This window comes from Amborella trichopoda, chromosome 6 (assembly GCF_054954075.1).
Source record: "Amborella trichopoda isolate Santa Cruz 75 chromosome 6, AtrichopodaSantaCruz75HAP2 v2.0, whole genome shotgun sequence".
NCBI lineage: Eukaryota > Viridiplantae > Streptophyta > Magnoliopsida > Amborellales > Amborellaceae > Amborella > Amborella trichopoda.
In genome coordinates this window covers 43,719,754-43,863,932 of record NC_142341.1, presented here as the reverse complement: position 1 = coordinate 43,863,932, position 144,179 = coordinate 43,719,754, and the positions used below count along the sequence as shown (strand labels likewise).

The 144,179-nt window shown below is 34.8% G+C and overlaps 3 protein-coding genes, 1 long non-coding RNA gene, 1 other non-coding gene and 3 pseudogenes across 7 annotated transcripts in view; 2 read left to right on the top strand and 6 right to left on the bottom strand.

Moving 5' to 3' along the window:
- Window positions 1-2,887: 2,887 nt before the first annotated feature.
- On the bottom strand, window positions 2,888-5,668 carry LOC148781799 (uncharacterized). The gene is made up of 2 exons (XR_016058643.1): window positions 3,622-5,668; window positions 2,888-3,205 (listed from the first exon to the last, which is right to left on the bottom strand). It is a non-coding gene; the product is annotated as an uncharacterized LOC148781799 (long non-coding RNA).
- A 462-nt stretch (window positions 5,669-6,130) lies between these two features.
- On the bottom strand, window positions 6,131-8,407 carry LOC18441813 (cytochrome P450 71A1). Its single transcript, XM_011627830.3, has 2 exons — window positions 8,200-8,407; window positions 6,131-7,444 (listed from the first exon to the last, which is right to left on the bottom strand). Exons 1-2 carry the CDS (start codon window positions 8,200-8,202, stop codon window positions 6,821-6,823), a joined length of 627 nt encoding a protein of 208 aa, XP_011626132.2. The 5' UTR covers window positions 8,203-8,407; the 3' UTR covers window positions 6,131-6,820.
- Window positions 8,408-8,409: 2 nt separating this feature from the next.
- On the bottom strand, window positions 8,410-8,997 carry LOC148781798 (cytochrome P450 71AP13-like). Its single transcript, XM_088870899.1, has one exon. The coding sequence runs from the start codon at window positions 8,995-8,997 to the stop codon at window positions 8,410-8,412; it is 588 nt and encodes a 195-aa protein (XP_088727025.1).
- Window positions 8,998-60,739: 51,742 nt separating this feature from the next.
- LOC18431169 (cytochrome P450 71AP13 pseudogene) lies at window positions 60,740-69,099 on the top strand (annotated as a pseudogene). Its single transcript, XR_966569.3, has 3 exons — window positions 60,740-61,207; window positions 65,582-66,028; window positions 68,612-69,099. The product of XR_966569.3 is annotated as a cytochrome P450 71AP13 pseudogene (transcript).
- A 5,543-nt stretch (window positions 69,100-74,642) lies between these two features.
- Window positions 74,643-105,772, bottom strand: LOC18431170 (uncharacterized). The gene is made up of 13 exons (XM_006841302.4): window positions 105,671-105,772; window positions 104,254-104,876; window positions 102,459-102,556; window positions 102,282-102,340; window positions 102,151-102,159; window positions 90,721-91,592; window positions 86,545-87,308; window positions 85,986-86,110; window positions 85,512-85,589; window positions 85,157-85,354; window positions 84,317-84,754; window positions 76,114-77,163; window positions 74,643-75,338 (listed from the first exon to the last, which is right to left on the bottom strand). The coding sequence occupies exons 1-13, from the start codon at window positions 105,671-105,673 to the stop codon at window positions 74,715-74,717; spliced, it is 4,941 nt and encodes a 1,646-aa protein (XP_006841365.4). The 5' UTR covers window positions 105,674-105,772; the 3' UTR covers window positions 74,643-74,714.
- Window positions 89,079-90,726, bottom strand: LOC18431172 (cytochrome P450 71A1 pseudogene; annotated as a pseudogene). The gene is made up of 2 exons (XR_016058642.1): window positions 90,588-90,726; window positions 89,079-89,960 (listed from the first exon to the last, which is right to left on the bottom strand). The product of XR_016058642.1 is annotated as a cytochrome P450 71A1 pseudogene (transcript).
- LOC105420405 (cytochrome P450 71AP13 pseudogene) lies at window positions 105,743-107,068 on the bottom strand (annotated as a pseudogene).
- A 33,839-nt stretch (window positions 107,069-140,907) lies between these two features.
- Window positions 140,908-144,179, top strand: part of LOC18431174 (cytochrome P450 71AP13) — an 8,822-nt gene continuing 5,550 nt past the window's right edge. Inside the window, exon 1 of the transcript XR_016058641.1 lies at window positions 140,908-141,319. This is a non-coding gene — a transcript (cytochrome P450 71AP13). The remainder of the gene's footprint in view (window positions 141,320-144,179) is intronic.

Below are 144,179 nucleotides of genomic sequence, written 5' to 3'. Positions count from 1 at the left end.
CAAGATAACTTTTTATATATTTTGATAACTTCTTCTCTTTTTTTTAAAACTTTTTTATTTTAAAATTTTTCTTTTTTTTGGACAGAAAATGGAATGTCGCCTGGAGGATTTGAACTCATAACCTTTAACAAGTGCAACAAAAGTCGTACCGACTTAACCACGTTACACTACTTATTGTTTTGTATAACATTTTCATATATATGTATTGCTTTACGTTCTCAAAACTACTAGCTCAATATCCCACATCAAATATTTTGAGAAAGATTAGCAACTACAAACTAGTTACAAATAATTACAAACATCGTGACCGTGAAAAGTTGGTGCTTCAAGCTTATGCGCGCTCATGCACGTGTGTGCACAGCACACACATATGCGTATGTCCAACTCGCCCGACTCCGCTATGTTTGTGACGTCAGAAACAGGTCTTTGACATCAAAATCGTCGGACTTGCCCGATTCTCTCTAGACACTGGCGATTTTTCATGTTTTGCTGGAAGCGGCACGAGGGTGCGGATTCTCGTGTTAAATCTATACGGTTGGTCTCTATGTTGTGTTCTTCATTTATCTCCTACTGTCAATGCTTGATTTGACTCAGCAAGCATTTGTGTGGATGTCTTTCTAGTCTTTTCATTTAACAATGAATCTACAAACATCTTTCAAATTAAATTTGTTACCCATTTGTATTAGTCACAGTGGTAACCAAGGTATCCCAACTAGCAGGCAAAAAACTCAGCAAAAGCAAATATAAACCTTCTTCATCCAAATTCACTTTCAAACGCCTCAATTTTGCATAAATTTAATTAAATTCACTCACATGCGATATAATTGTAACACTTTCTTTCATTTTTTTTCATCGCATGCATTTTATTTGCACTAGAAGGTTGCTAAAAAGATTGCTCTAAAGATTGTCAAAGCGATGTTGATGTTTTACATTAACAAAGATAAAAAAAAATCAATGGTGAAATACATGGTCTAATAGCAGCCAAACATTTTCGATCAAAAATATATCACTCTCAATCTTCCATTCCTTCTGGCATGGCCACTTTTCCTCGAATTGGCTTATCCAATTCTTTTCCAACAAGATAATATTCCATCATCATTTTCCAGGCCTATTCAATTCTTTTCCAACAAGATAATCTTCCATCATTGCCTTGATTTAATTTTTCAAATTCCATTACCCTTTCCATTTTAAAGAAAAATATAGCAAATAACCTCAATAGCAAAAACATTTTCTTTACAAATACAATGAAGAACAAACCCTAGGCTCTGATACCAATTGTCGGGATCGATTGGTGAAAAATCGGCAAGGATATATAACATTCACAGCTATTGTGCATTCATATCAATATAAACAAGTAATAGAAACTACACAATATCAAAGCCAGACTATGGAATGAAAAATCCAGCAATATGCATTAAAAAAGCACAACAATTTAATATGGTTCGGTTACAAATCGTGACCTACATCCACAGGAGAATGGTGCGAGACTTTACTTACTGATTTGAGAAGATTACATGGTGAATCGAGCTCAAAACATTAATTTCCAACAGCCCCTTCAAACTCTAAACAAGGCCCAAAACCAAGGCATCAAGAATACCAAAAAATGGGTGCTCTTTGACACTTTCTCTTACTAAAAGAGTGCACACAACAAACCCACAATGGGCTCAAGCTTTTGCTCACTTTCTCTCTCTAAAATAGAGCATACATCAGCCCTCAAGAGAAACCCCGATTGTAGCCCAATCTCTCTATCTTATTCTCACTCTTTCTCTCCCTAAACAAAAGCGATTTTAATCCCTTGGCTTTCTAAAGTTCCTAAAACATCACAACCATTGGATTAAATGCAATCCAATGGCCAAAAATAAAAGAGAGAAAAATCAAAATAAAACACCCATATGTGTGATTTGTTTTTACATGTGTAACACAAACCACTTCTACTATAAAGGATTATAGACCCTAAAACATTGATAAACTTGTAGAGAGGCTCATGACGCACATATCCACAATAGTTGGACTTAAAAGCCTCCATACATCGAGAGGTATCAAGGTTAGATGGTCAAACTTTTACACAATTTTATGACCACTATTACGAAGATAGCCGCTCTCACATACGAGTCTCAAAGAAAGCGTCCCTCATATGATTTATAGGGCTTTGAGTAAAGAATCTAATGAACGAAGTCCCATTAGAATACGCATTGTAGATTCGGAGAAATCCCAATTTTAGTGACAGGAGGTCATCCTGGCATAATATGCGACTAGTAGAAGACAGATAGGTTAGGTTTGACTTCTGATCGTTGTAGATGAGGGGTCAAGTTGTCTCAAAATAGCCTAAAATTTTGGGATGAGGTATGTCTTGCCTCATATACGATTTTCCAATAGTTTCAAATCGATTCTCCAAATATCATATTGGGTTTCTTGGTCTAAACGATGATGAACCAAACCATATCCAATTCTTATGATTCTTGGATCATAGGTGTTTGAGGCCTCATTAAGCATACATTTGAGGTTCCACCTCATTTTGACATGATATGATGAGATTTTTATAAGGTCCAGACGTCAAACCGCTCTTTAATGGATGATAGTTTTAAAGACGTTGTACTATATCCAAACTCTTCCGAGATAATCCATTGGGTTCATCTGTGGTTCTTTAAAATGTACGTATCCTTGCATGATGAATCAAAAGCACACCCAACCCTCTAATGACAAAAAAAAATTGTGTTGCGCATTATAAAAGGTATTTTTAAAGTGGTAAACTTTATTAAAGGCCATGTGAGTGATAGAATTCTTGCATGGTGACGATTCCAAACTAAGATGCCTTAACTTGGTTCGGCAACTCATCCATAATGCTCCTTTCAAATGCTTAGATGTTTCGAAATTAAAATCATGAAAGGAAATGAATGTGTGCTATATTTGATTCTCAGAGAGCGAAGCACATTAATTTGACATTTTTTCTCTCTAGACCTCAAGACCCTAAGAATGGATCCAACAGAACAAAAGCCACAGTACAAAATTTTTCAAATACCACTGTCCACAAAATACTCAAACCAGCGTTTTGATACTCGGCTTTGCCTTATGGGCGAGGCGAGTTTTGGGCGAGTAGATTGTATAAAATATTTGCAAAGTTTATCTATATTAATGCAGCAAATTTTAGTCATCAAAATCTGAATGCCTCTGCAGATAGCCCTTGAGAAATCGAACCCCATGCCTCCTACAAAAGGTAAATTTATGTCAAGCGGTGTAATCCACTTGAAGTTAGCTGTTTGATTGAAAAAGTTGCCTACTAATTATATATAGCATGTTTTTATATTCATTTTCTTAAAAAAAAACGAAAAAAAAAAAAGGTGAACAGGACTAGGGCGAGTTACTCGGATTCACCCGAGTAACCTGCCTCGGCCAAGGCCCGAGTACCTTGGCCGAGTCGATTTTATAAACACTGATTCAGACCTATATATCTCCTTGTTATACATATATTCTTTAATCTTTATTGGCAAGAAAATTGGAGGTCAGCATACCCATTTGTATACTATTCCTGCAATTTTCACCCTCCAACTTTTGTTTGTTCAGCACACATTAAACTTCTTGCAATGCCAATATAGGATGGATAGATAATCACCCACTTCTTACCATGGTCCATGAACTTTGGTTTCCAGGTGGGAGAAATGTTGCCATCCAACTGCACACTGTCGTCGAAATGTAAGAACACTCTCCTTCCCCTATGTGCAGGGCATAAGAGGTAACTTGCAGTTTAACCAACCAGAATTCACATATAAAATAGACGTCTAGATTGTTTGTGTTTTTTAGGACAAATTTTTCAAAAGATCAAATCCTCGACCTTCCTCACCCAAACCAATGTCCACCACTAAGGAGGAACCTAATGGATAACTGGTGTCACCAATCAGCAAGTAAAGAAGAAAAAAATCTTACCAATCACCAGCAGAGTTACTACGAAGTGCATGATGCAGTGGCCTACTAGGAGCAAAGGGATTTTCTTGTGCACATTGGTCCCTGAGGCTTCAGTCATGACCAGGTCCTTAGGATTCATTGCATCAGGAAATGCCCAAATAAAAATAAAAAAATAAAAAATAAAAAAAAAGCAGTAGATTGGCCAATGCAAGCTTTATGATATTCACTCCAAAGGAAATTTCAGGGCAACCCCTTCGCCTTGCCCCAAATAGTATCAATGCAAAATCTTGGCCCATGTAATTAATATTGCTATCTATAAATCTTTTAGGTCTAAACTCATCTACCCAAGAGTCAGGGTGCCTCCCAGTTGCCCAAGCATTCACCAAAACTCTGGTCTTTGCAGGAATATGCTAGCCTTTTAGTCCATGAGGAGCCAACAAAGGAGCTGGAGAGTGCAATTACAAGACCTCCTTCACCACTGCTTTTAGGTAATGGAACGGGTACTATTCTTTCTCATCTATCAAGGTTTTGCGACTGCTTTTAGTACGCCTCATACTTCATCTTGGGCGTTTTACATGACTAATCGGTTCTTCATCAGCGCATGCATTCCCCACTCTAGTGCTGTCACAGTGGAACCTGTCCTAGCTACAAACATATCCTGCAAACTTATGCAATTCAGTCTACAGAATATAGTTCCTAACTAGTAGCCCTTTCTTCAGTAATGGTGCTCATTAATTAATAACCATTTTCTATTGTTGTGAGCCAACCACATGAGCTGTCAAATTTAAAAGACCAACCTCTAAGGCTCTGTTACCAAACTTAGATTCTACATGGGAATCCCAACGCAGCAAAAGCACTAAAATACAGCCTCAAAACCACATGGATGAGCCTTCAAAATTTTTCAAAATACCAGTCTACAAAATATCCAAACCAGTAGTTAAAACCCTGGATTAGCCAGGCTAATGGGTCATCCAGGAAACCAATCCGAATCAGCGATTTAGCAATCTGGATTAGTAGATTGGTTTTCTCGAGCCCACCCAGACTTTAAACAATTTCAAAAAATTGCTAAAATTTCTCGAAACTCTAGTTTTTAAGTTTCCAAAAAGAAATGAAGGTATTGCATTATGGTTTTCATGGTTTTACCGAAAACAAGTAAATACTGAGAACTTATTTCATGTTTGAGTATTTGTTGACTATTACATCCATTTCACAGTCAAAATGAAGTTTCAAATGGAATTCATTGCAACACAATTGATCTATAAGAGGATACAATTATTAAGATATTATATTGTTATCACATATCAATATAGTGAATTCAAAATATTCAAGTTACATCACAGAATGACAATAATATACATTAAGCTCACTGACTACAACAATCATTTCATAAATACAGAAATAGTCACAAGTTACAAGTACTTGCTTGTGAGCAATGGAATATCAAGATATTCCTCTATGTTCTGAGGGGGAATGAGCGACTGTGATTGATTTGGGCACTGCTAATGCACATCAGTACAGAAAAATGTTACATTTTTTTTGTTAGTAACAAATACTATTTTATAGACAAAGATGAACTTTTTACATAAGATTTTCTGTAAATGTTAGCTTATAAGCTTTTATTTTATATATTATATAAAAGATTTTGTGTAGAAGTTTTATATAAGCTTTTGAATAAATGCAACTAGCTTATGTCAAAGCTTTGTATAAAATTTTGGTCAATACTTGTATGAGCTATATACAAAAGCTTATATAAGATTGAGCTTTATACAAAAGCTTATATAAGATAGAGCTTTATATAATGGAAGTCATTTATCGACGCACCAATTTCATAGGTTATACACATATCAATGTTGTGTAAATTATGGTTTTCAAATGAGTAGAGCTCCTACATTTCATTGTTTTGTGTGAGAAAGCGATAGGAAAGCTTTCAGTCAATAGTATAAGCTATATACAAACGCTTATACTAAGTAGCTTTATCTAAAAATTTGAAAGCCTTATAATCTGAATGTTACTAGCTTATATAAAAGCTAGTAGATTTGCTTATAAATGAATGTTAAAGCTTTATGTGCCTAGTTTATAAGTTTTAGTCCCACTCCGGGGAAGTAAGAGAGATTATTGAGAAGCAAATATAAAACTAGTTCACTCCACCGCTTTTTGTGCCTTGCCAAGGCCTTCGGGTTCCCCCATTGCAAATAGTGGGGGTGGGAACATCTCTCTCAAGAAGATTATGTTAATAAAAAGCTAAAATTTAAATTAAAAATTTTAAAAATAAAATTACAAAAAAATGAAAATGTGGGAACTAGGCCATCTGGCCAGTCCAGGTTGCCCGGTTCTTTCACAAGCCAGTTCTCTAGTTCTCTGACAGAATTGATAGATTCCATGGGCACAGGACTGATTCCCGGCTTTGACTCAAAACCAGCTTGGTCACCTCACCACTGGCTCCCAATTCTGTGAACATTGGCCAAAACTAATTATCTTCATGTTATACATATATTTTCTAATCATGTATTGTTGCTGCAGTTAGCCCTCGAACTTCGGTCATCACCCTCCAGCTTCTGTTTATTCATGATACATTAACCTTCTTTCAAGGTGAATATAGGATAGATAATTACACATTTCTTTACATTTTCTACAAAGTTCTTGCATGTAGGACAAATGCTGCCTTCCGTTTGGATACTTTCCTCCGAATGCAATCACTCTCTTCTTAGTGTGTAGGGCATGAGAGCTAACTTGCAGCGTACCCAACTTAAAAAAAAAGACAGAAGATAGCTTGATTGGGTCATATGGGACAAATTTAAGGTTTTGAACCCTTGACCTGCCTCACCCAAACTGATATGTCGACCGAAGCAAAAACCTAAGGAACAGGTAGCATTACAGAACTCAAAACGAAATTAAAAAATGTTACTAATCACCAGTAATGCTATTGTGAAGTAGTTTGAGGAGTTGCCACTAGGGGCAAAGAGGTTTCCTTGTGCACAGCTAGTCCAGAAGCTTCATTCGTGTCCAGATCCTCAGGATACTTTCCATCAGGCATTGCCCAATTGAAACAAAGCAAGACATTTGCCAATGCAAGCTCCACGATAGCCATTGCAAAGAAAATCCCAGGGCATCCCCTTCGCCCTGCCTCAAATGGTATCAGTGCAAAATCTTGGCCCCTGTAATCAATATTACTACCTACAAACCTTTCGGGTCTAAAGTCTTCAGGGTCTATCCAAGAGTATGGGTGCCTCCCAATTGCCCAAGCATTCACAAAAACTCTAGCCTTTGCAGGGATATGGTAGCCTTCTATGTTGCAGTCCTCTATCAATTCACGAGGAACCAACAATGGACTTGGAGGGTGTAACCGCAAGATCTCTTTCACCACTGCTTTTAGGTAATGGAGCTGGTGTAAGTCTCTCTCTTCTATCATGTTTGTGTTATTGCTTTTAGCTATGCCGCATACTTCGTCTTGGGCTTTTTTCATTGCCAATTGGTTCTTCATTAGCTCAGACATTCCCCATACTAGTGTTGTTGCAGTGGTAGCTGTCCCAGCTACAAACCTATCCTGCAAACATTTACAGTTCAGTGTGCAGCTTATAGCGCCTAACTAACAACAGCGCCATTAAAGGTGCTTGCGGTATATGTATATATAGATCATACGTTTCTGGTCATATCATACTTGATGACTCAAAACAAAGAATATGTGGTGACATATCATACTTTTCTGGTTATTACTAAATTTTAATGTTCGATGACCTTTGCCAGATGCATAGAAGGGGAAGTTTAAAACCTAACATTGGCTGAAATCAATGCCTCTGTCCTTTTTCTTTTTCTTTTTTTATATGTTGGCGAGAAGGGGTGGAGCTTATGTTGAGGCATCAGCCCCCTGAACCACCGACACCCCAAGCCCATTACCCACGCTAGTCAATCATAATTTGGTAAATATATTGTTCATTCTTGTTAGTTGAGCTGTAGGATTTCAAACATGCAGCAAAAATACCAAATACATTTATATATAATTGAATAATTGGAAAATGTTAGCAATTGCTTCTTTTTTAGTTGTACCAGATTTCAATATTAAAACTGCTTGGAGAAATTTCAAAAAAATTCAAATTCCAAGAAGCAGTGCAGAATTTTTATCGCTTGATAGGTTTTAGCAAACTATTGAAATTTTGACTGGTTGATAAGTGAAGCATACATAGAATACAGAACAAATTCAAATTACAGAGACAGAGAGATGAGTTGTGAAATGCCCTCATTCCCGGAGGAGGGGTTAGAGAATTGCAGAAAACAGTGAAATATGTTCAATTTGTTACCTACCATAACAACAGATTTGATGTTATCTGTAGAGAGGGTGAAATCAGGCGTGCCCTCTCTCAGGAGCTGCAGCAGTACATCCACCAAGTCCTTCTCCTCCTCCTCCTTCCCATGAGTAGCAAGAAGGTGCTCAGCGAATACTTTCTCAAGGAATGAATCCCTTTGGCTAGAGTGTTTCTCCCACCTCCTTTGCAATCCTGTCACATATTTCACCTACTCCAGTGATGGAATGAAGTCCCCCACAAAGAAGCCACCAGTCAATTTCTGCGAAGTCTTCATTATCTCCCTCAACTCTGGCTCCTCCTCCCAGTAACTCTTCCCAAATCCCACTCTGCAGAGCACGTTGTTCGTGAGAGAAAGAAACACATCTCTCAAATTCACAAGAGCTTTAGCTTTGGAGGATAAGAAGATAGAGTCCACGAGTCGCCGCACCTCCTCTTTTCGCACAATCCCGAACGACTGGACTCTCTTCGAGCTGAGAAGCTCCAGGATGCAAATCTTCCTAACATGGCGCCGATATGATCCATACGGTGCAAAGGCCACATATGTGCCGTTGTAGGTGAGGTAGTTGGTGGCCACAAGGATGGGCCTGCTACAAAACGCATGGCCATAAGTCTTCATGTAAGGTGGTCGCTTCTTTTCGCTGCCTGACTGTTCGTTGCGGTGGAGATAGAGGAGTATGAGGAGCCGAGTGGAGAGGACAGGGATAATCAAAGTGGTTAACATAGGTTGCTGGCCATGAGTGAGAAGGAAATAAGAGAGAGTTTCCATAGCTGATTGTGAGTTCCCTGCAAGGTTCATGGAAGCCTGGTTTTTGGGATGATCGGTAGAAGAGATAGGAGCTGGAGCTTAGTGTGTTTCTGGGATATTTAGCCTTCTATGGCCTTTGCTAACATACAGTGAGCAAGAGAGCACAGGCACCTGATTTTTTCTCACTCTCTGATTAGTGTAGCAATGGGAATTTTATACTATGCCCTGAAATAATGGGAAATGTCCAAAAAGAGTAGGACTTTCAAAGTTGAGGATCTAGAGGTACCACTTTACTTCCTGTGTTCTCTTTTGCATAGGGAATTAGAGCATGGGTGAAATACTTTGTTTCAAGTAATTAAACATTTTATTGTCCAACAAAAAAAAAAAGAATCAGAGCATGGGATTTGGATTAGGACAACAGTAGAAATTGGTTTCTATGTATTTGTTGAGTGTCTAATCACCTTAAATTGTGGAATACCAACTGTGGAATACCAAACACAATCACAACACAAGATTTAACATGGAGCAACTTTTAATGTAAAGAAAAAAACTACAAGTTAAATTCGAGAACAATCCACTAAAATCTAATGAGGGTTATAATATAAGTTTGTTCTCAAGTTTTTGCTCAAAACTTGAGGCTTATAATAAAGTGAGAGAACAACAATAACTTTGACAAAATACAAAGTTACCTCACAAGCACCAACAATATCATATCTTTCCCACCTTAAAAAAGCCAAAAAAAAAATGATCTTTCAATGACTCGGAGAAACAACCAACAATATCATATCTTTCCCACCTTAAAAAAGCCAAAAAAAAAATGATCTTTCAATGACTTGGAGAAACAACCGGATAGCACACCAACTATTCTGGTTTTTCAACTGAGTGTTGAGTGTAAGAGATAGCAACAATGACATCTGGATAGCCTGATAATGGTGATAGAAACCTTATTACAAACATATACTTTATTCTCTCCAAGGGCTTTCAAAAAACTCTATCTTTGCTTGTAAATGGTGTCTTTCAAAAAACTATTTTGTTTTGTCTTTTAAAACACCATCTATATTCTCTCGCTAAAAACCTCTTGCTCTCTCTCTCTAACCCTTTCTTATATTTATTGGGTTTTTTTTTTTTCCTTTCACTTCTTATGGGGCTGGACCCCACAAGGTAATTACCTCAACAACATTGTGCGATACCAACTATGGACACCAATGTTTAAAACTCGGATCGGCAAAGTGACCCGGGCACATCTGAAAACCTGTCTAGGTCAAAAATTGCCGATCTAGATTGAGAATCAGGCCTAAATTATCTACTAATAATAAATAAATAAATTTGAGAAAAGTTAAAATTTAAAATAATAATAATAATAATAATAATAATAATAATAATAATAATAATAATAATAATAATAATAATAATAATAATAATAATAATAATAATAATAATAATAATAATAATAATAATAATAATAATAATAATAATAATAATAAACAGGACTAGATTAGTCGGTTCTATTATAAAAGTAACCCGTTCCTAACGGAAATCGCCGTGTCATCTGTATATTAAAGGAACTTTTCTGATCTAAATTGACATTTCCTAAATATTGGTGGAAGCCATTGATATTTCCTAAATATTAGTGGAAACTATTAGATGCTTTATGGCATACGATAAACTTATACAAAATATTTGGAAACAATTACATACATATCTATTATAGTTTTCGTTATTACAGCTCTATTGAGTAGTTTCCGTTATCACCGTTGTGTCTGTTTTTTTCGTGTCAGAACGGAAATTTAAAAAAACAAACGACTTTATCCTTTTTTGGTTGTTGAGCAATCGAATTCAAAGTATTTTCAATTATTCAACAACTAAAAATACATTAATTTCGGTTGTTGAAGAACCGAAAATTTAAAATTTTTTATTGTTGAAGAACCAAAAATTTTAAATTTTTTATTATTTAAGAACATAATATTTTTTCCCCTCTTGTGGGTCAGCGTATCGTCTCTCTACCTCTTTCTCTATATTATATGGATAAAAATTGTTTTTTTTTTTTTTTTAACTCTCTGAGTTCTAGTGAAGTCTGTCTTTTTTTTAAATTTTCGTTTTGAAATGAAAAAATAGATACGAACGAAATAATGGAAATTATTCAATAGAGCTGTAACAATAAAAACTATATATATATAATTTTCCTAAAAAAAATTTAAAGGTCTTTTTTTGATGCATACAATAAACTATACAGAAGATTTTTGAGGTGTCTTTACGATCCGTGGTTTATTCACCGTTTAATCTTAGTATGTAAGATTTTCTCTCTCTCTCTCTAACCCAAATCAACAGAGTGTCGCTTTCGGATTATCACTTGAAGACTTTAGTGGGGCTCTTTAATACATAATAAGCGTAAGGATAAGGACGATTACGAAGCGCCGCTAATATCGTTCCCACGTGGACGGTTTTCAATTTACGCTGGGCCCATCAAACAAATGCGGAATCGTTGCATGGCCTACAGTTTTATAAAGTTTACGTTCTTGTTTTTCTTTTTTCTTTTTTTGGGGGGTGCACTAGGCTCTAAACAATTAGCCTACCTTCTAATAGTGGTAAAGAAATGGTGTTTCAATATTGAGAATATTTGTAATAGCTTTTTTATTAAGTTTAAAGCTTAAAAAGCACAGTGGATCGACAAATCTATGAAAATTTGAAGCCTTCAAAATTGAGGATCCAAAAATACGTAACAAAATATACTATTTTCAAACTCGAAATTCATTTTTTCTCATGTCCATGCATCTTGATGTTGAGATGATCAATTTGAAGATATTTAGGCATCGAAACAACCTCTCCTAGTGATATTTTTGAGGTAGGCTCTAGTTTGATTTTTAGAGCCTCATCTCTATATAAATTTTTCGCTTTTTTTTTTATGGGTGCGGTTTGTATAGAGCGTAGGCTCTAAGCCATCAAATTAGAACCTACCTTCAAATAGTATCGAAAAAAATGGTTTTAATATTGGAAATTTTTGTGATAACCTTAAAATATATTTTTATAGTTATTTATAAAGTTTAAAGAATAAAAAATAGTGTAGATCGACCTATCTATGAAATCTTGAAAATTGATGGTCTAAAAATACGTTACAAATACACTATTTCCAAATGGTGTGGTTTCTAAAAGGTTGCCACCTTAAACAATTCAATTAAGGCAGAACTCCAAATTTTATCATAACATGTAATTTTGCTTAAAAACAATTATTAGGATTATCTTAAAGTCTACTTTCACATCTAATTACAAAATTTTAAATTTCAAAAATGGTTAAAATCAAGTAGATCTATAAACATATGAAAATATTGAAAATAGACGGTCTAGATAATGTATTGCAATATGCACTATTTCTGGGACTCAATTTTTTTTTTTTTTTCACATCACGATGCCGAGATGATCAATTCGAGCTTTTTCAGCATTAAAACAACCTTTTTTGATGGATTTTTGAGGTGCATCTGTAATTCTACATTTTAAGGTTGCAACCTTATATAAACTTTTTCTATTTCTAAAACTTGCACTCTTTTTTTTTCTCGTGTCCATGCATCTTGATGCCGATATGATTAATTTGAAGATATTTGAGCATCAAAACAACATCTTCTAATAAATTTTTGCAGTACGCTCAAATTTGATTGTTTAGAGCCTTGGCTCTATATAAACTTTTCCCTTTTTTTATATTGAAAACAAGGTACTCATTTTATTAGTTTTGTATTTTATATATTTTTAGGTTGTACAATGCCACGAATAACAGACCCTCACTTTTTATTAAAAACATCTTTTGAATTGCCCAAAGTTGGGGCGGTTCATTATTCTAGACAATAGTTGCCCGATTTATTTTATTTTATTTTTTTTTTATTTTTTATTTTTTTGCGTTTTAAAGAGTGGTATGATATCTCCAACATAACCCCAATTTGCATTTCTTTTTTGTTTAATTAGGCCTGGCTTGTTTGCCCAAATCAAACTGCCCCGAGGAAATAGGGCTTAATTCAAAGCGTCGTGTTCCTCTCAACCTAACTCTCTCTCCTATCTCTCATTCTCACACCCCAACCCCCCCCCCCCCCCCCGTCTCTCTCTCTCTCTGCACGATCTGTATAACCCCAAACCTCCCCATCGTCTCACTCTCTTTTTCAATGTTACGAAATCCACAATAGAATCATTGCCAACGAAGATTCATTCACCTCTCACTCTGGCTCTAGCAAGCCAAGTTTGTGGTCTTGCTAGATACAGAGATTACTTCAAATTTTTATGACCAGATGTTTAGAAAACTTTGGATTTTCAGTAGCTGAATAATTTTAAGCCTTAAAACTGTTGGGTTTATGTGGCCTCCTTATGAGAGCTTATATAAACATTTTATTCAGTTGAACATAAACTCAGTAGGAGTGTGGTCCTTTTGTGGATCATACTAGGTAAATGTTATTTGCTGATACTCGGAGTAGGCTCGACGCATTAGGGCAGCCGATGTTTGGAAAAACCCAAGATACCTGGGCATAGGGATCTACCGATAAGGGTTTAGTGGGGTATCCCTTGATGAGGTCGAACTATACCCATATGAGAGGCAAGAGACTATGTGGCCATTGCGTGTGATGACTAGCCTTTAGAGACGGGGCTAAAACCTTATCGTTATATCATCACACGGCATGTACATAGATAGCCGTTTTGAGATTCACCAATGAGGGTGAAGCGTGTACGTCTGCGAGAAATTACCCCTATGCACCATAGAGTCATGGTTGCTTCATGATCCTCCAGACCATGATTTTTTGTCTCTAGAGAAGAACCTGAAATCTATAAAATGGGATTACATCCCCTAGTCTATTGGTTGGCTTTGGTGGTCCAATCATGAACCCCTGCAGTGGACTGTGGATTATGGAAACTGCTGTGTCAGTTTGAGAAAGCTATGCGGATCGTGATTCGCAGTTGAAGGTGGAATGCTCATATGTATTGATAATTTCTTATATCTAACGAATCCGATTCCCATCAAAAGTAATTAATTTTATGTTATGTGATTTTTAGAATATTTATTTGAATTTTTGTGATTCTTCTGATATTTTATTTTTATCATTTGAATTTATGAATTAAAAAAAATTAATTTTTCAATGTTTTAAATTAAATATAATATTTAAAAATTCTAAATATGAAATAAAATATTTTCTGAAAGTATTTCGGACCTCCATAAAATATGAGGCCCAAAATTAAAAAAGATGTGGATTAGGTGGAGTCACACTGGCCACCAAAATGGTGGCACGCCCCCACCCATTCACGTAATATTCTTAGAAATAATGTTTATCCTCTTGGTTGGCTTTTCGTTATAGATATAGTCAATAAGGTTGAATATTTAAAATATTAACTAAATCTTTGAATCAAGATTGGTTGATCTAGTAATTAAGGATTGTATATATTAAAATATAAGGTTTTTTTATTTGATGGGAATAAATTTAGGAGATGGAGGATAAGGCTCTAGCTCATCTCTTTGAATCTTGATAGTGGATCAAAGAGATTGATGGCTCAAATTTCTCACCCCACAAGTCTCCTTAGATCGACGGTTGAGATTTGATCCTACGAATTGAGGTAAAATCTATGGCATAGAAAATTTATAAAAAGAGGTGTTCCTTCATAAAATGATATATGTATTCTCTTTTCTCTCTTTAACAACTTTCTCTCCCTACCCAAAATTCCCATTTTTTCCAAAGGGGAGACTTGCCCCAATTTTATCTCTCTCTAAGTTGCACTATGTTTTGGTGGCACGCACCACCTCTATTCTTTGTGGGTGGCAAAAGGGTGGAACCCCTTACTAGTAGATCTTTCCCTCTCTCTATTCATATTCAGCTCTCGTCTCTCTAAAATCAAGCTAAGAGCCTTGATGAAGATTAAGTCATCGAGTGAATTTTTGCCATAGAAGGGAAATCAACATACTGATCATAGATGCCGAGCACCATCGGAAGGAAAAGACTCGGGGTGGGGTATACTAAGCCCGATTGAGGTAATCTCCGGCAATTTTACCTTTTTTAAAAATATTTACTTCTCTTCTCATAAAACATTAAAGTCTACTTTTGTTTCTTGAATAAAGAATTATATTTAAAGAGGCAACAATTGAGAATCGAATTTATATTTATTTTATTTATTTCAATAGTGGTTTCATTATAATTGGACATTGTAAGTGATCTTGCCGGTGTAGGGGTAAATTGTTTTTAAAAACAATATATACACCGTGATTTATCATGAAGTCATTTCATTGGTATCAGAGCAAGGTTGATATTTGAAGCCACTAGATGTTTTTTTCCCCTTATTGAGTCGAGATAAAGCTTGGGAACAAGATGTAAGAAAGTTACTAATATTTGTGGTCAAGTAATACACCCCGGTTAAGAATGATTGAAATATTCAAAACACCAAGAAAGATATTTTACAGAATGAGTATTTTGTGCTATTTTGGAGCAATTATATGAAGACAATAATGATGTATTTCTCTGTTGTATACTAAGTGATTTTGTGTGCCTTTGAGAGTACGATCTACCTACAAAATTTCAGTGGGAGATCCTATGGGAATTGAGAGTTATGGACTCATGATTGAAGGGTGTCAGTTTTGACCCTGTAAAATCCAGGAACTGTTCATTGAGTTATATGATTTTTTCCACTAATGATATGATTTTATTTCAAAAAAAAAAAAAATTCATCGAGAAATTATTTGTGGTTTGAAAGATATGATCGATTTATTGAAAGGTATGCAAGTGTTATTTTCTGCAAAAAAAATTATTTCCATGAATCAGAAGTCAAGATTTTATTTATATTCTTAACAGAATATTATATGGCTCACACTAAGTTTTTAGACTTCAATTTTGGGTCTAGCTTCTAATAAAATTTATTTGAGAGAAAAATACCTATGGGAAGAGAGGAATAAAAATTCTGGGTTGAAGAGAGATCATCCTGAATTTTCTGCAATTATGGTGTGCTCTTCATTGAGACTTAAAAAGCTATAATTATCAAGCCTACTTAACATAGTGATATGAGGCTTATGGAAATATATGTGTCACCATTAGGCGTTTACTTTTAAACAAAATTAGTTTAAAGGAAAACTCCACAAGGATATAGATAAAATACAATTTTACTAAACAATATTCATCCTGGAATTCTGCAATATGAGTTATTTTGTGATGTGTATGTCACTTTATTTATTTTTCTGAAGGAAGATATTATTTGGGATTCACACCATGATGTTATATTTGGTTTTGAGTCTAGTTTTCAACACAAGAGATTTCAAGAAGAAATTTTTGAAGTTTGAGAGAAACAACGTTTTATTGAGAGATACTCAGCCTGATTTTCTACTGAGAAAATTTCATAGTGATGCAAAAAGTCACTAAAATGTAGACTCACTAAATAGTGTGATTTAGGGATGGAACCGGGCATTATTTTATAGTTTTTAATTTATTTCAGTACTCAAAAGGATTCAGAGAGAAACTTTTTATATGTTGAGAGATATCATATTTTTATCATGGGATGCTCACGTTCTATTCTGCAATAAATTAAAAGATTTGATATGTTAATGTACATCTTTGAATTCCCAATAATCGAGATCTTTTTAGGCCTTGTTAAAAGGGGTTTGATAGTGTGCCCTACGTATTAGTGATTATAATAAAACTTTAGAGAAAGGTAATACAGAGCTGGCAAGGTACGACACACTATATGAAGAGTGTTCGATTTAATAACAACAAAAAGAAGAAGAAACACAATACCTATAACAGCATCTTGGTTTCTTCAAAATGAAGGGATACATAGAGAAGCTTGGAGGTAGCACAAAAAAGTTAAAAATTAGTGAGAGAATCAAATTTGTGATATTTGAAATGATGCGATGAAGAAAATTTTTCTTCACGATGTGAAAAAGGGAGAATCTAAGTGCCGAAGAGATGGACACATCGTGACATGTGAAATCGAAGACCAATATATTCTTCATCAATTATGTGTTCTTTCAACATCGCCAAACGATTGTAAAAGCAATGAATCAAGAAAAGCCCCGGTACCACACTATGTGGCTTTGAGGTATTAAATATATCTCACATTATATGGTAAGGTCATATAGAGAAAGAGGATTCAGTTACTTTTTATATGCTTTGATTATATTTTGATTAATTGTTTTATGAATATGTATGGAGTATATAGACATTGAGTGATATATGCTAACAAATTTGAAAGAGTCTGTTTATGAATATCATGTGTTATGGTGCCTCCTTGTACTAAGAGTATGAACTACTTAAGGTAGTGATACACATGAAGATGTGATTTGATCAACGGCTTTGAGTCTTAAGTATGAAACACGAGAGATGAGTATAACTCATTCAAATATATAAGCACGGAGGGAGTGTTATGATGGAACTCAGTCTTAGTGACCATCCTCCCGATAATGCCCAGTAATATGATGTGTTGCATTCGATGATGATCTCTTCATAAAGTCTCCACATTTGCCAAAAAGAAATTTCGTCAAGATTTTGATAACCATTATTAAGTCATGTTTTATTTTTTATAAAATTGTAATCTGGGCTTTATGGCTTGTTTTTGTAGCTGTAAACATGACTTGGTAGGTGAATATGATAAAATAATTTTTGAAAACTAAACATAATTATAATATTAAATAAGAATGTTTGAGAAAACCCTATAGTCATGTTAGATCCACTAATTCTTTATGAAAAATCATTTTATACAATGATAGTATTATCTAACTATGTCTTGTGTATACCAAGTCATTTTTTTAAAAAATAGGAGAAAACCATTATGCCTTCAAGGTATTTATAAAATTGAGAGAAAAACTGTCATGCATGGGTTTTTTTTTAAATACTTATATGCCTTGATTCATGTTTGTAGTTATTTAGAATCATAATTACCTAAGACCTTGAACCATATGGAATGTTGTAGGAAGGCTATCTTGCTAGGCTTCCTTGACACATGTTATATTGATTAGATAACTTGGTTTGTATGAATTTACTATCAAGAAGACTAGTGTGGTTGAACCTTTGTGGTCTATAAAGGTTTAAAATATTGTGAAACCAATGGGCATTGAATTACTTATTGCATGAGCCTTGTGATGCTACCTCGTGATATAGATATAAGAATATTGATAATGTATATATTATATGTGCAATAATTGAGTGGGAGCTCCTACAGTCCCACGTTTTTTCTTAGCTGCTTGGATATTCAGATATACATATGCAAGATATCTCAAGGATTTAGATGATGTGAAGTCTACATCTGGATACATGTTTATGCTTGGAGGGAGAACAACTTCTTAGAAATCAAATAAACAGCTTGCGATGACATTGTCCATCCTAGAGAAAGAATATGCGGTGTGTATTTGGTGGCCAAAGAGGCCGTATAGATTAAGAAACTTTTTAATCGACTTGACTTTTAACCTATGCGTTGTGAGGCAGTGAGGATTTTCTACAACAACACGACAGAGATATGCATGTGAAAGGAAACCAGGATTCCATAATATCTCTAAGCGTATAAAACTAAATATTTTCAATGGGAGCACCTAGTGTTTGACAAGCCAGCTGGAGCAACAGACTATTAAGTTGTTCACCCATGGAACCCAGATGTGTGGCGCTGGTTGTATGGCTACAGAAAGAAGTGGCTTGTTTGAAGAACACCTTTAAGTCGATGAAGATACGATCCCATACGATGAGGATACATGATGATTTTCTGTGACAGCATGTCCATGATTCGCGATGCGATATGAAAGATGGACTACGAGCGCTTTCAGGATGAGATCGGAGCAGCAAAGAGAAAGAGGCGTTGCCTCTATGAGTCATTTTGTGAAAGGATTGATGACGAAAACCATGATTAATGTATTGAGAGATATTATTATTGGGAGAGATATATGGGGATGAGAAAAAGTGAGAAAGATAGAATGTAAGGTCTTCAAAGGCCAAGTGGGAGATGTTGAGTATATGTGGCCTTTAAAGGCTTTATAAGAGCTTGTATGAATATTTTATATAGTAGAACATAAACTCAATGGGAGTGTGGTCATTTTGTGGACCATACTAGACAAATGTTATTTGCTGATACTCGGACTAAGCTCGACGAGCTAGGCCAGCCGAGGATTGGAAAAATCCAAGATACATGGCCATAGGGATCTACCGAGAAGGGTTTAGTGAGTTATCCCTTGATGAGGTCGGAGTATGCCCAAATGAGAGCCAAGGGATTGTGTGGCCATTGCGTGTGATGAATAGCCTTTAGAGACAGGGCCAAAACCTCATCATTATATCATCACACGGCATATACAAAGATAGCCGTTTTGAGATTCACCAATGAGGGTGAAGCATGTACATGTGCGAGAGATTACCCCTATGCACCATAGAGTCATGGTTGCATCATGGTCTGGAGGACCATGATTTTTTGTCTCTAGGGGAGAACTTGAAATCTATAAACTGAGATTACGTCCCCTAGCCTATTGGCTGGCTTTGGTGGTCCAATCATGGAACATACAGTGAACTGTGGGTCATGGGAACTGCTGTTTCAATTTAAGAAAGCTAGGCGAAAAGTTATTCGCATTTGAAGGTGGAGAGCTCCCATGTATTGATAATTTCTTAGATCTAACGGATCTGATTCCCATAAAAATTAATTAATTTTAATTAATTTTATGTTATGTGATTTTTAAAATGTTTATTTAAATTTTTGTGAATCTTCTGATATTTTATTTTTATCATTTTTAATCATTTAAATTTATAAATTAAGAGAAATTAATTTTCAATATTTTAAATAAAATATAAAATTTAAAAATTCTAAATATGAAATAAATTTTTTTTTGAAAGTATTTGGGACCTCCATAAAATATGGGGCCCAAAATTTAAACAGATGTAGATTAGGTGGGGCCCATGTGGCCACAAAAAGCGTGGCACGCTCTACCCTTTCAGTTAACTTATGTGATAAGGTCGAATATTTAAGATATTTACTAAATCTTTGAATCAGGATTGGATATATTAAAATATAAGTTTTTCTTATTTGATGGGATTAGATTTAGGAGAGGGAGGATAAGGCTCTAGCTATCTCTTTGAATTTTGATGGTGGATAAAAGAGATCCAATATCTCACCCTGCAAATCTCCTAAAATCGAAGGTTAAGATTTGACCCTACGAATTGAGGTATTATCTATGGCATAGAAAATTTATAAAACGAGGTGTTCCCTCATAAAATGATATATGTATTTTTTTCTCTCTCTTGAACAATTCTCTCTCCCTATCCAAAATTCTTTCTCTCTCCTTACCTAAAATTCTTCTCTCTTCTAAAGGGGAGGCATGCCCCAATTTTATCTATCTCTAAGTAAATTCTTTCTCTCTCCTTACCCAAAATGCCCCACTCTTCTAAAGGGGAGGCATGCCCCAATTTTATCTCTTTCTAAGTTGCGACTATGTTTTGTTGGCACGCACCACCTCTATTTTTTGTGGGTGGCAAAGGGGTGGAACCCCTTGCTAGTAGATCTCTCCCTCTCTCCTCTCCTTCTCTCTTTTCATATTCATCTCTTGTCTCTCTAAAATCAAGCTAAGAGGCTTGAGGAAGATTAAGCGATTTAGTGAATTTTTGTCATAGTAGGGAAGTCAACATACCGATCATAGATCCCGAGCACCATTGGAAGGAGGAGACTCGGTGTGCGGTATACTATGCCCCAACAAAGTTTTTAATACCATTTCAACTCTAAAACGTTTTTTGAAAGAGAAAAAGAGGGTTAAATTTTTTTATAAGATGAAATGGTAAAAAAAAGATTTGTTGGGGCTAATTTTTATGGTTAAAAGTAAATAAAAGATGGAGATAGGAGATAAGGGGGTACGGTGAAATCCTTAGGGATTTCCTTGAAAGAAAATGGAAACAGGGTCTACCATGAAATAATATGAGGAATTAGGGTTCTATACGAAATTTTTCCTTATTTTTTTTTGGAACTTTGTGTCCATTAAGTGATACCCTTACAACTATCCATTTTGAAATTTAAAGGAAAAGAATTATTGTGACAACCATGTACAAAAGAAAAATGGTCTCTTTCTAGACAATCCCATTATATAATTAGAATTATAATTGTAGTTACATTATTTAGATTAGATTATAGATACTAAATTTCAAATCAGATTATAAAGTCCTAAAAATTGTGCATCTTGTAATATATTATATAAGGTGTCTATTTTAAGAATTTTTTAAGTATTTTTAGATTTGCTCAATCTAAACTATTAGTCGACTTTAAATTTTATAGTTTGGTTTGAAAACAAAAGTTTAGGTCATTGAAAGGGTTTTTTTTTTTATTTATCAAAGCTACATCTTTTACCAAGATTTATATGCGCGCCTAACTTTGATTGTTTAAAGTTTACACCCTATACAAACCACACCCTATTAATATTATGTGTATGATAAAAACGAAAGAAAACTTATTAGTATTTATAATCATATAATATGTGATTATCTTTGAAATGCCCACATCCATGTTGATCCTGTCCTATGTAACAGACCATACAGATTACCATACAGTTAGACAGCCGGAATCAACTCTTGCTTGTGCCGATGATGGGCAATGACAGTTTAGATTTAGATTTAAAGGTCGCTTTGTCTCAAGAAATTGTAATTGTAATGATTCTCAGTTTTGCGAGTTTCTTTTCAATGAGCCATACCTTCTTTTAGAATATAGCTAGTTTTCTCTCGTTCAAAATCAAGTTAGAAGGAGTATGGCCTCAAGGAATTTGCAGGCATCTAGACTCTCTCTCAATTATGATTTGCTTAGACACTTTTTTTTGGTTCCAATGTCTATGGCACTGATGGTGGTTGTTTTACGTCTTGTTTTCTTCTTAATTGTGAGTTATCAATATTATTAAATCAGTTTATGTAGTCGATCAACCCACTGCCACTTTCAGCTGTACTATCAGTGATATACTAGTGGTCACTGTTTACATGCAATTCTCAGACTGACCGGACTGATCTGATCTGTCAGAGGTGGTGTCCAAACTCATATTTTCAAAAGTCAAAATATGAATTTAAACAAACCTATTCCTCACGAATTTGTGGCCGAGGTCAACGTAGGTTGTGTAGTATCCAGAAATAAAGGTAAAACAAGAAGAAAATAAAAACTAAACAAGAATAATAGATCTACAAAGAAAATAAAGATCCATGCAAGAAAACAATGAGAAATAATAAAGAAAACTAAAACAAAAGTAAAAAACACCAGCAGCCAGAGTTGGCCCTTGATCAGATGGCGAAGATTAACTCCTTATTCCTTGATCTTCAACATTGATGATCTTGAATGGAAGTTCTTTGGGAAAGAGAGTGATTCCTAAGAATTTACATCTAGGGCTATTGATTGAAAAGGTTTGTTTATATTTATCTTTCCGAAGAATTGGAGTTCCTATATATAGGGGTTCATAGTTCTAGGCCTAGGGATTGAAATATGGAGCACTCTAAGACTACGAATCGTAGTTAGGGTTTCTAATCATCAGTAGGTCCTCCAAATTGGCTCAAAAAACATCAATTTATAGGCTAAAATCATCCCAAAAACAAGACGGCAGTTAATTAGGACACATCGAAGGCTGACAAATATCAACAACACAATAAGCGTTGAACTCTGTGTGTCTAGCAACATGATATGCATCTATAGTCACCCTTTACCTAGTTCAGGGAATTCCAAGAAACCGAAAACCTTGAAATTGTTGGTACCATGATCTAGTCACTTTTGTGAACTTAAAACCTACACTTTGGAACCATCTCGTACCTCAAGTTCGTCATCCTAAGTATCTATAAACCTAAGAAACATCAGAAATAGACACATATATGCAATTCTGCAACCCATAAATTTGAAAATTGATATCCTAAGGTCCATGGCTTTTCGATCCCTAAAAACTTAGTCAAATTAGTCCAATTTGGATATAAAGTTGTACGAAGACCTCATAATCTTTACAATGGTTCAAAGATCACTCAAATTCAATATATGGTTTGGATGTTATGACCATAACAAGATTGTTTCCAATAATTCCATTTTCGTCCATCCGCCACAAAGGTTTAGTTGATGCAAAAAACATATGCAAATTGCAACAAAGGGTTTGATGCATGCAACTAAAGTCCAGTCGTAGAGCTTGTTTTGGACTAGACTTTCTAGTTAGTTCCCCTGGCTATGACAAACACATTTACGCATGCAAATAACCTTTAATCGCAGAACCATAACTGCCCGAAATGCGTCAAAAACGTCTGACAATCATGGTCATAGTGTACACGTCCCCATGGTCTTTAGGGTACATGCCCCCCACGGTCTTCAGTGAGAAGAGCTAACAATCTTAGGTTTTTCTATAAATTGACTGTTTGAGGGTCTGGAAGGATTCCATTTGACCCCAAACCCTAATTCTACCAAAAAGATCCTTTAGCCCTATGCCAAGAAACCCTAACATCAACCTATACCTATCCCCAGACCTCTCTAGGCCTTCCTACCCACAGAAAGCTGAGACCACCTCTCTAACCCTTAGATGGACTTCAAAAGCCTTAAAACTACATTAGGGGTCATCATTAGACTACCATAGAGCATGCTGGATCATACTCTCCTCAAAAACCATCTTTGACTCCGATTAATCTCTAACAGTGAGCATATCTGGTTTATCTCTCCAAAAGACAACGGGAACGACCCTACTCTCTCTCTCTCAATATATATATATATATATATATATATATATATATATATAGTAATGATCCTATGAGACCCTCCCACATCCATACGTATAGGACCCCAAAGGATCACCATTAAATTTGACACAGATCTCTAAAAAAGTTATCTCATGGATGTGGGACTTGACTTTCCTAGAGATCTGTGCCAAATTTAATGGTGATCCTTTGGGGTCCTACACACATGGGTGTGGGAGGGTCTCATAGGATCATTACTCATATAAACCATTTTTTTGACATTTGTATGACCCCAATTTTTTCACACACATTCTCTTTATCCTCATAATCCATCCTACGAAAAAATATTCAATTTGCACCCTAGATATGGTCAAAACAATTATCCTCCAACCATGAATCTAGACTGTGCATTTCAAGAATTTCAAGATCTAGGCCATAACAAATTCAAAATCACTTTTTTTTTTTTTGAGCATTGTTAGTCTAATAATGATAATGATATATGAAATTTTTAGGAATAAAAAATTCCTTCTAAATCCCATATCTAACGGTCTCACTAAATTGGACGGCCAATATTAATTGGGCTAGAAAAATACTTTCTATGGTATTTTGTCAAACTTTTCTTTTTCATGATTGTTCTTTAGAATGAAAAGAGTGTACATTTAAAAACTTTTGTACATTTAAAAACTTTTGTCAAACAAATGTTTTTAACATGAGTTTTGAAGATGGTTGTATTACATTACTATACAATCGTTTAATAGTAATACAGATGAAGATCTATCGAGGCTCTAAACAATCAAATTACAACCCACCACAAAAATTTCATACGAAGAGGTTTTTTTTTTATATCCAAATATCCTCGAATTGATCATCTCGACATCAAGATGCACTGACATGAAGAAAAAAATGGATTTCAAGTTTGAGAAATAGTGCATCTTGCAATGCATTTTGGACTTTCAATTTTCAAGATTTTCAAGTTTTCATAGATCTGCTTGATCTACACTACTTTTGAAGCTTTATATTTTATAATTAAAGATGAAAATATATTTTAAGGCTATCACAAAGATTTCCAGTATTAAAACTACATTTCTCAACATTATTTCAAGGTGCGCTTTACTTTGATTGTTTGGAGCCCCAGCTCTATACAAACTACACACACACACAAACACACACATACACACAAACACACACACACACACACACATAAAATATATATATATATATATATATATATATATATATATATATATATATATATATATATATATATATATATAGGAAAACACTACACAATGCCTACAGGTGAAAATGAACAGTGATTTCGCCTACCCCCATAACCATCCAAAGTTCATCGTGCAAACACGATTGTCCAGCAGTATCTTTTTTTTTATTTTTTTTTGCAATTCAGAATGGCCTTAAATATGGAGAGTGAATTCATAAAAATAGGGGAATATTTGAAAAATATAAAAAAAAATATTTTACATGAAAAACATTGACCAAAATACCCCCAAAAGGTTTTGGAGGTATTTTGGTTATTTTTTTTACGGATAATTGTTTTTATATTTTTATTAGTAAGATGTACATACCCTCTAAATTTCAGTAAGATGTACATACCCTCTAAATTTCAATAAGATGTACATACCCTCTAAATTTCAGTAAGATGTACATACCCTCTAAATTTCAAATCAGTAAGATGTACATACCCTCTAAATTTCACATTATTTTGATTTGTAGAAACAAAATTAAAAATAAAACACTATCGGATAATTGTGACTACACCATGAAATTTGGACGATGGTGAAAGTAGACGAAATCACTATTTATTTTCTCTTATGGGCATTGGGAAGAAGACTTTTCCTATATATATATATATATATATATATAATAATGAACCTATGAGACCCTCCCAAACCCATGTGTGTAGGACTCCAAAGGATAACCATCAAATTTGGGATAGATCTCTAGAAAAGTCAAGTACCACAACCATGTGATAAATTTTCTAGATCTCTGTATCAAATTTAATGGTGATCCTTTGAGGTCCTACACACATAGGTATGGGAGGGTCTTATATAATCATTACTCTCTTTCTCTCTCTCTGTCTATATATATATATATATATATATTTATATGGGAGTGGATACCATATGCCCACGTGCTGACTGCTATAGTAAACGCCCATAAACTAGATTGAATATGAGCCGATCTGATGGTCACGACCTCATTTCGTATTTTAATTTTAATTTTTTTCTTCAAATCCAAATCACTTAAAATTTGAACCATTCATTCTTCTCATCAAGGCACACCTAATAAAAATATATAAAAATTAATTCTCAAAATATAAATTGACCAAAATACTTTCAAAATATTTCAGGGGTACTTTGATCAATTTATATTTTACGATTTATTTTATATATATATATTTATTAGGTTCTTTTTTTTTTGAAAAATAGACGCTTCAAATTTGAAGTGATTTAGATTTGTGAAAAAAAAATGAAAATTCAAACAAGAAATGCGATCGTGACCGTCAGATCTGCCCAGATTCAATCTGGACCATTGGCTGACACTGTTGCAGATAGCCCATGGTTTGACATGATATTTTCCCTCTATATATATATATATATATATATATATATATATATATATATATATATATATATATATATATATATATATATATATATATATATATATATATATAGGAAGATACTACAAAATGCCTATAGGCGAAAATGAACAGTGATTTCGCTTACCCTCATCACCGTCCAAAGTTCATCGTAAGGTCACGATTGTCTAATAGTATTTCATTTTTAATTTTTTATATTAATAGGATTGACCTGATATTTTTAGCATGTATTCATAAAAAATAGGTGAATCTACAAACAATATATATATAAAAAAACATTTACACGAAAAAATAACCAAAATACCCTCAAAACCTTTCATGGGTATTTTGGTCAATGTATTTTTTACCAATTATTTTTAAAAAAAATATTTTTATTAGATGCGCCTTACTAAAATGTACACATGCTCCAAATTTGAAGTCATTCCGATTAGTAGAAAAAATATTAAAAATGAAATGCTATCAAACAATCGTGACCGTGCTATGAACTTTGGACGGCAATGAAGGTACGTGAAATCACTGTTTATTGTCGCCTATAAGTGTTGGGAAGACTTTTCCATATATGTATATATATATATATATATATATATATATATATATATATATATATATATATATATATATATATATATATATATATATATATATATATATATATATATAGGCAATGCAACGATTGTATAGTAATATGATGCAACAACCTTCAAAATCACTCTTTTCCTTGATCCAAATTTTAAAATATAAACTCTTTTTATTCTAATGAAGAATCACAAAAAATATAAATTTTCAAGCGAAACCTAGAAAGTATTTTTTTAGTCCAATTAACATAGACTGTTCGTTTTGATAAAATGCTTAGATCTAGAACTTAGAAGGATTTTTTCTTTTTCGAATTTTTTTAAATGACTTTATTAAAATTAGATGAACAATGTTAGAAAAGAAAAAAATGAATTTGAATTTGTAAAGGGCCTAAATTAGGTTTTGGAGTTGGAGGAGACTCATTTTGACCATATCTAAGGTTTAAATTGAACTTTTTCTTTTTTGGGAATTGATTATTGAGATGAAGAGAGTGTGTGCGCAAAATTTGGGCTAATGAAAATACAAACATGGTTTTCTAGAAATGTGGTTGCATTATACTATGATACAACCGTTGCATGATATAATTGTTTTGTTCAATACTTCCAACAGAACTTCAAATTTCTACTAGCTCTACAGTTACACCATTGTATATGTAACTTGGCTCTGATACCATAACGTGCAGGAACAGTAAAATAATAAGCAGGAAATAAAACAGATAATAAGACAGATCATAAACAAACAACAGGTAATATGATAATCAAGAAAAATAGTGTTTACAATAAAAACTTAAAGTGAAAGCGTACTTACATCTGGCAAATACAGAAGCTGGTAAAAAGCTCTAACTGTTCTGGGATGTAAGCAGGAACTTTGTCCCAAAAACAATCACACATAGCACACTTTTACTAAATCAGATGGCGTGATACACCACCAGATATACAGAGAGATTACGGAGAAATTACAGAGAGATTACAGAGAGATTACAGAGAGGTTACAGAGGGGCTGAGTAGAGAGCAGAGAGCAGAGAGACTGAGCTGAGAGCAGAGTGCAACTAAGCAGAGAGCAGAGAGCCACTAGGCAGAGAGCAACTAGGTAGAGAGCAGAGAGCAACTAGACCAAGAGCAGAGAGCAACTAAGCAGAGAGCAGAGAACTTCGGAAACTCCAGGATGCTTGAATGGGTTGAGCTCCTCTCCTTTATAGACTTTTGCGAACTTCAAACGTTTGGATTTGGCTACAGTGGTTGTCGGTTGCTACAGTAACTGCACTCGTCACCTACTATAGTTTGATGGTGATGGTTGCTACAGTTTGTCAGATGTCAGTGGCTACAGTAACCGCACTCATGACCTGGTACAGTTTGATGGTGACAGGTTGTCGGTGATGAATATGGGTTGCGTTTGTCGGTAGTGTCGGTGACTCTTTGTTTTGGGGGCACGTGTCCTAGATAGTGTTTGGAGTCATGCTTGCCCCCCCGAAATTTCTTCATGTTGAATGAAATTTGATGCCATAACAATCGTCTTTGTTTAGGGGAGTATAATCTTCAGGGTCTTCACTTTGGGTAGACATGGTAGCATCAGTGACTTTAAGAGCTTCCCAGATTTTGAGCTTCAACTCGTCTTTGATCATAGATGGGTGTTCTTGCTGAAGAAGGGTCACATAATCGGAAATATCGATTTTTGGAGGTGGAGAAGCTGATATGAATTTCATTTTGATATTGGTGGGAGTTAAGGAATCGATTTTGTAACTATCCCACCATTTAATGGCAATTTGGCGATGCAATTCTGGAATATAATCATATCGGTCCATGTCATCTAATGAGATGTGATATTCCCATTTTAGTATTCATGTAACTTGATAAAGGGCCAAAAAATGTAAATGAAAGTTTCTTTTTAAACTTTACTAATTAAAATCAGAGAATTTTCTTTGAGAAATTTGAAGTTCTGTCTGGTCTGTGGATCCCTAAATGAAGAACTAATTTTTAAACCAGTTAGAGAAATCATTTGGGTCAGTTATTTTGAACTGTATGTACCAACTGTGGGAGTTTTTTGTATTTTCGTACACGAAGACTTCATCCCAAGCCTTCATATATTCATAATAATGGTAGGATCTGATTTTAAATCCCTTTGCTTTGAGAAACCTGGGTTTCAAAGGGTCCGGTCCCCATTCTTTGTAGGTGAGAACATTTTTAATTTGAAATTTTGAATAAGCTATTTCATTGTCATTGTTTCTTGATTGATGGACTATAAAAACTGATTTAGCTTCTATAAGAATACACTCTTACCATTTTATACTTTTTTCTCCATTATTTGGATGCATATGGTGCCTAAGATATAAAACAGCTATCTCAATCGGATGTTTGGACTGATGTTCATTTTCGATGACCAGCAAGGGAATATAAGCTGTGTCGAGATATATAGATTTTGCACTAAGAGTTTGAGTGCATATTGGATTTTGAGAGAGGGACAAGTCAATGTCCTGAATTTGTTTCCTTATTAGGGACTTTGGTGTTGAAGGAGATGCCAGGGATAAGCCTGGGCTAGGAAATATGTCCATGGTCTAACTTTGGGATTGCTTCCCTCTTTTGTCCTCCCTGCAGAAATTCTCGAGTCAAGAAGTCAGGCAGATAATTATGTTGATCATTAATATGTTCAATAGTAAATTCGAAAACAGAAAGAATACCTTGCCATCTTGCAAAAATTTGTTTAGACACGAGATTTTTTACGTCTTTCTGGATGACGTCTTTAACTGTTTTGCAATCTGTCCTTAAAAGGAATGATAGATTGAGTAAATCACATTGGAATTTAGTCATGGCATGGACTGTATTTTATTTTTTACTGTGGAATAATTCTGTTGAGCGGGGTTCCAGGTTTTAGAAGTAAACCGAACCAATTGCTCTTGGTTATCCACTTTTTGTTTGAGTATAGCACCAAATTCTTGTTCTGAGGCATCTGTTTCGACTATTTAAAATGCTGAAGGACTAGATAGTACTAGACATGGTAATTCTTTGGCTTTAATTTTAATCCTTTTCACAGCATTAGTATGTTCATCCGTCCAAGCTGGAGGACTCTTTTTCAACCTTTGAAATAGAGGTTTTGCATCAATTGCTAAATCTTTATAAAAATTTGAAATATAATTTAGGCAATTAAGGAATCTTTGTAATTCTGTTTACCGAAAATTATATCTGGGAATTTGGATGCAAATTCGATTGCCCTATCAATTGGGATGATCCTACCTGGGAAAATGTTATGCCCAAGAAATCTGATTTTTGTTTGGCAAAGGTTTATTTTTCTTGTTGAGACTACTAAGCCAGCATTTTTTTATTGGTTTGAAAAAGCTATTTAAATGCTTCCAGTGCTGCTCAATTGTTTCTCAAAAAACAAGTACATCAACAATGTAAACAATCAAAAATTTAGTATAGTGATTAAAGATTTCATTCATTATAATTTGAAATTCAGAGGGTGCATTCTTTAATCCAAATGGCATAACATTCCAATCAAACTGCCCAAAGAAGATAAATATAAAACAGGTCTATTATTTAGTCAATAAGATTTATGATTAAATCCTCTTCTTTTGTAAGGGTATTTATTTCCAATCCATTCATATCTATTATTGCTTTATAATAATGGCATCGACAATTATCCCTTTCTTTTTCTAGGTCCTTTTCATAATCAGAATCTGAATCGAAGCGACTAAAAATGATTTCTTCATCATTGTTTTCTCCAATTAACTTTTCTTCTTTTGATTCAGAAGAGTCTAAAGTTTCAGTCTGTACTTGGAGTATCTCAAATAATTGTTTTTTGATATGGTCATCCAATTCTAAAGAATTAATCTTCTTTTGGACCTTGCATTTGTTTTTATAATGACCAACCTTGCCATAGTTGTAACAAACATGAATCTTTCTTTTCCCTCTGTATTTGAAAGATGGTTTTTCTTTTAGGAATTTTTAGGAGAATTATCTTCGGTCTTTTGATAAGGTCTAAATTTTCTTTTCTTAACTATCTCATGTTTTCTTTTATGAAAAGGTTTTGAAGGGGGTAAACTATTGAATCCAAATTGTTCACAAAAGTCTCCTAGCTCTTTCCTCCCCGTTATTTTTTGTTTGTCTAATTGTCTTCTAAGCTTGAGATCGGTACACAAGGCCAGACCCTCAGCAAAAATTTCTGCTGATAATTCGCCAAGGGTATACAAAGAATAAGAATGAGCCCCCCATGTTTGTTCTTGAGCCTGGTTTTTCCCTTTTCGACAAAGAGATGTGGTAAACCAGCAATAAATTTTTCTCTCTAATGATCTAATTTACTATCTTCTCTTGACAGGAATCGTGAGAAGAATACATCCTTGTACCATTTGTAATGAGCGAGTGTTGGACACTTGAGATTAAGTAATAAATCTTCCGACCTTGCTGCTAGCAGAGCAGTACTTCCGACAAAATGAAGGGTTGCAGTATAGATTAATGTGTTAACTGCATCCCCTTCTTGTACTATATTTTCTTGGCCATCTTCTCGTGTGACTATCCATTGTTTTGTAGCATTTAATATTTGATTTTTTGAATCTTCAACCATATGAAAATCCCACCAACCTCTTAGCTAAATAGTGAATCCACATATTATAGCTTTGGCTATCACATGATCTTGATTTCCACTTGCCTTTCAGGCGGTGGCATACATAGTCATGTATTTCATGAATTCTAAGATTTGGTTTTCTGCCATACCGTCAATATTCCAGTTTACTATAGATTTTCCTGAGTAAGAAACTGAGGTTGATATTAAATCTTCTTTTATCTGTAGATTTACTGGGGTAGGTCTAGGATCGTACATTCGAGTTTGCGATACAGGTCTCACCTTTTTGCCATAATCAATCCTATTTATTTCGAAGCTTTCGATTTTAAAAGCTTTCTCTATTTTTTCAATATCTTCATCAGGTGTCTTTTCAAGGACCTGAACATCTCCCTTCTGGGTTTTAGAGATTTGAGCCTTGTCAGTAATATTCAGTTTTTTCAATCTGTTGACCAACTCATCAATTACTTCATTATTCTCCTCTTTTTTCTTTATTCCTTGCGGGCGGAATTTCCTTGTTTCAATAGTTGGGGGAGGTTTGAATAGGACGGCTTCCTTTTCCTTTTCCAGACTTTTAGGTTCAGGAGTTGGTTTCAATTTGCTAATGGCATTTTCTATTCGGGTGGTTTGTTTTCCTATTGTTTGGAGAAAAATGTTTGTATAATTGTTTTGTTCAATAATATGGGGTATTCCATCAATTTTTGTCATACTTTGATCACTTTCTTTAGGTCTTAGTTTTAGGGGTGATGCTCTAATCTCAACCTTTTCTCTTAACTTCTCCGCAATGAGTCTGATACTGACATCAGGGGGATGTATAGACTCAATCGTTTTACCTTTAGAAGTCTGGAAAGTTTGGAAAGATTTTTCTACCATATTGACCTCGAATTTTGGGATTTTGATATTACAATCTTTTGCTATATATTTTAACCATTTGAAAAATTTTACGGTTGCCTTATGTTTTAACATAAACCTATTAAATTTAAATGAAAAGCATCTCTTAGAGGTTCCTTAAATTCCTTGAAAAACCATTCTCTCATTAACCTGTTTTCTTCAGAGTAAAACTCTTTTTTAATCCATTCTTTGTCAATTACAAATTCTTCTTTTTGAATTACATTGACATCAAAATCTAGATCTGAAGGAGTCGGTTCATGTTCTTCTATTTCAGAAGAACCTGGGGTTTCAATCTTATATACTAGTTGTTGAACAGGGTTTGAGGTTCTGTTTAATCTTCTATGACAGTCTGTCTATGAGAAGATAATCTTTTATATTCTAATTGTGGGATCGAAGAAGTCGAACTTCTTGGAGGATCCCTGACACTAGATTCAACTATTTTTAGTGTGGTTTTTCTAGAGGATGGGAATCTAATTTTTATCTCCCCATCAGAATATTCAATTATTTATTCAGGATTTTTGTTTTCTGGAGGTTTAATTTGGGTTTCAGATTGCAAAGACCATCTTTCAAGTAATTTTACCTGTGACCATGCAATGATTTGGGTATTACAAGGTTTGATTTTTCCATGTTCGTTTGGAAAAATATTGTTTGTCTTTTAGAGTCCATTTGTCTTGCATTTGGACATAAGGTATTTATTACCTTGTAACATATTCGGTAACCAAAAGCTAAGTTTTGTGAACCTAGGTATATGTCAAAACCTTGAGTTTGAAGGTTTAGAGTTAAGACTTTTAAGAGATTTGGATCTGTTAGGGCCACTGAAAAATTTGGAAAACAGTTGAAGTAAATAAGCCTGTTACAGAGACTTGATTCTACTATTCCAAGCAAGGAATAAGTAAATCGCTTATGTCTACTGTTCTTTAAACAAGGCAGGACAGAATTGTTTAGTCTTGTTCTGGTTAAAGGTTTTACAGCTATTTGGACAAGACCAATATGTAAATATATGTATTCCTTTCTCTGATGATCTTCAATCATTCTTGGAAAAAGTAGTTGAAATTTATCCTGGGTTTCCATTATAAAAATACTTTGTTCTATAGTTTTAATAGAAAAACCAATCTTAAATTCAAATGTACGTTTACTATGAATATCTAAAACATGTACTTTTGGTATGTTCAAGTTTTGAATTTGTTTTTCTATGTTATTAATTATTATCTCCTCACGGTTATTCACACAAAATGTATTACTAGTAGTAGCTGACCTATTAGATAGAGTTCTAATAAAGTTTGAAGTTTTATTGGAAGTACCTGGTCTATGGATCCCCAAATGGAGAACAAATTTTTAAATCAGTTAGGGAAATCATTTGGGTCAGTTATTTCGAACTGTATGTACCAACTGTGGGAGTTTTTTATATTTTGGTACGCGAAGACTTCATCCCAAGCCTTCATATACTCATAATAAAGGTAGGATCTGATTTTAAATCCCTTTGCTTTGAGAAAACTGGGTTTTAAAACGTCCAGTCCCCATTCTTTGTAGGTAGGAACCTATTTAATTTAAAATTTTGAATAAGCTATTTCATTGTCATTGTTTCTTGAGTGATGGACTACAAAAACTGATTCAGTTTCTATAAGAATACGCTCATACCATTCTCTGCTTTTTTCTCCATTATTTGGATGCATATGGTGCCTAAGATATAAGGCAGCTATCTCAGTCGAATGTTTGGGCTGATGTTCATTTTCGATGACCAGCAATGGAATATAGACTGTGTCGAGATATATTGATTTTGCACTAGGACTTTGAGTGCATATTCGATTTTGAGAGAGGGACAGGTCAATGTCCGGAATTTGTTTTCTTATTAGGGACTTTGGTGTTGAAGGAGATGTCAGGGACAAGCCTGGGCTAGGAACTATGTCCATGGTTTGACTTTGGGATTGCTTCCCTCTTTTGTCCTTCTTGCAGAAATTCTCGAGTCAAGAAGTCAGGCAGATAATTATGTTGACCATTAATCTGGTCAATAGTAAATTCGAAAGCAGAAAGAATACCTTGCCATCTTGCAAAAATTTGTTTTGACACGAGATTTTTTACGTCTTTCTGGATGACGTCTTAAACTGCTTTGCAATCTGCCCTTAAAAGGAATGATTGATTGAATAAATCACTTTGGAATTTAGTAATGGCATGGACTATTGCAAGTATTTTCTTTTTTACTGTGGAATAATTCTGTTGAGCGGGGTTCCAGGTTTTAGAAGTAAACCGAACTAATTGCTCTTGGTTATCCACTTTTTGTTTGAGTATAGCACCAAATCCATGTTCTGACGCATCTGTTTCGACTATTTTAAATGCTGAAGGACTAAATAGTGCTAGACATGGTAATTCTTTGGCTTTAATTTTAATCCTTTTCCAACATTAGTATGTTCATCCGTCCAAGCTGGATGATTCTTTTTCAACATTTGAAATAGAGGTTTTGCATCAATTGCTAAATCTTCATAAAAATTTGAAATATAATTTAGGCAACCAAGGAATCTTTGTAATTCTGTTTTACGTAAAATTATATCTGAGAATTTGGATGCAAATTCGATTGCCTTATCAATTGGGATGATCCTACATTGAAATATGTTATGTCCAAGAAATCAGATTTTTGTCTGACAAAGGTTTATTTTTCTTGCTGAGACTACTAAGCCAGCATTTTTTACTGCTTTGAAAAAGTAATTTAAATGCTTTCAGTGCTACTCAATTGTTTATGCAAAACCAAGTACATCGTCAATTTAAACAATCATAAATTTAGTATAGGGATAAAAAATTTCACTCATTATATTTTGAAATTCAGAGGGTGCATTCTTTAATCCAAATGACATATAAAAACTGCCCAAATGGGACATTAAAGGCAGTTTTATATTTATCTTCTTCGGCAATTTGAATTTGCCAGTAGCCTGATTTGAGGTCAAATTTGGAAAATATACAAGTATTTACTAGTCGATCCAAATCTAATCCATCTTAAGACCTTATTAAGAGGTTTGTAATTTATCACCAATCTAGGTGTTCCTCTTTCAATTTCAAAGGCCTTTTCTACATAAAAGGCTGAACAGCTCCATGGTGACGAGCTTTTCCTGATAAGTTTTTTCTCTAATAAGTCTTGTATTTCCTTTTTACAAATTTCAAGTAATTTATTATTCATTTGAATGGGTCTAGCTTTGGTAGGAAGTTTGCTTTCTCTGAAGTCTGGTTCATAAGGTAGTTTTATTATGTGTTGCTTTCTATCCCAAAAGGCATTAGGGATATCAGCACATATCTCTTTTTCCATATTCATTTTTAAAGTTTTGATTTTGGTTTGTATTTCAGGAAGAGATACTTTCTCTTCTATATTTTTATATTTTATTTCTTCTTTTAAATAATATAAAAATTTTTCTTTGGAAGAAATTGTGTCTTTGATTTTGTTAATCTCATGGACTCTGGGCTTTTCAATAAAGGTAAATTTAACTTTGTGCCCTTCAATGTTAGCTTCTGTCCTTGTATCATCTATTTTTATTGGATAGAACATGTTTAGATATGGAGTCGCTAAGATGACAGGTTGACTTAAACCATTGACCATTATGAATGGAAAGTTGAAGCAAGCACCATTATTGCTAACTGCAGTGTCTGTTAGTTTGTAGTTTATGAGCATTTCGCTACCATTTGTAGTATTAAGAATTTGAGTAGTTTTCCTAAAATATTTGGTTGGTACCATTCTTTCGTTGATGCAATTTAAATCTGCCCTTGAATCTATTAGGGTGATGGTTTGGAAGCTGTATTCTTTTTGTACTACTATTTTGATATTAGTAAACCATTTTTGAGTTATTATTTTATCTACCAAGTTTATATATTCACAGTTTTGAATTTTTTCTATTATATTCATACCAGCTTTAGAAGTTTCAGGTTTTGGAAGGGTATCTTCAACTTCTTGTGGTATGGGGATATTGTGTTTAGTTATCAACTGATCAAATTCTTCTTCTACATTCTCTTCTTCGTTTGTTTCTTTGGTTTGGTTCTGAGCTAGTTCTAAAGATTGAACTCTTGACTTTAGAGATATCAATTTATTCCTGACTTCATTAATCTCATATCTTAGCTCAGATATTGAAGGTTCTTTTTTTTTATGATTTTATTTTGTACTCTTTTTAGAATATCATGAAAACTATAGTCTTCTTTTGTAGAGACAAGAGAAGAGTTGGGTTTTCTTGACGGGATGTTTGACATATTTATATATTTTACTAAGGCTTCTCTTCTGGCCTCAGGGTCTTTTATTTGGTCAATAAGATCTATGATTAAATCCTATTCTTTTGTAAGGGTATTGATTTCCAATCCATTCATATCTATTATTGCTTATAATAATTGTATTGGCAATTATCCTTTTCTTTTTCTAGGTCCTTTTCATAATCAGAATCTGAATCAGAGCTACTACAAATGATATCTTCATCATTGATTTCTCCAATTAACATTTCTTCTTCTGATCCAAAAGAGTTTCAGTCTCTATTTGGAGTATATCAAATAATTGTTTTTTGATATGGTCATCCAATTATAAAGAATTAATCTTCTATTGGACCCTGCATTTGTTTTTATAATGGCCAACCTTGACACAATTGTAACAAACAGGAATCTTTCTTTTTCCTCTATATTTGAAAGATGGTTTGTCTTTTAGGAATTTTTTGGAGAATTTATCTTTGGTCTTTTGGTAAGGTCTAAATTTTCTTTTTTTAACTGTCTCATGTTTTCTTTTATGAAAAGTTTTTGAAGGGGGCAAACTATTGAATCCATATTGTTTACAAAAGTCTCCTAGCTCTTTCCTTCCCGTTATTCTTTGTTTGTCTAATTGTCTTCTAAGCTTGAGGTCGGTACACAAGGCGAGACCCTCAGCACAAATTTCTACTAATAATTCGCCTAGGGTATACAAAGAATAAGGAATGAGCCCCCCATAATTGTTCTTGAGCCTGGTTTTTACCTTTTCGGCAAAGAGATGTGGTAAACCAGCAACAAATTTTTCTTTCCAATGATCTGATATACTTTCTTCTTTTGATAGGAGTTATGAGAAGAATACATCATTGTACCATTTGTAATGAGAGAGTGTTGAACAACTAAGATTAAATAATAAATCTTCCGACCTTGCTGTTAGCAGAGCAGTACTTCCCACAAAATGAAGGGTTACAGTATAGATTAATGTGTTAACTGCATCCCCTTCTTGTACTATATTTTCTTGGCCATCTTCTCGTTTGACTATCCATTGTTTTGTAGCATTTAATATTTGATTTTTTGAATCTTCATCTATATGAAAATCCCACCAACCTCTTAGCGAACCAGTGAATCCATAAATTATTGCTTTGGCTATCTCAAGATCCTGATTTCCACTTGCCTTGCAGGCGGTGGGGTACATAGTCATGTGTTTCATGAGATCTAGGATTTGGTTTTCTACCATACCGTCAATGTTCCAGTTTACTATAGATTTTTTCGAGTAAGAAACTGAGGTTCATACCATGTCTACCCAAAGTGAAGACCCTGAAGACTATGCTCCCCTAAACGAAGACGATTGTTATGGCATCAAATTTCCTTCAACATGAAGAAATTTCGGGGGGCAAGCACGACTCCAAACACTATCTAGGACACGTGCTCCCAAAACAAAGCATCACCGATACCACCGACAAAAGCAACCCATCATCATCACCGACAACCTGTCACCACCAAACTATAGCAGGTCACGAGTGCGTTTACTATATCCACCAACAGCCGACAAACTATAGCAACCATCACCATCAAACTGTAGCGGGTCACTAGTGCGGTTACTGTAGCCACCGACAGCCACTGTAGCGGATTCCAAACGTTTGAAGTCTGCAAAAGTCTATAAAATGAGAGGAGCTCAACCCATTCAAGTATCCTGGAGTTTCCGAAGTTCTCTGCTCTCTGCCTAGTTGCTCTCTGCTCTCTGCCTAGCTGCTCTCTACTCTCTGCCTAATTGCTCTTTGCTCTCTGCCTAGTTGCTCTCTGCTCTCTGCCTAGTTGCTCTTTGCTCTCTGCCTAGTTGCTCTCTGCTCTCTGCTCAGTCTCTCTCTTTGCTCTCTGCTTAGTCGCTTTGCTTTCTACTCAGCCCCTCTGTAACCTCTCTGTAATCTCTCTGTAATCTCTCTGTAATTTCTCTATAATCTCTTTGTATTTCTGGTGGTGTATCACACCATCTGATTTAGTAAAAGTGTGCTATGTGTGATTGTTTTTGGGACGAAGTTCCTGCTTACATCCTGAAACAGTTAAAGCTTTTTACCAGCTTCTGTATTTGCAAGATGTAAGTATGCTTTATGTTTAAGTTTTTATTATAAACACTGTTTTTCTTGATTATCATATTACCTGTTGTTTGTTTATGATCTGTCTTATTATCTGTTTTATTTCCTGCTTATTATTTTACTGTTCCTACGAGTTATGGTATCAGAACCAAGTTACATATACAGTGGTATAACTGTAGAGTTAGTAGAAAACTGAACTATTATATAGGATTCTAAAAGAAGTTTGCAGTAGTAAGTTCAAAGTCGTCGTGACCCAAAGATCACTATAGGCCAAGAAGGAGCGGTGAAAGTGTAGGGACTGTTTTCGATTGACTCTAATTATGATGGTAAACTTTATTAGAACTCTATCTAATAGGTCAGCTGCTACTAGTAATACATTATATGTGAATAACCGTGAGGAGATAATAATTGATAACATAAAAAAACAAATTCAAAATTGGAACATACCAAAAGAACCTATTTCAGATATTTATAGTAAAGGTACGTTTGAATTTAAGACTAGTTTTTCTATTAAAACTATAGAACAAAATATTTCTGTAATGGAAACCGAGGATAAATTTCAACTACTTCTCTAAAAATGATTGAAGATCATAAGATACAGGAATACAAATATTTACATATTGGTCTTGTCATATATATATATATATATATATATATATATATATAGATATAGAAAACACTACGCAACGCCTATATGAGAAAATGAACAGTGATTTCTACTACTCCCATCACCGTCCAAAGTTCATCGTGTAGTCACAATTGTCCTATAGTATTTTATTTTTTATTTGTTTTCTACAAATCGGAATGACTTGAAATTTGGAGCGTGTATTCATCAAAAATAGGGGAAGCTTTGAAAAATATAAAAAAATATTTTACATGAAAAATATTGGCCAAAATACCTCCAAAATATTTTGGCGGTATTTTGGTCAATTTTGTTTTCACGGATAATTGTTTTTATATTTTTATTAGAAGCGCCTTAATAAGATGTACATACCTTCCAAATTTTTGCCGTTTCGATTTTTAAAAAATAAAAATAAAAATAAAACAAGACCGAAAAATCGTGACCACGTGATAAAATTTGGACGATGATGAGGGTAGGCGAAATCACTATTCATTTTAGCCTATAGATGTTGGGAAGACTTTTCCCTATATATATATATATATATATATATATATATATATATATATATATATATATATATATATATATATATATATATATATATATATATATATATATATATATATATATAATGATTTCATACAACGATTGTATCATAGTATAATGCGACCACACTTCTAGAAAACCATATTTATATTAATTGTATGACCCAAAATGTTGCACACATACTCTTTTCATCTCAATAATCAATCCCCCTAAAAGAAGATTTAATTTGGACCCTAAATATGGTCAAAATTAGTCCCTTACATCAATAAATCTAGGTCATTCATTTGGTGAATTTTCAGATATTGGTCGTTACAAACTCAAAATCATTTTTTTCTTTTTTAAAATTGTTCATCTAATGATAATAAAGCTATCTAAAAAAACTGGAAAAGAAAAAGTTCTTCTAAGGCCTAGATCGAAGCATCTTATCATAATGGACGACCTATGTTAATTGGGCTAAAAAAATACTTCTAAGTTCCATTTTCAAATTTTTATTTTTTTGTGATTATTCATTAGAATGAATAGAGTGTATATTTCAAAATTTGGATCTAACAAACCCCTCAAAATACAAACGTTGGGGATGTGATGGGTGTGTTTATCAAAACAATCATTACTTTTTTATTAAAAAATTATTTAAATGAGTAACTTTACTATCAAGCAAGGGCAAATTTGAAATTTTCACAAAAGCACATTGACATTTTGGAAGTTAGTGTCCAGGAACTTTATTTGTAAAGTGCTTTTGTTTTTTAGTTAAAATTTCAACTTTACTTCATATGGAGATAACAAAAGTATCATTTGTCTTATAGTAATATTTACAAAATTGCCCCAAAAAAATAACGTTTTTTAAAAAAGGAAAAAGCTTATATAAGGATGCAACCTTATAATGTAGAACTGCGGATGCACCTCAAAAATCCATCAAAAAAGGTAGTTTTAATGTTGAAAACCCTTTTGATTGATCCTCTCGACATCGAGATGTATGATCATGAAAAATAAAAAGATTAAAGATTTTAAGTCTCATAAATAGTGCATTTTACAACATATTATCTACACCGACTATTTTCAAGATTTCATATGTCTATAGATCTACTCGATTTTAACCATTTTTGAAATTTAAAATTTTATAATTGGATATAAAAATAGATTTTGAGATAATCCTAAGAACATTTTACATCAAAATTGATAAATTTTGAATGTGCACCTTACCTCTATAGCTATGGATGCATCTGGATGCCAACTGCAGCCTTAAAAAAATAGACAACAAAATTAATAAATCCACCATTCACAACTCTTTTTATATTGATCCTTTGTAATTTGAAGGGATGTGAAGTTTAGAATATATATATATATATATATATATATATATATACCTTCAAATTACAAAGGTTCAATATACAGAGAGAGAGTTGTGAAAAGTGGATATATTAATTTTACTGTCTATTTTTCTAAAAAAAATTACTTTTGTGGAGCAAATTTGTAAATATTACTACAAGACAAATGGTATTTTTGCAATCTCTATAAGGGATAAAATAAAAAATTTTAACTAAAGGACAATGTCACTCTACAAATAAAGTTTCAGGATACTAATTTTCAAAATGTCATTATACTTTTGTAAAAATTTCAAATTTGTCCATGCTTAATAGTAAAGTTACCCATTTAAAATATTTTTTAATAAAAAAGTAATGATTGTTTTGATAAATACACCCATCGCAACCCCTGTTAACCTGGACATTTCTATTTTGAGGGGTTGTTAACTCTAGACAAACCTATATATATATATATATATATATATATATATATATATATATATATATATATATATATATATATATATATATATATATATATATATCGAAAAAAGGTTGGGTAAGCCCTCTAACTCATAAAAAAAATGAGCCGAATGGCCCAGATTGAATCTGAGCCAATCTGACGATCATGGATGTTTGGTAGTGTTTGAATTTTAATTTTTTATTTTTATAAATCCAAATCAGTTGAAATTTGGAGCGTATATACATCAAAATATGTAAATCTTTGAAAAATATCAAAAAATTTATTTTATATGAAATAAATTGATCAAAATATTTTGGGGGTATGTTGGTAAAAAATTTTCGTAAATTTTTTATTTATTTATTTTTATTAGATGCGACTTGATGAAAATAACATATGAATAAAATTTCAAGTGATTTAGATGTATAAAAAAAAAAAATTCAAACACTATCGAATGAGATACATACTCTCGTGTACCCCTTTGCCATATGCCAACAACATTGATGAAAGGTAGTTTGAGAATGAACAACCACAATAGAGTTTAAGGAGAACATTTAATACCTGTTTAAGAAAGAGCTTTCCTAAACCTGCCCTTGGCACTTACACGTGTCACGTCCAAACTTCAATTCAAGATACGTGTTTTCTCTCTCTCTCCGACCTTCCCATCAAACTCTCTCTTTCCCTTTCCACTCTCTTTCTCTCTCTTCAAAAATAAGCTCTCCCTCTACAACTATCAGGCTCAAACCCCTCTCTCTTCTCAAACTCTCTCTCTCCGCTCTCCATGCTCTCTCTCTCTGCAAACACCCATGTCTTTCTCTCTCAAACTCTCTCTCTATTCCACTCTCCTTACTCTCTCTTTCTCTTTAAAAATCCATATCTCCATCTTTGTCTCTCTGTGCAAAAATCTCATTTGTTCTTCCACTTTGATTTTCCAAAAAACTGACCTCAATGACCATTGGTTCTTGCCATAAACTTCCTCTTAGCTTTTGTCCCCCACCATCTCTTTGTTGTCTGCCATTGATCTGTAATTGCATCCTGCTCTAATTGTGACATCAACAAAGTTAGCAATGCCACCAACGACTCTGCAGATGACCTCATGTTTCAAACGGACACTGTTAAGGAAAAAATTATAATTCCTCTCCACAAATACCAATGAAGATTGCTGGGATAATTGTGATTTTCACAAATACATTAAGTTACAATTTTTTTGAACCAATATGACTTGGAATTTCCATACAATAGCACAATATTTCACTGCATATTGGAACTATTATGGAATCTGGACAAGATTTAGAAAAAAACGTGACACATGTCCCAAAATTCCAAGTTTCAAATTTATTTTACAATTATATGGCCATGTTGTCGTCTTTATTCCAGGGAATAGCCATTGGGGAAGATGAACCTAGCTCTATATAAAAGTCGATGGAGAAGATGAACGTAGTTGGGCGTATGGCAAACGGGTACCAAAGTGTGGACTTCATCCTTTTAGTTGGAGCAGATTGAATCTAGATCGATCCAATGGTTATGATTATATTTCGTATCTAAATTTTTTAATTTGAATTTTTTTCTATAAATCCAAATCACTTAAAATTGGAGTATCTATTCTTTAACAAGTGTATAGTCTAATAAAAATATCAAAAGACTATTTCTAAAAAATTAAAATGACCAAAATACCCCTAAAACGTTTAGGGGTGTTTTGGCATTTTATTTTTTTGTAAATTATTGTTTTAATATTTTTATTAAGTATTCCTTGATGAGTAGAATGGAAGAGCCAAAATTCATGTGATTGAAGCTGTATAAAAAATATTAAAATTATGTTACGAAATGAGGTTGTGACCATAAAATCGGCCCCGATTCAATTTGCGCCATTGAGTTTACACTATTCATTAACCCATAGCTAACATGATCTTTTCCAGTATGTAATATAATATATAAGCTATTATAAAGTAATATAATATCATACAATATAGTATAATATAAACTAATATATTGTTAAACTATTAGTTAAATACTATTTATATTAAATAGAAAAGTATCTATGGTATATTAAATATTAACTAAATATAAATAATTTATTAATTATATAGTTTAATATATAAATATAATGTTATATAAAAATAGTAAAGTATGACTACATACTCGGTCCCAAAAGTGTAAAGCATCCATCTTAAAGATGGATGCAAATAGGTGTTCCATCTAAAAACAACGGAACTAACCATCTAAATATTTTTTTATTAAAATTATTATTTTTCATTTTTAAAATTCATGATCTCTATGTTAGTGACTCCATAAAAATTAAGTCCAAAAATCCATCCCAAAAATAGATTTAATAAGATGCCCGCATTTACTATGGTAAAATTCTCTCTCTCTATACATTCCCTGTAGTTCCACGTCGCCAGTCTTACTCCTACACATTATTGGGGTGGCCTCTCACTCTCCCCATATGCCAAAACGCATACCCAAAATAATCCAAATGGGGCGGCTGCCAACTCTTGTCCCGTTCTGAAAAGCTCGTTACAACTTTCCGGACTTTATGCTCATGTCTTTTTCTCCAATCTTTTTATTTCAACTTTGACTCCAGTTTGTATTGCAAACATTGAACTAGTTTTATTTTATTTTTTAAGAAATTTCATGTACGGACTGTGCTAAATCTCAGTGTGGGTTTGAGCGAGTTTTATAATTTTAATATTATATAAATTTTATGGATAGTTTGGAGTTTGTATAAATCTTTGAGTGAACTTTAGGTATTATGTTATAAGTCATTAATTATGTAAGTAAAGTAGTACGAGCGCTCTAGTAAATTCATCACAATTTTTTGAAATTTGATTAAATATCATAAAACTCAAACTCAATAGAATGCGTTAGATTTGGTCTAAAGTTATCCATGGTCCCGTAAATACAAGCAATTGGTTGATAGAAGGAAAGATATATGTAATTGGTTGAATTCTTCCCTTTTTCCTCTTGAGTGAATGGTGCTCCTATCCAATCTCCTTGATTCGTTTAGGCCTTCTCTTTGATTAATTGTCAACAAAACTTCATATTCGAGCGTTTTAGGTCCATACTATCTGAAGTTATTAGAATCAGGTCCGCTTAGTGGTCGAACCGGTAGAACCAGTTATTGGAACCTTGTTCGGTCCGGTTAGTACTAAAACGTGATGTACACAAAACTGGTCAAAGAGTTGAACCAGTTCGATCGCTGGTTTTGCCAGTTCTATCGTACCATCCAATTTGGAAAGTTGAACTTAAAAGTCCTTGTGTTTTGCATATTTATTGCCATTTTTTTACAAGATATTGCAAATGTTTTTCAAGATCTTATTTTTTCTTGTTTTTCTTTCTTTATGCTGATTGCTTAGGAACTTTTTATTGCCAAAAGTTATACCTAAAAGTAATTATAAGACAACAAACTATATCTTGTTTTCCTTTTTGCAAGACATGAAGCAAATTTTGTCAAAGATTTGCCTTTTATTATCCTCACTCACACACTCACTCTCACTCTCTCTCGTTCGTGCACTTTCCCACTTTAATCTATAGTAAATATATCTTATTTAACGATGTTTAATATTGCTACTTTACTAAATTGAAAAATCCAATTTTTGATTATTTAAGTTAGAATTTCTACAATAAAGTCAAAAATTAAATTCTTATTTTGATTGTATTTTTCAATTGTTATTACTTTTTATAAGTTTAGTTGAATTTTAAAATTTTACTAAATTTTTAATTTTTATGTATTAAAAAATATAATAATCGGTTCGACCATCGCCAATTGGACCGACTTTGATTAGACCAGTCCCTTCCTTCACCGATTTAAGAAACGGTCTGGTCTTGATAATACTAATCCTATCCCTTCTCTACAATATTTCAAGCGGCTTGATGCTTACCAGCGTAGCAATACATTCATTTGGATAAAAGTGGCATTGTTTAGAGTCAATTGGTTGTACACCCAAACAAAATCAATTACTAGGGACGACAACAAGTTGGGTATGGGATGGGTTCGGCTGGACCCAGACAGCAAGCCAAATACTATCTAGGTACATGATTTAGACCTGGACCCGACCCATCGGTCCAAAAGTTGGACCCATACCTATATCTGCCAGATCCTGGGTCTGATTGGGTCCATTGCCACCCTTACTATGAGCATCTTTTGTTTTTTTGCCCTTTTTTAACATCATATATCGATATTATTAGCAACAACGTCACAATCACCTGCCTTTAGATTTCGAACTGTTTGATTTGTCGTTTAATAGCTAAAGATAACTACGAGTTCTTAATGTATATAATCCTTAATATACCCAAACGAATAGGACTTGAAGTATTTTATCTCTAATAGTTTACAAGCACGGATTGGATTTAACCGGTCCCTGACCCAAATAGTATTCGGGTTCAGGTTTTAGACCCGGACCCAACCCACTGGATCCAAATGTTGGACCCATACCCAGACCCATGTTGGGTATACTTGGCGGGTCTGTTGAGGATTGATGTTTTGTATTATGAGGAAATAGATTTACCAAGGTGGAGTAAAAAAGACGACTTTGGAGGGCCATTAAAAGCCCAAAGGGACGAATGCCGTAGGGATTGAGGCTCGGAGGAGTCGTCCTGACAGGTTGACTTGATGGACTCGGCCCTTGCAGGGGTTCGTGGGGGCAGGCCCTGAGGAAAAATTCAAATTATATCCGTACATAGAATTCGATATATCTGGGACTTGAAATATATATTCGTACAAGGGTATTTCGATAATTTGTACCATCTATCTGAAACTCGATATATATTGTTGCAATTCGAGGTTCATCTAGGGAAAAACGCATATCTCTTTGTAATTAGATAAAAACAGAGAAGCATGAGGAAGAGAGCGTATTGTAACCCTATTTTTATTGCCAGTAAAGAAGCTCTAATCCCCTGTGGACGTAGGCACGTTATCAAACCACATATATCTTTGTGTTATGGTTGGTTAACTCTTTCTTTTGTGTTTGTTTCTTCTGTCTTGTTTTTGTGGATTGCTTTTCGTTTCTAAATTAGTATCAGAGCCTACAAAGTTATTCCGCGTTCTTGGGTTTGCTACCACAATAACAAGAAAGGGCTCAAGCGTCAAGTATGACATTGAGAGGTTCAATGAAAAGAACAATTTCACCCTTTGGTACAACAAGATCTAGCTAAGGCTTTTCTAGGGAAATCGAAGAAACAAACAAAGATGGACGATGAAGAGTGGCAAGAGATGGAGGAAATAGCGGTAAGTGCGATTCGTCTGAATCTCTCAGATGACGCCTTGCTTTATGTGGTGGATCTCGAAACTTCTCCAGAGGGTTGGACAAAACTCGAGAGTATCTACATGACGAAATCTCTGACGAACAAGTTGTTCTTGAAGAAGCAGTTGTATTCTCTTCAGATGGAAGAAGGTACAGATCTACTTGAACATCTCAGCGAGTTCAACTAGATCATAAGTCCGTCAGCAAGCCTTGAGGTCAAAATCGATGATGAAGACAAGGCCCTACTTCAGTTGGCTTCGATTCCAGGATCATACGGTCACCTGGTTACGACTCTACTTTACGGGAAAGAGACTCTTGAGACGGACGAAGTCACTGCTACTCTTATGTCAAACGAGACGAGGAAGAAGACTAGCAGTATTAAATCTCAAGGAAAATGTTTCTTTGAAAAATACAAAGAGAGTCATGAAAGGGGCAGATTAAATCAAATGAGGTCTAAAAGCAGAAGTCGGTCAAAATCAAAGGGAAAAAGTAAGTTTATTTGCTATTACTGCAAAAAGGAAGGTCATATGAAGAGAGACTGCCAGAAAAGAAAGGAGGATATAAAGAGGATAGAAATAGAAAAAACATCTGATGAAGCTAACGTGGCCTATAGCTCTGACGGAGATGATAAAGATCTTCTCTCTATATCTTCAGGTAAGAATCAATTTACTGATTCTTAGATTTTAGATTCTAGTTAATCTTTTCATATGTATCCAAATTGAAATTGGTTTGAAGCCTACAAATCATATAATGGTGGGTCTGTTCTAATGGAGAATGATGCAGTATGCAAAACCATTGGAATATGATTTATCAAAATCAAGATGTTTGATGGGATAGTACGAATCTTATCAGATGTGAAGCATATCCCCCAATTAAAGAAAAACTTAATATCTCTGGGGGCTCTTGATTTGAATTGTTGCAAGTATACAACAACAGGTAGAGTCCTCAAAGTTAGTAAGGGATCTATGGTTGTCATGTAAGGTCAGATGACTGGGAACCTATACAAGTTGATAGGGAATACAGTTACAGGTGGAGCTTCTGTAACCACAGATATATGGACCAGCATAAATGACACAAAATTGTGGTATATGCATTTAGGGCATATAAGTGAACGAGGTATGATGGAACTTCATAAAAGGAAATTGTTGAAGGGTGTAAGAGCCTGTAAATTGGATTTATGTAAGTACTGTGTTTTCGGTAAATAATACAATATTAGATTCAGAACCGTAGTTCATACGAGCAAGGATATACTAGACTATGTACACACTGATGTATGGGGGCCTTCACCAATCAAATCCAAGGGTGGGGCAGAATACTTCATTACCTTCATTGACGATTACTCAAGAAAGGTCTGGGTCTACTTCATAAAACACGAAAGTGAAGCATTCACGAAGTTTAAACAATGAAAAACAAACGAAGAAAGGAACACAAGAAAGAAACTGAAATGCTTGAGACTAGATAATGGAGGGGAGTACAAGTCTAGAGAATTTCAAGAATTCTATAAAGAATAGGGGATTGTATGTCACTTGACCACATCAAAAACTCATCAGCAAAATGGGGTGGCTGAGAGGATGTACAAGGTTCGTTTGGAAAGAGCTCGTAGTATGCGATTGAATACAGATTTGAAGAAACGTTTCTGGGTAGAAGCAGTTAACATGACCCGTTTCGTCGTTAATAGGTCACCATCTACAGCGATTGATTGTAAAATTCAAAAGGAGATGTGGACATAAAAGCCGGTAGATTACTCTATGCTGAGGATCTTCAGATGTCCAGCCTATGTCCATGTTCAAAGTAAGAAACGCTCCAAATTAGACTCTAAGTCTAAGCAATGCATCTTTCTCGATTTTGAGAAGGCAGGGAAGGGATACAAATTTTGGGATCCTACGTCACATAAGGTTGTGCTTAACAGGGATGTTGTGTTTGATAAATCTCACATGGTGAAGTCAATCAACATGCAAGATGACAAAGTGCAAGTAGATGAAAGTGATGGAGAAAGATAGATAGTCCAGGTGGAACTAGAAGAGTCTGAAACACCAGAAGAGGAAAAATTAACTAGTAGCATATCATAACAACAACAATCATATGGTGAACCCTACAGTTTGGCAAAAGGCAGAAAGAAGCGTGCTCACAAAGCCCTTGTGAGATACGACTTTGAGGACATGGTAGCCTTTGCTCTAACTGTTAGTACTGGAGAAATCGACTCTTTCGAAGATGCTCTAAGTGATGCGCAGAGTGATAAATGGATGATAACCATGATGGAGGAGATGAAGTCTTTGAAAAAGAATAATACTTCGGATCTTGTCAAGAGACTCAAGGGAAGGAAAGTGATTGGGTGCAAGTGGATCTTTCGAAAGAAAGATGCAGCAACAAAAAAGGAATTTGAGCGATTCAAGGCTACGTTCGTAGTAAAGGGCTACACGCAGAAAGAAGGAGCGGACTACAATGAAATATTCTGTCCGGTTATCAAGCACACTTCAATAAGGCTATTACTTTCTTTAGTAGCCATGTTTGATTTGGAGCTAGAACAGCTTGACGTGTAGACAATGTTTCTTCATGGTGATTTGGAGGAACAAATCTTTATGGAGCAAACTAAAGGCTTAAAAGTGTATGGAAAGGAAGATCAAGTTTGCTTGTTCAAGAGATCGCTTTATGGTCTTAAGCAATCTCCCAGACAATGGTACAAGCGCTTCGACTCTTTTATGTGGCGGATTGGCTATTCAAGAAGCGAGTATGATTGTTGTGTTTATTTTAAAGTTCTTGATGATAATTCTCTTATTCTCTTGATGCTTTATGATGATGACATGTTCATCGCTGCCAATAATGCATGTGACATAACTTCTCTCAAGTATATATTAAGTTCTGAGTTTGATATGAAGGATCTAGGCGCTGCTAATAGGATCCTTGATATGGAGATTCATAGAGATAGAAGTACAAGTAAACTCTATATAACTTAGAAAAGGTATATTGAAAAGGTGTTGGAGCGTTTCAATATGGAAAAGGCCAAGTTAGTTAGCACTCCATTAACGAGTCATGTCAAGTTATCTAAACGGTAGTGTCCCACTACGGATGAGGAGATAGAGTAAATGTTTCTAGTGCCCTATGCTAGCGCAGTTGGAAGCCTCATGTATGCTATGGTTTGTAGCAGGCCGGATTTATCTCATGCTGTCAGTGTTGTTAGTCGATACATGAGTAATCTTGGAAGGGAGCATTGGAATGTTATTAAGTGGATTCTCAAATATTTGAGCGGGACGTCAGATTTCAAAATTATGTTCAGCAGGAAGAGAAGCTCCATTGAACTGGTGGGATATGTTGATTCCGACTATGCTGATGATTTAGACAAGCGAAGGTCTACTACATGATATGTCTTCACACTAACAGGTGGACCTATTTCATGGAAGGCAATACTTTAACCCACGATTGTCTTGTCTATGACAGAGGCAGAGTACATGACAGCATTTGAGGCTGCAAAGGAGGTGATCCGGTTGACTGGTTTGGATCATGAGTTAAGGGTGGAGCAAGAAGGTATTGTACTGCATTGTGATAGTCAGAGTGCTATAAATTTTGAAAAGAATCAAGTGTTTCATGCAAGGAAAAAACACATTGATATGAGATATCACAAGTTCAAGGAGCTTGTGTGACGACCCTAAATGTTTTTTAAAAAAAAACTGAAAACTAAGAATAATCGTGTTAATAGAATAAATACAATAAAAATAAATAAAAAAATGAAATAAAATAAAATATATAATAAAATATTTAGAACGATAATTCATGGTGACAAAATGCACCATAAGGACCCCTCAATTTAAATATGGACCCCCCACGTTTCTTGGATATTTGATTAACAATTCAAAGCTACTGTTTTCTCAAATTTTTTGATGCTAGTCCATTTCTTTAAGGTGCACCTTTGACCCATCAGCTCTTTTACCATAATTGAATGTAAAGCTCCTAAAACATTTCTTCTTGCAAGCATAATGGGCATGGTGAGGCTGACGTGCCTCCATAAGATGTTGCATTAATTGTCATATTGTGTGGTGGCATTACCATATGTTTCAGTTAATCCTCTATTGATACATTTTCAATGATGTGGCACACTTTGCATCATGCATGGATGCTTTATAAAGAAGTTTTCTTTTGATCTAAGGAGTGTCATCGAAAAGTCCTTCTTTGGTACCGTACTCTCTTTCTCTCCTTTTAATCTTCTCTCTCTCTAAGTTATCATTTTGTTTTCACTATACTCTCTCTCTCTCTCTTTAACCTCTTTCTTCCATCTAGTATGTTTTCTCTCTACAATTGTTCCTTCTACCTACCCATTATCCGATGCCATGGCTGAAATGATCAGGTTTTCCATTGAAAACCTCGTAAGTCACCAGCCTCCTCTATCTGTTCAAGATTTCTTGAGATAGCCTAACTATCTCTCATATGCAATAGGTAGTTGAAAACCTCATGTGCTACAACCCATGCCATCCTTTCGAATCCAAAGCTTTACTTCCTCTCAGGATCTTATCCATGGTGCTCTCACCGCTCTTCTCTCTCTAGCCGAATTTTATTGAAGTTCCCTCTCAAATATTATAGGTAAGTGATCGCATTCTTCTGAAAAAAAATCAGTTTTTAATAAATAGTGATATTTTCGTCCAGCATCTTTATTTTATAAGCTTTGTGTATAAGTGATCTCATTGTTTTGAAAATTAATCTTTTTAGTAAAATTGTGATATTTTATCTATTGTTAGGAATTTTAAATGTTGTAAATTATTAGAAATAAAGGTGATATTTTCGCTTTTAGTAAAATTATGAAATTTCCCTCTATTGATTTTGAATATTTAGACATTGTAAAATTCATATGCAAATGTCTACCTTATTATATAAAAATTTGATATTTTTGCACTTGATTGTTGTATTGCCTATGAAATGAATATTTACAGATTGGCAATTCCATAAATTATGATAATTCCGTATTTAATTTTGGATTCTCATAAAAGTTTGTCTATTGATACTAGACTGTTATCATGTTTAATTTTAAGAATGTCCTTCAGAACTGTTACCTTTTAGAAATTATTGCACAAAATGTTTAAATGGCTACTTAGAGATATTTCAATGGAAGTGATTGTTATTAAATTGCTTCAAGTGAATTTATGTTAATGTGTTCAATGATACTTCGCATATATGATATTGCTGTTTTCTGATGTTTAAAGAGTTTCAGAGATAATTTGAGTATAAGTGGACCTGCAGCTATCGTTAGGACCTATCTGATTATGTCGGTAGGGACTATTTGGACTCATTCGGGACGCCGGTGTGGTATGATCGGACCTGCAAGGATTGTTAGGACCTATCCGGTTACGCCGATAGGGACTATTTGGACTCATCCGGGACGCCGGTGAGGTATGTTTCGACCTACAAGGATTGTTTAGACATATCCGCTAGGGGCTATTTGGACTCATCCGGTACGCTAGTAAGGTATGTTTGGACCTGCAGGGGTTGTTTGGACCCATTAATATGCTAGTGGGGTATATAGGTGACCTACTTGGGACGTTAGTAGAGTATTTTATGGAATCTTTTGAATTATGCATCTCTGTTAAAATGTTTATATGCATTGCCATCATTTGGATTATGTTTAACTGTGGATTTCTTAAAAGTGCAATTGTTATCTATAAATGGTTTTGCTCGAAATTCTTCCTCATGTTGTTTTTTGTTTTCATACATTCTTCAGAAAATGTTTATATCTTCGAACTATAATTATTTTTAGGACCATGATGATCACTTACTGAGTAGCCAAACTCACCAAACTATGATACATATTTTTCAGGGTAATTGCAGTCTCATAGCTAAATAGACATCAGGACCAGCTTGTGAAGAAGATGCAGTCATGTAATAACTAAATTTTCCTTTGTAACTTTTGTTTAACTTCACCACTGTAAATTTTTTGTTCTATCAACAGATGTATTCCTAGCCTTCATGTTAACACCAGTTGTGAGCAAACTTTGTACAAATTTTAATTAATAGAAGCATTCGTTTTGTTACAATATATATTAATAGGAATTTAAATTTTTCCTAATATAAGAATAGTCTGTTGCACCTCGGGAATGTTAGAAATCTTGGGGCGTGACAAATATGGTATCAGAGCAATAGGTTTAAGATTCCTAGGAAATTTGAAAAGAGTGTACTTTAAGTCATATTTATTTTATGTACAGATCGGTAGGAGTGCAAGATCCAGAATGGCTGAAGCTACTATGGATGGAATTCATAAATCCTTGAAAAATATGGTTGCCCTAATGCAACATCAGATGGAGAACAACAATCCACCTAGGCAGTCAACTACGGGAAATGGTGGATGTAATATCGAACAATTTAAGAAATTGAACCCACCTTCTTTTAAAGGTGTTGTAAACCCACTAGAAGCCGAGGGATGGATAATACAATTGGAGAAAATATTCGAGGTAATGGAATGTCCTGATGATAAGAAGGTGGCCTTGGCAGTTTTTATTTTAGAAGGTGAAGCACAACATTGGTGGCGAATGGCAAAAGGAATATTGGTCCAAGAAATGAACCCTTGACTTTGAAGGTATTTGCAGAGACATTTAGTGAAAAGTACTTCCCAGATTTTATTCGAGACCCAAAAGAAATGGAATTTCTGGAATTAGTTCAAGAAAGCAAGACTGTAGCACAGTAGGAGCCCAAGTATACTAAATTGGCCAGGTTCGCTGCACATATGGTCAACAACGAAGCAAGAAAGGTAAAAAAAATTTTAAAGGGGCCTCAGACTAGCCATCAGAAGCAGAATATCAGTCTTAAAACTAAGGACTTATGCCGAAATAGTAGACAGTGCCCAAATTGTTGAAAAAGACTACGAAGATTACGAAAAGAGGAATAGCCACAGAAATCAGTATAGCAAACAAAAGGCCAAGGCCAGTGCCATTTCAAAGCTCACTTGAGCCTTGTAAAAAATGTGGGAAGAGACATGGAATAAAACCCTGTTATTAAGAAATCGGAGCTTGTTTCCAATATGGGATGTTGGGGCACAAGATCAAAGATTGTCCTGCCTTTAAAATGCAACAACATTCGAAGCTTGAAGAGGCAGCCCAGAAACCTCAGACAAAGGGGAGAATATTTGCAATTACTCAGCAAGATGGTCAGGCCTCAAAATCAGTGATCCAAGGTACTTTTACTATCTTTCAAAAAGCAGCTTATGTTTTGATTGATCCTGGATCTACTCATTCATTTGTGTCATCACACTTTGCATACCACTTAAGGGTAGAACCAAAACAATTGGAATACATTCTAGACGTAGCCACACTTATGAAGAATTCAATTAATACCAATCTAGTATACAAGTCTTGTGTGATAAGGATAGAAGAAAATGAAATGTTAGTGGATTTAATACTCTTAAAAATTCAAGATTTTGATGTGATCTTAGGCATGGATTGGCTCTCTGCGTACCATGCAAGTATTGATTGTTACAAGAAAGGGGTTACTTTTTGTATTCCGAATCAACCAGTATTTTACCTTAAAGGTATCAAGGAAGTCTATCCACCATTTTTAATGTCCTCAATTCGGGCTAATCGCCGCCTTCAAAAAGGATGTCAAGGCTTTCTGGCATATGTTAAAGTAGATAGAAAGGAAAAGATAAACTTGAACACCATTCTGGTCATCCGAGAATTTTCTGACGTATTTCTTGAGGAATTGCCAGGGTTACCACCTGATAGGGAAATTGAATTCTCTATTGAGTTATTTCCCGAGACAGCGCCAATTTCTAAGGTCCCTTACCGAATGGCACCTGCGGAACTTAAGGAACTTAAACAATAATTGGAAGAATTATTAGATAAAGGTTTTATCAGACCCAGTGTGTCACCTTGGTGTGCTCCAGTATTGTTTGTTAAAAAAAAAGATGGGACCATGAGGTGGTGTATCGATTATAGACACCTAACTAAATGACAGGGAAAAATAAATATCCACTACTTCAAATTGATGATTTATTCGATCAATTACAAGGGTCACAAGTATTTTTAAAAATTGATCTTAGATTTGGATACCATCAGCTCAAAATTAAAAGTGATGATCTTCTTAAGACAGCTTTCAGAATAAGGTATGGCCATTTTGAATTTTTAGTCATGCCATTTTGGATTAACCAATGCACCGGCTGCATTTATGGATTTGATGAATCGAATCTTTAAGCTTTTTCTGGACAGATTTATTGTAGTATTCATCAATGATATTCTAATTAATTTCAAGGATCGGAAGGAACATGAACAACATGTAAGATTGGTGTTGCAAATACTAAGAAAAAAGAAGTTGTATGTCAAACTAAGCAAATGTGAATTTTGGCTTGAACAAGTGAAATTTTTAGGACATGTGATATCAAATGAAGGATTATCAGTTGCTCTTTCAAAGGTTGAAACCGTGGTTAATTGGAAACAACCAAGTAATGTGACTGAAGTGCGAAGCTTTTTGGGATTGGCAGGATATTACAGAAGATTTGTAGAAGAATTTTCTCGAATTGTAACTCCATTACCTCGATTGACATAAAAAAATGTTAAATTTGATCGGACAAAGGAATATGAGGAGAGTTTTCAAGAACTAAAAGCTCAATTGACATCATCACCTATTTTAACTATTCCTGAGGGGAGTGGGAGATTTGTGATTTATAGTGATGCTTCACATAAAGGCTTGGGCTGTGTATTAATGCAATATGGATATCCAAACAGTTGAAAGAATATGAGAAGAATATCCAATTCATGACTTGGAGTTGGCTGCAATAGTATTTACTTTGAAAATTTGGAGGCATTATTTATGTGGTGAGCAATTCGAAATATACACAGATTATTAGAGCCTGAAATACCTCTTCTCCCAAAAGGATTTAAATATGTGACAGATAAGATGGATGGATTTTTTAAAAGATTATGATTGTACAATCCATTATCATTCAGGAAAGGCTAACATTGTGTCCGACACTCTAAGTAGAAAATCTACAAGAGCCTTTGCTCATTTAATGATCCAAGAAATGAAATTGTTAGAAGAAATAGTGAATTGGCATCCGGCTCCATCCTTTAATGGTGTGGTAAGTATGATTGCCAACATTAAGGCAGAACCCCAATTAATTCAATAGATTTGGTTGGCACAAAAGGAGGACCCTCAGCTTATAAAAATTGTAGAAGACTCGATGTTGGTAAAAAATGACAAATTCTCTATAAGCAGTGATGATTTGTTAAGATTCAGAGGTCGGATTTGTGTTCCGAATGATGAGAGTGTAAAAAGAGTTATCTTGGAAGAAGCACATCACTCCCGCTATACTATACATCCCGGAAGTATTAAAATATATCAGGACTTGAAGAAAACCTTTTGGTGGAATGATATGAAAAAAGGTGTAGCACTATTTGTGTCTAAGTGCCAAACATGATAGCAAGTAAAAGCTGAGCATCAAAGGACCGCTGGGTTGTTGCAGCCTTTACTCGTGCCAGAGTGGAAGTGGGAGCACATCTTTATGGATTTTGTCTCCAACTTGCCTAGAACAATTCAGGGCATGACAGCATTTGGGTCATTATGAACCGGCTGACTAAAGTTGCCCACTTTCTACCGATCCGCACGACTTACACTTTGGATCGACTAGCCCAGTTGTAAATTAAGGAAATAGTGTGGTTACATGGAGTTCTGGTCAGTATTGTATCGGACAGGGACATTCGGTTTATTTCTAAATTTTGGCCTAGGACACAGTCAGCCATGGGGACGAGACTCACCTTTAGCACTGCCTTTCACCCCCAAATTGATAGACAATCAGAGAGGACCATCCAGACCTTGGAAGATATACTGAGGGCCTGTGTCATTGACTTTACAGGAAGCTGGAATGACCATTTACCCCTGATTGATTTTGCTTATAATAATAGTTTCCAAGCCAGTATTCAGATGGCACCATATGAGGCCCTATATGGAAGGAAATGCAGGTCACCCATCTGTTGGGACGAGGTTGGTTAAAGAAAGCTTTTGGGGCCAGAAATCGTCCAGGTAACCACAGATAAGATAGCATTAATTCGAGAAAGGCTCAGGACAGCTCAGAGTTGGCAAAAGAGTTACGTCGATAACCGACGGAGAGACTTCGAATTTGAGGAAGGTGATCGAGTTTTTCTAAAGATCTCACCAATAAAGGGCATCATGAGATTCGGCAACAAAGAAAAGCTGAGCCCCCGCTACATCGGATCCGTAGAAATCCTGGAGAGAGTCGAAGGTGTCGCCTATAGACTTGCCTTACCACCCGAATTGGCAAACGTCCATAGTGCCTTCCATGTATCCTCATTACGAAAATATCAGCCCGACCCATCCCATGTCTTGAAATATGAACCTTTACCGTTTAGAAAGGACCTATCCTTCATTGAGCAGCCAATTTTGATCCTGAATAGGACAGTACAAGTGTTGCACAAAAAGAAGATCCCTTTGGTCCGTATATTATAGCAGTGCTATTCAAGAGAGGAGTCAACTTGGGAATAAGAAGACGAAATCAGAGAAAAATATCCATATCTTGTTAAGTAATCAGATACACAAACTTGGAGGACTAAATTTCTTTAAGGGGAGGAGATTATGACGACCCTAAATTTTTTTTTAAAAAAATGGCAAACTAATAATAATAGTGTTAATAGAATAAATACAATAGAAATAAATGAAATAAAATAAAATACATAATGAATATTTAGAACGATAATTCATGGTGACAAAATGCACCATAAGGACCATCTTTTCACTTACGTAAAATTACCCCTCAATTTAAATATGGACTCACGTTTCTTGGATATCTGATTAATAATTCAAAGCTACGATTTTCTCAAATTTTTTGATGCTAGTCCATTTCTTTAAGGTGCACCTTTGGTCCATCAGCTCTTTTACCATAATTGAATGTAAAGCTTCTAAAACATTTCTTCTTGCAAGCGTATTGGGCATGGTGAGGCTGACGTGCCTCCATAAGATGTTGCATTAATTGTCATATTGTGTGGTGGCATTACCACATATTTTAGTTAATCCTCTATTGATACATTTTAAATGATGTGGCACGCTTTGCATCATGCATGGATGCTTTATAAATAAGTTTTCTTTTGATCTAAGGAGTGTCATTGAAAAATCTTTCTTTGGTACCGTACTCTCTCTCTCTAAGTTATCATTTTGTTTCAATGTACTCTCTCTCTCTTTAACCTCTTTCTTCCATCTAGTATGTTCTCTCTCTACAATTGTTCCTTCTACCTACCCATTATCCCCTGCCATGGCTGAAATGTTCAGGTTTTCCATTGAAAACCTCGTAAGTCACTAGCCTCTTCTATCTGTTCAATATTTCTTTGACAACCTAACTATCTCACATATGTGATAGACAGTTGAAAACCTCATGTGTTACAACCCATGCCATTCTTTCGAATCCAAAGCTTTACTTCCTCTCAGGATCTTATCCATGGTGCTCTCACCGCTCGTCTCCCTCTAGCCGAATTTTATCGAAGTTCCCTCCCAAATATTATAAGTAAGTGATCGCATTTTTCTGAAAAATGATTAGTTTTTAATAAATAATGATATTTCCATCCAACATCTTTATTTTTTAAGCTTTGTATATAAGTAACCTCATTGTTTTGAAAAATAATCTTTTTAGTAAAATTGTGATATTTTATCTATTGTTAGGAATTTTAAATGTTGTAAATTATTAGAAATAAAGGTGATATTTCTGCTTAAAATTATGAGATTTCCTTCTATTGTTTTTGAATATTTAGACATTGTAAAATTCATATGCAAATGTCTGCCTCATTATTTGAAAAACTGATATTTTTGCACTTGATTATAGTATTGCCTATGAAATGATTATTTACAAATTGGCAATTCCATAAATTGTGATAATTCTGTATTTAATTTTAGATTTTTATAAAAGTTCGTCTACTGATACTAGACTGTTATCATGTTAAATTTCAAGAATGTCCTTCAAAACTGTTACCTTTTAGAAATTATTGCACAAAATGTTTAAATCGCTACTTAGAGATATTTCAATGGAAGTGATTATTATTAAATTGGTTCAAGTGAATTTATGTTAATGTTTTCAATGATACTTCGCATATATGATATTGTTGCTTTTTGATATTTAAAGAGTTTCAAAGATAATTTGAGTATAAGTGGACCTGCAGTGATCGTTAGGACCGATCCGGTAATGTCGGTAGAGACTATTTGGACTCTTCTCGGACGCCGGTGATGTATGATCGGACCTGCAGGGATTGTTAGGACCTATTTCGTTACGGCGATATAGGCTATTTGGACTCATCCGGAACGCCGGTGAGGTATGTTTCGACCTGCAGGGATTATTTAGACCTATCCGATAGGAGCTATTTGGACTCATCCGGTACGCCGGTAAGGTATGTTTGGACCTACAGGGGTTATTTGGACCTATCAAAACGCTGGTGGGGTATATAAGTGACCTACTTGGCACGCCAGTAGGGTATTTTGTGGAATCCTTGAATTATGCATCTCTGTTAAAATGTTTATATGCATTTCCATCATTTGGATTATGTTTAACTGTGGATTTGTGAAAGAAGAATTGTTATCTATAAATGCTTTTGCTCGAAATTCTTTCTCATGTTGTTTTTTTTTACATACATTCTTCAGAAAATGTTTATATCTTCGAACCATGATTAATTTTAAGACCATGATGATCACTTACTGAATAGCCAAACTTACCAAACTATGGTAAATATTTTTCAGGGTAATTGCAATCTTATAGTTAAATGCGCATCAGGACCAGCTTGTGAAGAAGATGTAGTCATGTCATAACTAAATTCTCCTTTGTTACTTTTGTTTAACTTCACCACTGTAAATGTTTTGTTCTATCAACAGATGTATACTTAGTCTTCATGTTAATACCAGTTGTGAGCAAACTTTGGACAAATTTTAATTAATAGAAAATTTTGTTTTGTTACAATATATATTAATAGAAATTTGAATTTTTCCTAGTATAAGAATAGTCTGTTGCATTTCGAGAATGTTAGAAATCTTGGGGCGTGACAGCTTGTATCAAAAGGAATCATTTACCTGAAAAAAAATCATACAAATGACAACTTTGCAGATATATTTACAAAGCCACTCACTATGGAGAAGTTCAAGCTTTGCTAAGACTTGCTTAATGTCTCTCATTGTTAAGAGTGAGGGAAGCACTTCATGGCAGGTGAGGGTGCAGCAGTATACATGGATGAAGACATCTTCAAGATAGCTCGACAAAATTCAAGTCAAGGTGGAGATTGTTGAGGATTGATGTCTTGTATTATGAGGAAATAGATCTGTCAAGGTGGAGTCAAAAAGACTATTCTGGAGGGCCGTTAAAAGCCCGAAGGGCCGAAGGCCCATAGCGCTTGAGGCCTGGAGGAGTCGTCCTGACAGGTTAACTTGATGGACTCGGCCCTTGTGGAGGTTCGGGGATAGCAGGCCCCGAGGAAAAATTCGGATATATCCGTATATGGGATTCGATATATCTAGGACTTGATATATATATATATATATCCGTACAAGGGTATTTCGATAATTTATACCATCTATCTAAGACTCGACATATATTGTTGCGATTGGGGGTTCATCTAGGGTTAAGGGTTAAGGAAAAAATACAGATCTCTTTATAATTAAATAAAAATATAGAGGAGTGAGGAAGAGAGCGTATTGTAACCCTATTTTCATTGCCAGTAGAGAAGCTCTAATCTCCGGCGGACGTAGGCACGTTGTCGGACCACGTATATCTTTGTGTTGTAGTTGGTTGTCTCTTTCTTTTGTGTTTGTTTTTTCTTTCTTGTTTTCGTGGATTGCTTTTTGTTTCTACAGGGTCTCAAGTCAGGTCCGGGTCCATTGACACCGTATCAATTACGTTGTTGGAAAATAGATTGATAGCGATCATGTTGTCTTGATTTCACTAACATATAGTGTAGGGAATCCATAATCGTAAGTATCATTTCTCACCCTGACAGCAGCTTTTCCATATGCATACAACAAAGTTTAGACTTTAGGGCCAAATTTCCCCTTAGTGTCCAAGACAAAACATCCTCAGAGATTCCCTACTCTCTCCGAGTACCTTTCCAATCAATTATTTACTCCATATCCCCTCATAAACCACTCAACCATATTTAACAGAAGGTTTTACTGAAGAAGAAACCCCTTTTAAAGTCCTAATTTCCATGTCTCCACTGCAAATATGCCTGCTAGCCCTTGCCTTACCTTTGCTTCTCCTCATATTGAGGCTCATCAGAAGGCAACAGGGATGGAGGGCTAACCTCCCTCCTGGTCCCTTGAATTTGCCTATGATCGGAAGCTTACACCCCCTTGGCAGTGCGCCACACTTGTCGCTCACCGAGCTTGCCCGTCAACATGGCCCCATCATTTACGTCCGCCTCGATGAGCTCCCAACTTGCGTGTTGCCGTCCGCTGAGATGGCAAAAGAGGCACTCAAGATGCATGATGCCGCTCTCGCGAGCTGACCGACACTCTGTGCAGCACAGCAACTGTTCTATGGGTCCACTGACATTGCATTCGCGCCCTATGGCCTTTATTGGAGGCAGGTGAGGATCATTTCCCTGTTTTAATAGGTGATTTGGGTTCGAGCCGGATGAGAAAACGGATGGAAATATACGAGGCCTCGGGCATTGCTTTATGTTGAGGCATTCCACATTTAAGAAACCTTAAATTGTATAGGATCTAAACCAATATATAAGACTGCACCAATTTTGAAGTACAAACCAATATAGTACTTCTGAAATTTAAATCCTGCAATCTGGACATGGAATTTTTGATTCGGATGGCGAATTGGATGCCACCAAACCAGTACAAGGTAAATGTTCGTCCGGGCCCTGTCCTTCCCCCTACACCATATTTTGTTTTGGTCAAGTTTATCTAATACTTTTTTATTCCCCACAACACAAACCACTATTTAAATTTTATTTTATTTTTTTATTTTAAATATTTTTCGAACTTGAAATCGCCGATTCAATGATCTACCATGGATTTGCGGGGTGGACGATCCACACTCCACTTATTCAGATTTTGAGAGAAGTGGCAAAACTACCCCAGGTAACCTAAAAAGTATTGTTTTAAAAAAATGGATTAGTGACCTTGTTTGTCCATTTGGAAAACTATTTTGGATTGGCGGATCGATGTTCCAGATGAGTGAATCGGCCAGATCAGCCTGATCCAACTTTAAAAAAATATAAAAACATGACTAAAATTTCTTGAAAATCTAAAACTTATAGTTTTCCAAAAAAAACAAAAAAAAATATTACATTACAGGTTTTCATTATTTTAACAAAAATACATAAATACTACAACACGTCCCATGTTAGAATGTTTATCCATTACACTCATTCTACAATCAAAGTGAAATTTAAAATAAAATTAATTGCTAAAAATAGGCCTATCTAACTTTAAAAAAATTATTTTTTAGTTTTACAATCTATAATGCCACTTGTAAATAGGTCTTACATACTTATTTCTTATTTTCTCTTTTTCTTGAAAATTGATTTATTGAAATAATTATTAATTTTAATTCTCATTTTTTTTAATATTATATTTTTCTAGGAGTATCGTAATTAATGTATAGTTGGGGAAGAATCAGTTCCCGATCAGAGAGAGAGAGAAAGAGACGGGGCAGAGGGGGAGAAAATGAAAAATAAAAAATCCAATCCGAGAGACGGAGAGAGAGAGAGAATAAAACTAGAAGCACGGAATCCACGCGAAACTTGTGTGTGAAAATGAAAAAAGGAAAACCCAGTCCAAGAGAGACATGGTGAAAGGGAAAATCCAATCCAAGAGAAAGAATGCGTGACTGAGTCAAAAAAAAGAACAGCCGAATCTAATACAATCTCAAGAAATGAAGACGGGATATTGGATTGAATAACCAACAATTTGGTGCAAGTAAAATTAAATAGAAACAAACATAACATAAAAGAAATATTGGATTGGTTAATGATTTGCAAATTTATTGTGGGGATTGCAAAATTGTTTCACCAATCCAATTATACTTTAAGCTTTTTTATGTTTTTCCTTATTTATCAAAAGATCTTTGTTTTCCCTGCATCTCATTCGTAAAGGGCGTTAAGTGTAACAGGAAAAAAACAGATTGTGTCCCCTCTTCTACTTCTCTCTAAAATTTTACCATTTTTTTTTTTTTTTTTGTCGAAAGGGGTAAATTTATTAATCGTTGGTGGCGTATGAATTATTGAAAAAAAGTTTGGTGAGGGGACCATCTATTTGTCCTTCATTGTTAACACTCAAGAGAGACAATTAATATTAAATAAGATCATCGTTGATTGCGGGTCGAAACTGCGGAGCAATTACGCTCTGGTTGTAGGGGAAGCTTGGTAAAAAGTTTCAAAACAATAAAATTATTTTTAAGAAAAAAGTTTATATAAGGTGTCAACTGTAGAAGCACCTAAAAAACCTATTGAAAGATGATGTTTTATCAATAGAAAATTCTCCAATTGATTATCATGATCTTGATATACATGAATATATAAGAAAAATTGAATTTCACTTTTTAAAAATAGTGCATCTTATAACATATTATCTAGGCTATCCATTTTCAAGATTTTCGAATGCTCATAGATCTACTAGATTTATACCATTTTCAGATCTTTCAATTTCATTATAGGGGTGAAATATAGACTCTTAGGCTATAATAAGAGTTTTGGCATTGAAAGTACATCTTCTAATGAGATTTTGAGGTGCACCATATCATCATTGTCTAATGAGACCAATTACCTTTGATACAAAGTGGTTACAATTAATCTTGACCATTGGATGTGAAAGGGGGTGGCTGTATATATTTCATTGACTAAGTTCAAAGTTCAAAAGATTTTCTCGAACTTTGTGACACACTTAGATATCAAATTTCACATCGGATGGTTATAAGTAATTGTGACCTTCCTGTAGCAAAAGTAAATAATGGCATTGTAGACCATCCCCCTTAAAAGACACACCTATCCTAGTATTTCTATAGTATTAGGTCCCTTTATTTTCTTGTGACATGTGTCCTCTCTTAACCGTGGCTTAATATTGTAGGACAAGTATACCAAATTTTTCTTATGTCTTTGACGTCCCTTATATATAAATAAGGGAAAATATCTCCATATCTCTTATTTTTAGATTTCATTTCTTGATAAACTCAAAGTTTCAAAAGATATCTTCCAACCCCTTGCCACTTTAAATCCATTTTTTAACCTAAACAAATGTGAAAAAGATATAATCTTTCTAAACCCAATCATCTCTCTCTTCATTTATATACCCCAAATTTCTCTCGTTTCTCTCTTCATGCCTCTCTCATTATCTCTCTCCTCCCATAGTTTTCCAAACACCTCCCTCTCTTTCTCTTTTGGGAAACCTTTCACCTCCATGAAGCCCATCTCTCTCTATAAAAATTTGGAAGGATGGTTTTTAAAAAAGGCTCGTCTTTTTAGATTTGTTTGACCTAAAAAAAAAGGTTTAAATTAGTTTCGAGGACTAGAAGAAATAAAATCTACAAATTTTATACTCTAAGATATCTTTTAAAACCTTGAAGCTATTGTGAAATGAAACCTGAAAATAAAAAGTATGAAGATATTTTCCCTATAACTAAATCCGAATCCATTTATAAAAAGTTGCATTTTTTTTCATGAAAGCAAAATTGAGTGAGTTAAAGTTGTTTACAATGGTTGCTTCTGAAGAAGCATTCGCTAATATTATCCTTACTTTAGTACGTTACTAAATTTTCTAAATTTTTTCTCTACACGTACAAATTGTTGCCAATGGTATGTATAACGACACGGCCTTTATGGTACCCTTTTACATGCCTTGGTGTTTTATTATTGAAAAGGTTTTCTTGGTCTAAAGGTAATATGAAAGATTACCTAGGAGATCTAGAATCTGTGAATAAGATCCTTTCACTAAAATACCTCCTCAATTATGCTCAAAATGTGCCAATTTATTGTTTGCAATCTTCAACTAGCAATGTTATTTTAGAAATTTCTCTCATAATACATCTATTTTATTAAGAAAATATCCCACTTGTTCCTGATTCCAAACCCTGAGCATGCGATTTTTTTGAGAAAAACACATGTTCTTAGTTTGGATCACGAAACAATTTGAGATAATTTTATCATTTAGGTCAGAGTACCTAAATCAAGTGAAATGATATAAATCATCTTTTACGGAAGTAGGAAACTTGAATACATATTGGTATTTATGCCATCTGGTTTGGGCCATCTAAAAACGATAAATTACTCGATACATCCATCTTGTACAGGATTCTATATATTGAAGTAAATCCTTTCAGAGAAAATAAAAGAGGGAAGGCCTTGCATTAAATGGTCTTTTTAAAGTAATAATTTAGTTGAATCGATAACCGCAGTGGTTTTCTAAGCTAAGCTTAAAATTTTACTCTTTTTTTAGAGTGATTTATGTACGGTCCCTATAATTTTTTCTAAAATACAAAATGCTCGACTTTCAACCCACGTTTTTTATTATTTCCAAAATTGCTCCTCGGTATAAAGATGGCATCCTCAATCTAAATTTTATTTTATTTTTTCTTTTAGTTTTTTGTTTGTAGGGCATTACCTCAAGCATTAGGGCAGTGCCCTACTAACAAAAAACCTAAAAAAAATATAAAATTAAAATTCAATGCAAGAATGTCTATGGATCGAAAGGTAATTTTGAAGAAAAAAGGCAAGTTGATCGACTTTCTTTGTAATTTCTATCTATAAATGAAGCATTTCAGTCGATACGTAAATTGCTCTTTCTTTTAAGAGAATTCAAAAATCAAACTAGTGCTCGTCTTTCATTTGAGTAATGGTTTTCTCCCTATAAATGAAGCATTTCGGTCGATACGTAAATTGCTCTTTCTTTTAAGAGAATTCGAAAATCAAACTAGTGCTCGTCTTTCATTTGAGTAATGGTTTTCTCCCCAGGTGAGAAAGATATGCATCCTGGAGCTATTCAGCACAAAGAGCGTGCAATCCTTCAGATTCATGAGAGAACAAGAAGCAGCACATTTGGTGAGCTCAATACGTTCATCATGCAGGGTGGGCGAAGTCGACCTCACCAAACTTCTAGGCCCTTTCGCTAATGGCTTAATGTGCCGTGTTGCATTAGGGAAGAACCACTGCGAAGGTCGGGAGTATGAGAGGGAGTTCAAGCGGATGTTAGAAAAGTACCAAGTATTGTTAGGAGGTTTTGGTTTGGGAGATTTTTCCCCTATTTAGAAGGATGGTTGAATTTGATCACGGGAATGGCATCGAGGATGAAGAAGACTTTCGAGGATTTTGATCGATTTTTTGATCAAGTGATCGAGGATCACCGCAGGAAATCAAAGGTTCCTGGTGGTGAGAACGATGTGAAGGATCATTTTATCTCAGGTACGAAGAGTTCACAGTAACCTTTATTAATATGTAAAATCTAATCATCTTGAATGCATAATAAAGTTCAAAAAAATTTCTTTATGATAACGAGCTTGATTGGTAAAACACCTCTAGCCCCCCAACTTCACATCTAGCAGTTGGAAATCATTATAACCTCATATTACAAAAGTTAAATGTTGTTCTTTTGTACTGCTCATTTACTTTAATTGAGTGATATGTTCCTTAGAAATCAATTGCAATTAAGCCTCTTAGCGCACCATTCAAGTACTGCAGGTAGTGAGAGAGAGCAGACATACCAAAGGGTCACACTCCATAACATCACTCTTTGCATTCCTCTATGACGTTGCTCCGAAGACAAGTTCACCAAACCCCACTTTTCTCTTTTTTAATTTTTAATTTTTAATTTTTTTATTTTTTATTTATTTTTGATGTCATTCAATCTTTTATTTCTTTGATAGAACACTTGAATGCATAAAACATTGTTTGAATTTTATAATTTAATAAAAAAGAAAATCATGATGAAATTTTTAGGGTGCGTATGATTTACTAGGTTGCACCAGCAAACAATATAAAAAAGTTTCAAAAACTAAAAATAAGAAAAATACCCCTAAATACTTCAAAAGTAAATTGTTATTTATTTTTGTCAATTGTTTATATTTTTTAGTGTGATTTACGTATGGGCCTTAAAAAAATTTTCTAAAATAAAAATGCTCCTGTAGGCGGAAATTACAAAGGTCTTTCAACATTTTTTTTTTTTTTAAAAAAAAAAAAAAAATTGCCCCGCCGCCCAACGAAATTCTTGGACCGAATTTTAATTTTTTTTTAAATTTTTTTCGTTAGTAGGGCACTAACAACCTTTTCTTTTTTTTTTTTTTCTTTTTTTTCAAAATTGCCCCTCGGCCAAAGGAAATTCTTGGACCGAATTTTAATTTTTTTTTAATTTTTTTTTAATTTTTTTCGTTAGTAGGGCACTACTTTTAAATTAAAGGCACTACCTTACTAACAAAAACACTAAAAAAATTAAAATTGCCGAGGATTCCATCCTCGGATCAGAGGATAATTTTGAAAAAAATAGAAAAAAGGTACGTTGACCCACCTTCGTTGTAATTTCTCACTATAAATTTGAACACAAACTAATGTACTATAAAAATTGTAAACTTAAATACATGGGCATACACTTAATTGTCTGATCAAGAATAGACAATTGAGAGCAAAACGTATTTTAACACAAGAAAAACATTAGTTCTTTTTAGATCAGACAACGAGAAAACACAATCACATATCTTTTACATGTGTGTGAAACCACATAAAAAGTTTACCCACCCCCATATGCCCTTGTTGCTATGTCTCTAGAGAGGCCTTTTACCAATGACCCAACGCTTGTTGGTAGTTGGACAAACAAGTGGTTAACCTCCAAACCATGTATCATTTCATTTTCTAACGTTACTTGATTATGGTTTTTAAAATTGCAATCAATCGAATTGGAAGCATTGCAGATTAATTCTTTAATAATATACAAATTTCACTGTTTGGGGAAAATCAAGTTGCTCCTTGAATATGATATTTTATTGAAAGAAACCGCAACTGATTTTACTAGAATAAAAAATGCTTTAAAAGCAATGCCTTTTTTAGTTCTCTTATAATATTAGCGTTTTTTTTTTTTTTCTTTACTTTTTCTGATAGTTCAGTCACCAGAATCATACTTCCAGTACTTCCAATTGTGGTTTGTGTTAACGTAGGATATGTATCATGATATCAGAGCCATAGACTCGAAGCTCTGTTGGGTTGTCATGATTGCTTTGGCAAATTGGTGTCTTTATTGTGATTTGTTCTTCGCACATTGAAATAGTGGAAATTGTTTTTCATTTATTAATCAATAGCGATATAAGTTCCAATGAACTGAAGTAGAGGAAACCAATAGATGAAGGAGATATTTCAAGATTTTGGATCACTCTTGCATGCCTTTTCACGGTTACAGCTTAGAACAGGCTCTAGTTACAATTTACGAAATATAGTTTGATATTGCTAATCATAAAGTGTTTGATCTTTTCTTTTTATAGCGATCAGATCCATAGCTGAGCTTTCTTTATTTATGCATGAATAAATATGTAGGATTTCGGCCTGATCTTGATTGTAATTCTGTTTGACATTTAAAACTGAAACCAACGCCTAGTTCAGAATTACCCTACCCCCCATCCCTCCCCCAAAACCAACATAAAAAGAAAAGAAAACAAAACAAAAGTGACAATGTAGTCAATGGCTTGTTCATCTTACACGATCTTTGCTTTTCCGACAAATTTATACGATTGTAATTGCAAGCTAAATCAATCTTTTTTATGTTTTTTTGTTTTTTGTTTGTTTCTTTTTAAGGTTCTATAAAATTGAAATTGTTTCTATTGCTTATATCTCTATGTTCGGTAATATATTGACATCATCTTTCAATAAAATGTTTTGGAGCATTGGAATTTGCATACCAACCAACAATAGTGGTTATTTTTTAATAGCAATTTACGAAATGAACCATTTTCTTTAAAATCTCTATCTATGTGTTCTTTGATACAATATTCATTGGCTTTCTAGGGCATATTTGGCACCGGTACAGACACAACATTCATAACCCTCGACTGGGGCATGACAGAGCTCATTAGGAATCCAAGGGTAGTGAAGAAAGCCCAAGACCACATTAGGAGCAAAATTGGACATAAAGAACAAATCGAGGAGAGCAATTTGCAAGAACTAGATTACTTAAGAGCTGTAGTTAAAGAGATCTTTCGGGTACACCCAGCTGACCCGTTGTTGCTTCCTCATTTATCCATGGAAGATGTGAAGATAGGTGATTACAATATTCCAGCAAAAACTCTTTCAGATTTCCTGTTGGATTACTGTAAACTTTTCATGCTTGGGTATCTTGGAATTCATGTGTGATATAATGTTCAAATAGCTATATGTGCTGTTATTTAAGTGTACAGTTCCTAGCTCCATGGAAGACTTCAAACTCCAAAATGTTATGGCTTTTGTGTAATTTTTAGCCTCCCATATATAAAGAGCCCCTTTCAAGATTTCCTTTATAATCTTGATTCCTATTTAAGTCCCTTAGATTTATCTTTTGAAGATATTCTCAATTACATTTTATTTGAAATATCCAACGTGTTCTGCTTTATATTCTCTTCTTTCTCTTCTGACACAAAGTCTCCAATTCTATGGAAGTCATCGGAAAAATTACCACCAAAGAATAATCTCTAGATTATGAATATTCCTCGACTCTAATGACAAAACGACCTGAGTTTGGCTTTATAAAAGGTGCTTTTACTGTGTGAAACTTGATTAAAGGCCATGCAAGTGAGAAAATTCATGCATGGTCGGCGAAAAGACAATTCCAAGCAAAGATGTTTTAACTTCAAACCTATGATCGACAACTCATCCATAATGCTCTATATGAAACCATGTCACTCAAACACAATGCTCGAACGATTTTGAATCGAAATCCTAAATGGAAATGAATATGAACAACATTTGGTCCTAAGAGGGCAAAGCACAATAATCTGACATTTTGCTCTGGCCCTCAACACCCTGAGCAAGGTGCCGTGTGCACAAAAGTCACAATATAACAGTTTTCAAATACCAGATTCTACAAAATACTCAATTCACTTATCTCCTTGTTACACATATATTCTTCAATCATTACTGGCAAGAAATCATAGTCTGCATACCTATATATGTGCGGTTCTTGAAATTTTTGCCCCTCTTATTCAGGATGCATTAAACTTCTTTCAATGCTAACATAGGATGGATTAATAATTACCCATTTCATAACATGGTCTACGAACTTTGATTTCCATGTGGGGGAAATTTTGCCATTCAATTGGCACAATGTTGGATTTGGTGCTATCCCAAATCACCTATATAAAGAAATATCATTTTATATGGGATTGAGATTAAGATTGATAGTGGTACGTTTCTTAAAGAAAATAGAAATCCAAAAAGATTAGGACTCTTTGATATATCTCTTGGTTTTGAAATATATGTGACATCTAGAGGAAGTTTCCTATTTTGTATGGATTCATAACTTTTATATATATATATATATATATATATATATATATACATATATATATATATATATGAGAATGGTGGTTCCTCTATAGAGAGGGACGCAGAGCCTCCTGTGCATAAGATACAATTTCTTTTAAGAGAAGCGAGCTTCCTATAGAGAGAAACATTGTGATTGTACCTCACGAAGATTGAGAGGCTTGTTTCTTGTAGAGAAACAATTCTCATTGAGATTTTAGGTTGTTTCCCCTTTTAGTTAGAGAAAAACTCAGTTTCACCTTGCTCTCACATCTCTATTTGGTATTGTTGGTAATGATTGTCAGATGTAAAGAGAATGAATGACGAGTAGTTTAAAAGGGTTTACTCGACTGGGTTTTGTTGAGGGTTATAGAGGTAACTCTATTTTCCAAAATCTTTAATATAACTTTCATTGGTATAGTGGATTTCAGTTTGCTTTGCCTGTAGCCCTTCTTGGGGTGAACCACGTAAATCTTTGTATTCTTATGGTATGTGTTTCATGTATTGTGTCTTGCACGTTATTTACCAAAAATCGACCCGTTAGGTTTAGAGGTTTTGCGCACAATACACACTATCTTCGAAATGCAAGCTTACTCTCTAATAATAAATAAAATAGAATTTTTGTATATATTTCATTTGTTCTTTATTATCGTTGTATATTTGTGTAGGGATAGTTTGGTCTACACTAAATATATATTGTATATAAAACCTTTTAGGGTTTCATTACTATTTATGAGAATTGGCCACATATTCTATTTTTCTTTATGTCTCTCTCTCTTTCATCTTTGTTTTCTCGAAATCCATCATGGTATTAGAGCATTAAATATCAGATTATTTCTTTGCTTGCTACTGCTCATGCAAGTTATTCATTAGTTCATTCATTGCTGATCATAGATTATCATATTCTTTTGTGAAGATCAGTTAATGGATTTTTGGTGTTATTTTCTCAAACTTGACAGTAAAGAGAGATATCTATTTGTTTCAACTCTAGAGGGAGAAAGTTCATCATTTTTTTGTTCTTTTGCTCTTGTTTTTCTTTATCCGTTTTTTCTCTCGACTCTTTCGTTTTTTTCTTTTGATTTACTTTCATCCATTTTTTTTGCAACATTACGTAAGCCCTTTAGTTGCTTCCTCCAACACCCTTTCTTTCATGATCCATCTTATTCTTGTGCATCTAAACCTCAATATTGGCATATGGCTATGAATGAGGAAATTGCAGCTTTAGAGGCGAACTACACTTGGGATTTAGTTTCACTAGCCCCTAACAAATATGCTATTGGTAGTAAATGAATTTATAAGGTTAAGTTATGGGCTGATGGCATCCTTGACCGGCACAAAGCACAGTTAGTTGCACAAGGTTATGCCGAAGAATATGACATTGATTATGAATAAACTTTTGTTCATGTTGCTAAGATGACCACAATTCGTACTCTTTTTGCATTAGCTTCAATTCGTGACTGGCCTATGTAGCAGATGGATGTCAAAAATGCTTTTTCTTAATGGAGAAGTTCAAGATAAAGTTTATCTGTGCCACCCACCTGGGTTTGCTACTCTAAATGCATCAATGGTCTGCCGACTTCCTAATGCCATTTATATTCTTAAACCAACTCCTCGTGATGGTTTGAGTATTTTACGAATGTCATTCTTGTAACTGGTTTCATTCAAAGTAAACATGATCGCTCCATGTTTATTCATACCACAAAGCATGTCATTTGTATTATCTTTCTATATGTTGATAATAGTCTCATTTCTGGATATGATTTTACTTCTATCAATGATGTGAAGCTACGATTGCGAAAAGAATTTCAAATAAAGGATCTTGGGGAAGTATCTTACTTCCTTGGCCTTAAAATCACTTGTTCTAAACGTAGTATTTATATCCATCAATAGAAGTATGCAGTTGATCTTACTTCTAGTGCCCGTTTGACTGACATGAAGGTTGTGGATACACCTATGGAGCTCAATGTTAAATTTTTTGTGCATATTGGAGATCTTCTTCCTCGGCCTATAATGTATCACAAACTCGTAGGCTCCCTCATCTATTTTACTATGACATGCTCAGATAATGCATATGTAGTCCATGTTGTGAGCCAATTTGTTCCAGATCCTCGACAACCATATCTATCAACGGTTGACTTAATCTTATGCTATATTCAAGGCACTTTCAATCGTAAGTTATTGTTTGCCTCCACGTCCTCTTTAAATCTTAGTGCATATACTGATGCAGATTGGACAAGTGATCTAGACACTTGCCACTCTCCTATTGGATATTGTGTACTTCTTAGATCCTCTTTAATATCATGGAAGAACAAAAAACAAGATATTGTCTCCAAGTCAAGTACTAAAGTTGAGTATCGTGCTATGTCCGCTATTGCCAGCGAAATTATTTGGGTTTGTGCTTTTCTCGGTGACTTCGGTATCACTATTTCAGATCCTATACCTTTATATAGAGATAACCAAAGTACGATTAAAATTGTATCTAATCTAGTCTTTCATGAGAGGACAAAGCATATTAATGTAGGTTGCCATTATGTTCGTGGCCGCTACTTTGATGTCACATTATCTCTCCCTAATGTTTCTTCTACTGCTCAAACGGCTGATATTTTGACTAAATCAATTACTCAAAAACGCCATGATTTTTTTGTTGATAAGTTAGTGCTTTCCTCATCTCCGCATCAGCTTGAGGAGTGGTAATAATGAATAAAATTTTATTTTAGTATATATTTCATTTGTCATTTATTGTCGTTGTATATTTGTGTAGGGATAGTTTGGTCTATACTAAATATATATTGTATATAGACGCTTTTACGGTTTTATTCTTGTTTATAAGCATTGGCCATACATTCTACTTCCGTTTGACTCTCTCTTTCATCTTTGTTTTCTCGAAATCTATCACTCTCTTCAAAATACAAGCACTCTTTCTTTCATGAGTATCTAGGGCATAAGAGCTAAATCATCTTCCAACTGGAAAGAAAAAAAAAAAAAAGGAAAAGAAAAACACATAGATATGCTAGCTTGTTTGGGTTTCTCGGACAAATTTCAGAATTTCGAATCCTCGATCATCTAAACCAATTTGTACAACTAATGCAGCACCTAAGGGATAAGTAGTGTCACTATTAAACTGGAAAAGAAACAGAAAATGTTACCAATTATCACCAGTGCTACTATGAAGTGTTTCATGGAGTTGCCACAAGGAACGAAGGGTTTTTCATATGCACAGCAAGCCCTAATTTTGTGTAAATTATGAAGATCTCTCCTACCATTTCGTTTTTGGGCGAGAATTTGACCGACAGGAAGAGGAAATCTTTCAATAAATATTATAAGCTATATACAAACACTTTTTATGATATAGCTTTATATAAGTCTCTTAAAGCTTTATACTATAGTCATGGGTAGCTTATATAATAGCTAGCAAAATTGCTTACAAATGAATGCCAAAGCGTTTGTATATATGTTACTAACAAGTTTTAGTACTATATCAGGGAGGTGTTAGAGATTACCAAAAACCAGGATAATATATAAGTGGTTCGCTCTACCACTTCATGTGTCTAGCTTATAAGTTTTAGCCTCACACTGGAGAGGTGTAAGAGTTTATTGGGCCGCAAGGCAATACAAATATAGTTTACTCTATGCATAAGGTTCGCTGATTGCACATAAAAAAACGAAAAAATAAAAAGTTCATAAAAAAACAAAAAACTGGGAACTGGGAACTGGACGATTCATCTTAGTCCAAATCCCCTTGTTCTCATGAAAAATGCTAGATGCATAAGAACTTGGCCAATCCTGGTTCCCATTGGAAACCGGCCCAATCATCACTAGTTCCATACCATGATCAACTGATTTCTAACCGCTGGTCTGTCAAACATTGACCAAACTCCATGTTACACATATAATCCCTAATAATGTGCTTTTGTGGCAATTTTTAGTTTTTATCCTCCAACTTCGGTTTACTTATCCTCCAACTTTGGGTTATTCAGATTACATTAAGTCATGCCTCACTCGAAGAGCCATTCTGTATTCCAAGCTCATGGGTGCGCACCAATGCTTGCAATTATAGAGGGATTTTCTGTACATCACCATTGGAGGACTCTTCAGAGCTTGTAGTCATAGGTACAGATCTCAACCATGGTTTGAAGGGACCTTTCTCTGATCTCTCTAGTGGCTAATCTCTCTCCACCTCAAAACCAACAGGTTCAAAGGTACATTCCCTGAGTTTGGACTTTCTCTAGCTGAGAAAGTTTGAGCAACAATATATTTACAGGGGCCTCCCTTTTGTTGTGTTATAATGCTGGTCTCATATACCTTGACATATGATTCGATAGGTTTCGTGGGGTTTTGTTTGATAACTACCTATTTCTTTACATGGTCTACGAACTTAGTTTTGCATGTGGTGGAAATTATGCCATCCAATTGGCATACTTTCTATGAAATGCGATCACTCTCTTTGTCCTTGCTGTGTACAGCCAATTGGAGAAAAAGAAAGAGAGATACATTAGCTTGTTGGATTATTTGGGAAAAATTTCAAGGGTTCGAACCCTGGAGGTGAAACCAAAGTGAACATTAGCATCACTAAAGAATTGGAAAAGAACACAAAATGTTACCAATCGCCACACTGTTAACATGAAGTGCTTGGCAGAGTAGCCACTAGTAGCAAAGGGGTTTTCTTGTGCACAGTGAGCCCTGAATCTTCTGTCATGTCTAGATCCTTATGATTCATTCCATTAGGCAATGCCCAATCAAAACAAAGCAAGAGATTGGCCAATGCAAGCTCGATAACACTTGCAGCAAAGGAAATTCCAGGGCATCCCCTTCGGCCTGCCCCAAATGGTATCAGCGCAAAATCTTGGCCCTTGTAATCGATATCACTACCTATAAACCTTTCGGGTCTAAACACTTCAGGGTCTACCCAATAGTCTGGGTGCCTCCCAATTGCCCAAGCATTCACCAAAACTCTGGTCTTTGAAGGGATAAAGTAGCCTTCTATGTCGCATTCCTCTACCGATTCATGAGGAACCAATAATGGAGTTGGAGGGTGCAATCGCAAGATCTCCTTCACCACTGCTTTCAGGTAATGGAGCTGGTGTAAGTCTCTCTCTTCTATCATGTTTGTGTTATTGCTTTTAGCTATGCTGCGTACTTCGTCTTTGGCTTTTTTCATTGCCAATTGGTTCTTCATCAGCACAGACATTCCCCATACTAGTGTTGTTGCAGTGGTATCTGTCCCAGCTGCAATTATATCCTGCAAACATTTACAATTCAGTGTTCAGCTTATAGCGACTAATTAACAATGTCGACCAATGTGGCTGCCATTAAAGGTGCTTGCGGTATATGTATATATCGATCACACTTTTCTGGTAATTTTTCTGGTCATATCATACTTAATGACTCAAAACAAAGAATATGTGGTGACATATCATACTTTTCTGGTCATTGCTAAATTTTAATGTTAGATGACCTTTACCAGATGTACAGAAGGGGAAGTTCAAAACCTAACTTTGGCTGAAATCAATGCCTTTTTCCTTTTTCTTTACTTTTTTTTGATAAGTTAATGGCGACAATGGAGGGTGTGGCTTACGTTGAGGCATCAGCCCCCTGAACCACCGACACCCGAAGCCCATTACCCATGCTAGTCAATCATAATTTGGTAAATATATTCTTCATTTTGTTAGTTGAGCAGTAGGATTTCAAACATGCAGCAAAAATACCAAATATATTTATATATAATTGAATAATTGGAAAATGTTAATAATTACTTATTGTTTAGTTGTACCAGATTTCAATATTAAAACTATTTGGAGAAAATTTAAAAAAAATCAAATTTCAAGAAGCAGAACTATTGAAATTTTGACTGGTTGATAAGTAAAGCATACATAGAATACAGAACAAATTCAAATGAGAGAGAGAGAGAGAGAGAGAGAGAGAGAGAGAGAGAGGAAATTTGAAATGCCCTCACTCCCAGAGGAGGAGCTAGAGAATTGCAGAAAAAAGTGAAATATGTTCAATTTGTTACTTACCATAACAACAGCTTTGATGTTATCTGTAGAGAGAGTGAAATCAGGGTTGCCCTCTTTCTGGAGCTGCAGCAGTACATCCACCAAGTCCTTCTCCTCCTTCTCCTCCTCCTCCTCCTTCCCATGAGTAGGAAGAAGGTGCTCAGTTATTACTTTCTCAAGGAATGAATCCCTATGCCTGAAGCTTTTCTCCAACCTCCTTTGAAACCCTGTCAAATATTTCACCCACTCCAATGATGGAAAGAAGTCCCCCACAAAGAAGCCACCAATCAACGACTTGGAAGACTCAAATATCCCCCTCAACTCCGGCTCCTCCTCCCAATAACTCTTCCCAAGTGCTACTCTGCAGACCACATTGTTACTGAGAGAAAGAAACGCCTCTGTCAAATTGACCGGAGCTTTAGCTTTGGAGGATACAAAGATCGAGTCGACGAGGTGCCCCACTTCCTCTTTTCGCACAAACCCGAACGACTGGACCCTCTTTGAGCTGAGGAGCACCAGGATGCAAGTCTTCCTTACGTGGCGCCAATATGATCCATATGGTGCAAAGGAAACATTTGTGCTGCCGTAGGTGAGGTAGTTGGTGGCAGCAAGGATGGGCCTGCTACAAAAGGCATGGTCATAAGCCTTCATGACATGCTCCGCCATCTTAGGAGAGGAGACTACCAGAGTGGGGACTCGGCCCAATTTAAGGTGCATGAGCGGCCCATAGATCTTGGCAAGATGGGCTAGAGAGCGATGCGGCAGGGAACCTACTTGGTGGAGGCTATCGATGATGGGGAGCCCTAAAGGACAGGGTGATCGCTTCTTTTCGCTGCCTGACTGCTTGTTGCGGCAGAGATAGAGGAGTAAGAGGACTAGAGTGGAGAGGAGAGGGATAATCAAAGTAGTTAACATAGGTTGCTGGCCATGTAAGAGGCCATGAGTGAGAAGGAAAGAAGAGAGAGTTTCCATACCTGATTGTGAGTTCCCTGCAAGGTTCATGGAAGCCTGGTTTCTGGGATGATTGGTAGAAAAGAGTAGGAGCTGGGGCTTAGTGTGTTTCTGGGATGCTTAGCCTTCTATTGCAATTCACTAACATACAGTGACAGAGCACAAGCACTTCTATTATTTCTTATTCTCTCTAAGTAATTGAGAAATGGGAATGTTAAAAGTATGCCCTGAAATAATGGAAAATGTTGCGTTGATTATTGAGGACCTCTACTTCCTCTGTTCTCTTTTGTATAGTTTTCCTGGAACTCAAACCTGTGGAAGGAAAATCAAGGTGTAGGAGTTGGATAAGGACTACCAGGAAATTGATGTCAATTCACTAGTGAGTGGTTGAGATATATATCATTTCCTTTTAGGAAATTATAAATTTCACGAGGTGGGCTCTGCACCATGCATGTCAGGTACCAACAGTGGAAACCAGAGGTGGGCTCTGCACATGCATCTTGCAACACATTTTTTAGACCATCCATTTTCAAGATTTTCATATATTTACTTGATTTTAACCTGTTTTGGAGTTCAAAATTTTATAATTAGATATGAAAATACATTTTAAAATAATCCTAATGCTTGTTTAAACCAACATTACACATTATAATAAACCTTAATTGGATTGTTTAAGGTTGCAAGCGTATAGAAACCACACCCTCTGTGTAATGCATAAGTTAACCTGCAATTCCTTTAGATCTCTTGGTCATTTTGATCCTAATTCCATACAAAACTACACAATCATACAGATCAGCTTTTACAATGTGAGAGCACTAAAACTCAATAGGTCAAGTATGGTCAATACAATATTTTGCACACAAATTTCATATTTATTAAGTAAGGTTTTCATGGGTTACTTCTTGGTTGGAGATCTTATTGTTCTTTTTCTTTTCCTTTTTCTTGAATGAGATACGTCAGTTTTTCTTATTCTTTTAGAATTATCTAAAGTTAATTTTGGTGATTTTCATAATGGAAAATGTTGTGAAATGGTGTAGGAGAAGTTTGAAGGTTAGAATGCTGTCCCCTTTGATTTAAATTTGTGCCGAGTCTTTTGAGATATGCCTATATGTGAATGTCTTATCCTTCCTTTAGATATCATAGGTTTTAACTAAGAAAAAAGTTTATATGAGTGTGAGGTTCTAAACAATCAAATTTTCAGAGCGTCAATTTTCAAGATTTTCCAACTTGTATAGATAGATTTTTTGAAGCTCTTACACTATTTTTTTGAAGACTTTAAATTTTATGATCAAAGGCCACTAAATATTTGCAGTGTAGTTTGGAATGAACAGAGTATACAACAATAAGTCATTCTACTTCTTTGAACAGAGTAATGCCTACGAATCACACATCGATGAGATCATCTATTTCCTCGAACAAAGTCATGCATATCAAAATCTGCTGGCTACAAATATTTATTTTATTTTATTAATTTTTTTTTAGAGTTTGAGCAGTGTTTTTTATTTTTATCTATTAGGATTAATAATTAAAATTAGGTTTTTTAGATTTAGTTTGATAAGTTCGGTAATTTTAGTCCATCATTAATTTGAAATAATCTATTTGTTTGAGATATAAGTCTCTAGGAAAATGGTTTACCCTAGTGATTTAAAACTCGGCAATCGAAACGGACTCACCCGGTTCAACATGGGAATCGGCACCCCTTATCGATTATTCTAAAAAGCATAGACTCGCCCGGTTCTTAACAGTAAATCATTTGAATGATGTCACATATTGGAGTAGGACATCACAAATCGTTGGAATGACGTCACATATCGGAGTATGACATTCGGTTATAACTTGTCACATATCGGAGTATGACATTCGGTTATAAATGGTCACATATCGGAGTATGACATTTGGTTATAAATGGTCAGTTATAAATGGCCGAGTCACTGGATGAGGGCATTTTTGTAATTTAGTTTTAAAATAATCATTCTACAAGGAACGTGTACATCATGCTACATCACGCTACTAACGTTTTTGAATGCACTAATGAGTAAGGTATTGAGGAGGTATTTAATCCCCTCTAACGTTTTTTACTTCTTCGATGTGGGATTCAAACACGGTAATAAAACGTTGACATGTTAATTCAATATATTATTATTATGAAAAGCATCCTACTTTGAGACGTGGTGCAATTGATTATCACCTATGATTTCATCTTGGATTTCTCAAGTTCGAACTTGGGCTTATTTTTTTTTCAAAAAGAATAAAAATAAAAAAATAATGTTGTCAAAAAAAAAGAAAAGGAAAAAAATAAAAAATGAAAATAAAAAAATAAAATACTGTTGTCAAAAAAAATAAAAGAAAAAAATAATAATAAAAGGTAATACAACAAGCATTTATTGTAAAGAAAAAAAAAAAAAAAAAGGTAATACAACATCTTCTTTTTTTTTTGTCAAATAAAAAAAAGTAATATAACAAGTACTATTTGTCAAAAAAATAAATTAAAATGTATAAAAAAATAAAGGGTGCCTTGGCAGCATCATTTTCTTATTTTTCTTGTAAAAAAAATAAAAGATAATACAACAAGCTGAAGAAAAAGTAATACAATATCTTCTTATTTTTATTGTCAAAAATAAATAAAATGTAACACAACAAGTATTTCTTGTCTAAAAAAAATAAAATGTATTTATTAATACAACAAGTATTTATAAATACAACAAGTATTTCTTAATACAACCTAAGTATAAAGGGCCTAATTATATTTGCTATTTTTATGACAAGGTGATCTTTAACATAAATTTAGGAATATTAATTTAAAGATAGGGTTCATACAATGATGCCATTTGAAATCTCTCTCTTTACTAACAATCTCCTCTACTAAATTTATTCTAGAAACCTAAAAAATTAAATTTTTGAAAAATTAAAGTATTATTTCCAAAATTGGTACGCATTCTAATAATTTCTGCATTGATAACCAAATATTTTATTTTGTTTATTAATTTATTTGCATTATAAATCATATACTGTACTATTTTTCTTACAGTTGTCAATAATACATTTTAAATGAGATGATATTATAAGATATTTTAGATTTATTATTATTTTTATAATAAAATAATTATAAAATGCAAACCAACAATTTCAATTCCAGTATATAATATTGTAGTTAATTAGGTTGTAATAATTTTGAATTATAGTTCGTTAAGCTATAATAATTTGGTTTTTTTTTTAGCAGATTAGGTTTTCCACCAATTCATTTTAGTGACCATTTTTTCATTGATTTAATTCATTCTTTATTGTAGTCCATGTATGATTATATATTGTATCCATGGTAATTCTATGATTTTTTTTTTTTGTGATGTAAATTTAATGGTTAACGTAAGTTCATACAGGAAAAAACATCTTAATATTCACAAATTGATGAAAAAAATGAAAGTTAATAATGTAGTACCCCTATTTCTTATTGGATTCCTAAAAAACAATATTTATAACTAATTTTAATAAATTTTTTGAATTTTTTTAAGGCTTATTCCAACTGATTCGGCCGATTCCAGATCCAAATCACTGATTGACTGATCCAGATGGGTCTTTGGAGTGCCCGATCTGGAGTACCGATCCGTTTTTTAATCCAATGGTTCCCTTTTGAATTGGTAATATGTGTTTTGTGAGTGTTTATTTAGATAAGGGTGTGTGCAACCTTAAATAATCCAATTTAGGCGCACCTCCAAATTTTATCATAATAAGTAATTTTGTTGTAAAAAATTCTTAGGATTATCTTAAAATCTATTTTCATATCTAATTAGAAAATTTTAAAACAACCCTTATGATATATTTTTGAGGTGCATATGTAATTCTACATTTTAGGGTTACAACCTTTTATAAACTTTCCGTTTAGGATAATGTTTTGTAATAGGAGTTGGGAGAAGGATATCTTTCGTACGTAGATAAGAGTTGCATTATTTTTTTAGATGGCATGGAGGGCTTGCATCCTAAGTTCCTAATATTAAGGGACTGCGTCATAACATTAAGAGGCATACACCCTCGTTAGATAAGGGAGAGAATATATATTTTTTTAGAAAGTTTTGGAAAGGACCCTAATATAAAAGGGTTACTCGTGCAATGTAAATGGCGGTGAATTTTGATTGAATTAAAAATAGATCGTACAGAGAGAGAGTGATCTTTTTACGAGTGTTTTTTTTTCTTTTGAATTTGGTTTGTGCTGAAATACTCGAATATGCACGTTTTATTTTTTCTTCTTGTGATTTTTTTCATGATTTTTAATTTTTCTCTTAAACACGATTAATTTTATCAGTATTGTTTGCTGGTAAATTTTATACTGCGTCACAAAGCAACCCTTATGAATCCACCAAGACAGGGAACATGAACACTTGAACAAATTTTCAGAAACAACCACTTACGCCCCAAATTATCATTCACAGATCAAAAATTCGGAAAGGAGAACCTCCCAAACTCAATTGCATATAAAAATCAGTCAGCATATCTTCAAAACATTCAAATATAGCTTACTCTAGCACTTTGTATGCCTTGCCTATACATAAGGTTTCGCCCATTGCTCATAAAATAAAGGAAAAATAAGAAGTTAATGAAAAAAAAGGGAAGTGGATGATTTAGCCAATCCAAATAGCGCAGTTCTATAATGAAAAATGAAAAATGCTAGATGCATAAGGGTTGAGCTCACCCAATTAGAGTCCTCTGGCACAAATACGGATGCGCACAGTAAAATACAGATATATGGAACGTAAGCATATGTCAAAGTCGATGTGTGTGTATGAATAGGAAAACATACAAATAAAGCAAATAACTTAGCACTGAGATTTTACGTGGTTCACTATTTCAAGCTACATCTACGAGAAAAATAGACAAATCTACTATTTTACGATAATCTTCCAAGAAACAAATTTTCTTGCGCTCACTGATTTTTTTAAAATATTTTTCTCTCTAGGTTTTCTTCTGTAAGGTTTCCTTTCTCCCCGATACTTCTTTTCTCTCTCTAAAAGAAAAAATTCATTATTTCTCCTTTTTTTTTCTCTTCTCTATCTTTTTTTTTTATGCAAAGAATAAGAAAATGATCACTGATTCTCTTTCATCTTCTTCTTCTCTTTAAGAATAATGGTAACTTTCTCTCTCTCTTCTTTTTCTCTATCAGAAAGTGATAACTCTCTCTCTTTTATCCTCTCTTTTAAGATAACGATAACTTTCTCTATCATCTTCTTTTCTTCTTCTCTGCAAAAGAAGACATCTTGTATGTTTCAATACATCAAGAAAAGCCGAAGAAATGGCCCAAGAGAAGTACGCCTCAAAAATGACCCGATAGCTTTGGTTAAAAGCAAGAGTAACCACAAACCCCTTATGTGATTGATTTTATCGGCCAATGAGATAAAGACCAATATAGAAATAATATCACATAACCTCCTAAAAGGTGACACATTTCTATCTCTTTAAGTAAGAGACAATAGGAAATATCTATCCCGATCAATCATGTGAGACTTCCCATATTGCATGGGATCATAGTTTGGTCAACAAGTCATATTTTTATCTTTTCAAACCTACCCTTCTCAAAAGACTATTTTCATTGGTGCCCCACCTTTATGGGATGGGATACCCAATAATAAGACATGGCCCAATCATGGTTCCCATTGGAAACCGGCCCAATCATCACTAGTTCCATACCAAGATCAAGCGATTTCGATCTGAACCGTTGGTCTATCAAACATCGACCAAACCTATTTCCTTGTTACACATAATCCTTAATCATGTGTTGTTGTTATTGTTTTTCCTCTCGAACTTCGGTTTACTCATCCTCGAACTTCAGTTTATTCAAGTTACATTAAACGAATTTCTTTGCAAATATAGAATATATAATTGGGCAAAGCTTTTTATGCTTCCCCTATTGCATAAAACTTATATACTTCTCCCATTCCAATCATCCATGGACTGCTAAGATGGTCCCACTCACAATGTCACGTCTCCACATGATTTTAACATTAATTTTTTGTACAAAATATTTTAACACCAAATTGTAGCCGTCCACTCATCTCTTAAACTCGCACCTATAGAAAATATAAAAAATAATATTCTCAAGAAATAAAATGATAAAAATACCCCTAACAGTTTCAAGGAGTATTCTGCTTATTATATTTACCTAAAATTTATTTTTAATATTTTTTTTAGGTGCATCCCAAATGTCATATTCATATAATTTATAGAAAACAACTTAAAAAAATAAAAAATACATTGAATCGTTAGATCTAGATCAAACAGTCAGTAGGTTACTTGATCTAAATTGGATGGCTGGTTAGGAGAAGTATATATCTTCAATGTATGAGGGAATTATAGAAATCTTTCCATGTATAATTACCTATTTGTTTACATGCTCTACGAACTTATTATGACATTATGTTATTATGTTAATATATTAATATTATAGTATATTACTATTGAAATATTTTTATTTTATTATGATATTTTAATGAGAAATGATCCTATAGGATGCTCCCCCACTAATGTGTAGGACCCCAAAGGATCACTATTAAATTTGGTACGGATCTATAGAAAAGTCAAGTCCCACACCCATATCATAACTTTTCTAGAGATCCGTTCCAACTTTAATGGTGATCTTTTGGAGTCCTACACACATGGGTGAGGGAGGGTCCTATAGGATCATTACTCTATTTTAATATTATAATAATTATAAATAATGATACTATTAAATAATGATAGTATTATACATCATAGTGTCACTTGTGTAATAACACTATACTATCATATAACACAAATAAAATAATATTATGTTATTACTGAATAATAAGAATATAATTACTATAATAATAATATAATAATATTACTATTATCTATTATATTAATAATCATAATTAGAAGGGAAAATATCTCCATAGATCCTATTTTCAACTTTCATTTCTTCTTAAACCCAAAATTTCAAAACCTATCTTCTAACCCCCCAAATAACTTTATCTATTTTTATTCCAACTTTTAACCCAAACAAATTAAGAAAGACTTTTTTTTTTCTAATTCTTTTTTTGACAAATGTTCAAAAGTATTATTGATGACTAAGTGAAAGAAATTACATCAGAACAAATCAACAACGAAGGTAACGATGCACCTCCTTTAGCGAAAGAATCAACAATGGAGTTTGCTTCCCGATAGACATGATTGAACGAAATAGAAGGTCCAACTAGATTCATTATTTGCAACCACAAATATTGTTATTCCCACGAAACCTTATGTTCAATTTACACCATTTTGTCACATTCAAGGAGTCCCCTTCAATCCAGACATTACTAGTAATGTTCCTCTGAGACAAAATCTTCAACCCACACAACAAAGCACTCAATTCAGCAAAATTTGCAGTTTTTTCCCCTATCGGACCAGCAAAGGAGAGAATAACACAACCCGTGGAGTCACGTACAATACCACCAATAACAACCCTACCTGGATTTTCAAAGGAACTTCCATCGAAATTTAGCTTAACAGTCCCAAAGTCAGGTGCTAACCAAAAGCTCTTCGGACTGGGACGAGAAATACCAAGGGAAAATAGATTGTGAAGATTAGAAAAAACATCCACAATTGAAATACCCCAACCTTCTTGAGTCACTGATAGCCATAGCCCAATGAATAGCTTAATTTTGGCTATGAGCTTTTCAAAGGACAATGAACTCCCATTGAAGGTTCTTCTATTCCTCTCCTTCTATATTTCCCAAAGGATAACCCCTTTAGAAATCTAACATAGGACCTTCCCAACTACCGGCAAATGGCTTAAAGACATCTGAGAGATAATACATTCCACTAAGTGGGGCATGACAAAAAGTATCCTAAGTGTGGAGAAAAGCCAAGACCACACACGGGATGTAAAGGATCAATGGATCAAGAGATGTGCCATTATTTCCCTATCTTTTTTGCACAAAAGACAAACATTTGGAAAAAAATTTGTCCTTTTAATCAAGTTATCAACCGTTAAAATCCTATTCAAAGAAGCAAGCCAAACGAAGCACTGTACGTTATGTGGTATAAGCCATTTCTAAACAGCAACAACATTGGATTTAGACCATCTAAGCCTATCTTCGAATAATAGATTATAACAAGATTTCACCGAAGAAACACCATCGCTTTCAATCTCCCATATACTCTCATCCTCAGCATTAGCAACAACATAGGTGTTATCCAGCACTTCTATAAGAGAGCACCATTTAGATAATAGGTGGTTACTTAGTCTGCCATAAGATAGGGAAATATTCCAATAACTTTGTAGACCACTTCTTTCTAAAGCTTCATGAATGGTCACTGTCGGCTGAGTTACCAATTTAAAAAAGATCAGGAAAAGCCACTTTCAACGGATAATCCTCTATCCATTTATGATGCCATAGAGACACTTGCATACCACAACCAACACTCCATCTAGAATAACCTGAAACAATAGGCCTACATATAAAGATGGACTTTCACACCTGTGAAACCTCTCCTCCATGCCCATTACCCAACCCCACCTGTGAAACCTCTTTTCCGTGCCCATTATCCAACCACACCTGTAATCTATCAACTCCATATTTATCCATAAGAACTTTATGCCACAAATGGTTATTGAGTTTAAGGCTTCTCAACCATCATTTACATAACAGTGCTTGGTTAAACACCTTAATTCTCCTTAATCACAACCCACCATCTTTCTTAAGTACATATACTCTATCTCATCTAAGCAAATGGAACTTCCTCCCATTGGAATAGGAGCCCCAGAGAAAGTCTCGCATCATTTTTTCCAGTTTTCTTGCAACCGAGGCAGGCATATTTATCAAAGATATCTGGTAAATAGGGAGATTTAAAAAACACGATTTCAAAAGAGTAACTCTACCACCCAAAGAGAGATACTTGTACTTCTATAAGTCCAACTTTTTTTTAACTCTTTCAAGCTCTATATCTCAGACAGCAATCGTAAGTCTTGAATCAAAGATAGGAAGACCCAAATAGGTTACTGGGAAGGAGCTAACATTGCAATCCACAACAGTAGCCATCTCCTCTATCATCCCATCCTCAGAACAAATCCCAACCACTGAAGATTTATGAAAATTAACTCTCAGACCCAAGATTGCTTCACAAATATCCAAAATCTGCCAACGTTAGAAACTTTTAGTGTCTCTGCCTCACAAAAAATAAGGGTATCGTTTGCATATTGAATATGAGAGATTTGGATATCAGAGTTACCAATCCGAAACCCAATGAAATAACCTTCATTCTCCACTCTATCTAACATTAAACTAAAGCATTTAGCAAAATTCTATAGAGGAAAGGAGACAAGGTATCCCCTTGTCACAGCACCCTAGAGGCATTGAAGAAGCCTACGGGACTACCTTTGCACAGAACAGAAAAACCCAAAAATCCAAGATCTCCATCTCTAGCCAAAACCCATAACTCTCATAATTTTCAAAAGGATCCCCCACTCTACCCTATCGTAGGCTTTTTCCCTATCCAACTTAAAAAGAATACACGACTTCTTACTAATAACTCTTGAATGGATGTATTCTTGAGCTAACAGAATATTGTCTGTGATTTGACGATCCTTAATAAAGGCAGATTGAGCATTAAAGATAAGAGTAGGCAGCACCAACTTCAACCACTCTGCCAAAACCTTAGCAATGATCTTATACAGGCCTGTCAGCAAACTTATGGGTCTAATATCAGCAAGACTAGAAATCAACCATTTCTTAAGAATCAACGCTACAGAGGTAGAATTAACACCTTTGAAATTTTGACTCCTAATCATAACACTTTTCATTAATTGAAGCACTTCATTTTTAACCAACGGCAAAAATTTATGGAAGAATGCTAGAGGGAAACCATCAGGTCCTGGTGCTTTGTCCCTAGGTAAAGCAAAAACAGCCTTATGTGACTCCTCACTGGTAACTTCCTTCTCCAGTTCAAAACGCAAATTTAAAAGACACGTTAAACAATGCTCCTGGTGACCTTGGGGCTCGAGTTGTGTCCCCTGATGTGAGAGAGAGTGCCTCGGAGGAGTGAGAAACGAGCTTTCTCTCTTATGGAGAGCACCCCTGGTTTCAAGGACGATGTCTCTGCAAAAGGAGTGCTCAAGCGCTATGAAGGCTCGACGACTGTACACTAGAAGGCCATTAAACGCAAGAGAACTTGGTATTGGGCTCATCTCGAGCCCATCCTGGTTCAAAACCAGGACACTGGTGCGTCTAAACTCTCTCTTCTTTGCTTCCAACCCTTCGAGAACAGCTTTCGAGTACCTAAAGCGAGGAACTTGCCCCAATTTCACCGTAAATCTCCCAAAACGTCTCTCTAGCTTCCCCATTATTTGCCCCATCTAACCATCTTCTCTCTCTGCCCCAACTGCTAAATCTTCTCACCACTTTAGAAAGAGAAACCTCGTTTACCAGTTAACCTCCCTAATGGAACCATTCTTTTTAGAAAGATAGTTTTCACCACTGGCTCTGTTCCTTCAAATTTTGCAGAGGAAATACTTTGGGACAGTGTAAATGCAATTTAATGGTAGAGTTGTTCAGAGACGTGTTGGTATAGTCGTCGATAGGTTCAAAGCCAAGGCTTTGAGGAATTTGGAGTCTGAAAACCATTGGATGGTGAACCTTTCTTGCCAATTCCAAGGGTTCAATAGCTTGATCAATGATTTTGGCAAACAATTACCTTTGTTTCTAAAAGTAGCTGAGAATTGCTTAAAAATCACAAATTTCTTTAACTCGAGAGCTCAATTGAGAGCTGGGTTTGAGAAATTGCAGTTGCAGGAGCTTGATACGGTGGGGTTGATCATAGTCTTGCAAGAAAACCATTTTTTTGGTGCGTTTTCTAGCAAAAACTTTCGTCAGATTTGCCCCACTTTAAAGGACATCATGGGCACTGCTCGAGCTCTGCAACTTGTTGTAATGGACGACTCCTTTAAGCTTCTTTGCTCACAAGATCCTCTTGTCAGAGAAGTTGAAGATAAAATTGGAGACATGGGCTTTTGGAACAAATTAGAGGTAGTTCTTTCTCTGACTAAGTCAATCAAGACAACGGCTCAAGAGATCGAAACTAGTGGCATTTCCTGGAGCCCATCATCGCCTCTTGTAGTTTTCCAGCGAGCAGGTGACCGGGGTAGTGTAGTTTCCTGGTGAGTAGGTGAGGGAGAGATATAGAGAGAGGGGTTCGGGAGGTTGATCAGGGGAGCGAGAAAGGAATCATGTGAGGAGAGAGAGGGGATTAAAAAACAATGTCTTTATTAAATTTGTTTGGGTATAAAACATTAGTAAAAAATGAATAAAATATGCTCAGGGGGTTAGGAGATATTATAGAATGAAGTTTTATGTAGTAATATAGGTTTTGCAACCTTAGGTCAATGGAGAAATGAAAGTTCAAAATGGGGACTATAGAGATATTTTTTTTAATTATAATTATAATAATTATTATAGTAATGATACTATTATATTTTAATAATATTATTATAATATCATATTGTTATTATAATAATATTAAGGAGTGTATACAATGAGACCATTTACGTTTAATACAAGGATATCACAATTACTTGCAACCATCTGATGTAAAAGTTGATAGCTTCGGTGTGCCACAAAATTCAAGAAAATGTCTTTTGAAGTTTGAGCTTGGTTAATGGAATAGATACAACCATCCAATTTCAGATCTAATGGTCAATATTAACTATGACCATCTTGTACCAAAGATAAATAGTCTCATTATGTACTTTTCTAAAATATTATTATTATAATAAAATAATAGTGTATTATTATTTAATTAATATAATTAAGATGTTAACCTTTTCATGAGATTGAATGTTGGAATGAAAGATTCTCACCTTTGCCAAAATGGATATTATACTGAACCTGTTAAAATGTATCTTCCATTTTTTCCTCAAATTTTATTGTTGTTACATATCAGAAGACAAACTCTGCAATATTGAAATGTCCCATTTTTTCCTCATTTGGATAAACACTAAAAAGGACCTAAGTGATTGTTAACTACAGTAATAGCAACATTGAGAATGATTATTTTAAAAAAAATAATGATAAATAAAAATTTTTGAATTTCTTGAAGATTAAACTGCCAAGCAATCCAAACAATGAAGATCCATCTAAGTCTATGCCAGATACCATCCAAACAACATAGGAAATGCTAATTCTAGGAGATACCAATTCCTCAATATACATTTCCCCACATGTCACATTCTCAGGGAACCAAACAGGAGCAAAGGGAAAATTAGCAATACTAAAGAGTCGGAGAAGAACACAAAAATTGTTACCAATCGCCATTACTATTACTATCAAGTGCTTTGTCGAGTTGCCACTAGCAGCAAAGGGGTTTTCTTGAGCCCTGAACCTTCTGTCATGTCTAGGTCCTCATTATTCATTCCATCAGGCATTGCCCAATCAAAACAATGCAAGAGATTAGCCAATGCAAGCTCGAGGATAACCATTGTAAAGGAAATTCCAGGGCATCCCCTTCGGCCTGCCCCCAAATGGTATCAGCGCAAAATCTTGGCCCTTGTAATCAATATTACTACCTATAAACCCTTCAGGTCTAAATTCTTCTGGATCTACCCATGAGTTTGGGTGCCTCCCAATTGCCCAAGCATTCACCAAAACTCTGGTCTTTGAAGGGACAAAGTAGCCTTCTATGTCGCAATCCTCGACCGATTCATGAGGAATCAACAATGGAGCTGGAGGGTGCAATCGCAAGATCTCTTTCACCACTACTTTCAGGTAATGGAGCTGTTGCAATTCTTTCTCTTCTATCATGCTTTTGTTATTGCTTTTAGCTATCCCTCGTACTTCGTCTTGGGCTTTTTTCATTGCTGACTGGTTCTTTTTCAACTCAGACATTCCCCACTCTAGTACCATCGCAGTGCTACCTGTCCCAGCTGAAAACATGTCCTGCAAACATTTGCAATTCAGTGTGCTGCTTATTGTGCGCAATTACTAGCCGTTTTTCACTAATACGGCATTTACTAATGAACAATGATGACGAACATGGCAGCCATTAAAGGTGCTTGCTTGCTGATGAATTGGATGACTCAAAATAGATAATGTGTGGTAACATAACATGCTTTTCTAGTCACTGTTAGAAGTATAGAACGGGATAATACAGAGCTGTGGAGAGTGGAAATTAAAAATCTGACTTTGGCTGAAATCGATGCAAGTCAATTATAATTGGCAAATATTGTTATTTCTTCTTAGTTGAGAAGTAGAGTTGAAACTTGCAGATGAACTACCAAATATATTTATATGGGTGAATAATTTAAAAATATTCATTATCCCTTCTTTCTTATTTGTACCAAATTTCAATTTTAAAACCACTTGCAGAAAATTGAATAAACAATCAAATTCCAAGAAGTAGTGCGGCAATTTTATTGCTTCATTTTTATCAGCAACACTATTAAAAAATTGACTAGGAGATAAATTAAGCATAATTGGAATAGAGAAAATTTCAAATAGTAGAGAGGGAAAGGCATGAATCGTGAAATGCAGTAAACAGTGAAGTATGTTCAATTTGTTACCTACCAGAACAACAGATTTGATGTTATCTCTAGAGAGTGTGAAATCAGGGGTGCCCTCTTTTTGGAGCTCTAGCAGTACATCTCCTTCTTCTCCTTCTTATGAGTAGGAAGAAGGTGCTCAGCGATTACTCTCTCAAGGAAAGAGTCCCTTTGCCTCAAGTTTTTCTCCAACCTCCTTTTGTAACCCTGTCATATTTTTCACCCACTCCAATGATGGAAAGAAGTCCCCCACAAAGAAGCCACCAATCAATCGCCGGGAAGAATACAATATCTCCTTCAACTCCGGCTCGTCCTCCCAGTAACTCTTCCAAAGTGCCACTCTGCAGACCACATTGTTAGCGAGAGAATGAAACGCATCTCTCAAATTGATAGGAGCTTTAGCTTTGGAGGATAAAAAGATCGAGTCGACGAGGCGCCCCACTTCCTCTTTTCTCATATTCCGGAACGACTGGACCCTCTTTGAGCTGAGGAGCTCCAGGATGCAAATCTTCCTTACGTGGCCCCAATATGGTCCATATGGTGCAAATATCACATCTGTGCTGTTGTAGGTGAGGTGGTTGGTGGCCGCAAGGATGGGCCTGCTACACAAGGCATGGTCATGGGTCCTCATGGCCAGCTCGGCCATCTTAGGAGAGGAGACTACCAAAGTGCGGACTCGGCCCAATTTAAGGTGCATGAGGGGTCCATAGATCTTGGCAAGGTGGGCTAGGGAGCGGTGCTGCAAGGAACCTAGTTGGTGGAGGTTACCGATGATGGGGAGACCTGAAGGACCAGGTGGTCGCTTCGTTTTGCTGCCTGACTTGTTGGAATGGTGGAGATAGAGGAGTAGAAAGGAGAGGAGACCGGTAATCAAAGTAGTGAACATAGGTTGATGGCCATGTAAGAGGCCATGAGTGGGATGGAAAGAGGAGAGATTTAGCTTAGTTGATTGTGGTTTCGCAGCAGGGTTCATTGAAGCCTGATTAGTGGGATGGCTGTTGGAAGAGTGGAGGAAGTGGGGCTTAGACTTCTATTGGAATTCCCTAACATGGAGTGACAGCATAAGCACCGGTGTTATTTCTCACACTCTCTACCCTGAAACAATGGAAAATGTTCTGATCTTTGAGGACCACTTTACTTCTTGTGTTCTCTTTTGTAAAGTTGGCCTGGAGCTCAAACTTCTGTGGATAGATAATCAAGGTATAGGATTTGGATAAGGACCATCAGGAAATTGATCTCAATAGTGGTTGATTCCTTTTGGGAAAATATTTCTCAAACGAGTGGTTGTTATAAATTACACGAGGTGGGATCTGCACCATGAATCTAGGGTGGCATCAGTGGAAGCCGCTACTTCTATCGGGTTGGTTCCTATATGGAACCTCTTGGTTCTTGATATACTGAGGGAAGTAGACCAGTCCTACTGAAAATCAATCATGATCAGGATCTGTATTGATATTTTTAAAAAGAAAAGTATATGATGAAATCATTTACTTTTTATATAAAATGGTCACAATTAATCTTCACCTGTGGATATGAAATTAGGTGATTGTATTCTATCGACTAAACACAAAGTTCAAAAGAAATTCTCTCGAACTTTATGACACTCAAACTATAAAATTTCATATGGGATGACAATAACCAATTGTGACCTCCTTGCACAATAGATAAAGGAAAACGGTTAGATAGGGCTGCAACCCTATCAAAATAAATAAAGCCTCACCTCATAACTCATCAAAAATTGTAATTTAAGTGTCAAAAAACTTTTAAATCGATCATCTCAGCTTGAACATTGTGGCTGTGAAAGAAAATTAGGATTTCAAGTTCTAAAACTAGTGTATATTACAAAAAATCATCTAGACCATCCATTTCGCCCTAAAAATAAGTGTTTACAAATTCGTAAGATCTGTACCATTTCTTTAGTTTCAAATTTTATTTTTGGTATTGAAAATTGATTTTAGAACCATCATGAAGGTTTTCAATAATGAAAGTGCTTTCCAAATGAGGATTTGAGGTGAGGCTTTATTTTGTTTTTATAAAGCCTAGGCCTTATAGAAACTTCAATAAATGGTCTCATTGCACACAATCCTTTTTAAAAAGGAAAAATATCTCCTTAGACTCTATTTTCAGCTTTCATTTCTTCTTAATTTCAAAATTTCAAAACCTATCTTCTAATCCCCAAATAACTTTATCTATTTTTATTCCAATTTTTAACCCAAACAAATTAAAAAAGACACATTTTTTCTAACTCGCTCCTCCCATGTTTCCCTCTAGACTTGTCATGCTTAGAACCCCTCTTCTTCTTATTACTTACGTTCTCTCTAGCTGCTCTCTTGCTCTTACTCTCGACCTACAATGGGGTCACCATCTTTTGCATCCATCTCCCTTTTTCGGAAAAGCCCACATCAAAAAACAGACATTTCTCACCCGAAAAAAAAAGAATCTCTCTCTCTTTGAAATTGATCTTTGCAAGTTTATTCAAAGTTAATTGTAACAGAAAGAGATAAAAATCGAGCTTCTTTTTGGAATGTCTTCAGAAGTTGATCCCAATGGCTTGATCTGTGGAGAAGTGGAAGAACCGGATAACGAAGGGAAACCCCCTATAATTTTCAGGGTTTTGGACTCAGTCAACAAGTGTTTGGCCTCGGCTAATGAAGCTCTCAAGCTAGGTTCTTTGAAAACAATTATCATTTTGGTTAGATCAGGGTCTATCTGGATTCGTGGTCATTTTCTAATTCGTGTCGTCAAGAATTGGTGCAGTTTGTTCAAAATTTCATCAATGGAGTAATTAAAGGGGGAAAAGGATTTGTAGGGCCTGCTCCTTCTCTTAATGTTGTTGAAGGTCAGGGTTTGAGCCCCAGAAAACATGAAAGTGCATGAACATGCCACCGCTAGTACAAGCAGCAACACTTTGAATACCCACTGGTTTTATGAACACATAGAATCCTTGCTTTCTCTCTCTATAAATACTGCAATACTTTCTTTCTCTCTCATCACTTGAAACCTTGGGTGTTGTTTGAATTCTCATAGAGAGATGAGTGGTGGCGTTGCGTTTCAACTGGGGTTTTTGTGGTGGCTTTGGTGGTGGTGAGTAATGTGTTTGCTGCTGAAGTCGGCAATGGCTTTACCGATGATAAGCACTTCTTGCTGAGCCACAAGCATGGTCCATTTGGCCCATGATTTAAGCATCATGGTGGAGGACTAGGAGGAGGTTTTGGCGGGGGTACTTGGCGGTGGCGTTGGAGGAGGAGCTGGTGGTGGTAGATAGAGAGAGAGAGGGGTTTGGGAGGTTGATCGGGGGAGAGAGGAATGGAATCATGTCAAGAGAGAAAGGTTTAAACAATAATATCCTTTTTAAATTTGTTTGGGTCAAAAGAATTAGTAAAAAACGAATAAAAAATGTTTAGGGGGTTAAGAGATATAATAGAGTGAAATTCTATATAGTAAGATCGTTTTTGCATCCTTGGGTTAATGGAGAAATGAAAATTGAAAATGGAGTCTATAAAAATATTTTTCTTTTTTTAAAATATTTATAAAACTAAATGGCTACTAAAAGCTTTTGGTGAACTATAAACTGTACAAAAGACTATAAGGTGTTTTTCTTTTCACTTATTAGTAGGGATTATATACAAAGTGACCATGTACTTTTTATGCAACAAGGTCAGAATTATTCCTACTTATTGGAAATTAAATGACTTAGATTGAGTCACAAAAACCAAGAATGTTTTTTGAACTTTAGGTTTATTCAATGACATTTCTATTCTAATAAGATTCTCGCTCTTCATACCTTTCCTGTAGTGCGACATCCCCAGTCATATTCCTACACGTTATTGGAATGGCTTCTCTCTTCCTAACCTAAAATCAAAAGACTTTTCCAAAATGTTGCTTTCCAAATCTCACTTCTAGAATGTGGTGGTTTCATGGTTGCTTATTGTGAGAGGAAGGGACTCGATCCCAGCCATTGAAGATGAGGGAGCCACATAAAGTGTGCGGCTACCAACTCTTGTCCCACTCTGGAAACCAGAATAAAGCCATGAGGACAAGGACGACTACAAATTGTGAGGCTAAAACTAGTTTCCACATAGGCGGCTCAATCAAGGAAAATAAACAATTTTCTTGATTTTAGGCTCATGTCCTTTTCTCCTCAGTCTTTTTATTTCAATTTTTTACTCCAGTTTCCATTGCAAACATTTAACTAGTTTTGTTTTGTTTTTTTAAGGGATTTTTATTTACGGACAATGCCAAATTTGTTTGAGTGAGTTTTGTAATATTACTACTATAGAGATTTTATGGGTAGTTTTGGAGTATGTATAAATATGTGAGAGTAATTTAGGTATGATGTTGTGAATTGCTAATTATATATGCAAAGTAGTGCGAGTGTTCTAGTAAATTCGTCACAATATTGTAGAGTTAATGATAGAAACACACAAAGAGAGAATGTAAAAAGAGAAAATCAAAGCCCACCCTAGTATTACAGCAAAATGTAAAAGTGAAATTGGATAAAACATTACAGCAAAATGCAAAAGTGAAATTATATAAAACATTAGCTCCCAATTGGAATGACCAACCACTTCTATGCTACTTGTCTTTCAACTTTCCAACATATACTAAAAGCTAACCCATTCCCATTGTACAATCCACTAAGTTCTTAAGCATACTCTAATTCTCAAATCTTGGAAACTCCTCATATTGACTCTTTCTTTATCCCTTTCAAGACTTTAGAAACCTACTATTACACCATTCTAGGTTTATGAAAATGAGTTGTCAGTACCATAGTTATTGGGAGCGCCCAACTAGGGTGGCGTTCCCCTTCGAAACCCAGCTCCAGCGCTCTGTAGTCGGGATCTCGATCGGAACTCGTTCCCTGCGTTTTGGGAGCTCGCTCCAATTTTTAGGATTCTCGATCCCGTTCAGAACGGAACGCGCTCCCGATACTGCACGGAACGCATTACTTAAATTTTAGGATCTCGTTCCTGAATAAATTAGATCCCTGCTCTCAGAGTTTTAGGAGCACGATCCCTACATTTTCGGAACTCCATTCCTATTTTCCTGAAATATTCTAAAAGAAACTTCTTAAATAAAATTAATTTTTAAAATAAAATAATTATATTTTAAGTCAAATTTTCATAAAGTGGAGTTCTGCGATGGGAGCGTGGACTAATATGCACAAAACATGATCCTTCCTTGAATGGTGCTCGATCCTCTCCAAATAGGAACATGGTCATTCTTAGATGGGGGTGTGATCATGTTGTTTATGGAAGCACGATCCTAATGAATATGGGAACACGATCCCATTTGACATGGAAAGTGTTCCCGTTAAATAGGGATCTCAATCTCGATGTATTGGGAACGCGCTCCCTCTTCATACGGGATCTCGATCTTCTACTTTTACCCTCACCAGAACTCACTCCCTGAGCTCCGAAGCTTTGGCCGGACATCGTTCCGACGCTCTCGCTCTTAGTAACTATGGTCTGTACTAGATTTGTGGGTCCCATTTTGGGCCCTATATCATTATCCCTAGTGCCAAACTTTGCCTTCAAATTTTATATATTGAACCAAAAGGGCTTTTACGTAGACTTGAGTTCGTGAGGAGTTTTAGGAACTTTCAATCCCCATTACAATTTACCTCAATCCTCTATAAGGGATCGAAAGCTCTTGATTCGGGCCTTCAAGTATACATAAAATATTCTAATAAGAAAACATATATAAAATCGAAAATATCAACACTTTCGGGCATATAAAACCCGTAAATCTGACTGTGACGGGGGGTTGTCCACGTTCTGCTCCTCGGGCTTCAAGTGACAGTAGGAATTAGTAGCTACTTATTCTCTTTTTAAAAATACTTGCGCACACAACATAAGGGTAGCGCACTATTGGAGGCTTATCTTCTTCATTGAGTGCGTAAGAAATTGATTTACAGATTTCTCCCTCTCCCTCCACTTTCTCACTACCACGTCATAAGTATAGGGCATTCAAAACCAATGTTTAAAACATCGGCCGATTTTTAAAAAATTGGTTAACTAACTCGGGATTGATCACTGGCCGATCCCTATCTGGCCCGATTCTAACGGTCATGCAGGAATTTTTTCAATGCGCTAATCGGCCGATTAGTGCACTAATCAGTGATTTGTTTTAAAAATCTGCCAAAAAGTGCATTGTCACAATCAGCGTTTTAAAAAACGCCGAGTCGACCCGGTTCGACTCGAAATTCGTGAAAAGGGACCGGATCGGTTGAAAAATCGGAAATCGTCCGGTTCTAGAGAGAACCGGACGATTCTGCACAGTGACTCGCCGATTCACTGTACGGAATCGGCGAGTCCGAACAGTGAATCGGCGAGTCCATACGGATTTTTTTTTTTTTTTTTTTTTTTTTTTTTTTTTTTTTTTTTTTTTTTTTTTTTGTAATCCATGATAGATTTTTTTGTAATACTTGATCGATTTTTTTGTAATCCATGATCGAATTGTTTTTGTTTTTTTGTAATCCATGATCGAATTTTTTGGTTTTTTGTAACCCATAATAGAATTTTTTGTAATCCATGATCGAAATGTTTGTTTTCTTTTCTTGTAATCCATGATCGCTTTTTTTGTTTTTTTATTTTTTTTTGTAACCCATGATAGAATTTTTTGTAATCCATGATCGAATGTTTTGTAATACATGATCGAAATGTTTGTTTTTTTTTTGTAATCCATGATCGAAATGTTTTTTTTTTTTTTTGTAATCCATGATTGAATTTTTTGTTTTTTGCTTTTTTTGTAACCCATGATAGAGTTTTTTGTAATCCATGATTGAATTTTTTGTATTCCATGATCGAATTGTTTTTTTCTTTTTTTGTAATCCACGATTGAATTTTTTGTTTTTTTTTGTTTTTTTTTTTTTGTAATCCATGATCAAATTTTATGTAATCCATGATCGAATTTATGTAATCCATGATCGAATTTTATGTAATCCATGATCGAATTTTATGTAATCCATGATTGAATTTTTTGAAAATTTGTGATTTTTTTTTTTTTAATCCATGATCGAATTTTTTTTTGTAATCCATGATAGAATTTTTTGAAAATTTGTGATTTTTTTTTTAATCCATGATCGATTTTTTTGAAAATTTGTTTTTTTTTTTTTTTAATCCATATTATTCAAAGAGAAAATGAGAGAGATGATGATTCTGAGGTCACCCTATCCCAGCCATATTATTCACATATCGAGTCCCAACAGCAACAGTGTAGGGATGAGCACGAAATACTGTAAATTAAATGCTGAATGGCGGTTCATGCAGGGAAAGAACATATCAATATTCGCATATTCATTCAAAAACATGAAAATTCTTAATGGAGTACCCTCATTTTTTATTGAATTCCTAAAAAAAAATATTTATAATGAATTTTAATAATTTTTTCGAATTTTTTTTAAGCTTTATTTTGACCGATTCACCCGATTCCCGATCCGGATCGCCGATTCGCCGATCCGGATCGATTTTTTGGAAGCCCGATCCGGGTCACCGATCTGTTTTTTAAACCATTGGTCACAATGCATAGTTTGCAAAGTTGTTCTTATAACATTTTTTATATACTTCTCTTTCTTTTGTTTTTTTTTTCCTATTCTTCTACTGATACTGCCAGCCCGCATATTGTAGAAATGTGGGCTTGGCCATAAATATATTTTTTAAAATATAATTTGATCCTATTTTTTTATGGAGATCATGAATATAAAAAAATAACAATTTGAAAGCTAGAAATAATAATTATATTAAGAAAACATTTAGAGCATTAGTTACACTTGTTTTTAGATGGACTACCTATTTGTAACTATCTTTACCTCTGGACCGCATATTGTAGAATATGGTTTACCTGCATGAAACAATTTTACTTATTCTATTTCTCAATTTAAAACTCTATATATTATTACAAATTTTATTTGCTAACTGTAGGGTTTGTCGGGTTGGGCCAGTAGACACACACGCACCAGAGTTGTCCCTCAACTTGGGGGATATAAAATTTATTCGTTGTTCATGTTATTTGATCTTCAATCTAATACCTACACCACCAACCCCCGAGGGGCACATAGACATACACATACACATACCCACAAATATGAAAGAGAGAGAGATGGAAATTTATCAACAAAGAGACAAACAATTTTATATAATTATATTATATTATATATATTTATTTTATTCTTGTAATTTATATTATATATTATATAATACATATTTATGATATATAGATCACTGAAAAAGTATTGTTTCAAGCGTCTAATCATTTTCTCCGAAACCCAATTATACCTTTTTTTTTTCTTTTCTAATGTGACAATATAAAATATAATACATGTAAATTTTAAGCTTTTTTTACAAATTTTTTGGGATAGTGTAAGTTTTTTGGGATTTTTTTATCAAAATTGTATTTTTTAAAAAACATCGAGGCACTAATCTGTCGATCTAGTCAGAATCGGTCGAACCAATCGGATCAGGTCAAGACCGACTAGTCAATTAGATCCATTGTTTTGAATAGTATTCAAAACAGAAGGATAGGTTTAATTGTCCCCCCAACCCTCTCTCTAGATAAGAGAGGTTTAAATAAATGGAAAATTACATAAAAAAAAAAAAACCCAAGACCACACTTTCTATGCAACTTACCCCCAACCTAACTTTTTCTCACTTTTTATCCCAAAAGAAACTTTCCATGCAAATATCCTCAAGGGAAAAATATTATTATTATTAACGCACATATCCACAATATTTGGACTTAAAAGCCTCCATTCATCGAGAGGTATCAAGGTCAGATGGTCAAACTTTTACACAATTTTATGACCACTATTACGAAGATAGCCGCTCTCACATACAAGTCTCAAAGACAGCTGCTCTCATATGATTTATAGGGCATTGAGTAAGGAATCTAATGATCAAAGTCCCATTAAAATACGTATTGTAGATTAGGAGAAATCACAATTTTAATGACCGGAGGTCATCCTGGCATAACATGTGACTGGTAGAAGACAGATAGGTTAGGTTTGACTTCTGATCGTTGTAGATGAGGGGGTCAAGTTGTCTCAAAATAGCCTAAAATTTTGGGATGAGGTATGTCATGCCTCATATACGATTTTCCAATAGTTTCAAATCGATTCTCCAAATATCATATTGGGTTTTTTGGTCTAAACGATGATGAACCAAACGATATCCAATTCTTATGATTCTTGGATCATAGGTGTTTGAGGCCTCATTAAACATACATTTGAGGTTCCACCTCATTTTGACATGATATGATAAGATTTCATAAGGTCCAGTCGTCAAACCACTCTTTAATGGATGATAGTTTTAAAGACGTACTATATCCAAACTCTTCCAATATTATGTGGAGAGACAATATAGGAGCCATGGGAGTATAAATCTCAAAGTTGGTCTTATATTGAGTTGGTTTGAAAATCTTTTTGTGATCGGTCCATCATCAAGATGTGTACAAGTGACAGGCTATGAGGGTTTTCAAGGCATATTAGGGCCTTGTACAAGAAGAGAAAAAGATTAAAAAAAATCCATTATCACACTTGAAGCCTGCATGCAAATACATCATGAAATTAGGTTTATATATCTTTATATCATATAACACATCGTCAATTAAGCATATATGGCTTGACATCCGTTCAATACATATCTTGCGAGATAATCCGTTGGGTTCATCTGTGGTTCTTTGAAATGTATGTATCCTTGCATGATGAATCAAAAGCATACCCAACCCTCTAATGACAAAAAAAAATTGTGTTGCGCATTATAAAAGGTATTTTTAACGTGATAAACTTTATTAAAGGCCATGTGAGTGATAAAATTCTTGCATGGTGGGCGAAAAGACGATTCCAAACTAAGAAGCCTTAACTTCAAACCTTTGTTCGGCAACTCATCCATAATGCTCCTTTCAAATGCTTAGATGGTTCTAAATTAAAATCATGAAAGGAAATGAATGTTAGCCATATTTGATTCTCAGAGAGCGAAGCACAATAATTTGACATTTTTGCTCTCTATACTTCAACACCCTAAGCAAGGATCCAACAGAACAAAAGCCACAGTATAAAATTTTTCAAATACCAGAGTCCACAAAATACTCAAACCAGCGTTTTGATACTCGGCTTTGCCTTATGAGCGAGGCGAGTTTTGGACTAGTAGATTGTATAAAATATTTGTAAAGTTTATCTATATTAATGCAGCAAATTTTAGTCATCAAAATCTGAATGGCTCCGCAGTTAGCCCTTGATGAATCGAACCCCACGCTTCCTACAAAAGGTAAATTTATGTCTAGCGGTGTAATCCAATTGAAGTTAGCTGTTTGATTGAAAAAGTTGCCTACTAATTATATATAGCATGTTTTTATATTCATTTTCTTAAAAAAAAAAAAAAGAAAAAAAAAAAAGGTGAACAGGACTCGGGCGAGTTACTCGGATTCACCCGAGTAACCTGCCTCGGCCAAGGCCTGAGTACCTTGGTCGAGTCGATTTTATAAACACTTATTCAGACCTATATATCTCCTTGTTATACATATATTCTTTAACCTTTATTCGCAAGAAAATTGGAGGTCAGCATACCCATTTGTATACTATTCCTGCAATTTTCACCCTCCAACTTTTGTTTATTCAGCACACATTAAACTTCTTGCATTGCTAATATAGGATGGATAGATAATCACCCATTTCTTACCATGGTCCATGAACTTTGGTTTCCAGGTGGGAGAAATGTTGCCATCCAACTGTGCACTGTCGTCAAAATGCAAGAACACTCTCCTTCCTCAATGTGCAGGGCAAAAGAGGTAACTTGCAGTTTAACCAACCAGAAAAAACATATAAAATAGACGTCTTAGATTGTTTGTGTTTTTTAGGACAAATTTTTCAAAAGTTCAAATCCTCGACCTTCCTCACCCAAACCAATGTCCACCACTAAGGAGGAACCTAATGGATAACTGGTGTCACCAATCAACAAGTAAAGAAGAAAAAAATCTTACCAATCACCAGCAGAGTTACTACGAAGTGCATGATGCAGTGGCCTACTAGGAGCAAAGGGATTTTCTTGTGCACATTGACCCCTGAGGCTTCAGTCATGACCAGGTCCTTAGGATTCATTGCATCAGGAAATGCTCAAATAAAAATAAAAAAATAAAAAATAAAAAAAAAGCAGTAGATTGGCCAATGCAAGCATCATGATATTCACTCCAAAGGAAATTTCAGAGCAACCCCTTCGCCTTGCCCCAAATAGTATCAATGCAAAATCTTGGCCCATGTAATTAATATTGCTATCTATAAATCTTTTAGGTCTAAACTCATCTACCCAAGAGTCAGGGTGCCTCCCAGTTGCCCAAGCATTCCCCAAAACTCTGGTCTTTGCAGGAATATGCTAGCGTTTAGTCCATGAGGAGCCAACGAAGGAGCTGGAGAGTGCAATTACAAGACCTCCTTCACCACTGCTTTTAGGTAATGGAGCGGGTGCTATTCTTTCTCATCTATCAAGGTTTTGTGACTGCTTTTAGTACTCCTCATACTTCATCTTGGGCGTTTTACATGGCTAATCGGTTCTTCATCAGCGCATGCATTCCCCACTCTAGTGCTGTCACAGTGTTACCTGTCCTAGCTACAAACATATCCTGCAAACTTATGCAATTCAGTCTACAGAATATAGTTCCTACTTAGTAGCCCTTTCTCCAGTAATGGTGCTTATTAATTAATAACCATTTTCTATTGTTGTGAGCCAACCACATGAGCTGTCAAATTTAAATGACCAACCTCTAAGGCTCTGTTACCAAACTTAGATTCTACATGGGAATCCCAACGCAGCAAAAGCACTAAAATACAGCCTCAAAACCACATGGATGAGCCTTCAAAACTTTTCAAAATACCAGTCTACAAAATATCCAAACCAGTAGTTAAAACCCTGGATTAGCCAGGCTAATGGGTCATCCAGGAAACCAATCCGAATCAGCGATTTAGCAATCTGGATTAGTAGATTGGTTTTCTCGAGCCCATCCAGACTTTAAACAATTTCAAAAAATTGCTAAAATTTCTCAAAACTCTAGTTTTTAAGTTTCCAAAAAGAAATTAACGTATTGCATTATGGTTTTCATTGTTTTACCGAAAACAAGTAAATACTGAGAACTTATTTCATGTTTGAGTATTTGTCGACTATTACATCCATTTCACAGTCAAAATGAAGTTTCAAATGGAATTCATTGCCACGCAACTGATCTATAACAGGATACAATTATTAAGATGTTGTAGTGAATTCAAAATATTCAAGGTACATCACAGAATGACAATAATAGACATTAAGCTCACTGACTACAACAATCATTTCATAAATAAAGAAATAGTCACAAGTTACAAGTACTTGCTTGTGAGCAATGGAATATCAAGATATTCCTCTATGTTCTGAGGGGGAATGAGCGACTGTGATTTATTTGGGCACTGCTAATGCACATCAGTACAGAAAAATGTTACATTTTTTTTGTTAGTAACAAATACTATTTTATAGACAAAGATGAACTTTTTACATAAGATTTTGTGTAAATGTTAGCTTATAAGCTTTTATTTTATATATTATATAAAATCTTTTGTGTAGAAGTTTTATATAAGCTTTTGAATAAATGCTACTAGCTTATGTCAAAGCTTTGTATAAAATTTTGGTCAATACTTGTATGAGCTATGAGCTTTATACAAAAGCTTAAATAAGATAGAGCTTTATATAATGGAAGTCATTTATCGACGCACGAATTTCATAGGTTATACACATATCAATATTGTGTAAATTATGGTAGTCAAATGAGTAAAGCTCCTACATTTCATTGTTTAAGCTATATACAAACGCTTATACTAAGTAGCTTTATCTAAGAATTTGAAAGCCTTATAATCTGAATGTTACTAGCTTATATAAAAGCTAGTAGATTTGCTTATAAATGAATGTTAAAGCTTTATGTGCCTAGTTTATAAGTTTTAGTCCCACTTCGGGGAGGCAAGAGAGATTATTGAGAAGCAATATAAAAGTAGTTCACTCCACCGCTTTTTGTGCCTTGCCAAGGCCTGCGGGTTCCCCCATTGCACATAGTGGGGGGGTGGGAACTAGGCTATCTGGCCAGTCCAGGTTGCCTGGTTCTTTCACAAGCCAGTTCTCTGACAGAATTGACAGATTCCATGGGCACAGGACTGATTCCCGGTTTTGACTCAGAACCAGCTCGGTCACCTCACCACTGGCTCCCAATTCTGTCAACATTGGCCAAACTAATTATCTTCATGTTATACATATATTTTCTAATCATGTATTGTTGCTGCAGTTAGCCCTCGAACTTCGGTCATCACCCTCCAGCTTCTGTTTATTCAGGATACATTAACCTTCTTTCAAGGAGAATATAGGATAGATAATTACACATTTCTTTACATTTTCTACAAAGCTTTTGCATGTAGGACAAATGCTGCCTTCCATTTGGATACTTTCCTCCGAATGCAATCACTCTCTTCTTAGTGTGTAGGGCATGAGAGCTAACTTGCAGCTTACCCAACTTAAAAAAAAATACAGAAGATAGCTTGATTGGGTTATATCGGACAAATTTAAGGTTTTGAACCCTTGACCTGCCTCACCCAAACTGATATGTCGACCGAAGCAAAAACCTAAGGAACCGGTAGCATTACAGAACTCAAAACGAAATTAAAAAATGTTACTAATCACCAGTAATGCTATTGTGAAGTAGTTTGAGGAGTTGCCACTAGGGGCAAAGAGGTTTCCTTGTTCACAGCTAGTCCAGAAGCTTCATTCGTGTCCAGATCCTCAGGATACTTTCCATCAGGCATTGCCCAATTGAAACAAAGCAGGACATTTGCCAATGCAAGCTCCACGATAGCCATTGCAAAGAAAATCCCAGGGCATCCCCTTCGCCCCGCCCCAAATGGTATCAGTGCAAAATCTTGGCCCCTGTAATCAATATTACTACCTACAAACCTTTCGGGTCTAAAGTCTTCAGGGTCTATCCAAGAGTATGGGTGCCTCCCAATTGCCCAAGCATTCACGAAAACTCTAGCCTTTGCAGGGATATGGTAGCCTTCTATGTTGCAGTCCTCTATCAATTCACGAGGAACCAACAATGGACCTGGAGGGTATAACCGCAAGATCTCTTTCACCACTGCTTTTAGGTAATGGAGCTGGTGTAAGTCTCTCTCTTCTATCATGTTTGTGTTATTGCTTTTGGCTATGCTGCATACTTCGTCTTGGGGTTTTTTCATTGCCAATTGGTTCTTCATTAGCTCAGACATTCCCCAGACTAGTGTTGTTGCAGTGGTAGCTGTCCCAGCTACAAACATATCCTGCAAACATTTACAATTCAGTGTGCAGCTTATAGCGCCTAACTAACAACAGCGCCATTAAAGGTGCTTGCGGTATATGTATATATAGATCATACGTTTCTGGTCATATCATACTTGATGACTCAAAACAAAGAATATGTGGTGACATATCATACTTTTCTGGTTATTACTAAATTTTAATGTTCGATGACCTTTGCCACATGCATAGAAGGGGAAGTTTAAAACCTAACATTGGCTGAAATCAATGCCTCTTTCCTTTTTCTTTTTCTTTTTTTCTATGTTAATGGCGGGAAGGGGTGGAGCTTATGTTGAGGCATCAGCCCCCTGAACCACCGACACCGCAAGCCCATTACCCACGCTAGTCAATCATAATTTGGTAAATATATTGTTCAATCCTGTTAGTTGAGCTGTAGGATTTCAAACATGCAGCAAAAATACCAAATACATTTATATATAATTGAATAATTGGAAAATGATAACAATTGCTTCTTTTTTAGTTGTACCAGATTTCAATATTAAAACTACTTGGAGAAAATTCAAAAAAATTCAAATTCCAAGAAGCAGTGCAGAATTTTTATCGCTTGATAGGTTTTAGCAAACTATTGAAATTTTGACCGGTTAATAAGTAAAGCATACATAGAATACAGAACAAATTCAAATTACAGAGACAGAGAGATGAGTTGTGAAATGCCCTCATTCCCGGAGGAGGAGTTAGAGAATTACAGAAAACAGTGAAATATGTTCAATTTGTTACCTACCATAACAACAGATTTTATGTTCAATTTGTTACCTACCATAACAACAGATTTGATGTTATCTGTAGAGAGGGTGAAATCAGGGGTGCCCTCTTTCTGGAGCTGCAGCAGTACATCCACCAAGTCCTTCTCCTCCTCCTCCTTCCCATGAGTAGCAAGAAGGTGCTCAGCGAATACTTTCTCAAGGAATGAATCTCTTTGGCTCAAGTGTTTCTCCAACCGCCTTTGCAATCCTGTCACATATTTCACCTACTCCAGTGATGGAATGAAGTCCCCCACAAAGAAGCCACCAGTCAATTTCTGCAAAGTCTTCATTATCTCCCTCAACTCTGGCTCCTCCTCCCAGTAACTCTTCCCAAATGCCACTCTGCAGAGCACGTTGTTCGTGAGAGAAAGAAACACATCTCTCAAATTCACAAGAGCTTTAGCTTTGGAGGATGAGAAGATAGAGTCCACGAGTCGCCGCACCTCCCCGTTTCGCACAATCCCGAACGACTAGACCCTCTTCGAGCTGAGAAGCTCCAGGATGCAAATCTTCCTAACATGGCGCCAATATGATCCATACGGTGCAAAGGCCACATATGTGCCGTTGTAGGTGAGGTAGTTGGTGGCCACAAGGATGGGCCTGCTACAAAAGGCATGGTCATAAGTCTTCATGAGGAGCTCGGCCATCTTAGGAGAAGAGACTACCAGAGTGGGGACTTGGCCCAATTTAAGGTGCATGAGAGGCCCATATATCTTGGCAAGATGGGCTAGAGAGCAGTGCGACCGGGAACCTAGTTGGTGGTGGTTACCGATGATGGGGAGCGCCAAAGGACCGGGTGGTCGCTTCTTTTCGCTGCCTGACTGTTTGTTGCGGTGGAGATAGAGGAGTATGAGAGCCGAGTGGAGAGGAGAGGGATAATCAAAGTCGTTAACATAGGTTGCGGGCCATGAGTGAGAAGGAAATAAGAGAGAGTTTCCATAGCTGATTGTGAGTTCCCTGCAACGTTCATAGAAGCCTGGTTTTTGGGATGATCGGTAGAAGAGATAGGAGCTGGAGCTTAGTGTGTGTCTGGGATATTTAGCCTTCTATGGCATTTGCTAGCATACAGTGAGCAAGAGAGCACAGGCATCTGATTTTTTCTCATTCTCTCTGATTAGTGTAGCAATGGGAATTTTATACTATGCCCTGAAATAATGGGTAATGTCTAAAAAGAGTAGGACTTTCAAAGTTGAGGATCTTGAGGTGCCACTCTACTTCCTGTGTTCTCTTTTGCATAGAGAATCAGAGCATGGGTGAAATACTTTGTTTCAAGTAATTAAACATTTTATTGTCGAACATAAAGAAAAAGAATCAGAGCATGGGATTTGGATTAGGACAACCGTAGAAATTGGTTTCTATGTATTTGTTGAGTGTCTAATCACCTTACATTGTGGAATACCAACTGTGGACATGGCTAATCACCTTACTTTTGTTGAGAAGCAATGTCATTCCTTTCTATGCATAAATCAAAGGTAACGATCGAGCAAATACTAAAAATGGCAATTTGTTTAGTGTCAATAACAATAGAAAGCACAAAAAAAAAAAAAAAAATTCTACCAAACACAATCACAACACAAGATTTAACATGGAACATCCCTCAATATAAAGAGAAAAACTACAAGTTAAATCCGAGAAGAATCCACTAAAATCTAATGAGGGTTACATTATGAGTTTGTTCTCAAGTTTTTGCCCAAAACTTGAGGCTTATAATCACATGAGAGAACACAATAACTTTGACAAAATACAAAGTTACCTCACAAGCACCAAGAATATCATCTCTAAAAAAGCCCAAAAAACAAATTTTCTTTCAATGACTTGGAAAAACAACCGGATAGCACACCAACTATTATGGTTTTCCAACTTAGTGTTGAGTGTAAGAGATAGCAAAAATGACATCTGGATGGCCTGAGAATGGTGATAGAAACCTTGCTACAAACCTACAGTTTATTCTCTCCAAGAGCTTTCAAAAAGCTGTATCTTTGCTTGTAAATGGTGTCTTTGAAAAAACTATTTTATTTTGTCTTTTAAAACACCATCTATATTCTCTCGCTAAAACCCTCTCGCTCTCTCTCTCCAACCCTTTCTTATATTTATTGGGTTTTTTTTTTTTTTCTTTCACTTCTTATGGGGCTGGACCCCACAAGGTAATTACCTCAACAACATTGTGCGATACCAACTATGGACACCAATGTTTAAAACCCCAGATCGGCAAAGTGAACCGGGCACATTTGAAAACCTGTCTAGGTCAAAAATTACCGATCTAGATTGAGAATCCGGCCTAAATTATCTACTAATAAAAAATAAATAAATTTGAAAAAAAATAAAATTAAAAATAATAATAATAATAATAATAATAATAATAATAATAATAATAATAATAATAATAATAATAATAATAATAATAATAAACGGGGCTAGATTAGCCGGTTCTATTATAAAAGTAACCCGTTCCTAGCGGAAATCGCCGTGTCATCTGTATATTAAAGGAACTTTTTTGATCTAAATTGACATTTCCTAAATATTGGTGGAAACCATTGATATTTCCTAAATATTAGTGGAAACCATTAGATGCTCTATGGCATACGATAAACTTATACAAAAGATTTTGAGAAAATTACATATATATCTATTATAGTTTTCGTTATTACGGCTCTATTGAGTAGTTTCCGTTATCACCGTTGTGTCTGTTTTTTTCATGTCAAAACGGAAATTTTTAAAAAAAATGCCTTTATCCTTTTTTGATTGTTGAGCAATTGAATTCAAAGTATTTTCAATTATTCAACAACTGAAAATACATTAATTTTGGTTGTTGAAGAACCGAAAATTTCAAATTTTTCGTTATTGAAAAACCAAAAATTTTAAATTTTTTATTCTTTAAGAACATAATTTTTTTTCCCTGTTGTGAGTCTGCGTATCCTCTCTCCACCTCTTTCTCTACATTATATGGATAAAAATTGTTTTTTTTTTTGTAACTCTCCGAGTTCGAGTGAAGTCGTCCTTTGTTTAAATTTTCTTTTGAACTTAAAACATAGATATAGAGGCTATAATGGAAATTATTCAGTAGAGCTGTAACAATGAAAACTATATATATATATATATATATATATATATATATATATATATATATAGATATATATATAATTTCCTAAAAGAAATTTAAAGGTCTTTTTTGATGCATACAATAAACTATACAGAAGATTTTTTAGGTGTCTTTACGATCCGTGGTTTATTCACCGTTTAATATTAGTATGTAAGATTTTCTCTCCCTCTAACCCAAATCAACAGAGTGTCGCTTTCGGATTATCACTTCAAGACTTTAGTGGCGCTCTTTAATACATAATAAGCGTAAGGATAAGGACGATTACGAAGTGCCGCTAATATCGTTCCCATGTGGACGGTTTTCAAATGCGGAATCGTTACATGGCTTACAGTTTTATAAAGTTTACGTTCTTGTTTTTCTTTTTTTTTTTGGGCGGTGCACTAGGCTCTAAACAATCAGCCTATCTTCTAATAGTGTTAGAGAAATGGTGTTTCAATATTGAAAATATTTGTAATAGCTTTTTTATAAAGTTTAAAGCTTAAAAAGCACGGTGGATCGACAAGTCTATGAAAATTTGAAAGCCTTGAAAATTGACGATCAAAAAATACGTAACAAAATATATTATTTTTAAAACTTGAAATTTATTTTTTCTCATGTCTATGCATCTTGATGTCGAGATGATCAATTTGAAGATATTTAGGCATCGAAACAACCTCTCCTAGTGATATTTTTGAGGTAGGCTCTAGTTTGATTTTTAGAGCCTCAGCTCTCTATAAATTTTTTCGCTTTTTTTTTTATGGGTGCGGTTTGTATAGAGCCTAGGCTCTAAGCCATCAAATTTGAACCTACCTTCAAATAGTGTCGAGAAATATGGTTTCAATATTGGAAATTTTTGTGATAACCTTAAAATATATTTTTATAGTTATTTATAAAGTTTAAAGATTCAAAAATAGTGTAGATCGACATATCTATGAAAACTTTAAAATATTGAAAATTGATGGTCTAAAAATACGTTACAAAATACACTATTTCCAGAAGGTGTGGTTTCTATAAGGTTGCAACCTTAAACAATTCAATTAAGGCGCAACTCCAACTTTTATCATAACATGTAATTTTGTTAAAAAACAATTATTAGGATTATCTCAAAATCTACTTTCACATCTAATTACAAAATTTTAAATTTAAAAAATGGTTCAAATCAAGTAGATCTATAAACATATGAAAATATTGAAAATAGACGGTCTAGATAATGTATTGCAAGATGCACTATTTCTGGAACTCAATTTATTATTTTTTTTCACATCACAATACCGAGATGATCAATTCGAGTTTTTCCAGCATTAAAACAACCTTTTTCGATGGATTTTTGATATGCATTTGTAATTCTACATTTTAAGGTTGCAACCTTATATAAACTTTTTCTATTTCTAAAACTTGCAATCTTTTTTTTTCTCATGTCCATGCATCTTGATGCCGATATGATTAATTTGAAGATTTTTGAGCATCAAAACAACATCTTCTAATAAATTTTTGCGGTTGGCTCAAATTTTATTGTTTAGAGCCTCGGCTCTATATAAACTTTTCCCTTGAAAACAAGGTACTCATTATATTAGTTTTTTATTTTACATATTTTTAGGTTGTACAATGCCCCGTATAACGGACCCTCACTTTTTGTTAAAAACATCTTTTGAATTGCCCGAAGTTGGGGCGGTTCATTATTCTAGACAATAGTTGCCCGATTTATTTTATTTTATTTTATTTTATTTTTTATTTTTTATTTTTTTGCCTTTTAAGGTGTGGTATGATATCTCCAACATAACCCCAATTTGCATTTCTTTTTTGTTTAATTAGGCCTGGCTTGTTTGCCCAAATCAAACTGCCCCGGGGAAATAGGGCTTAATTCAAAGTGTCGTGTTCCTCTAAATCTAACTCTCTCTCTCTCTCTTATCTCTCATTCTCACACCGCAAACCCCCTCCCTCTCTCTCTGTGCACGATCTGTATAACCCCAAACCTCCCCAAAGTCTCTCCTTTTCAATGTTACGAAATCCACAATAGAATCATTGCCACCGAAGATTCATTCACCTCTCACTCTGGCTCTAGCAAGCCATGTTTGTGGTCTTGCTGGATACAGAGAAAACTTCAAATTTTTATGACCAGATGTTTAGAAAACTTTGGCTTTTCAGTATCTGAATAATTTTAAGCCTTAAAACTTCTGGGTTTATGTGGCCGACTTATGAGAGCTTGTATGAACATTTTATATAGTAGATTATAAACTCAGTAGGAGTGTGGTCATTTTATGGACCATACTAAGCAAATGTTATTTGCTGATACTCGAACTAGGCTCGACGCGCTAGGCCAGCCGATGTTTGGAAAAAACCCAAGATACCTGGGCATAGCGATCTACCGAGAAGGGTTTAGTGGATTATCCCTTGATGAGGTCGAAGTATACCCATATGAGAGCCAAGAGACTGTGTGGCCATTACGTGTGATGACTAGCCTTTAGAGACAGGGCTAAAACCTCATCGTTATATCATCACACGGCATGCACATAAATAGTTGTTTTGAGATTCACCAATGACGGTGAAGCGTGTACATCTGCGAGAAATTACCCCTATGCACCATAGAGTTATGGTTGCATCATGGTCTTTCACACCATGATTTTTTGTCTCTAGAGGATAACCTAAAATCCATAACTGGGATTACGTCCCCTAGTCTATTGGCTGGCTTTAGTGGTCCAATCATGAACCCTTGCAGTGGACTGTGGATCATGGAAACTGCTAGGTCAATTTGAAAAAGCTATGCGGATCGTGATTCGCAGTTGAAGGTGGAGTGCTCCTATGTACTGATAATTTCTTAGATCTAACGAATCCGATTTCCATCAAAATTAATTAATTTTATGTTATGTGATTTTTAGAATATTTATTTGAATTTTTGTGAATCTTCTAATATTTTATTTTTATCATTTGAATTTATAAGTATAGTCGATAAGGTAGAATATTTAAAATATTTACTAAATCTTTGAATTTTGGTTGATCTAATAATTAAGGATTGGATATATTAAAATATAAGGTTTTTTTATTTGATGGGAATAGATTTAGGAGATAGAAGATAAGGCTCTAGCTCATCTCTTTGAATCTTGATAGTGGATCAAAGAGATTGATGGCTCAAATCTCTCACCCCACAAGTCTCCTTAGATCAACAGTTGATATTTGATCCTAAGAATTGAGATAAAATCTATGGCATATAAAATTTATAAAAAGAGGTGCTCCCTCATAAAATGATATATGTATTCTCTTTTATCACTTTAACAATTTTCTCTCCCTACCCAAAATTGCCCTTTCTTCTAAAGGGGAGAATTGCCCCAATTTTATCTATCTCTAAGTTGCACTATGTTTTGGTGGCACATACCACATCAATTCTTTGTGGGTAGCGAAGAGGTGGAACCCCTTAGTAGTAGATCTTTCTCTCTCTCTTTTCATATTCATCTCTCGTCTCTTTAAAATCAAGCTAAGAGGCTTGATGAAGATTAAGTCATTGAGTGAATTTTTGCCATAAAAGTGAAATCAACATACCGATCACAGATCTCGATCACCATTGCAAGAAAAAGACGTGAGGTGTACTAAGCCCGGTTGAGGTAATCTCCGGCAATTTTACCTTATTTTAAAATATTTACTTCTCTTCTCATAAAACATTAAAGTTGACTTTTGTTTCTTGAATAAATAATTATATTTGAAGAGGCACCAATTGAGAATCGATTTTATATTTATTTTATTTATTTCAATAGTGGTTTCATTATAATTGGACATTGTAAGTGATCTTGCCGGTGTAGGGGTAAATATTTTAAAAAAAAATTTATATATCGTGATTTATCATGAAGTCATTTCATTGGTATCAAAGCAAGGTTGATATTTGAAGCCATTAGATGTTGTTTTTCCCTTTATTGAGTCGAGATAAAGTTTGGAAACGAGATGTAAAAAAGTTACTAATCTTTGTGGTCAAGTAATACACCTCTGTTAAGAATGATTGAAATATTCAAAACACCAAGAAAGATATTTTACAGAATAAGTACTTTGTGCTATTTTGGAGCAATCATATGAAGACGATAATGATGTATTTCTCTGTTGTATACAAAGTGATTTTGTGTGCCTTTGAGAGTAGGATCTACCTACAAAATTTCAGTGGGAGATTCTAAGGGAATTGAGAGTTATGGACTCATGATTGAAGGGTGTCAGTTTTGACCCTGTAAAATCCAGGAACTGTTCATTGAGTTACATTATTTTTTCCACTAATGATGCGATTTTATTTCAAAAAAAAAAAAAAAATTTCATCGAGAAATTATTTGTGGTTTGAAAGATATGATCGATTTATTGATAGGTACGCAAGTGTTATTTTCTGCAACAAAAATTATTTCCATGACTTGGAAGTCAAGATTTTATTTATATTTTTAACAGAATATTCTATGGCTCACACTAAGCTTTTAGACTTCAATTTTGGGTCTAGTTTCTAGTAAAATTTATTTGAGAGAAAAATAACTATGAGAAGAGAGGAATAAAATTTTTGGGTTGAAGAGAGATCATCCTGAATTTTCTGCAATTATGGTGTGCTCGTTATTGAGACTTAAAAAGCTATAATAATCAAACATATTTAACATAGTGATATGAGGCTTATGGAAATATATGTGTCACCATTATGCGCTTACTTTTAAACAAAATTGGTTTAAAGGAAAATTCCACAAGGATATAGATAAAATACAATTTTACTAAACAATATTCATCCTGGAATTCTGCAATATGAGTTATTTTGTGATGTGCATGTCACCTTATTTATTTTTTTGAAGGAAGATATTTTTTGGGATTCATACCATAATGTTATATTTGGTTTTGAGTGTAGTTTTCAACACAAGAGATTGCAGGAAGAAATCTTTTAAGTTTGAGAGAAACAATTTTTTATTGAGAGATACTCAGCCTGATTTTCTATTGAGAAAATTTCATAGTGATGCAAAAAGTCACTAAAATGTAGACTCACTAAATAGTGTGATTTAGGGATGGAACCGGGCACTATTTTATATTTTTTAGTCTATTTTAGTACTCAAAAGGGTTCGGAGAGAAACTCTTTATAAGTTGAGAGATATCATTTTTTTATCATGGGATGCTCACTTTCTATTCTGCAATAAATTAAAAGATGTGATATGTTAATGTACATCTTTGAATTCCCAATAATCGAGATCATTTTAGGGCTTGTTAAAAGGGGTTTTATAGTGTGCCATACATATTATTTATTATAATAAAACTTCAGAGAGAGGTAATACAAAGCTGGTAAGGTACGACACACTATATGAAGAGTGTTCGATCTAGGAACAACAAAAAGAAGAAGAAACACAATACCTATAACAACATCTTGGTTTTTTCGAAATGAAGGGATACATAGAGAAGCTTGGAGGTAGCAACGAAAAGTTAAAAATCAGTGGGAGAATCAAATTTGTGATATTTGAAATGATGCGATGAAGAAAATGTTTCTTCACAGTGTGAGAAAGGGAGAATCCAAGTGCTGAAGAGATGGACACATCGTGACATGTGAAATCGAAGACCAATATATTATTCATCAATTATGTGTTCTTTCAACATCGCCAAACAATTGTAAAAGCAATGAATCAAGAAAAGCCCCGGTACCACACTACGTGGCTTTGAGGTATTAAATATATCTCACATTACATGGTAAGGTCATATAGGGAAAAATGATTCAGTTACTTTTTTTATGCTTTGGTTATATTTTGGTTAATTGTTTTATGAATATGTATGGAGTATATGGACATTGAGTGATATGTGCTAACAAATCTGAAAGAGTCTGTTTATGAATACCATGTGTTATGGTGCCTCCTTGTGCTAAGAGTATGAACTACTTAAGGTAGTGATACACATGGTAATGTGATTCAATCAAGAGCTTTGAGTCTTAAGTATGAAATACGAGAGATGAGTATAACTCATTCAAATATGTAAGCACGGAGGGAGTGTTCTGATGGAACTCGATCTTAGTGACCATCTTCCCGATAATGTCCGGTAATATGATGTGTTGCATGCGATGATGATCTCTTCATAAAGTCACCATATTTGTCAAAAAGAAAATTTTTTCAAGATTTTGTTAACCATCATTTAGTCATGTTTTATTTTTGATAAAATTGTAATATGGACTTTATGGCTTGGTTTTGTAGCTTTAAACATGACTTGGTAGGTGAATATGATAAAATAATTTTTGAAGACTAAACATAATTATAATATTAAATAAGAATGTTTGAGAAAACCCTACAGTCATGTTAGATCCACTAATTCTTTATGAAAAATCATTTTATACAGTCGTACTATTATCTAACCATTGCTTGTGTATACCAAGTCAATTTTTCTAAAAAAAGGAGAAAACCATTATGCCTTCAAGGTATTTATAAAATTGAGAGAAAGGCTGTCATGCATGGGTTTTTTTTTAAATACTCATATGCCTTGACTCATATTTGTAGTTATTTAGAATCCTTGATTACCTAAGACCTTCAACCATATGGAATGTTGTAGGAAGGCTATCTTGCTAGGCTTCCTTAACACATGTTGTATTGATTAGATAACTTGGTTTGTATGAATTTACTATCAAGATGACTAGTGTGGTTGAACCTTTGTGGACTATAAAGGTTTAACATATTGTGAAATCAATGGGCATTGAATTACTTATTGCATGAGACTTGCTATGCTACCGCATGATATAGATATAAGAATTTTGATAATGTATATATTATATGTGTAATAATTGATTGGGAGCTGCTACAGTCCCACGTTTTTTTTTAGCTGCTTTTATATTCAGATATACATATGCAAGATATCTCAAGGATTTAGATGATGTAAAGTCTACATCTGAATACATGTTTATGCTTGGAGGGAGAACAACTTCTTAGAAATCAAATAAACAAGATGCGATGACATTGTCCATCCTAGAGACAGAATATGTGGCGTGCTATTTGGCGGCCAAAGAGGCCGTATGGATTAAGAAATTTTTAATTGACTTGAATTTTAACCTGTGCGTTGTGAGGCAGTAAGGATTTTCTGCAACAACACGGCGGATATATGCATGTAAAAGGAAGCTAGGATTCCATAATATCTCCAAGCGTATAAAACTAAATATTCCAATGGGAGCACCTAGTGTTTGACAAGCCAGCTGGAACATCATACTATGATACTGTTCACCCATGGAACCCAGATGTGTGGCGCTGGTTGTATGGCTACAGAAAGAAGTGGTTTGTTTGAAGAACTCCTTTAAGTCGATGAAGATACGATGCCATACGATGAGGATACATGATGATTTTCTGTGACAGCATGTTCATGATTCGCGATGTGATATGAAAGATGGACTACGACCGCTTTCAGGCTAAGATTCTAGCAACAAAGAGAAAGAGGCATTGCCTCTATGAGTCATTTTGTGAAAGGATTGATGACGAAAGCCATGATTAATGTATTGAGAGATATTGTTATTGGGAGAGATCGATGGGGATGAGAAAAAATGGGAAAGATAGAATGTAAGGTCTTCAAAGGCCAAGTGGGAGATGTTGAGTATATGTGGCCTTTAAAGGCCTTATGAGAGCTTGTATGAACATTTTATATAGTAGAACATAAACTCAATGGGAGTGTGGTCCTTTTGTGGACCATTATTTGCTGATACTTGGACTAGGCTCGAAGAGCTAGGCCAGCCGAGGTTTGAAAAAATCCAAGATACATGAGCATAGGGATCTACCGAGAAGGGTTTGTTGAGTTATCCCTTTATGAGGTCGGAGTATGCCCAAATGAGAGCCAAGGGACTGTGTGGCCATTGCGTGTGATGAATAGCCTTTAGAGACAGGGCTAAAACCTCATCATTATATCATCACACGACATATACATAGATAACCGTTTTGAGATTCACCAATTAGAGTGAAGCGTGTACATGTGCAAGAGATTACCCCTATGCACCATAGAGTCATGGTTGCATCATGATCTGGAGGACCATAATTTTTTGTCTCTAGGGGAGAACTTGAAATTTATAAACTGATATTACGTCCCCTAGTCTATTGGCTGGCTTTGGTGGTCGAATCATGAAACCCTGCAGTGGACTGTGGGTCATGGGAACTGCTGTTTCAATTTGAGAAAGCTAGGCGGAAAGTGATTCGCATTTGAAGGTGGAGTGCTCCCATGTTTTGATAATTTCTTAGATCTAACGGATCTGATTCCCATCAAAATTAATTAATTTTAATTAATTTTATGTTAGGTGATTTTTAGAATATTTATTTGAATTTTTGTGAATCTTTTGATATTTAATTTTTATCATTTTTAATCATTTAAATTAATAAATTAAAAGAAATTAAATTTTCAATGTTTTAAATGAAATATAAAATTTATAAATTCTAAATATGAAATAAAATATTTTTTGAAAGTATTTGGGACCTCCATAAAATATGGGCCCAAAATTTAAAAAGATGTAGATTAGGTGGGGCCCATGTGGCCATTAAAAGGGTGGCATGCCCTACCCATTTACGTAATATTCTTGAGAATAATGTTTATCCTCTTGATTGGTTTATCTTTTAATTATAGTTAACTTATGTGATAAGGTCGAATATTTAAGATATTTACTAGATCTTTGAATCAAGATTGGATATATTAAAATATAAGTTTTTCTTATATGATGGAGTTAGATTTAGGAGAGGGAGGAGAAGGCACTAGTTATCTCTTTGAATTTTGATGGTAGATAAAAGAGATCCAATCTCTCACCCTACAAGTCTCCTTAAATCGATAGTGTAGATTTGACCCTACGAATTGAGGTAAAATCTATGGCATAGAAAATTTTAAAACGAGGTGTCCCCTCATAAAATGATATATGTATTTTTTTCTCTCTCTTTAACAATTCTCACTCTCTACCCAAAATTCTTTCTCTCTCCTTACCCAAATTTCTCCTCTCTTTTAAAGGGGAGGCATGCCCCAATTTTATCTATCTCTAAGTAAATTCCTTCTCTCTCCTTACCAAAACTTCCCCTCTCTTCTAAAGGGGAGGCATGCCCCAATTTTATCTCTCTTTAAGTTGCGACTATGTTTTGATGGCACGCACCACCTCTATTTTACTATGTTTTGATGGCACGCACCACCTCTATTTTACTATGTTTTGATGGCACGCACCACCTCTATTTTACTATGTTTTGATGGCACGCACCACCTCTATTTTACTATGTTTTGATGGCACGCACCACCTCTATTTTTTGTGGGTGGCAAAGGGGTGGAACCCCTTGCTAGTAGATCTCTCACTCTCTCCTCTCTTTCTCTCTTTTCATATTCATCTCTTGTCTCTCTAAAATCAAGCTAAGAGGCTTGATGAAGATTAAGCGATTTAGTGAATTTTTGTCATAGTAGGGAAATCAACATACCGATCATAGATCCCGAGCACCATTGGAAGGAGGAGACTCGGTGTGCAGTATACTATGCCCCAACAAATTTTTTTATACCATTTCAACTCTAAAACGTTTTTAATGGGTGGAAAAAGAGGGTTAAATTTTTTTTTAAGATGAAATGGTAAAAAAAAGATTTGTTGGGGCTAATTTTTATAGTTAAAAGTCAATAAAAGATGGAGATAAGAGATAAGGGGGTACGGTAAAATCTTTAGGGATTTCCTTGAAAGAAAAACGGAAACAGGGTCTACCATGAAATAATATGAGGAATTAAGGTTCTATACGAAATTTTTCCTTTTTTTTTTTTGAAACTTTGTGTCCATTAAGTAATACCCTTACAACTATCCATTTCGAAATTTAAAGGAAAAGAATGATTGTGACAACCATGTAAAAAAAAAAAATGGTCTCTTTCTAGACAATCCCATTATATAATTAGAATTATAATTGTAGTTACATTATTTAGATTAGATTATAGATACTAAATTTCAAATCAGATTATAAAGTCCAAAAAATTGTGCATCTTGTATTATATTATATAAGGTGTCTATTTTAAGAATTTTTTAAGTATTTTTAGATTTGCTCAATCTAAACTATTAGTCGACTTTAAATTTTATAGTTTGGTTTGAAAACAAAAGTTAAGGTCAATGAAACGGTTTTTCTTTTTTTTTTATCAAAGCTACATCTTTTACCAAGATTTATATGCGCGCCTAACTTTGATTGTTTAAAGTTTACACCCTATACAAACCACACCCTATTACTATTATGTGTATGACAAAAACAAAAGAAAACTTATTAGTATTTATAATCATATAATATGTGATTATTTTTTAAATGCCCACATCCATGTTGATCCTGTCCTATGTAACAGACCATACAGACTATCATACCCCTAGACAGCCGGAATCAACTCTTGCATGTGCCGATGATGGGAATGATAGTTTAGATTTAGATTTAAAGGTCGCTTTGTCTCAAGAAATTGTAATTGTAATGATTCTCAGTTTTGCGAGTTTCTTTTCAATGAGCCATACCTTCTTTTAGAATATAGCTAGTTTTCTCTCATTCAAAATCTAGTCAGCAAACATATTTGTTTGTTGTATTCGTTTTTCTGATTATTCTTTGTAGGCATGGACCAATGGTAGGCTTCATCCCGTACGACATCGGGTGATGAATAAGGGATACGAGGACAGATATTCTTGTGGGATATTTTCATTCCCAATTCCAAATTTATTGATTGAGGGCCCCCAAGAGCTCGTGGACGAAAATCACCCTAAGCTTTTTAAACCCTTCGACACTTATGCATACTATAAGATCTACTACTTCCACAGGGCAAATCAGGAGGAGTATGGCCTCAAGGAATTTGCAGGCATCTAGACTCTCTCGCAATTATGATTTGCTTAGACACTTTTCTTTGGATCCAATGTCTATGGCACTGATGGTGGTTGTTTTACGTCTTGTTTTCTTTTTAATTGTGAGTTATCAATATTATTACATCAGTTTATGTAGTCGATCAACCCACTGCCACTTTCAGCTGTACTATAAGTGATATACTGGTGGTCACTGTTTACATGCAATTCTCAGACTGACCGGAGTGATCTGATCTGTCAGAGGTTGTGTCCAAACTCATATTTTCAAGAGTCTGAGTTTAAACAAACCTATTCCTCAGGCCGAGGTCAACGTAGGTTGTGTAGTATCCAGAAATAAAGGTAAAACAAGAAAGAAAATAAAAACTAAACAAGAATAATGGATCTACAAAGAAAATAAAGATCCATGCAAGAAAACAATGAGAAATAATAAAGAAAACTAAAACAAAAGTAAAAAACACCAGCAGCCAGAGTTGGCCCTTGATCAGATGGCGAAGATTAACTCTTTATTCCTTGATCTTCAACAATGATGATCTTGAATGGATGTTCTTTGGGAAAGAGAGTGATTCCTAAGAATTTACATCTAGGGCTATTGATTGAAAAGGTTTGTTTATATTTATGTTTCAAAAGAATTGGAGTTCCTATATCCACGGGTTCATAGTTCTAGGCCTAGGGTTTGAAATATGGAGCATTCTAAGACTACGAATCGTAGTTAGGGTTTCTATTCATCAGTAGGTCCTCCAAATTGGCTCGAAAAACATCAATTTATAGGCAAAAATCATCCCAAAAACAAGACGGCGGTTAATTAGGACACATCTAAGGCTGACAAATATCAACAACACAATAAGCGTCATTGAACTCTCTGTGTCTAGCAACATGATATGCATCTATAGTCACCCTTTACCTAGTTCAGGGAATTCCAAGAAACCGAAAATCCTGAAATTGTTGGTACCATGATCTAGTCACTTTTGTGAACTTAAAACCTACACTTTGGAACCATCTAGTACCTCAAGTTCGTCATCCTAAGTATCCTTAAACCTAAGAAACATCAGAAACAGACACATATATGCAATTCTGAAACCCATAACTTTGAAAATTGATACCCTAAGGTCCATGGCTTTTCGATCCCTAAAAAATTAGTCAAATTAGTCCAATTTGGATATAAACTTGTACGAAGACCTCATAATCTTTCCAATGATTCAAAGATCACTCAAATTCAATATATGGTTTGGATGTTATGACCATAACAAGATTGTTTCTAATAATTCCATTTTCGTCCATCCACCACAAAGGTTTAGTTGATGCGAAAAACATATGCAAATTGCAACAAAGGGTTTGATGCATGCAACTAAAGTCCAGTCGTAGAGCTTGTTTTGGACTAGACTTTCTAGTTAGTTCCCTTGGCTATGACAAACACATTTACGCATGCAAATAACCTTTAATCGCAGACCCATAATTGCCCGAAATGCCTCAAAAACGTCTAAAAATCATGGTCATAGTGTACACGTCCCTATGGTCTTTAGGGTAAATGCCCCCCTTGGTCTTCAGTGAGAAGTGCTCACAATCTTAGGATTTTCTATAAATAGACTGTTTGAGGGTCTGGAAGGATTCCATTTGACCCCAAACCCTAATTCTACCAAAAAGATCATTTAGCCCTATGCCAAGAAACCCTAACATCAACCTATACCTATCCCCAGACCTCTCTAGGCCTTCCTACCCACAGAAAGCTGAGACCACCTCTCTAACCCTTAGATGGACTTCAAAAGCCTTAAAACTACATTAGGGGTCATCATTAGACTACCATAGAGCATGCTTGATCATACTCTCCTCAAAGAACCATCTTTGACTCTGATTAATCTCTAACAGTGAGCATATCTGGTTTATCTCTCCAAAAGCCAACGGGAACGACCCTACTCTCTCTCTCGTAATATATATATATATATATATATATATATATATATATATATATATATATATATATATATATATATAGAGAGAGAGAGAGAGAGAGAGAGAGAGTAATGATCCTATGAGACCCTCCCACATCAATGCGTATAGGACCCCAAAGGATCACCAATAAATTTGACAAAGATCTCTAGAAAAGTTATCACGTGGATGTGGGACTTGACTTTTCTAGAGATCTGTGCCATTTAATGGTGATCCTTTGGGGTCCTACACACATGGGTGTGGGAGGGTCTCATAGGATCATTACTCATATAAACCATTTTTTTGATATTTGTATGACCCCAAAATTTTCACACCCATTCTCTTTATCCTCATAATCCATCCTACGAAAAAACATTCAATTTGCACCCTAGATATGGTCAAAACTATTATCCTCCAACAATGAATCTAGACCGTCCATTTAGAGAATTTCAAGATCTAGGCCATAACAAATTCAAAATCACTTTTTTTTTTTTTAGCATTGTTAGTCTAATAATGATAATGATATATGAAATTTTTAGGAATAAAAAAGTCCTTCTAAATCCCATATCTAACAGTCTCACTAAATTGGACAGCCAATATTAATTGGGCTAGGAAAATACTTTCTATGGTATTTTTTCAAACTTTTCTTTTTCATGATTGTTCTTTAGAATGAAAAGAGTGTTCATTTAAAAAATTTTGTCAAACTAATGTTTTTAACATGATTTTTGAAGATGGTTGTATTACATTACTATACAACCGTTGAATAGTAATATAGATGAAGATCTATCGAGGCTCTAAACAATCAAATTACAGCCCACCACAAAAATTTCATAAGAAGAGGTTTTTTTTTTACATCCAAATATCCTCGAATTGATCATCTTGACATCAAGATGCACTGACATGAAGAAAAAAATGGATTTCAAGTTTGAGAAATAGTGCATCTTGCAATGCATTTTGGACTTTCAATTTTCAAGATTTTCATAGATCTGCTTGATCTACACTACTTTTGAAGCTTTATATTTTATAATTAAAGATGAAAATATATTTTAAGGCTATCACAAAGATTTTCAGTATTAAAACCACATTTCTCAATATTATTTCAAGGTGCGCTTTACTTTGATTGTTTGGAGCCCCAGCTCTATACAAACTACATACACACACACACACACACACATACACACACACACACACATACATATATATATATATATATATATATATATATATATATATATATATATATATATATATATAGGAAAACACTACACAATGCCTAGAAGTGAAAATGAACAGTGATTTCGCCTACCTCCATAACCATCCAAAGTTTATCGTGCGACCACGATTGTTCAGTAGTATCTTATTTTTTATTTATTTTTACAATTCAGAATGACTTTAGATTTGGAAAGTGTATTCATAAAAAATAGGGGAATATTTAAAAAAATATAAAAAAAAAATATTTTACATGTAAAACATTGACCAAAATACCCCCAAAAGGTTTTATGGTATTTTGGTTTTTTTGCTTTACAGATTATTTTTTTTATATTTTTATTAGATTCAACGAACTAACATGTACATACCTTCCAAATTTCACATTAGTCTGATTAGTAGAAACAAAATGAAAAATAAAATACTATCAGGCAATTGTGACTGCGCAAATTTAATGGTGATCCTTTGGGGTCCTACACACATGGGTGTGGGAGGGTCTCGTAGGATCATTACTCTCTTTCTCTCTCTCTATCTATATATATATTTATATATTCATGGGAGTGGATACCATATGCCCACGCGCTGACTGCTACAGTAAACGCCCATGAGCCAGATTGAATATGAGCCAATCTGATAGTCACGACCTCATTTCATATTTTAATTTTAATTTTTTTCTAAAAATCACTTAAAATTTGAAGCATTCATTCTTCTCCTCAAGGGGCACATAATAAAAATATATAAAAAATAATTCTCAAAATATAAATTGACCAAAATACCCTCAAAATATTTCAAGGGTACTTTGATCAATTTATATTTTACGATTTATTTTATACATATATTTATTAGGTTCTTCTATTTTTAAAAATAGATGCTCCAAAACTCCTATAGGCGAAAATGAACAGTGATTTCGCCTACCATCATCACCGTCCAAAGTTCATCGTATACAATTGTCTGATAGTATTTCATTTTTAATTTTTTTCTACAAAAAGGAATGACCTGATATTTTTAGCATGTATTCATAAAAAATAGGTGAATCTACGAACAATATACAAAAAAAAAAAAAAAAAAATTTACACGAAAAATGACCAAAATACCCCCAAAACCTTTCATGGGTATTTTGGTCAATTTGTTTTTTTTTTTTGCCAATTATTTTTTAAAATAAATTTTATTAGATGCGTCTTACTAAGATGTACACATGCTCCAAATTTGAAGTCATTCTGATCAGTAGAAAACATATTAAAAATTAAATGCTATCAGACAATCGTGACCGTGCGATGAACTTTAGACGGTGATGAGGGTAGGCGAAATCACTATTCATTGTCGCCTATAGGTGTTGGGAAGAATTTTCCATATATATATATATATATATATATATATAGGCAATGCAACGATTGTATAGTAATATGATGCAACAACCTTCAAAATCACTCTTTTCCTTGATCCAAATTTTAAAATATAAACTCATTTTATTCTAATGAAAAATCACAAAAAAAAAAAAATTTTAAAGCGAAACTTAGAAAGTATTTTTTTAGCCCAATTAACATAGACTGTTCATTTTGATAAATACTTAGATCTAGAACTTAGAAGGATTTGGTCTTTTTCCAATTTTTTAAATGACTCTATTAAAATTAGATGAACAATGTTAGAAAAGAAAAAAATGAATTTGAATTTGTAAAGGGCCTAGATTCGTTGTTGGAGTTGGAGGAGACTCATTTTGACCATATCTAAGGTTTAAATTGAACTTTTTCTTTTTTGGGGATTGATTATTGAGACGAAGAGAGTGTGTGCGCAAAATTTGGGCTCATGAAAATACAAACATGGTTTTCTAGAAGTGTGATTGCATTATACTATGATACAACCGTTGCATGATATAATTGTTTTGTTTAATACTTCCAACATAACTTCAAATTTCTATTAGCTCTACATTTATACCACTGTATATGTAACTTGGCTCTGATACCATAATGCGCAGGAACAATAAAATAATAAGCAAGAAATAAAACAGATAATAAGACAGATCATAAACAAACAACAGGTAATGTGATAATCAAGAAAAACAGTGTTTACAATAAAAACTTAAACAGAAAGCATACTTACATCTGGCAAATACCGAAGCTGGTAAAAAGCTTTAACTGTTCTGGGATGTAAGCAGGAACTTCGTCCCAAAACAATCACACATAGCACACTTTGACTAAATCTGATGGCGTGATACACCACCAGATACACAGAGAGATTAAAGAGAAATTACAAAGAGATTACAGAGAGGTTACAGAGGGGTTGAGTAGAGAGCAAAGTGACTGAGCAAAGAGCAGAGAGAGAGGCTGAGCAGAGAGCAGAGAGACTGAGCTGAGAGCAGAGTGCAACTAGGCAGAGAGCAGAGAGCCACAAGGCAGTGAGCAACTAGGCAGAGAGCAGAGAACTGCGGAAACTCCAAGATGCTTGAATGGGTTGAGCTCCTCTCCTTTTATAGACTTTTGCGAACTTCAAACGTTTGAAATCCGCTACAGTGGTTGTCGGTGGCTACAGTAACCGCACTCATGACCTGCTACAGTTTGATGGTGATGGTTGCTACAGTTTGTCGGATGTCGGTGGCTACAGTAACCGCACTCGTGACCTGGTACAGTTTGATGGTGACAGGTTGTCAGTGATGATGATGGGTTGCTTTTGTCGGTGGTGTCGGTGATGCTTTGTTTTGGGGCACGTGTCCTAGATAGTGTTTGGAGTCGTGCTTGCCCCCCGAAATTTCTTCTTGTTGAAGGAAATTTGATGCCATAACAATCGTTTTCGTTTAGGGGAGTATAGTCTTCAGGGTCTTCACTTTGGGTAGACATGGTATGATCGGTGACTTCAAGAGCTTCTCAGATTTTGAGCTTAAGCTCGTCTTTGGTCATGGATAGGTATTGTTGCTGAAGAAGGGTCACATAATCGGAAATATCCATTTTTGGAGGTGGAGAAGCTGATATGAATTTCATTTTGATATTGGTGGGAGTTAAGGAATCGTTTTTGTAAATTCTTCTTTTTGAATTACATTGACATCAAAATCAAGATCTAAAGGAGTTGGTTCATGTTCTTCTATTTCAGAAGAACCTGGGGTTTCAATCATATATACTAGTTGTTGAACAGGTTCTGTTTAATCTTTCTATGACAGGCCATCTATGAGAAAATAATCTTTCATATTCTGATTGTGGGATCGAAGAAGTTGAACTTCGTGGAGGATCCCTGACACTGGATTTAGTTATTCTTAATGTGGTTTTTCTGGAGGATGGGAATCTAATTTTTAACTCCTTATCAGAATATTCAATTATTTGTTCAGGATCTTTGTTTTCTGGAGGTTTAATTTGGGTTTCAGATTGCTTCTTCTTTTGTAGGGACAAGAGAAGAGTTGGTTTTTCTTGACGGGGTTTTTGACATATTTATATATTTTACTAAGGCTTCTCTTCTGGCCTCAGGGTCTATTATTTGGTCAATAAGATCTATGATTAAATCCTCTTCTTTTGTAAGGGTATTAATTTCCAATCCATTCATATCGATTATTGCGTTATAATAATTGCATTGGCAATTATCCTTTTCTTTTTTTAGGTCCTTTTCATAATCAGAATCTGAATCAGAGCTACAAAAATAATATCTTCATCATTGATTTCTCCAATTAACATTTCTTCTTCTGATTCAGAAGAGTTTGAAGTTTCAGTCTCTATTTAGAGTATCTCAAATAAGTTTTTTGATATGGCCATCCAATTCTAAAGAATTAATCGTCTTTTGGACCCTGCATTTGTTTTTATGATGGCCAACCTTGCCACAGTTGTAACAAACATGAATCTTTCTTTTTCCTCTGTATTTGAAGAATGGTTTGTCTTTTAGGAATTTTTTGGAGAATTTATCTTCAGTCTTTTGGTAAGGTCTAAATTTTCTTTTTTTAACTGTCTCATGTTTTCTTTTATGAAAAGGTTTTGAAGGGGGTAAACTATTGAATCCTAATTTTTCACAAAAGTCTCCTAGCTCTTTCCTCCCCGTTATTCTTTGTTTGTCTAATTGTCTTCTAAGCTTGAGGTTGGTACACAAGGCTAGACCCTAAGCACAAATTTCTGCTGATAATTTGCCTAGGGTATACAAAGAATGAGGAATGAGCCCCCCATGTTTGTTCTTGAGCCTGGTTTTTACCTTTTCGGCAAAGAGATGTGGTAAATCAATAATAAATTTTTCTTTTCAATGATCTGATATACTATCTTCTCTTGACATGAGTCGTGAGAAGAATACATCGTTGTACCATTTGTAATGAGAGAGTGTTGAATACCTAAGATTAGATAATAAATCTTCCGACCTTGCTGCTAGCAGAGCAGTACTTCTCACAAAATGAAGGTTTACAGTATAGATTAATGTGTTAACTGCATCCCCTTCTTGTACTAGATTTTCTTGGCCATCTTCTCGTTTGACTATCCATTGTTTTGTAGCATTTAATATTCGATTTTTTGAATCTTCATCCATATGAAAATCCCACCAACCTCTTAGCCAATCAGTGAATTCACAAATTATTTCTTTGGCTATCTCATGATCTTGATTTCCACTTGCCTTGCAGGCGGTGGAGTACATAGTCATGTGTTTCATGAGATCTAAGATTTGGTTTTCTGCCACACCGTCAATATTCCAGTTTACTATAGATTTTCCCCACTAAGAAACTGAGGTTGATACCATGTTTACCCAAAGTGAAGACCCTGAAGACTATACTCCCCTAAACAAAGATGATTGTTATCGCATCAAATTTCCTTCAACATGAAGAAATTTCGGGGGGCAAGCACGACTCCAAACACTATCTAGGACACGTGCCCCCAAAACAAAGCATCACCGACACCATCGACAAAAGAAACCCATCATCATCACCGACAACCTGTCACCATCAAACTATAGCAGCTCACGAGTGCAGTTACTGTAGCCACCGACAGCTGAGAAACTGTAGCAACCATCACCATCAAACTGTAGCAGGTCACGAGTGCGGTTACTGTAGCCACCTACAGTAACTGTAGCGGATTCCAAACGTTTGAAGTCCACAAAAGTCTATAAAAGGATAGGAGCTCAACCTATTCAAGCATCCTGGAGTTTCCGAAGTTCTCTGGTCTTTGCCTAGTTGCTCTTTGCTCTCTGTCTAGCTGCTCTCTGCTCTCTGCCTAATTGCTCTTTGCTTTCTTCCTAGTTGCTCTCTACTCTCTGCCTAGTTGTACTCTACTCTCAGCGCAGTCTCTCTACTCTCTGCTCTCTGCTCTCTGCTCAGTCTCTCTCTTTGCTCTCTGCTCAGTCGCTCTGCTCTCTACTCAATCCCTCTATAACCTCTCTGTAATCTCTCTGTAATCTCTCTATAATCTCTTGGTAATTTCTCTGTAATCTCTCTGTATATCTGGTGGTGTATTCCGCCATCTGATTTAGTAAAAGTGTGCTATGTGTGATTGTTTTTGGGACGAAGTTCCTGCTTACATCCCAGAACAGTTAAAGCTTTTACCAGTTTTTGTATTTGCCAGATGTAAGTATGCTTTCTATTTAAGTTTTTATTGTAAACGCTGTTTGTCTTGATTATCATATTACATGTTGTTTGTTTATGATCTGTCTTATTATCTGTTTTCTTTCCTGCTTATTATTTTACTATTCCTACGAGTTATGGTATCAGAGCCAAGTTACATATACAATGGTATAACTATAGAGTTAGTAGAAAACCGAACTATTATATAGGATTCTAAAAGAAGTTTGCAGTAGTAAGTTAAAAGGCGTCGTGACCCAAAGATCACTATAGGCTGAGAAGGAGCCGTGAAAGTGTAGGGACTGTTTCCGACTGACTCGAATTATGATGGAAAACTTTATTAGAACTCTATCTAATAGATCAGCTACTACTAATAATACATTACATGTGAATAGCCGTGAGGAGATAATAATTGATAACATAGAAAAACAAATTCAAAACTGAAACATACCAAAAGAACTTGTTTCAGATATTTATAGTAAAGGTACGTTTGAATTTAAGACTAGTTTTTCGATTAAAACTATAGAACAAAGTATTACTGCAATGGAAACCCAAGATAAATTTCAGCTACTTTCTCTAAGAATGATTGAAGATCATAAGAGAAAGGAATACAAATATTTACACATTGGTCTTGGCATATATTTTCATCGTACGGTCACAATTGTCTTATAGTATTTTATTTTTTATTTATTTTTTACAAATCTGAATGACCTGCAATTTTGAGCTTGTATTCATAAAAAATAGGGGAATATTTGAAAAATATAAAAAAATATTTTGCATAAAAAATATTGACCAAAATACCCCTAAAATATTTTGGGGGTATTTTGGTCAATTTTGTTTTCACGGATAATTGGTTTTATATTTTATTAGATGTGCCTTAATAAGATATACATATCATCCAAATATAGGCTGTTTCAATTTTTAGAAAAAAAATTAAAAATAAAACACTTCCGAAAAATCGTGACCGCGTGATAAATTTGGACGATGATGAGGGTAGGCGAAATCACTATTCATTTTAGCCTATAGATGTTGGGAAGAATTTTCCATATATATATATATATATATATATAATGATTTCATACAACGCTTGTATCATAGTATAATGCGACCACACTTATAGAAAAGTATATTTAGAGTAATTGTATGACCCAAAATGTTGCACACACACTCTTTTCATCTCAATAATCAATCCCCCTAAAAGAAGATTTAATTTGGACCCTAAATATGGTCAAAATTAGTCCCTTACATCAATAAATCTAGGTCATTCATTTGGTGAATTTTCAGATCTTGGTCGTTACAAACTCAAAATCATTTTCTTCTATTTTAAAATTGTTCATCTAATGATAATAAAGCCATCTAAAAAAAATGGAGAAGAAAAAATTCTTCTAAGGCCTAGATCAAAGCATCTGATCAAAATTGACGACCTATGTTAATTGAGCTAAAAAAATACTTCTAAGTTCCATTTTCAATTTTTTATTCTTTTGTGATTATTCATTAGAATGAATAGAGTGTATATTTCAAAATTTGGATTAAACAAACCCCTCAAAATATAAACGTTGGGCATGTGATGGGTGTGTTTATCAAAACAATCATTACTTTTTATTAAAAAATTATTTAAATGAGTAACTTTACCATCAAGCAAGAGCAAATTTGAAATTTTCACAAAAGTACATTGACATTTTAGAAGTAAATGTCCTGGAACTTTATTTGTAAAGTGCTCTTGTCTTTTAGCTAAAATTTCAACTTTACCATATATAGAGATAACAAAAGTATCATTTGTCTTGAAGTAATATTTACAAAATTACCCCACAAAAATAACATTTTTTAAAAAAGGAAAAAGCTTATATAAGGATGCACCCTTATAATGTAGAACTGTGGATGCACCTCAAAACTCCATCAAAAAAGGTAGTTTTAATGTATGATCATGAAAAATAAAAAGATTTTAAGTCTCATAAATAGTGAATTTTACAACATATTATCTACACCGTCTATTTTCAAGATTTCCATATGTCTATAGATCTACTCGATTTTCAATTTTTTAAATTTAAAATTTTATAATTGAATATAAAAATAGATTTTGAGATAATCCTAGGAACATTTTACATCAAAAATGATAAACTTTGAATGTGCACCTTACCTCTATAGCTATGGATGCATCTGTATGCCACTTGCAGCCTTAAAAAAATAGACAACAAAATTAATAAATCCACCATTCACAACTCTCTCTATATTGAACCTTTGTAATTGGAAAGGACGTGAAGTCTAGAATATCCATATATATATATATATACCTTCAAATTATAAAGGTTCAATATAGAGAGAGTTGTGAAGAGTGGATTTATTAATTTTATTGTCTATTTTTTTAAAAAAAGGTACTTTTGTGGAGCAAATTTGTAAATATTATTATTAGACAAAGGGTATTTTTGTCCTCTCTATAAGGGATAAAATTGAAATTTTAACTAAAGGACAATGGCACTCTACAAATAAAGTTCCAGGACACTAACTTTCAAAATGCCATTAGACTTTTGTAAAAATTTCAAATTTGTCCATGCTTAATAGTAAAGTTACCTATTTAAAATATTTTTTAATAAAAAAAAATAATTGTTTTGATAAATACACCCATCACAACTCCTGCTAACTTGAACATTTGTATTTTGAGGGGTTGTTAACTCTAGACAAACCTATATATATATATATATATATATATATATATATATATATATATATATATATATATATATATATATATATATATATATATATATATATATATATATATAGTAAGCCCTCTAACTCATAAAAAAAATGAGCCCAATGGCCCAGATTGAATCTGAGCCAATTTGACGATCATAGATGTACCCCTTTGCCATATGTCAACAACATTGATGAAAGGTAGTTTAAGAACGAACAGCCACAATAGAGTTTTAGGAGAACATTTAATACCTGTTCAAGAAAGAGCTTTTTTAAACCTGCCCTTGGCACTTACACGTGTCACCTAAACTGCAATTCAAGATACGTGTTTTCTCTCTCTCTCCGACCTTCCCATCAACCTCTCTCTCTTTCTCCTTCCACTCTCCTTCTCTCTCTTCAGAAATAAGCTCTCTCCCTCTACAACTATCAGGCTCAAACCCATCTCTCTTCTCAAATTCTCTCTCTTCCACTCTCCATGCTCTCTCTCTACAAACACCCATGTCTTTTTCTCTCAAACTCTTTCTCTCTATTCCACTCTCCTTACTCTCTCTCTCTAAAAATCCATATCGCCATCTTTGTCTCTCTGTGCAAAAATCTCATTTGTTCTTCCACCTTGATTTTCCAAAAAGCTGACCTCAATGACCATTGGTTCTTGCCATAAACTTCCTATTAGCTTTTGTCCCCCACCATCTCTTTGTTGTTTGCCAGTAATTGCATCCTGCTCTAATGGTGACATCAACAAAGTTAGCAATGCCACCAACGACTCTTCAGATGACCTCAGGTTTCAAACTGACACTGTTAAGGAAAAAATTATAATTCCTCTCCACAAATACCAATGAAGATTGCTGGGATAATTGTGATTTTCACAAATACATTAGGTTACAATTGTTATGAACCAATATAATTTGGAATTTCCATACAATAGCACAATTTTTTCACTGCATATTGGAACTATTATGGAATCTGGACAAGATTTAGAAAAAAACGTGACACATGTCCCAAAATTCAGAGTTTCAAATTTATTTTACAATTATACGGTCATGTTGTCCTCTTTATTCCATGGAATAGCCACTGGGGAAGATGAACCTAGCTCTATATAAAAGTCGATGGAGAAGATGAACATAGTTGGGCGTATGGCAAACGGGTACCAGAGTGTGGGCCTCATCCTTTTAGTTGGATCAGATTGAATCTCGATCGATTCAATGGTTATGATTGTATTTCGTACATAAATTCTTTAATTTGAATTTTTTTCTACAAGTCCAAATCACTTAAAATTTGGAGTGTCTATTCTTTAACAATTGTATAATCTAATAAAAATATCAAAAGACTATTTCTAAAAAAATTGAAATGACCAAAATACCCCTAAAACGTTTAGGGGTGTTTTGGTATTTTATTTTTTGTAAATTATTGTTTTAATATTTTTATTAGGTGTTCCTTGATGAGTAGAATGGAAGAGCCAAAATTCATGTGATAGAAGCTGTATAAAAAAAATATTAAAATTATATTACGAAATGAGGTTGTGACCATAAAATCGGCCTAGATTCAATTTGCGCCATTGAGTTTACACTATTTCATTAACCCATAGCTAACATGATCTTTTTCAGTATGTAATATAATATATAAGCTATTATAAAGTAATATAATATCATACAATATAGTATAATATAAACTAATATATTGTTAAACTAAGAGTTAAATATTATCTATATTAAATATAAAAGTATCTATGGTATATTAAATATTAACTAAATATAAATAATTTATTAATTATATTATTTAATATACAAATATAATATTATATAAAAAGTGTAAAGTATGACTACATACACGGTACCAAAAGTGTAAAGCATCCATCTTAAATGTGCATCAGGACCAGCTTGTGAAGAAGATGCAGTCATGTCATAACTAAATTCTCCTTTGTAACTTTTGTTTAACTTCACTACTGTAAATTTTTTATTCTATCAACAGATGTATACCGAGCCTTCATGTTAATACCAGTTGTGAGCAAACTTTGTACAAATTGTAATTAATAGAAAAATTTGTTTTGTTACAATATATATTAATAGGAATTTGAATTTTTCCTAGTATAAGAATAGTCTATTGCACCACGGGAATGTTAGAAATCTTGGGGCGTGACTAATATGGTATCAGAGCAATAGGTTTAAGATTCCTAGGAAATTTGAAAAGAATGTACTTTAAGTCATATTTATTGTATGTATAGATTGGTACAAGAGCAAGATCCAGAATGGTTGAAGCTAATATGGAAGGAATTCATAAAGTCTTGGAAAATATGCTTGCCCTAATGCAACATCAAATAGAGAACAACAATCCACCCAGGCAGTCAGCTATGGGAAATGGTGGATGTAATAGCGAACAATTTAAGAAATTGAACCCACCTTCTATTAAGGGTGCTGTAAACCCACTAGAAGCCGAGGGATGGATAATACAATTGGAGAAAAATATTCGAAGTAATGGAATTTCCTGATGATAAGAAGATGGCCATGGCAGTTTTTATTTTAGAAGGTAAAGCATAACATTGGTGGTAAATGGCAAAAGGAATATTAGTCCAAGAAAATAAACCCTTGACTTTGGAGGTATTTCTAGAGACATTTAATGAAAAGTACTTCCCAGATTTTATTCGAGACCAAAAAGAAATGGAATTTTTGGAATTAATTCAAGGAAGCAGGACAGTAGCATAGTACGAGGCCAAGTATACTGAATTGGCCAAGTTCGCTCCACATATGGTCAACAACGAAGCAAGAAAGGTAAAAAAATTTGAAAAGGGCCTTAGACTGGCCATTAGAATTAGAATATCAGTCTTAAAACTAAGGACTTATGCCGAAATAGTAGCAGAGCCCAAATTGTTGAAAAAGACTGCGAAGATTACGAAAAGAGGAATAGTCAAAGAACTCAGTATAGTAAGCAAAAGGCCAAGGCCGGTGCCATTTCAAAGCCCACTTGAGCCTTGTAAAAAATGTGAGAAGAGACATGGGATGAAACCCTGTTATTAAGAAATCGGAGCTTGTTTCCAATGTGGGATGTTGGGGTACAAGATCAAAGATTGTCTTGCCTTGAAAATGCAGCAATATTCGAAGCCTGAAGAGGCAGCCTAGAAACCTCAGACAAAGGGGAGAGTATTTGCAATTACTCAGCAAGATGCTCAGGCCTCAAAATTAGTGATCCAAGGTACTCTTACTTTATTTCAAAAAGCAGTTTATGTTTTGATTGATCTTGGATCTACTCATTCATTTGTGTCATCATACATTGCATGCCACTTAAGGGTAGAACCAGAACAATTGGAATACATTCTAGAGGTAGCCACACCTATGGAGAATTCAATTAATACCAATCTAGTATACAAGTCTTGTGTTATAAGGATAGAAGAAAAGTAAATGTTAGTGGATTTAATACTCCTAAAAATTCAAGATTTTGATGTGATCTTAAGTATGGATTGGCTCTTTGCGTACCATGCAAGTATTGATTGTTACAAGAAAGGGGTTACTTTTTGTATTCCGAATCAACCAGTATTTTACCTCGAATGTATCAAGGAAGTATATCCACCATTTTTAATGTCCTCAATTCGGGCTAATCGTCTCCTTCAAAAAGGATGTCAAGGCTTTCTTGCATATGTTAAAGTAGATAGAAAGGAAAAGATAAACTTGGACACCATTTCGGTCATCCGAGAATTTTCTGACGTATTTCCTAAGGAATTGCCAGGGTTACCACCTGAACTCTCTATTGAGTTACTTCCCAAGACAGCCCCAATTTCTAAAGCCCCTTACCGAATGGCACCCGCGGAACTTAAAGAACTTAAACAACAATTGGAAGAATTAGTAGATAAAGGTTTTATCAAACCCAGTGTGTCACCTTGGGGTGCTCCAGTATTGTTTATTAAAAAGAAAGATCGGACCATGAGGTTGTATATTGATTATAGACAGCTAAACTAAATGACAGTGAAAAATAAATATCCACTACCTAAAATTGATGATTTATTCGATCAATTACAAGGGTCACAAGTATTTTAAAAAACTGATCTTAGATTTGGATACCATCAACTCAAAATTAAAAGTAATGATCTTCCCAAGACAGCTTTCAGAATAAGGTATGGCCATTATGAATTTTTAGTCATGCCTTTTGGATTAACCAATGCACCGGCTGCATTTATGGATTTGATGAATCGAATCCTTAAGCTTTTTCTGGACAGATTTATTGTGATATTCATCAATGATATTCTAATTTATTCCAAGGATCGGGAGGAACATGAACAACATGTAACATTGGTGTTGCAAATACTAAGAAAAAAGAAGTTGTATGCCAAACTAAGTAAATGTGAATTTTGGCTTGAACAAGGGAAATTTTTAGGACATGTGATATCAAAGGAAGTATTATCAGTTGATCCTTCAAAGGTTGAAACCGTGGTTAATTGGAAACAGCCAAGTAATGTGACTGAAGTGCGAAGCTTTTTGGGGTTGGCAGGATATTACAAAAGATTTATAGAAGGATTTTCTTGAATTGCAACCCCATTACCTCGATTGACCCAAAAAATGTTAAATTTGATCGGACATAGGAATGTGAGGAGAGTTTTTAAGAACTAAAAGCTCGATTGACATCAGCACTTATTTTAACCATTCATGAGGGGATTGGAGGATTTGTGATTTATAGTGATGCTTCACATAAAGGCTTGGGCTGTGTATTAATGCAATTTGGGAAGGTAGTGGCATATGCATCCAGACAGTTGAAAGAATATGAGAAGAAATATCCAATTCATGACTTAGAGTTGGTTGCAAAAGTATTCGCTTTGAAAATTTGGAGGCATTATTTATATGGTCAGCAATTCAAAATATACACAGATCATAAGAGCCTGAAATACCTCTTCTCCCAAAAGGATTTAAATATGTGACAGATAAGATGGATGGATTTCTTAAAAGATTATGATTGTACAATCCATTATCATTCAGGAAAGGCTAACATTGTGGCCAACACTCTAAGTAGAAAATCTACATGAGTCTTTGCTCATCTAATGCTCCAAGAAATGAAATTGTTAGAAGAAATAGTGGATTGGCATCCGACTCTATCTTTTAATGGTGTGGTAAGTATGGTTGCCAACATTAAGGCAGAACCCCAATTAATTTAACAGATTCGGTCGGCACAAAAAGAGGACCCTCAGCTTATAAAAATTGTAGAAGAGGTGATGTTGGGAAAAAATGACAAATTCTCTATAAGCAGTGATGATTTGTTGAGATTCAGATGTCGGATTTGTGTTTCGAATGATGAGAGTGTAAAAAGAGTTATCTTGGAAGAAGCACATCACTCCCGTTATACTATATATCCCAAAAGTATTAAAATATATCAGGACCTGAAGAAAACCTTCTGGTTGAATGATATGAAAAAAGAGGTAGCACTATTTGTGTCTAAGTGCCTAACATACTAGCAAGTAAAAGCTGACCATCAAAGGCCCGATGGGTTATTGCAGCCTTTAGCCGTGCTAGAGTGAAAGTGGGAGCACATCTCTATGGATTTTGTCTCCAACTTGCCTAGAACAAATTCAAAGCATGACAGCATTTGGGTCATTGTGAACCGGCTGACCAAAGTTGCCCACTTTCTACCGACCCGCACGACTTACACTTTGGATCGACTAGCCCAGTTGTCCATTAAGGAAATAGTGCGGTTACATAGAGTTCCCGTCAGTATTGTATCGGACAGGGACACTGAGTTTATTTCTAAATTTTGGGCTAGGACACAGTCAGCCATGGGGACGAGACTCACATTTAGCACTGCCTTTCACCCCCAAATTGATAGACAATCAGAGAGGACCATCCAGACCTTGGAAGATATGTTGAGGGCCTGTGTCATTGACTTTACAGGAAGCTGGGATGACCATTTACCCCTGATTGATTTTGCTTATAATAATAGCTTCCAAGCCAGTATTCAGATGGCACCATATGAGGCCCTGTATGGAAGGAAATGCAGGTCGCCCATCTGTTGGGACGAGGTTGGTGAAAGAAAGCTTTTGGGGTCAGAAATCGTCCAGGTAACCACAGATAAGATAACATTAATTCGAGAAAAGCTCAGGACAGCTCAGAGTCGGGAAAAACGTTATGCTGATAACCGACAGAGAGACCTCGAATTTGAGGAAGGTGATCGAGTTTTTCTAAAGATCTCACCAATAAAGTGCATCATGAGATTCGACAACAAAGGAAAGCTGAGCCCCCGCTACATTGGACCCTTTGAAATCCTAGAGAGAGTCGGAGGTGTCGCTTATAGACTTGCCTTACCACCCGAATTGGCAAACGTCCATAGTGTCTTCCATATATCCTCATTACGAAAATATCAGCCCGACCCATCCCATGTCTTGAAATATGAACCTTTACCGCTCAGGAATGACATATCCTTCATTGAGCAGCCAATTTTTATATTGGATAGGAGGGAACAAGTGTTGCGCAATAAGGAGATTCATTTAGTCCGTATATTATGGCAGTACCATTCAAGAGAGGAGTCGACTTGGGAACAAGAAGACGAATCAAAGAAAAATATCCCAATCTTTTTCAGTAATCAGGTACACAAATTTAGAGGATTAAATTTCTTTAAGGGGAGGAGATTATGACGACCCTAAATTTTTTTTAAAAAAAATTGAAAACTAATAATAATAGTGTTAATAGAATAAATACAATAAAAATAAATAAATAAATGAAATAAAATAAAATACATAATGAAATATTTAGAACGATAATCATGGTGACAAAATGCACCATAAGGACCATCTTTTCTCTTACGTAAAATTACCCCTCAATTTAAATATGGACCCACGTTTCTTGGATATTTGATTAATAATTCAAAGCTACTGTTTTCTCAAATTTTTTGATGCTAGTCCATTTCTTTAAGGTGCACCTTTGGTCCATCAGCTCTTTTACCATAATTGAATGTAAAGCTTCTAAAACATTTCTCCTTGCAAGCGTATTGGGCATGGTGAGGCTGACGTGCCTCCATAAGATGTTGCATTAATTGTCATATTGTGTGGTGGCATTACCATATGTTTCAGTTAATCCTCTATTGATACATTTTAAATGATGTGATACGCTTTGCATCATGCATGGATGCTTTATAAATAAGTTTTCTTTTGATCTAAGGAGTGTCATTGAAAAGTCTTTCTCTGGTACCGTACTCTCTTTCTCTAAGTTATCATTTTGTTTTCAATGTACTCTCTCTCTCTTTAACATCTTCTTCCATCTAGTATGCTCTCTCTCTACAATTGTTCCTTCTACTTACCCATTATACCCTGCCATGGCTGCAATGTTCAGGTTTTCCATTGAAAACCTCGTAAGTCACCAGCCTCCTCTATCTGTTCAAGATTTCTCGAGACATCCTAACTATCTCTCATATGTGATAGATAGTTGAAAACCTCATGTGCTACAACCCATGCCACTCTTTTGAATCCAAAGCTTTACTTCCTCTCAGGATCTTATCCATGGTGCTCTCACCGCTCTTCTCTCTCTAACCAAATTTTATCGAAGTTCCCTCTTAAATATTATAAGTAAGTGATCGCATTCTTCTGAAAAATAATCAGTTTTTAATAAATAGTGATATTTCTGTCCAGCATCTTTATTTTATAAGGTTTGTGTATAAGTGACCTCTTTGTTTTGAAAAATAATCTTTTTAGTAAAATTGTGATATTTTATTTATTGTTTGGAATTTTAAATGCTGTAAATTATTAGAAATAAAGGTGATATTTCCGCTTTTAGTAAAAATATAAGATTTTCTTCTATTGTTTTTGAATATTTAGACATTGCAAAATTCATATGCAAATGTTTGCCTCATTATTTGAAAAACTGATATTTTTGCACTTGATTGTAGTATTGCCGATGAAATGATTATTTACAAATTGGCAATTCGATAAATTGTGATAATTCCGTATTTAATTTTGGATTTTCATAAAAGTTCGTCTTTTGATAGTAGACTGTTATCATGTTAAATTTCAAGAATGCCATTCAGAATTGTTACCTTTTAGAAATTATTGCACAAAATATTTAAATGGCTACTTAGAGATATTTCAATGGAAGTGATTGTTATTAAATTGCTTCAAGTGAATTTAAGTTAATGTTTCGTATATATGATATTGTTGCTTTCTGATGTTTAAAGAGTTTCAGAGATAATTTGAGTATAAGTGGATATGCGGTGATCGTTAGGACCTATCAGGTTATGTCGGTAGATACTATTTGGACTCATCCCGGGCGCCGGTGATGTATGATCGGACCTGCAATGATTGTTAGGACCTATTCGGTTACGCCGATAGGGTCTATTTGGACTCATCCAAGACGCCGGTAAGGTATGTTTCGACTTGCAGGGATTGTTTAGACCTATCCGGTAGGGCTATTGGACTCATCCGATACGCCGATGAGGTATGTTTGGACCTGCAGGGGTTGTTTGGACCCATTAGGACATTGCTGGGGTATATAAGTGACCTATTTGGGACGCCAGTAGGGTATTTTGTGGAATCCTTGAATTATGCATCTCTGTTAAAATGTTTATATGTATTTCCATCATTTGGATTATGTTTAACTGTGGATTTGTGAAAGTGCAATTGTTATCTATAAATGCTTTTGCTTTTAATTCTTCCTTATGTTGGTTTTTTTTACATGCATTCTTCAGAAAATGTTTATATCTTCAAACCATGATTATTTTTAGGACCATGATGATCACTTACTGAGTAGCCAAACCCACCAAACTATGGTAAATATTTTTCAGGGTAATTGCAGTCTCATAGTTAAATGCACATCAGGACTAGCTTGTGAAGAAGATGCAGTCATATCATAACTAAATTCTCCTTTGTAACTTTTGTTTAACTTCACCACTGTAAATTTTTTGTTCTATCAATAGATGTATACCTCGTCTTCATGTTAATACCAGTTGTGAGCAAACTTTGTACAAATTTTAATTAATAGAAAAATTTGTTTTGTTATTATATATATTAATAGGAATTTGAATTTTTCCTTGTATAAGAATAGTCTGTTGCACCTCGGGAATGTTAGAAATCTTGGGGCGTGACAGCTTGTATCAGAAAGAATCATTCATCTGAAGATTCATACAAATGAAAACCCTGTAGATATACTTACAAAGCCAGTCACTACAGAGAAGTTCAAGCTTTGCTTGGACTTGCTTAATGTCTCTCATTGTTGAGAGTGAGGGAAGCACCTCATGGCAGGTGGGGGTGCAGTAGCATACCTTTGTGGAGGTACAGGGATGAAGACATCTTCAAGATAGCTCGACAAAATTCAGGCCAAGGTGGATATTGTTGAGGATTGATGTCTTGTATTATGAGGAAATAGATCTGCCAAGGTGGAGTCAAAAAGACTATTCCGGAGGACCGTTAAAAGCCCGAAGGGCCGAAGGCCCATAGGGCTTGAGGCCAAGAGGAGTCGTCCTGACAGGTTAACTTGATGAACTCGGCCCCTGTGGAGGTTCGGGAACAGCAGGCCCCAAGGAAAAATTCGGATATATCCGTATATGGGATTCGATATATCTAGGACTTGATATATATATCCATACAAGGGTAATCCGGTAATTTATATTATCTATCTAAGACTCGATATATATTGTTGCGATTGGGGGTTCTTCTAGGGTTAAAGGTTAAAGAAAAAATGCAGATCTCTTTATAATTAAATAAAAATAGAGAGGCGTGAGGAAGAGAACGTATTGTAACCCTATTTTCATTGCCAGTAAAGAAGTTCTAATCTCCGGTGGACGTAGCCACATTGCCGGACCACGTATATCTTTGTGTTATAGTTGGTTGTCTCTTTCTTTTGTGTTTGTTTTTTCTTTCTTATTTTCATGAATTGCTTTTCGTTTCTATAGGGTCTCAGGCCAGGTCCGGGTCCATTGACACCGTATCAATTACGTTGTTGGAAAATTGATTGATAGCGATTCTGTTGTCTTGATTTCACTAACATATAGTGTAGGGAATCCATATTCGTAGGTATCATTTCTCACCCTGACAGCAGCTTTTCCATATGCATACAACAAAGTTTAGACTTTATGGCCAAATTTCCCATTAGTGTCCAAGACAAAGCATCCTCAAAGATTCCCTACTCTCTCCGAGAACCTTTCCAATCAATTATTTACTCCTCCATATCCCCTCATAAACCACTCAACCATATTAAACAGAAGGTTTTACTGAAGAAGAAACCCCTTTCGAAGTCCTAATTTCCATGTCTCCACTGCAAATATGCCTGCTAGCCCTTGCCTTACCTTTGCTTCTCCTCATATTGAGGCTCATCAGAAGGCAACAGGGATGGAGGGCCAACCTCCCTCCTGGTCCCTTGAATTTGCCTATGATCGGAAGCTTACACCGCCCCATCCGTGCGCCACACTTGTCGCTCGTCGTGCTTGCCCGTCAACATGGCCCCATCATTTACGTCCGCCTCTGTGCAGCACAGCAACTGTTCTATGGGTCCACTGACATTGCATTCGCGCCCTATGGCCTTTATTGGAGGCAGGTGAGGATCATTTCCCTGTTTTAATAGGTGATTTGGGTTCGAGCCGGATGAGAAAACGGATGGAAATATACGAGGCCTCGGGCATTGCTTTATGTCGAGGCATTCCACATTTAAGAAACCTTAAATTGTATAGGATCTAAACCAATATATAGGACTGCACCAATTTTGAAGTACAAACCAATATAGTAATTCTGAAATTTAAATCCTGCAATCTGGACATGGAATTTTTGATTCGGATGGCGAATTGGATGCCACCAAACCAGTACAAGGTAAATGTTGGTCCGGGCCCTGTCCTTCCCCCTACACCATATTTTGTTTTGGTCAAGTTTATCTAATACTTTTTTATTCCCTACAACACAAACCACTATTTAAATTTTATTTTATTTTTTTATTTTAAATATTTTTCGAACTTGAAATCGCCGATTCAATGATCTACCATGGATTTGCGGGGTGGACGATCCACACTCCACTTATTCAGATTTTGAGAGAAGTGGCAAAACTACCCCAGGTAACCTAAAAAGTATTGTTTTAAAAAAATGGATTAGTGACCTTGTTTGTCCATTTGGAAAACTATTTTGGATTGGCGGATCGATGTTCCAGATGAGTGAATCGGCCAGATCAGCCTGATCCAGCTTTAAAAAAATATAAAAACATGACTAAAATTTCTTGAAAATCTAAAGCTTATAGTTTTCCAAAAAAAACAAAAAAAAAGTATTACATTACAGGTTTTCATTATTTTAACAAAAATACATAAATACTAAGAACACGTCCCATGTTAGAATGTTTATCCATTACACTCATTCTAAAATCAAAGTGAAATTTAAAATAAAATTAATTGCTAAAAATAGGCCTATCTAACTTTAAAAAAATTATTTTTTAGTTTTACAATCTATAATGCCACGTGCATTTGTAAATAGGTCTTACATACTTATTTCTTATTTTCTCTTTTTCTTGAAAATTGATTTATTGAAATAATTATTAATTTTAATTCTGATTTTTTTTAATATTATATTTTTCTAGGAGTATCGTAATTAATGTATAGTTGGGGAAGAATCAGTTCCCGATCAGAGAGAGAGAGAAAGAGACGGGGCAGAGGGGGAGAGAATGAAAAATAAAAAAATTCAATCCGAGAGACGGAGAGAGAGAGAATAAAACTAGAAGCACGGAATCCACGCGAAACTTGTGTGTGAAAATGAAAAAAGGAAAACCCAGTCCAAGAGAGACATGGTGAAAGGAAAAACCCAATCCAAGAGAAAGAATGCGTGACTGAGAGTCAATAAAAAGAAAAGCCGAATCTAATACAATCTCAAGAAATGAAGACGGGATATTGGATTGAAATAACCAACAATTTAATGCAAGTAAAATTAAATAAAAACAAGCATAACATAAAAGAAATATTGGATTGGTTAATGATTTTCAAATTTATTGTGGGGATCGCAAAATTGTTTCACCAATCCAATTATACTTTAAGCTTTTTTATGTTTTTCCTTATTTATCAAAAGATCTTTGTTTTCCCTGAAAAAAACGGATTGTGTCCCCTCTTCTGTTTCTCTCCAAAATTTTACCATTTTTTTTTTTTTTTTGTCAAAAGGGGTAAATTTATTAATCCTTGGTGGCGTATGAATTATTGAAAGAAAGTTTGGTGAGGGGACCATCTATTTGTCCTTCATTGTTAACACTCAAGAGAGAGAATTAATATTAAATAAGATCATCGTTGATTGCAGGTCGAAACTGCGGAGCAATTACGCTCTGTTTGTGGGGGCGCTTGGTAAAAAGTTTCAAAACAAAAAATTATTTTGAAGGAAAAAGTTTATATAAGGTGTCAACTGTAGAAGCACCTAAAAAACCTACTGAAAGATGATGTTTCATCAATAGAAAATTCTCCAATTGATTATCATGATCTTGATATACATGAATATGAAAGAAAAATTGAATTTCAATTTTTAAAAATAATGCATCTTATAACACATTATCTAGACTATCCATTTTCAAGATTTTCGAATGTTTATAGATCTACTAGATTTACACCATTTTCAGAGCTTTCAATTTCATTATAGGGGTGAAAAATAGACTTTTAGGCCATAATCAAAGTTTTGGCATTGAAAATACATCTTCTAATGAGATTTTGAGGTGCACCATATCGTGATTGTCTAATGAGACCAATTACCTCTGATACAAGGTGATTACAATTAATCATGACTATTGGACGTGAAATTAGGTGGCTGTATATATTTCATTGACTAAGCTCAAAGTTTAAAAGATTTTCTCGAACTTTGTGACACACTAGATATCAAATTTCACATCGGATGGTTATAAGTAATTGTGACCTCCCTGTAGCCAAAATAAATAGTCTCATTGTAGACAATCCCCCTTAAAAGGCACACCTATCCTAGAATTTTTATAGTATTAGATCCCTTTATTTTCTTCTGACATGTGTCCTCTCTTAACCGTGGCTTAATATTGTAGGATAAGTATACCAAATTTTTCTTATGTCTTTGATGTCCCTTATATATAAATAAGGGAAAATATCTCCATATCTCCTATTTTTAGATTTTATTTTTTGATAAACTCAAGATTTCAAAAGATATCTTCTAACTCCTTGCCACTTTACCTATTTTTTAATCTAAACAAATGTGAGAAAGACATAATCTTTCTAAACCCAATCATATCTCTCTTCACTTATACACTCCAAATTTCTGTCTTTCTCTCTCTTCATGCCTCTCTCATTATCTCTCTCCACCCATATTTTTCCAAACACCTCCCTCTCTCTCTCTCTTCCGGGTAACCTCTCACCTCCATGAAGCCCGTCTCTCTCTATAAAAATTTGGGAGGATGGCTTTTAGAAAAGGCTCGTCTTTTT

Coding starts and splice junctions, on each gene's coding strand:
- LOC148781798 (XM_088870899.1), bottom strand. CDS start 8,997: ATGAACCTTGCAGGGAACTCACAATCAGCTATGGAAACTCTCTCTTAT.
- LOC18431170 (XM_006841302.4), bottom strand. Junction 102,557..104,253: donor CCTCAAACTACTTCACAATA/GCATTACTGGTG, acceptor AATTGTTTAAAG/TCTGGATGGGCTCGAGAAAA. Junction 85,355..85,511: donor ATGGAGGAGAGGTTTCACAG/GTGTGAAAGTCC, acceptor TTGGTAACTCAG/CCGACAGTGACCATTCATGA.